Genomic DNA, 111,718 nt, shown 5'->3' with positions numbered 1-111,718 from the left:
GAACATCTGAATTTCAAAAGGCGCCGTAAATCATCGACATAAATTATATTCTTAACGAAAAAATATATCAAATATAGAGACTTTTTTTATTTGAGATGAATAAATTTAGATAGGTATTTCGGTATCGATATCAATTACACTCATATAATATGGGGAATCTCTTTTTGTTTTAATGAAAAAAGAAAAAAAAACTTGAATTGATTCTAACGATTCACCAGAGATTTTGAAAATATCGGTGACGTCAACACGGAGGATTTCATGGACAGTCCTCTCAAGAGTGCCACGTGATCGAGACCACGTTACACACGCGCCGCGTTATTCTCATTACGGTCACTGTTTTGATTTCATAAAAGTGCACAGACACCCGGGACCATTCTTTAAGTTTGAGGATACTAACGATTGTGTACGTGGTTAGGGTATATTATAGGGGTTTGGCGCGTGCCAGTGTTAGAATGTACCCGCACTCGATCGTCATCGTCGGTTGTTTTGGATGAATTCATCTTTTCACCGACGAGACAATCGTCCATCTCCGAAATAACTCATCACTGTCTCTGTGTCAGTCTTTTATCAGCTTTTTGAAAAATACGGAGACAGTGGGTCTGAGTCCGATCCCGGGACGCACCTACGTGGAGTGTCAAAACGCTGAGTTTTATGGGCACAAGACAATTAAAAAACAGCCGTGAAAGAACCGAGCACGCCGGGTGTGTGCCCCGGGGACTCAAATCATTTGAATCCTGTATATTTTCATGGACTTGATGAATTCGTATTTTGTTTAAAAAATATTCTACGTATATCTATTGTAGAAATAAAGAAAGAGGAATATAGCCGCGGTGGTTTTCTAGTGCCTGGCGAGAGGAGGTAGCCATAAGTCACCTCCGCACACGATTCAAGCCGAATCCATAAATGGTGACGCAACCACCAACTACACTTGATGGCCTCGACGGTTAGAGACTCAGCGGCGGCGGCGGTGGTTTGATGTCTCTAGTGGCCGTATATCAATATTAATCAGTGGCAGCACCGTCGATTGAGATCCTCTGAAGCATAGACGTAAGGACGGCGAGAATCCGCAATTAAACAACAATAACACACGAAGACAATTTAAAAGATGACTAGATATCATTATATATTTGATATATTATAAACACAACTAAAAATATATCTATACAATACAGCAATAATGAATTAGGCGAGTAATAACCCGATCTTGGGTTCATGTAACATTGTAAGGCGGAGCGTTTAACTGTAACTGAAAGTTTTCACGCTGAAATATTCCACCGTTAGAAGAATCATTAGTTTCATGCATGAATGGATTAACAGCTCTTCCAGAACCGCGATCTTTCTTAGTTAATTGATCCAGAACAGCGAGCTGAAAATACAAACTATTCTATGAGTACATGTTGTACATGTTTTGTACCGGTGATTTTGAATATTTCGAGAGAATATTTACCCGTGATGGAGTCTTCTGAGTTTTACGTAGGTTTTCTATAGCTAAAATCTGTTCTTCATTCATTACAGCCTAGAATTAGATAAAGATACATTTTTGGTTTCCATAGACAAGTGAACGTCTAATTCAATTGAAGACAAACCCACAATGTGTAGGAAAAACTAAGAGAGCGTTTGATATTTCGAGTCAATTCTGTGAGCAATTTTCAAAACATTTTTTTCAGTTTTGATAATGGCTCAGAATTGAGTCAAAATGTCAAATACTGTGTTAGTTTATCTTCATATTGTGGGTTTTTCTTCAATTTTATTTCACTTTTATCTAATGATGATGTAACAAAAATTAATAATTCTAAGATCATTCTAATCACCTGATTCCTTTTCATCGTTTTCAGTAATTTTGGCGATTCTGGTTTTTTCATGTGCCATTGTAATCGAGTTCCAGCCAATAAACCTCTGCCCTCCTTCGTATTACTGCATAAATAACACGCCCAATGTTCTTCTCCATTTATAACATGACGCGATTCAGTTCCGTGAAGACATTGAGTATGATAACTATGTCCACATCTGAAAATAGAAAAATATCCCCGTGTTGAATCCGCAGCAGTAAGCCTGACACAAAACTAATACCGGTAAGCACTTCTGTAAGTCATAAGTAAATACTTTTTCCAGAATCCAAAGTCAGTTCCCCCGAGGATTTAGGAAGAGGGGTGATCCTTTAGCAAAACGAGTTTCATAGTAAATAATACTCAGCAATTTCTAAAATTTAATGCAATTTCCTCTAGTAAAAATTTCATCATTATCCCTTAGAAAAACTTGCTGTATGAAGTTACGTTCCGTCGCTCGAAAGGTAAACACTCAAAACCATAAACTCATAAATCAGATTCATTACCTGAATACAATAATAGTTGCAGCACTGACCGCAATTCCGAACGTTTTACCGCAAAGACTGCAGAATTCACCGCGCGGAACGAAACCTCTGTTAGCAGCTCGATGTAAACTGGCCAGTTGAAGATGTAGATCGTAGTTTAACAGATTATTACATGTATTCAATAACGTCTGAAATTAAGTAGATATCAACGAAAATCTGCGTGAAATATTCCGAATATACGAGAAAATGCTCGACGAAGCACTCACTTTTTCATAGTTATAAGTATCGAGCATTCCGAGAATGAGTTCTCGAATATCACCGAATTTTCCGGAACTATACGTCGGATCCTGAATGATTTTTTGTAGTATCGCAGGTAAAGCTATGAATCCCATCATACTATTGAGAACCTGCCCCGTTAAACCTTTAAAATCTACAATTATAACAAGTTAAAGAAAAAGATAATGTCAGGCTAAAAATTTTTACTTTGTTTCTCATATCTGCCGAGCTTAAAAGTTGACCCGGCCAGCCGCCAATCTACCATGTAGGCCTACATATCTTTCTCATAAATGATGATTAAGCTAACAATAACAGACTCAGCAGTTATACAAATGAACTAAAACTACAAATTTTATTGCAGTTCACAAAATGACCTGATTAGGAGAAACAAGGTATCATTTCTTTAGCATAAGCTATGTTTACATTATATTATTTAGAATATTCAATATTTAGTCCGTTCCAATTTAGAATGGATCAAGCTATACAGTATGCGCAAGTATTTCATTTACCTTCCCAGAATTGTTTACTAATTTCTTCCTTCAGTTTCCTTTGAGAAGTCATCATTAAATCCAGCAATGGGAACCACAATGCCTGAAATATATACATATATAAGGCTAAAAAAAATTGATACCTTGTTTCTCCGCTCTGCTGAGCTTAAATGTTGACCCGGCCGGCCGCCTATCTACCCTATACATTACTTTTTTAAAAATCGTGATCAATTTTACCGTAACAGACCCGGCCGCTATAGAAATGAACTGTTTATAAATTTTATCATATTTTACAAAAATGACCCGGCCGCTGCGGAGAAACAAGGTATCGTTTTTGTTTAGCCTAATCCATACAGTACAAAGAGGAGCTAGATGAAATGAAAGCGAGTATGTAAATCCCTACCTCTCTACCGCTCTCATCTAGTCTAGGTGAACTTCTTTGACTCAAATGGATGATATTGAAAAGGGCAATTTCAATCTTTTTCATGCACCCGGCAATAGCTGAAATATATCACGCACAATATATACTGAATATTGTAGCAACGACGAATAATTCAAAACAAAAGTTACACGCTTTGAAATACGCTACAAATGAATACGATTAATTGAAAATACATGCTCGTATTCACAACAACAGCGATAAAAATGAATCCACGTAATTCATAAAACGGGAGTAGAAATAAAAACAGAAAACCATCACGGGATCCAAGAGTCTAGAATGCAGCAAAAAGCAGTAGCGAAATAACAATCTACATATATATACTGAGAAATGACTTACATTTCTTAACTTTGAAAACTGAGAAAAAAGTAAGATTTGTTTTCATTTTAGATCTAGTTGCTGTTAGTTTATAGTATGAGCCAGGTCTACAGGTACGAGGATAGACGCTGTACTTACTTTGTTCCTGGTTTAACTGTTGTTTCGTAACTTGTAAGATATCTGTAAGCTCTTGTATTTTACTGTGTACAGTCTACAATATTCCAGATGATTGAGAAGGAGAATAAAGCTTCACGATTCATAAATACGAACTTCAGAGGAAATTAAATCAAATTACCTGCAACATGATGTCAAATGCTGGTTGAATTTTACCAGATTTCTCTAAGAGGAAAGCAGTCGGTTCAGACAGTTGATACTTCTGACAAATCTATAATTATAGATATGTATTGTATGAGATCAGGACCCAGTTCAATAGTTCTCGGTCAAAATGTGATTAAAACAATAAGTCAAATAGTGGTCTTAAAAAGCGACCTCAAACTTTACGACTGATGTTAAGTTGTTAGCTCCGCTATCGACCTAAGTTGGTCATAGACTGGTCTTAAATCTAAGCCATGACTACGCAACTGGCTTCTGGTTTACTACAGTTTATTATAACCAATAGTTCAGTTTAAACTTACAGCCAGTGTTTCATCTATTCTGTAATTATCTGCACGCATGATGTAATTATAAACAGTATTTGGTTCGTGTTGACACATTAAACCGATATAAAACTCATGAATCCCTGGTTCAACGATGATCTGACGATCGGAATAAATAGCGCTTTCATTCGCTTCTCTAAAACAAATAAAACAGAAAAACAGCTTTAATTATAACACATTCACGATTACAAATAACTGTAAATTTTCAATGACTGACTTATATTCAAAAACTCCTTTCAGAAACTCATAAAGCATCTTTGAATCGTCGGATAGTTTCTTAATGATATCGCTGAGTGCATTAGCGAATCCGATAATAGTTAATTCAGCCGCCTTCTTGCTGTCGATTTGAATCAATTCCTATATCAAATATACAAGAAAAATCAAAATACAGTTCATAGTTCACTGATTTTGACTCCAGTTTTAATTGTAGAGTGAAACACAGTGGAACTTGCTTAAGCTGTCATAGTTGGGACGTTCAGCATGATGACAAATTTAATCCAAATGAGGACTTAAATTTAGTACATCTAATTGGATATACAAATTAGGACTAACAAATAGTGACACTTCCGTGATGCAATAACGGCTTAAGCAAGTTGGACTGTATTAACCAAAATATGTGAAATACTATAACAACATTAGAATCAAGTAATTAACTTACAGGCAGATGTTTCAATGCTTCTTTCTTTACGTCATTTTTCTCATCTTCGGTGAAATTACGACTTATTATAATCTTTTCAATGTACGCGAATGCTTGATGCTGGAAACAATACAGAAATTAGTAACTGATACCAGTATCGAACTGAACCTGATATCAGTATCAAACTGATGATAAAACCATTCATTCATTATCAAACAAACCTTCCGTGATGCATCGCTCCAATAACATGCGAGAATTTTATCAAATTGTCTTCTTTTCTCGTACAAATGTTCACAAACACGATAACTAATAGTTACAAAAATAAACAACGTTTTAATAATTTAACGATTAAAATCTGATGCATGAGTCCAAGCGAATTTCCAAGCGATTTACTTGCTTACAATTGAGCTTTTTCCGCGAGTAATAGTAAACGATCTTCATCAAACTGAATCTGACCAACGTTTAACAATTCCATCAACGCTTGTTGTCTTTCTTCATGTCGAGATTCGTCATCAGGATTAGACAGAAATTCAAGCACCTACAAAAACGAAGAAAATACGTCATCAAAGCAGTCGAAAATATCACCTGGGCCCAGTTTCACTCAAATTTTTGGTGTAATCGCTATCGGTTACTTCAGGACAACAATTCAAACTTAACCGTGTTAGGCTTACACTTTTTCGTGACACTGGGCCCAAAAAACTTCATATAATTCAGTTTATTACCTGTTCAAACAAGACTCTGTTCACGTGGATTGTGTTCTCGTGTCGAGCCATTTGACGCGCGAGGAATGTAAACAATATTCCAACTTGAGTCGGCTGAAAATATTCCGAATATCAAATCAGTTCTTACCGGTTCACGTATAAAACAACATTCAACTCTTGAGAATTGACTTACCGAAAATCCAACACTTTCTACCATAACCTGCAGTAGAATATCTACAACTCTTTGACGCTGTCGGATCCTTCAATAACAATGTACATGTACAGTCAGTTAATTCATCACATCACTTAAGTCGTCACTATATTCAAGTCCCAACTTGTATTTCCAAATCGATTCACTATGTTTTCATTTCCACAAGTCAACGTAATGATCATCACAATTATGACGACTTAAGCAAGTTTCATTCTAAAATGAAGATAGTAGTTATAACGAGGTAAATAACATAATTCTAATCGATCTATATATTTACCCATCTTCGGAATTAAACTCAGGTTCCTCGAATGCTAACGCCAGTACATTGAGAAACTCACGAGTATCGAATCTCAATAAAGTTCGTAAATATGGATAAATTTCTTCATCTGAAAATACAATGAACTGAATCGGTATCGAGTGAATTCTATTAATACGTGATATCTACGACGAATACAAGTACGAATATCGATACCTGCCGCAGGTTCCTTCGTGTGAAGAGCTGTTATAGAGCGGAATACATCTTCTTTTACATTGGAAACAAGTTCAGCAGGAATATCACCGAGTGGGTACGCTCTTCCGGCCAAACAACAACTGTAAACAAAAAGACAATCGTGAAATAAAATCAGTTTTTATGTAATATCGCACCAGATGACAAAGCTGTAAAACATGGTGACAATAGATACCTGATATAAACTAATAGTTTGTTTCCTAGTCGAATTTGATCATCTGAAAATAATTTACAAATATAAGAAATCAGTTTTTATAGTACGGCAAAAAAAAAACATTTTTATTTCTCTACGTACCAGTGAGCTGTTTTCCAGTTACTACTGCTCTACACAGAATATGCAGTAATTCTTCTAACGCCGTCACGTAATCCTGCATTCCTTTATTGTACACGTATATGATGGCGTCGTATAATCCATGACCCCAACATAATACAACAACCTGAAGAAACATGTACATTAGACATCAGCCATTAGACATCAGCCATTAGACATCAGCCATTAGACATCAGCCATTAGACATATCTCAGCAACTGATTAATAGACAACAACACTGTTCATAAGATAAAAACCCACTATCTACAGATGAAAAGAATTTAAAAACAAGAATTTATTTATTCAATCTAAAATATATAGAGATCAGAGATCATCGTCAGGTGTCGATGATCTGTAACGCCTGCGATCTCTCTCGTGATCTCTGATCACCTGACGATTATCTCTGAGATCGAAACGTCGTGTATTCTATATATTTTAGATTGAATAAATAAATTCTTGTTTTTATCTTATTATCCGTTCACCACGTTTGAGTGTGGTTATCGTCCTAACACTGTTCATACTTTTCCATCATCGGAGAATTTGAGGAGTTTTTGAGGAGAAACTATGAAAATTTGAAGTGATTTACACAGTTATGGTATATCAAGTATTCTATAGAATAGATGGATAGATGTTTGTTACCTGATGAATATCTAAACTAGCAATATCCAGATGAACGATACAAGCTTCAACGTTCTGTAACATTCCTTTAGCTTCGTAATGATTGATGAAATCCTTCATCACCGACGGAGTGATTGAAATCAGTTTATCGTTTAGAATAAACGGTTCTAAACATTCGAGGAAAACACCTTTAGCGAGTTGATCCATACTGAACCGTTCATAGATCCGACCAAACAATACACTCCTATCAAATACAATATACACATTGTTACTCATCAGAGAATCCAAAATTCTCTGATATTTGCCCAATGACCAAAAATTCCCTGATCCAATTATAAGATATCCCGAGTGGGCCTTTTTTTTAGTGGTTCCTTGTACCACTTTTTATCAGCTAGAAAACCAAGAAACAAAAAATTCCCTGACTTTTCAACAAAATAGAGATCTAAATTAACGTTGAATATAGGATGAAACTCATAGTTATGATCACCGTAGGTAGAGTCAGAATCCAGAGTTATGTCAGAACATTGAACTGTTTGTAACTGTCTGCAAAAATCTAAACTTAACCAGTTTATGAAATGAGCCTGATAAACAAGGTTCACACAGAACAGGGAAATTGGGAAAAACTCGGGAATTTTGAAATAATAATTCCCAGTTTGGAAATATTTGGGAATTTGAAATATTTTCCTCAAATCAGGGAAATACTTGGGAAATTCATTACATTTCACATATTGCATTTGCCAAAGGCAACTTTCTTCAGCAATTTCCCTTGAAAATCACCTTTATCAACCAGTCACCGCTAAAATGTTGACTGTTGCATAACCATATGTGTTCATTTCCATTTGGGAAAATTGAAAAAAGGTGAGGGGTTGTTAGTGATACGTACATTTTACCGAGTGATAAACAGTAATCAACGCAAACTGGAACAACATTCTGATAATATTCCTCTAATTCTTCTAGTTTTCCTCGTTCCGGTAAATTTGTGGTCATTGATAAATCTACATAGTTATACAGCAGGTCCATCATCTACAATATACAAACAATATTCATGTACGTGATTCATTATTAGAAATAGCTAAACTTCAAACACAAATAGAACGATGACCACACTCAAACGTGGTGAACGGATAATAAGATAAAATCCTGACGATGATCTCTAGGGTGAGATCGAAACGTCGTGTCTTTTAAATATTTTAGATTTAATAGATAAATTCTGGTTTTTAAATTCTTTTAATCTGTAAATAGCGGGATTTTATCTTATTTTTCAAACACAAATATTGACCGATTCAAAGCTCGAGTAATGATCTAAGGCATTTATGATAAAACATACATCACATCAATAATTATAGATGACATTTATAATGACGAAGCTAAACTTCATGTATGATAAGTGTAGCCCCGTTATCTTGTTACATCCAATTCTTCTTCCTGAATCCAAACTACCGGGTAAATAAATTTCTATTCTCGGATTCTCTCGGTACATCCGTTCGTTACCTTGGCAGACACGGTACTTCTTCGTTTCGTTCGTCCTCCGAGTAAACCAATAACAGCTTTAGCGCTACCGTCGTAAAACGAGTAAGCGAGCTGTAAGGCATCCTGATACCGGTCAGCTTTAACGAGTACATCGATTCTCTGTTAGAATAAAAAAACAGCATCAACTCAGTGAATCGTGCTCGTATATAGCACGCGAACTCAGGAGCCCGTTATAAGATACAAACCTCTTCCCACGTTCTTAATGTCATCACATGAACTGATTTCACACCCAGTAATAAAAACTGACCTTCATTACATACAACTGAATTATAGCACGCTCTTTCACCGGCTAATGCCTGAAAATATCGCATTATATTCAGTAGATTCAAACAGTTTTTTATCTTACCTTATGACATGAGGATCAAAATCACTTACCAGAGCTTTACTGACGTTTCCACCTGTGGCAAGTGACTTGAATATACTCGACGCATAACCGAGTTGTACATAACTGACATCAATTTCCTACAGATATTTCATAGCAAAACATTACATACATGAAAACAGTGCGTGAATCTTGAAGAAACAGTCAGAAATACTTACAGCAAGTTCCTCATCTGTTCGCACATCGATTATATGTAATTTTTCTGAGGTGTCCAGTGTAATCAATGTTTTTGTGTTCATCCACTGTAATCACAATCAATAAACAACAACATTAGTAAAATAGATGACGATATATCGGTAGGTGATATCAGAATATTGAGTTAATTTACCTCAATCGCTAATAGAGTATAATTCAAAGTCATCTTTTGTAAACAACAGAACGTAATATCATCAGCGGATTTACAAACGACTTGATAGAAATAGATCGTACGATCGCGTCCGAAAGCTAGGACAGGATCAATAACCCGGTCGCTATCAGACACTTGTATAATAACAAACTGCCACGCTAGTATCGGCAATGTTGTAGGGTCTCCCTGAAATATAAATAATTCTGTAATATTCAATTTTCATAGGATCGTTGTCTTCCAATTCAATTGAAAGGGTTTTTACCGAATGATCATTTCAAAATTTCAGGATTCTTTCATCGATTTATAATCAATATTACCTTTAATGGATGCATAAACATGACTTTCAGTTTCGGTCTCAAAGTAACGACGAGAACCTTCGATAAAGTTCCCATCGCGAGAACCAAAACATCTTTCATCGGATGATCTTTAATCTGATAATTCATGTGTAGAGGTTCAATGACGCAAACTTCACCGCGACTTCCCGAAAATAAACACCGAGATTCACAGGTTCGAACGCCGATTAAACGCCTACAATCAATCAGACATAAACATAAATACGATAGACTGCATCTCATCAATAAATCTTCTTTGAGGAAAAGCTTGAATTCTGGGGCAGTTGCAGTGACGATGGGTGACAGGGTGGCCACTTTTTTTCCCTGAGTTTTTCCCATGTGATTGAAACACAAAATTCCCCGAGATTAGGTTTAGAATATTACAATTCATTCAATTTTTCTTTGAATCACATATTTTAAAAGAAGCATTATTCCAATTCCCTGAGTTTTCCAGGTTTTCCTGATCTTAACTCGATTTTTCTGATTCCGTGAGTTTTCCAGGTTTTTGGTAAGATTTGTCAAATTCCATGAGTTTTCCCCGATTTTTCTGATTCCCGAGTATTCCGGGATTTCCAGGTCAGTTCGTCATGCGGGGCATCTGATAATCGAAGACTAGTACAGCATACTGTATAGAAAAATCACTTACTTGAACTCTAATTCGAACACAGAACCACCGCTATCATTACACGTAGCTATTGTTAAATCATCCGTAAACTAATCAAAAATATAAAATGAATTCAATTCACTGACAGATCTAAAAATGGGATGAAATCAGAAATCAATCGACGCTATTCAAAACTCACTTTGATGTGTAATACGGCTGTTCCGGGAGGATGAGCGTCTGTTATTGTTCTCAGAAGTTTTCCATTCGTAATATCCCACATCGTTATCTAAAATAAACGATAACAAACGTTTAAAAAACATAATAATAACACCGCCCAGTAAACTATCATCCTCATTATCATCATCATCATCATCACCTGTCCTCGAGCAAATCCACACAGTAACCGCGTGCAGTCCTTATTGAAACTAAGAGCAGATACGGAACCATACTGAGCACCTACGGCAGTACTTCCTAAACACCACTTTAACGCCTGCTTAGGATCTAACATCAGAGAACGACGCAATTAACAGTAAAATAATCATTCATATTCTAATAAACTATAGACAAATAATAGAGGATATACTCACCAAATACTAAGACTAATCCATGCGAAGTGCCGATAGCGATCAATGTGGAAACGGCCTACAAATAAAACAGGTTTTCATGAGAAACCGTGAATAAAGAGAGATGGAAAATCTAAGCAGAATTTAGAGGGAAGCAGTAGCATCCCTGACCCGTGCATCGGAGCCTGATCACTTACCATAGTAGTAGGCATACCAGCATCGACGCGATCCTAGAATATAATAACACAATCGACGATACAAGTGAATATCTATTGAATATGAGACGTAGTGCTTGTGATATTTATACATACTGCGGCTGACATGAGTTGTCTTGAAATCCCCTTCAGTGAAACGTGACGAACTATTGATCCATGTTTCTCGTATTTAGCCGCGTTTTTACTCCTAAAAAAATGAATCAAGACAGATTCGCTGTAAAATCATCGAAAATTAAAATGAATTTTTAGTTGGCAAGTGATTATTTAGCCAGATCTGGTCGCGGACTTCTGAACGCTATTTTGCAGGATCCATATATTAAGTAACTATAAGATCATTTTATTGGGGTTAGGGTTTCGATAGGGTTAGTGTCAAGAGGGTCCAGAGGGTTCCGTTTCACAACTAGGGATAGGGTTAGGGTAAGGTGAGGCTATATGTAGTTAAAACATTCGACCGACTGTCAGCGAGCTCGGTGGTCTAGTGGTATGATGCTGCGCTAAATTTACTGTCCCGGGTTCGAGTCTCGCTCGATCCGCTCTATTTTCTCAAACTCTGCGCATGCACGGAGTAAATCAGCCAATTAGAGACGATATGGGGCATAATAGCGTTCAGAAGTCGGTGACCGGATCCGGTAAAATAACTGCCTTTTAGTTTTCATTCGAGCGTTCGTATTTTACCCCTTCTTCGGTTTATCAGACAGAATTCCTTCTTGACTGGACATCGAAGACGCGTCGTCCTCCTGGAATACTTGAGCTGGAATCGCTGATAGTTCATCGTCGCTCAGCAAATCATTATCCGGCTACAAAATAAAATATATCATCAGAGTTTACAGAATATCCAACTCCTCCGATTATCTGTATTTATTGTTGTTGAATATAAACTGACCTCATTTAGAATACTTTCTAAAGTTGGAGGAGTTCCAACAGTCGGTAGATCGAATTCTTCATCATCTAATTCCAACTAAATTGAAAATACGAAACTAACAATTCGAAACGAAAATAAAATCATCATTAAGGCCTAACGCTAAATTTTTGTTCAAGGGAGCATGATGAAGCCACATTGGTTTTCGTTTCACATTTCAGACCAGGGCAGAGGGTGGGTCCATCCATTCCAGAGAGCGGAAGGAATGGGGCTGAGGAGCAGCTGAGGAGTGACATACAGAGACTGCAGTCTCAAATTGTGACTGTAACAGAAATACTCAACAGTCAACTCAAAATATTCATTTTCGACAAAAAGTAAGGAGAAGGGAAGGCCGGGGTCTGGGTAGGTAGGCTAGCAACATAGGCGTCCCCAAGGGGGGTGCGGGGGTAGTGGACCCACCCCCTTCTTTGCTAACTTCTCAAGATACTATGTAATCAATGTTCAAGATCTTTCTTGCCAATTTGACTAGTCTTTTAACTCTAAATGATCCATTTAGAGCCTGGAAAACGTCTCTAAAGCCTCAAATGTTCAAGAGGTTTTTTGGGGGAGGCCCACCAAACACTCGACATTGTGCATGGATGCTGGATTGATGCTCAATCAAACCCCCTATGAAAATTCCTGGGGACGCCTATGAGCAACTAAAAGCAAACCAAAGGCAAAGCAAAGGCCAAAAAAGGGAAGGGAGGGACGCTCTTTTTTTAGTTTTACTTTTACTTTTAGTACATTGTACAAGCCAAGGTCTTCCACGAGTAAGGGTGGGTTATCAAGGGTTTCTGGTATACACTGGAAAAAATATATTCACAAAACCATAGAATTACTTCATCAATGCCTAAAATGTCGTCTATATCAGTGGTAGATACACCGATATTCAGCGCATCAGCGTCTGAAGCAGACTCTTTTATATCAGCCATCTTAATTCAGAAAGATGTTACGTCGTGGCTGTAATTATTTGCGTTAGAAATAGAGAAAGGGAGGTTCCGAGAATATCCAACCTATCAAACGCGGCCATGCTAACGGGTTGGCGCCGGTAGCAGCGTTCCGATGGTTGAGTCAATAAAATATGGAGATATGATTACATAAATGTAAAAAAAAGTCTTATGGTTAGATGTATTTAGATATATTTAAGTGCAATGATTATGTTTTATAGAAATGCACTTTATAAATAAATATAAAATTATTCCGATTGTCGGTCGAGTCGGCACTGTAATTTCAATAGGACTCAAGCGTGTAGGCGACTCAGTATTTTGGTCATGTCTGCGCACGCGGGAGCCAATAGACAGGTCGAATCGTTAGACCCCTGAAGTTCACTTCTTTTGGTTTCATTGACTCTGGATCTTAAGAAGTAGTTTAGCGTGATTTAAAATTATATTTATAAAAATACCAGTTTTACTGGTTTCGGTTCATTGACTCAAGTCTGGAGTAGGCTCTAGTATCTGAAAAAAGAATAAAGCTAGTACTTTTAGATGGGGTTCTGGCAGCACCGAGTCTGGCGCTGGGTAAATGGTAAATATTAAAACATGAGGTGCCTTTGGCACCGTCGTGAAGTGAGCACTGAATTCGGTATCACTCGATACAAATTTATTTCATCACTCGATTCAAATTTCTTATTAATTTCTAAACATTATTGTTGATGTTTTGGGGTCTTTGGGCGTCAATTAGACCCCCAAGGAGCCCTTGCACCGGGCAACAACTATATACTGGACTGTAGCTCTCGAATATTTCTCAGTGCAAAAAATACACATTAAAAACCACTAAAAAATTTATAATAAATTTGAATCGAGTGATGAAATAAATTTGAATCCAGTGCTCACTTCAGGACGGTGCCTTTGGCGCCCGGCCCTGGCGGATTAAAAAATGTGCAATTGGCAATTTGCAACATACAAGCATGTCCCTCAGGTCTTCCATACAAAACAGACATTATCAAATCTCAGGGCAAAATACAAAATTAAAAATTTCAGTCACGGTCTGACAGTCAGTGGCAAGCGAGGATCCACCAAAAAACTCTAGCAACTAAAGTCTATTTATTTTTGATTGTCCACGATTTTTTTAGCAACTCTAGCAACTGGCATGTCCCTACAGGAATTCCATACCATTACCATATGCCGAGTGTATAGAGGTGACGTCGTGCAGTGTTTTATCATGCGGTAACTTCGAAATGTTCAGAGAAATTTCTATAGTCTAGATCACTATATTTCAATGGTACCTGCCCGGTCTATATACTGGATGTATACAGGGGTGACGTCACGATCGACCCGCATGTGTATCAGCGCGGAACGTTACACAAACTGCAATATAAACCATTCAAAGGTAAGGGACAACAGCGCAGCTGCCGATTGGTCAATATTGAAATACGCCACCGGTCGACAGTAAGTAGAATCGCTAGGCCAGTCATTCACCTCAGGCTCTTCACACCGTGTAGACACTATGCTGACGTGGATTCTCCTCCTGGCGTTCTTCTTCGCGATTACGCTGCGCTCTACAAGCTGGTTCCTTCATGAGGAACGACGTCTTTATGTTTTACGTGATACTGTTCGTTTCTGTGCTGTCCTGTGCAGTTCTGTGTTTATTAATCCGTTCTATTTTTCAGCGATTAACCCGTTTAATTTTTCAGGGCCGATTTCTCTGTCGATTTTCAACGTTCTATGGAACAAAACTAATGTCCGAAAGCATCGGCTCTCCGTCCGGTCACGTGCAGAGGATACCAGAAAAAGAGTCGGTCAGGAAATGCTGCCCTCTACATGCCCTCGCATGGAACACGAAAACCAACACGACAACTGCTTCACTTCAACATCTCACCGCAGAGTGTGCTGAGTGATGTCAATGATGGGCATATCTGTTGGGTTACCCAGGGTTAAAATGGGGTGGTTATACTGGACTGTCACGCCACTTGTATTCATTGGTCCTTGTGACCGCTCGGATGAGGGATGATTCTACTGTCACGCCCTTTGTTTCTGGTATTCTGAGTCGGCTGAGAGATGATTCTACTGTCTCGCCCTTTGATTTCTAGTTTGAGTGCTAGTTTTCATTGTGTCCTTGTGACAACCTCGGTCAGAGATGAAGTCTCTTGTCGGCGTGTGAGTGCTAGTTTCATTGTGTCCTTGTGACAACCTCGGGCAGTGGATGAAGTCTCTTGTCACGCCTTTGAGTGCTAGTTGAGATCTTGAATCTCGATTCGGTCAATCTGGTTGTACTGCGCTATTTTAGTGTTGTGCAATCTGATAGGTTTGTCAGTTACTGACGTCGCTCAGCACATCCTGTAGTTAGATGGTGATTTTGAAGCGGTTGTCGTCTTGGTTTTTCGCGTTCTGTGTGAGGGCATGTAGAGGGCAGCGAATCCCTGGCTGACTCTTTTTCTGGCATCCTCCGCACATGACCGGCGAAGGAGAGCCGACGCTTTCGGACATTTGTTTTGTTCCGTACCAGGTTTTCATCTCTGTTCTTTTTTTTTCATTTCAGGACTCCCCAGAAGACGACGATGTAGAAGAAAAAAGATGACGAAGAAAGAATCTACAACATGAAGATACTGAACTCGGCAATCTTGAGAAAGTTAAGTTGATACACATGTCAATTACAATTAATCAAAGAATTGTGTGACTTCAGAAATGTCTTTTTTTACTATTTCAGGTAAACTTAATCTGAACAGGCCAATCACCATGATTAAGAAGATGACAGAGACACCTTAGGACGATGAAAAAAGGATTCTCGGCATATTTAAGAAAGTTAAGTTGATACACATGTCAATTACAATTAATCAATGAATTGTCTGACTACAGAAATGTCTTTTTTTACTATTTCAGGTAAACTTTATCTGAACAGGCCCATCACCATGATTAAGCAGATGACGAAGACACCATAGGACGATGGAAAAAAGGATACTCGGCAATTTTAAGAAAGTTAAGTTGATACACATGTCAATTACAATTAATCAAAGAATTGTCTGACTACAGAAATATCTTTTTTTACTATTTCAGGTAAACTTAATCTGAACAGGCCCATCACCATGATTAAGAAGATGACAGAGACACCATAGGACGATGAAAAAAAGGATGCTCTGCAATTTTAAGAGAGTTAAGTTGATACACATGTCAATTTCAATTAATCAAAGGATTGTGTGACTACAGAAATGTCGTTCTTTTACTCGTTTCAGCTAAACTTGAATCTGGAAAGGCCCAGCATGAGATACATTAGCTATCTAGTTCCTACCGACCAGAAATCATTAACGTGTAAATCATCATCAATGCTTGTTAGGATCGTCTGCCTCAAAGGATGTTCTTTGTTTCTTATTTCAGCTAAACTCTATCCTGGAAATAATGATCGTCAATTGGTAAACAACAACCAGAAGTAGACAACTACTGATGCTGATGAAAACTGCAGACATCCAGATGAGAAGTTGTGTAGCCAGCAGCAGCAAGTTATCGCCCAACGATGGATTTCTTCAACAAATGATGGATTTCTACTAACACTTCAGGAGCAGCAGTAATGGACACTCAACAGCTCATCACTCGAGGAGCAGCATGGACAATAGCGCAACTTAAAAACACTGATTCAGGAGCAGCAGAGACAATAGTGTAACTTTGACTCAGGATATATAAGGATCTTATAAACACTGACTCAGGAGCAGCTAGCGAATCTTACAAACACTGACTGAGGAGCAGCTAGTGAATCTTATAAACAACACTAAGAAGCAACAGAGACAATAGTTGACTTCAAAGTATAGAAAAGTACTGATTTATTTTTACACATCACACTTATACAAACTGGTCTAGTCACAAAATTTAGTTCACATAATTTACCAGATTACAGCCTACTTGTAATGATTTGTTTAATGAAATTGAAGTAAGGATAATTAGGGTTCTGTGGCCTGGAAGGAACTATCTACATTTGAATATCTCAATAGAATCGCATCCTTATACTTTTAATTGATTGGGCGAACTGTTTTCGTGGCGACAAATCTGTAAACAAAGGAGTCATTCTGTTTTGTAATCTGACTGAAAGTTCCTTCTCGGTCTCATAAAATCTACGGTGCATGATTTTGATTTTTGCTCCCAGAAAGATTAGTTAAGTTAGGTTGGTGACGCTGTTTAAATGATCGCGTCCACCGCCTGGTTTCGACTCATAGTTACGTCTAAACTGGGATATAATATCAACATTGTGAACTTAAGTTCAGATAATTTTTATACTTAGTTAAGCATAGCTTTGAATGTTTTGTGATAATTACATATAAACCTGTTCTCCATATCAGCCTGCCATGATTGGATGAAATGGTCTTTTAGTCTTCTATTAATCAATCTTAGAAATAGTGTTTCATTTTATATTTCCTTGGCGTGAAAATAATGTGTTTAGCCTAAGCGTTTTAAGTAGCCAGGATTTTAAAAAGTTGTATGTGCGAAAATATGTGGATTTTTAGACTTTAATAAACCGTAGACTTTAGATGCGATAAAAAGTTGTTATGCGTAATATTTTCGTTTTTGGATTTCAAAGAACGATGTCTTAAAAATCATGACTTCGCCAAGAAGTGTAAGTAGCACCTACAGTTCTGTGCATACTGGCTATGCTTTTTAACATTTGTTTGGAAACCAATTTCTGCAATTGGAAATCATTTAAATGTATCTTAAGATTTTTAAGGACTACTGACCAGTCCGGTGCGACTTAAAAGTGGTACCAAAGATTTGAGAGCAGATAGTAATTGCCTGAGTTCACAATGGTCCATAATGGCAGTGTTCTGCGAGTATTTACAGACACCTCTTGGTGACTGAAGAGTAGCCCCTGCGTCATGAAGATAATTTCATTAAAAGGAACCATTCATTAATAACGTACGCATAAAATTCCGATTTTTTTAACCCCCTCCCCTCCCCCTGTACAAGCATACGTTCGGAGCCACCCCTCCTGCGTACGTAGGCCTACGTGAGAAAAAGATGTATTGTAACCTTTGAAATTAACTTGTTAAGTACCGTAGTGCCACAGCTTCCTAAGGTTGTTTTCTTGACCTGTTAAATTCACTCGTTAGTTGAAAACTGGTATTGTGTACTCCAATTTCCTTATGACAGGTGGATTGATTATTACCAATATTTCTATCAACTGTTTTTTTTTTAATATTCTTTGCTAGCTCAATCTCGTTTGATTTCGTTGGAGTTACTGTATATGGTACCGTAAATAAATTAACTTCGAAAGCAATCCAATTTATTTGAATTTTATCATTGTGGTTTTTGGGATTTTCATTGAGAAATAAATATTAACTTTTCGACAATTTAATTTCTTTCTCGATCTTGAAACGCAGTTTTGGCGTCGAATTTTGTTGTGACCAGACGAGAAACATAAATATCACATTCTGCTTTTTGTGATATTGTTTATTTCTACTCAGGTTTAAGACGGCGTCTTTCACGAGTTTTCGAAGAGGAGCACAATCGAGCAAAGAGAACTAAATTGAGAGATTCTTTAAAAATCCTGTCGCGTTATCGGACTCGAATCAAGGCGACTTTCAGTTTGATATAAATTGAGCCTCTAAGAGAGCTGAAACGAATTTGTAAAGGTGATCCTGGGGCTATCCGATTCTCGGAGCAGGCCGCACTTGGAGAAACCCTACACTGGCTACCAAACTTTAGGTATTGGCAAAGTGACTTCGCTGCTTAGCAACTACAGTAACCAATACTACTTCAGGCTAAATTCTATTTTTCTAGTATAGAAAAATAAAAATACAGTCTATCATCCAACAGTAACACCGGTTTGTAGCTTTTACCTACTCTTAGAATAATATTAAATTTATCGCATGAGATAACTGTAAATCTATCATCAGTCAGTCAGTCAGTGCATCCAGAACAGAACCAAAAAAAAGAGAAAAAGTGGTAAAAGTGCAGATCCGCACCTCTCCGCGTAAACGGTTCAATCAATTACATTAAATATCATTGTTTCAGATTCAAAATTTCATCAGCAATTCGGTACATTGCCATTGGTTAATTTTAAGATATCTCCACTAGAAAGATTTTAGCCTGGATTCTGTCATTCAGCAGATTGCGTCAATCACGAGAAGTGCGGATCTGCACTTTTACCGAAAAAGTCAGTCAGACTTCTTCACACTTTCTCATTCATTCAGTCACTCCTCAAGTCACTCATGACACTACTGCACTACTGGTCTGGTCACTGTTCATCATCAGAATTTTAGAAGATTTTGAATTGATTCCTGCTGCTACAACACTAATATTGACAGTGACAACACTGATGATAGTGTCTTAGTGATCTGTGGTGGATTAATTAATTTGTTTCATTCTCAGGGAGTTCTGGAGGTGATCATCATCAAGAGAAATGGCTCGCAAAAAGCAAGAAGTAGCTCTTCAACAAGAACTTGAAACACAAGAAGAATGGGAAGAAACTCTTACTAAAGAAGGATTAATCGGTAAGAAGAGGGCTTTCTCTTTATTTAGTGTAACTAACAGCTCTTCTGATTATAAACTACTGTATGGGTTTGTGTTGCAGTAATCGATGTGTATCAAGAATGGTCCGGTCCTTGTAAAGGAATTGTCGGAAACTTCAAGAGATTAAAGAATGAAGTCGGTGATGATCTGCTGAGATTTGCTGTGGTATGATTCATATTTTGATTGAAGTATTTATAACTGATTTCTCTGAATTGAGAAATAAATCTGTTATTTATATTTCAGGCAAAAGCCGATTCAATAGATGCATTAGAACATTATAGAGGCAAATGTGAACCTTGTTTTCTCTTTTATGCCGTAAGTAACAAAGTAACTTCGATCTTCTCTGATTGGATGCCGGGAGTGCAGATAGATAGCAGATTGTCTGAGGGGCTGGGCGTACAGACAGCAGATTGTCTGAGGGGCCTGGTGTACAGACAGCAGATTGTCTGAGGGGCTGGGCGTACAGACAGCAGATTGTCTGAGGGGCTGGGCGTACAGACAGCTGATTGTCTGAGGGGCTGGGCGTACAGACAGCTGATTGTCTGAGGGGCTGGGCATACAGACAGCAGATTGTCTGAGGGGCCTGGTGTACAGAGAGCAGATTGTCTGAGGGGCTGGGTGTACAGACGGCAGATTGACAACTGCATCAATTCACTGATGATTCTCTTTGTTTTGAGTTTTCTATCTCTGATATTTTAGGGTGGATCACTAGTAGCCGTTATAAGAGGTGCAAATTCCCCGTTACTTATGAGAACGATCACAGATCAACTTGCGTACGAACACAAAGTGCTGGACGGTGAAGCTGAAAGAAAAGAGGTATAACTTTACAGTCATCTTCCTCAGTATACACGTATATACCGGTAGATAAAATAAGATTGTAGGCAAAATAAGACTGAAAAAGCTGGAGATAATTTGAAAATTACAAAAAATTCCAATGTGTCGAGTAACAGGTAATATACTGCTATAGTGCATCTACACCGCAGTGCGGTGTATCATTAGTTACTAAATATTTAATTGTGTTCGACGGTGCTATCTTTCATTAGAGAACTAATTACAATGGCTTAAGAATCAAAATCCTGAAACTGTCAGAAAATGAAGATATTTCATCATTTTGAGTCAAACTTGTATCCAACAATTGTAGATTCGTGATCCTGTTCTACAACATTTATATGAAGAGAAAGGAAAAGCAGATGAAGAAGAGAATGAAAAGGATGAGGAAACTGGTTAGTATTTATTATTCATCATTCCGATTAATTCAATCGATCTCAATTGATGATTTGCTTTTAACTTATGACCCAACATTTTTCTGTGAAACTCTTTAAAAACTTCACGATTCTATAAGAATTTCTGCTTCAACAGGATTCATACTACGACTCCTTAAAATCCCCTTAACTCCAATAACCGTATATCACTCATAATTTTGAGAAATTCTTTTGAAACTCTTTCTTCAATTTTTGGACAGTCATTTATTGTATTTTTCAAACAGTAGTCACAGGTATTTTTCTGTGTGTGACAATTGTTCAAATTCCAGAATGACCGAATGTTATGAACCCTGTTCAAACTCACTTCATTTAACAGTATGACTGCTACAATAACCAGATGATCTCTTCTGTTAATGGCTGATTTTGTGTCTTATTTCAATTTCTGCTTGTCTAATCATTCTACTATGCTTCGTGTAGCTCTACATTTCGGTGATGAACTAGTCAATCTTGGCACTCCTCCAATAGCTGATGAGGAGCAGGAGGACGACTGTAAGTCAGTTGTAGACTCCAAAACCGTTCTCATTGTTAGTTTAGAGTTTATTTCATCACAATGATTATTTGTTTATTGTTTTCTCTCCTTTTTATGCTCTTTTTACATATGTTCCAAGAAACATAGACAAGAAACATATGATATTTGAGAGTAGTTTCAGGGTTCAATTACTCCTGAAAGTATATAACACATTACGTTCAGGAGTAATTGAACCCTGAAACTACTCTCAAAATCAGAACAATTTCTGGTTCATTTATGATTTAACTATTATTTTTGATGTCAAAATTAGTTTTTGGTAAAAACTACAAAAATTAGAGACAGCTGGTCTGATAAACACGGATGAAGTTAAAGAATATAGTCATAGTTCTCTAAGATACTGATCATGATGTTGAATTGATTGTTTTATAGTGGCTAAAGAAGTGACAGTAGCTCTGATTAAACCTGATGCTGTATCTGCCGGTAGAGTTGATGATATATTAGCTGAGGTATGTTATACTACAGTATACAGGGCAACTTGTTGGCAAACACTAGTCTAGTTTTATCAAAAAATTCTATATCAGAATGATTATATTTGAGGAGCGACGTTTCGGCTAACAGCTGATGATGGCTAACACTTGTTAGCCGAACTGTCGCTCCTCAAATACAATCATTCTGATATAGAATTTTTCGATCTTGGCTTCGTTATTGTGGGATTTCTCTCGTCTAGTTTTATCATTTTGATTTATTACTTTATACTATAGATTGTTTTTGAATATTTCAGTTGGCTGAACGAGGAATAGAAGTTTTAGCTCATGAAGAGCGACAACTCACCGACGAAGAAGCTCGAGATTTTTATTCTAACCTGGCAGGAGAGGTAGGTTTATCCTCGATCCACTTATACATTCCATGCAGGGCGGTCACTGACCTGGAAAATCTGAGAATTAGAAAAATCTAGAAAAGAATTTAGGAAATTTGACAAATTAATTTGGACAAATTTTAACTTGCAAAACTCAGAGAATTTGGGACATGCTATTGTCTGACCAAGCATTTTTTTATCAATACGTGATTCAAGAAAGATGAATAGATTGTAAAATCTTAAACCCAGAAATTTCTCCATTGACCTGCTGCAGATTCGTTCGGGGGATTTCGTGATAAAACATAGAAAACTTAGGAATGAGGAAAATGACCACTCTGTATTAGTTAAATTTAAAATGTAAAATTACGAGCTGATTTTCACGTGTTTGTAGGATTATTACGAGAGCGTAGTTGAATTGATGATAAGCGGACCGAGTCATGTATTAGTGTTAACAAAAGGAGAAACGGGTGAAAATGTGATACAAGATTTCAGAGATCTTCTCGGTCCGAAGAACGTCGAAGAAGCTAAAGAAACCGCGCCCGATAGTTTACGCGCGAAATTCGGAACGGATAATTACGTGAATGCGGTTCACGGAGCAGATTCCGAAGATACCGTTAACAAGTAAGAAATTTGAAAATTCAAATTTGAAATTCCATTGAAGCGAACGCGGTGAAAGTCTCATTTTCTAATTAGTGAATGAATTTATTATCACAAACACTTTCAAGAGCTACACCCCTCTTCAGGCATTGCTCGGCGATCAAATTTGATTTCATACTCAAAATAGATTTATAGAATAAGATAAGAATCAATCTCATCACTTTCTACCGGCATTGGTTTATTTTCTTTCTTTTTTCATCACAGAGAACTTGCATTTTTCTTCCCCAATTTCGCATTGCCAACCGTTAAAAAATCTGCTAAACCGAAAGTACAAAGGACACTTGCTCTCATTCGACCGGATGCACTACGCGAAAACAAAGGTAATTTTAGCCTTGCTCTGTTTTTTTTTTAGCAATAAATTTATTTCCATGATATACATTAGTACAAGACTTACAAAATGAACTTACAAACCGCGTTTAAAATGCATTATATGCAAGTATTGATGAAAATTATGAAAATAATTAATGTACATAGATGTCATACCAAATAAAAAGGTGAGAAAAAAAAGAAGAAAGGGAAAGTATCCGGGTACCTGCTAATTGCAGCTCTAAATGGTGGTATGATTGGCTGTGACAAACTTTGCTACGGTTTTGGTTAATTTGCTATTTGATTCAAAATTTAGGTTGGGGCTTCCATGTAGTAAAAACTTAGTTTTTTTGGTCAGAGTTCGTATAGAGTTAAAAGTTGGTAAAATGTCTATTCTTTTCTGTTGATGGAATGAAATCAGTTGCTTGAAACTCTTTTGCTGTACGTGAACTCCTAGAATTCACAGTTTCAAGTATTTGAAAATATCGCATCGTACATTTATAGATTCGATAATGGAAAAGATTCAAGAAGCTGGATTCGAAGTTGCTATACAGAAGGAAATACAGTTAACGCAAGAACAAGCTGAAGAGTTCTATAAAGAACATAAAGAACAGCCTTACTTTGAAGAATTAGTCGCGAGAATGACAAGGTTGGATTTACAGAGAGACCGCTCTAAATCTTTCATCAGATCAATTCATATAATTAGTATTTGATATTCCGTGTGTTTTAGTGGACCTCTAATGGCTCTAGGTTTAGCGCGAGAAGATGCTATCACGGCTTGGAGAGATATGTTAGGACCTAAAGAAGTTGATGTAGCTAAAGAGAATGCACCTGATAGGTAAAATATACATTAATGAAACCCACTATATACAATTCTATTACAAAGAAAACAAAATCTTTATATTTCCTATTTGTGTACGTAGTGAATTTTAATTCTATCTAAATCTATTCTCCACGGTCTATTTTACTGAAATATACACTAGTTAGCTTAGCTAACGATTACTGTAAAAAATGTTTTTCAATATTTTCAGTTTAAGGGCTCAATTTGCAATAGATGATGTACCTATTAATCAGTTACACGGTTCTGATTCCGAGGAAGCCGCTAAAATAGAATTAGATTATTTCTTCCCAATGCAACAAACCGTGGCAGTAGTCAAACCAGATGGTTATCAAACTAAAGGTAAAATTGTTAACGAACAGTTGAGTTTGAAGATCGAAGAATCAACTGACGATTTAAACTTGTTTCAGATGAGATCATCTCTAGAATAAAAGAAGCCGGATTTAGAGTCGCGGCTAAGAAAGAAACTGAACTCACTAAAGACATTGCTGAACAGTTTTATGGGGATATAAAAGAAAAAGAATATTTCGAAGATCTCACTGACCACATGTGCAGGTACACGAGGCTTATTTTGAGTGATTTTATTTTGTTAATCGTAACATATGATGAATGAGACGATCTTGATTGTTTTTATTAGCGGTACAACGTTATTCATGGTGTTATCGGGTGAAAATGTGGTCGAAGGCTGGCGTTCGATAATCGGTCCGACCGATCCGGAAGAAGCTAAAGAAAAAGCACCGGAAAGGTAACAGCGTTTAACAGACGTATCGAATACTGAATTGTTTTACTATCGATTTTAAATTTGTATGTGTTTAACAGTTTAAGAGCTCAGTTTGGTTCATCGATCAAAGAAAATGCCGTACACGGCAGTTCAAATCCCGAACACGCGAAAAAGAATATTCACTTGATATTCGGAGATGTGGAATTCAATGATGACGGTACTGTGAAAGGTATTTTAATTCGTTCTTGTGTTACGCTTTCTCTATCCTATCGCAGTAAGTTACGCTGTTTCTTTTTTAAGGAGACTGTAGTTCCCCCAATCCACTTATATAAGTCTAGAAATCCCCTTTAGTGAACATTAAAATTTAAAACATAAATACTGTACATTATATATGTAGTCAATTATGTTCCAATTATATTGATAAAGTAGACGTGTTATTATCCATCTTTACTTAAATATGTAAATCACGCTAATCGCTTGAATTGACAACTTTCATTTAGTTTATTAAAATTTCATACACCGTGTACTGGCACCAATTGGTTGCGTATTATACAAAGGCTACCAGTCAAAAGGTATTATCTAAGTAAATCTTGTGAAGTGTGAACAAAAAGCTATCGCGTCGCTGGGGAATTCAGTAAGCCTAACTTATCAGCTGTAACTGCCTCTTGCTGCCTTCCGAATTCATCTTGACTTTATCAACTCTATTGTGATATATCGAACAAATCATCAACTCCTCTTGTGATTCAGCCATCAAATTATTGATAATGTCAAGTCTTTTTCTATTTGCATGTTTTCTTTTCATTCTTTATATCATATTTTGTTCTTTGCACATCACATATTTATGAATTCAATGTTCTATATTTTACTGAATGTATCTCTATAATTTCCATACCAAAACTGTAAGTAAGCCTTGCATCTTGTATATTTGAACGTGTAGAAATTTTATTATATGGATCAAAACGTTTTTCTATATTAGTTTTTGAAGTAAGTTTTTCTTGTTCACAGAAGAAACGAAAGAAGAAGCAGCAGAAACAGAAGAAGATGAAGGAGAACAAGGTGACTATATATCCGGCTCTCTGAGTTTCACTTTTCTCAGACACAGATAACCCTATGGGGTCTTGTGAGCCTTGCGCAACCCTTTTCTGAATCAACTCCTAACTTGCTAGTGCTTTTATTATAGAGAATGTTATCAACATCTCTTGCTTTATTGATGGGATAAGGATTAAGTTTCTTAATCTTCAAAGGCTTATGATATTTTCAATGATTAAAATTGCCCTTTATCTGTCACAAAATCTGCAAAGTATTCCTTACATTGGCTCCTGGTGTTGAGATTTAGATTTTTACAACTTATATCGCAACTTCTATTTCTAGAAATAGACGAAGACGCCGAAGAAGAGCCACAAAAAGAGGAAGAGCAAACTGAAGCAGAAGCGGCCGCTACTGATGAAACTACGCAAGAAGAACAAACAGAAGAACAAACGGAACAAAAAGGTTTGTGTTCGGAAATATTTCCTCCAGTTATTCGATGAAGATTTTTCCGAAACGCCAAGATTTAGAGTCAGAATAAAACGATGTTCTTGTCATAGATTTGTTTCAAGAATCACGACCTGCTGGTGTAGATAATGAACCCGTAATAGACGAATCTAATGATGACTCGAATACAGAACAAGTCGAAGAAAATACAGCAATACTTGAAGAAAATGAAAGTTTTCCCAATGATGATATTGATGATGATGGTTGTGATAGGGATGATAATGAAGATGAAAATGTCATTGATGAAGGACTTTACTCAGACGATTATGAAGAAGGCAATGATAAAAGTGGATTTTTCATTTCCAGATATTTCAAACGATAAACATTAGATCTGATTACTGATTATAATGTTTCATATTTGACTCGTAGATTATGATGAAGCTGATGATGATTTAGAAGATGAAGAAGACATTTCTGGGGCAGAATCGGTTGAAAATGAAGGCAATTTCTTTTAAATTCAATGAGGTCTAATGTTAGGTTTAGATCAACCCTCGATGTTTTTTGCATGTATTTATTTATGAATGTATGGTATATATTTGTTTTCAGGTGAGATGATGATTGACATTATTATCGACTAATCTTCCTACTACTTGTTAATATTTTTGCCCTATTTTACTGTTTCATATGGATGTGCTGGCACAAACTGTAGCATTATTAGTAATTGCACAGTGAATGTTTATACTAACTACCCGTCATTACGTTTAATGATCATTTGTCCCTGTTGTATGTCAATCTGATGATTTTTTTTTGGTTCCAGAAACCGGATCAGACAAGTCTGATGCAACGTCTATCGGCTCTAAAACGGAGTCACCACCTGTCAGAATTGGTTCCGCTAGTTCCGATAAAAGTATAAAATCTGTTCACTCAGAAACAAGCATCCATTCTAAAGTGTCGTCTAACGCCCAAACAAAGCCAGGTTCGATACACAATTTTTATAGGCTAATACATGTGTAGCTTGTGTTTACTGTTTCATGTTGTTCTCAGTTCCTGGATGTATCTCATCTTTCTGCAATGTTATTTGATGTGTCGGTGGATTCATGTTTTACTCCAGCTTGTATTGTACCTGTACTGACCTTTAATGGCATTTAAAATGTTTTACATTGTCGAGGACATTTACTGCTTCTTTTCAAAGGATCCAGACCATTGTGTATGAAAGTTCAAGGATGCAATAATGTTTTGTGTTTTCACTGTTTGTTTTTTATTACTCATTGTTGTGTCTCACAAATCATTATTAGAATTATCAGGAATAATAGCAATCATTTGCACAATCCCTCTGATTACAAACCGATTGTGTATATTACGTATTACATATGTTTACTGCAAATAAACCGGTTATTTAGAATGCCCTGTTCTTGCAGGTTCTCGTTCATCATCTAGATCATCTAAAAGCAGTACAAAATCACGAGGTATAAAAATGCATGCGAATTCCAGTAAATCAAACTTGAAAATAATATTCATGCATTTACTGCGGTCAGATTATAATAACATCATCTTCTTTATCAATTAAAGGTAAAGATTCAAAATCTAGATCTAACTCTTCAAAATCAGTTAAAGGTTAGAACAAAGTGTTGTCATAATTCTATTCATGAGCTTGTTTGTTTTTTAGGAGCTGAAATGCTAATCATTATTTATCTATTGCTTTACCTGGTGTTCATTATCTATCATACGCTTGCATGTAGATAGTTTATGTTACATACTGATGTTAATTTATCATAAATGCAATTTTCCATTGTCTTTTTAGAAGATGAAAAAGGTACAAAGCCACCGTCACCAGTATCAGAATCATCAGGTTTGTGTAGAATCTACGTCTTTTATGTGTCGACTTAACCGATAATTGATGTACATTGTGTGTATACTTTTCAGCAAAACCCGATGAACAAGAAGCAACAGACGAGACTGAACAGAAACAAGAAGAGGAACAACAAGGTAATGATGATAAGGCCAAAATAAAATGATACCTTGTTTTTCCTAATCAGCTGGGTCATTTTATAAACTGCAATGAAATTTGTAATTAGTTCATATTTCTATCTCTGCCGGGTCAGTATGGTTAGTTTGATCATGATTTAGAAAAGTGATGCATTTTCACGAGGTAGATACTAGGCAGTTAGCCAAGCTCAGCAGAAATGTGAAACAAGGTATCAATTTTTTCAACCTAACCTCTCTAGATGTTGACTGTTTTAGATCATTGTAGAACCAGTTTATTAGACTCAGAATATAGAAATTGTTTTCTATACTGTTTTCTTAGTCTCTAGCTTAGTTTATTCTCCTGTGCAGATAACGATATTTAGTTCTCTAGTTCATCTAAATGGTAATCATTTCTAGAGGTCACTGAGGGTGAAGCAGAGGCCAGTGAAAGTGGAGCTGAAGCTGAAACCGGTGAGGGTGCAGCAGAGACTGCCGGGGATGGAACAGAGACCACTGAGGCAACTGCTGAAGCTGGTGAACAACAAACTGAATCAGCTGAAGATTCTGCGCAAACTGCAGAAGCCGCTGATGCGCCTTCAGCAACTGATGACCAAACATCAGAAGATAAAACTGAGGAGAAAGGTATCGGAAGAATTTCACGATTAACATATTTAACTCTTCACTGTTTAAACTCCTATAGTTTCTTTCATAGTTTAGATAAGTTAAGAATGTTCGAGAAAATTCATCTTAATCTATCAATTTCTGTGTTTAATTGAAGCTGAAGAACAGCAACAGGAAATAGTAGACGCTGCTGGGGATGAAACTGCTGAACAAGGTACTCATTTATTTTAAAATGCTGAACTAATTGTCTAGAATATAAACGTGAATGATATGAATTAAATTAATATTTTTCCAGGCCAAAAACCAGCAGATGCAGAAGAGAAAAAGGATGATGAAGCTGATAAGAAAGCCGAGGAACCGAAGACTGAATAGTTGTAATTTTATTTCAAGGAATAAATGTTTCACGGACTATAAGAGAGACTTGGACTCTTTTATCATCAGGACACTGTAATAGAACGATCAAGTTGTTGTTTCCGTCCATTTTTCATTGATTTTGTTTTTTTTGTGATTCTTGTACAGATGGTATTTATTTATATAAAGTCTATGAAAAATGTTCTCTTTATTTGATATTTTATGAATAAACGATTTTTTATTATGCGCAATTTTTTTCTATTAAATCTTATTTTATTCTCTCTTGCCCGGTGGATGGTACGGGATCACGGCCTGAATTACCCGCGATTTAGCGGAGCATAACTACCCGCGCCTGGTAAGCGAGGACGTACATGAAGTTTGGCCGTGTAACAACGGCGGAGCAGTCCTTCTCACCCACGTGCCCCGGTAGATCAGAGAGTTCTCGATCCCTATGGCGTAATACTTTTTCCTATAAATTATTTTGTTTTTGTCATTAATTGTTTCTCTTTTCCTATATATCCTAAGGAAATGGTTATGAATATTCGTTCGTTTATGATTTTGAGTGTTTTTATTCTTTCTTTGATATCAATCCGGCGCCGCGCCCGGGCTGGTCCTACTCGATTTGCCCCGTATGGAAAAAGGGACACTCGCAATAGATCCGCGACTCCCTGCGAGTGTGAGTAAGATTATAAAATGAAGAGTATAATCGCCTAGGACAGCGGGTACCGGAAAACAGCGCTCCCGCGACGGGCCGCGTGTCGAGCTAGGGTTGTTTGTGTCCGGACGTGACATCAGCCGATCCGCTGCGGCATATTTCGTTGAAAACCCAGTCATACAACTGAAAAATTATCAACTCCGATGACAAAAATTCTAGGATAATAAGAAACCTTCACATTGGAAAACTAAAACCACCGGTGACATTTTACTGGGACGCCGGGACTATTGAATTATAACCCGCTTAGTCAGTCTCGCATCGCCTTCTGAAACCCTGGGAATGAAGGATTCAACAAGCTAACACTAATCAAACCCACGATATCAGTACTAAATGCCCTATTCTAATAAACGTGGTGGAAAGGACATTTCCTAGGCCTGTATCTAATCCCTGCCACTCCATAACAATGATTACCCCGCCATTTACGTAAATGCTACGTCATTCCCAGGCTTATTGCGACCCTAGATAAAGTAATGACGTCAGCACAGCATCAGTAGTTTCCGCGCGGGAGAATCTACTTCAACACTTTTCCCTCCGTAAACCTATTTATTTTTCGTCTCATTACCAGTTTCGTGATATCAATTTGACTATACGAGAGAGAAAGAGAGAGCATTTGTCGGACTGATGAAGGTAGCTCCGATATCAGAAATTGTCTTGTAAACAGCAGGCTTTTCGTTCATTCATAGAACTGCTTCAAACATGTTCGTTCTAGGAAAGTATTGATCGTGCTGTTACTGGGTCGAGAGATCTGTAATAGTTATGAATGAACTGACTGGTTTGTACTCGATCAAATCAAAATAAGTCCTCAGCTCGCTTTTATACAATGGTGGCGTTTTTTCCACAAAATCTATTTGAAGTACACGGTTTGGAAGTATTCCAGTCTTGGTCTAAAAATGAATTGCAATATCATTCATCGCTATGTTGAGATGTATCATAATTCCCGTATCCAATGGAAACAGCTCGGCGGCTATTAACGTCATTGACCCCATTGCGAAGAAAATGTGCAAAATGACGTTCTTCAATCCTCGGAGCTAAGAGCAGTATTAAATGTGAAATTATCCCAAATAAAGAGGACTGATATTGCCGCCGGAGACTCGCACGACTATAAGTTAATTCAAGGGCCGAGGACCATCTTATCTAAGGCAATTTTTCACTAAAAGAACGCGTGGGAAAATGAAGCACATGGTGTAGTATATATATAAATATATATTTTTTTATTATCCCGAACAATACCAATCGAATTAATGAATCAAGTTAGAATCTAGATTTTTGGTACACTTTGACATCTTATCAACGGGATTGATTAATGCCAAATGAAGGCCAACTGCCCGGAACGACTCGTTGGTCGCTTTCAATCTACAGCTAGAAAAGAAAGAAAATTAGCTCTTCCCCAAGGACCCCGGGGTAGTGTATCTCCCGATTTGCATGGTCAGTCCGTCCGTGTGTGAAACTGAGTCTGAGCTCGCAATGTGTGGCGTGTGCCACCGCGCGGGCTCGGGCACGCAGCCGTTTCTCCATCGTTCTACGATCCTATAGTGTAGAGATCAACGCATATTTTTACCAGTCAGGCTTGATGAATGGATGGGAAATGCTTCAATATTCTTACTAAGGCCCGTTGTTGTCCAGCACTGCGCAGACAGGCTACGTCCAGCCGGGGCCCAAGACCAAAAACTATTTTTTCGGGCAAAACGGAAAATAAGATTTTTAGCTCAGAAACTAAGTGATTATTTGCTCAGTGAATTTACTGACTCATATAGTCCGTGCCAGGCCCTGGGTGAGACGATGGACCACAGATGGGTACCCGCCTCAGGTATTCGGTTATGAGTTGTGTCAGTGTTATTCTGATGCGCGCGATTTCTGCGAGGAAGAAAACAAACATGGCGGCGATGTTTGCGTGGGAGGGTAACATAGCATAGACAAATACAACTAATTCCTCGATTAAACGCGTTTTCCTGGACTGTCATGAAGTTATAGCGTTGTTTGGAATTGCTTGGAGTAATTTTCATCTTGTTGAATCGTAAGTTGAACAATAGGTTTAGTAGAATGCGCTGATAATTGATGATGAATTGATACGGTATGATGATGGACTCGCGCGCGGGCGGCGGGTGGTGCCGGAGACGGAGTCTGGATGGAGAGAGAAGGGAGGATGTGCTGCTGCAGTGCATCATCCCCGGCCTGAGACGAAACACCGTCTCGACTGACCGTAGAATCTCTTCTCAACACTTCTCTCTAACTGGGCCCTAATAGATAAACCACACATTTCATTGGTTTTTATTTATCCAGTCCAGCGGGGATCCCTGGATATCACATCCAACCACCAGAGTCAGAGAAGCAGTAAATCAATATTGGACTCGGTTACAAACATGAAGCATTCTTCAAGACAAGCTCAAGGCAACAGCAGAGGGTAGGGTTCAACATCCAAGATGAATAAGAACTCATGTAGGCCTTACAGAGAGACTTAGGTTCGAATCTGAGGCCCTGCATGTATTAAGATTTTTCTAGAATAAGCCTCTGAGACTTAGTTAGAATGAAGAATGCTTTCTTTTCTTAATCCCTGTCTGGAAAATCTAAAACTTCTCGAGTTGATATTTGACAGCTTTGAATGTTCAAAAGAGACAATTCTTTACTATAAAATTGGAAATCTTCCACCACAAAAGCCTCAATCCAGCCAAATTTAGAACACATAGGCCTAAGTAATATTTGAAGAAGCCTAACCCTATAACAAAACAAAAATGAAATAGTTTCTAGGCCTAACCCTTACTTAACCAGGATTTGCACGTGAGACCTCTTACATGATTGCTTGCCCGCCCAGTATGCTAACTACTGCACTGACCAGCGAATGATCTGAACTGGAAGTTAGACTCTGTGGTGATCAGTCAGGTGTGGTATCTCCAATCAGGTGTAGTGATTCACTAACAATATACTATCATTCTATGGCAGTTGGTTCAGTGTAAGGCAATTGTTCCACCAAGTAGGCACATAGGCTACTGGGGAAAATTAGGACATAGAAGTTATTCATATCCACCCGGTTGAAAAATCTGCGAGCAATTGATGTTGGATAATTGCTTTGTCTTCTGATATTTGTCACATTGAACTCACTACTAGAGTCTAGTTGAGAGTTCAACGTGACGAATAGCAGCAAATTGTACCAAAATTAAACTTGATTTTCATGATTTTTTGGAAGATTCCAAATCCCTGACCAAAAGCTTTGCAACGTTTGCATTAGAAAGTGAAAAAAAAATAAATGCGACCCCTCTAACATCGCAGTTTATGGCGACACTGTTATCTATCATATGGCTCTTGATGCGAGCTTCGTGGGAATAATTTTTAGATGTAATTACCATTAAGAAAACTGCAAACATTTAATGAATGACTTTCATCAAAATTTCATTGATTGAAATATGTTAAAGGCCTATAGAAATGCGTACAGTTAGTAGAACTGTCGAACAGAAATGAGTCAGACTGTTTCGCTGGTATAAACAGCTGGCTTCCTACTAAATGGATATTTGCCAATTCGGAACATGGAATTATAATGTCAATCAGTATATTTTCAGAGTATAGTCGAGAATGTTTTACCAGGGACTCTTCGTTTCTAAGAGTTAATCACTTAAAAAGTCAGGTTACATGATGAGAAAATATCGCTGCTCGGAAATGATATGAAATATTCATTCACCTCCTACATTCATCATTTATCTCATCCTTTCTAATGATTACACTAAAACAATATTACTCAGAACTCAATGAAATGTAGGTGTTTTAAAGGGCCATATGCGATTATGGTCAATTTGTTAAGTGAAAATTGCAGGAACCATTTTAAAAGGACATTCTTCCGATTTGGAAGGCACATGCATTAAGAATTCTGAAAAATCAGCCTTGTGGAAGATTTAACGTTCAAACTTAGTATAGTCATCATCACAGTATTATACCCCCCCCCCCCCCCGCCCTCCTGCAACAAAGTGAAAGTTACAAGGTCACATGATATTCCATGTGGCAACCTGGCAGGGGGCGCTGAATACTCGAAAAAGAGACGATTTCAGATTAACTTCTAGAAGAAGCAGATTTTTTCATGTGTTGAAGATGTGGTCTTAGTTTCCAGGGGAGAATGTATTGCGGGGGTTGGTGTATTTTAGGGCGTAAGTGAAGTTGAAGTTGTCTCTATTTTGCGTCGCGATAAGATTTATTTTACTTACTAAATGTAAGTCATCATTTCGATAAGTCGTCTACGTAATGACTGTTTTTTTTGAAGGCTCGGTAAATTGGAACCCTGGATCCACCCCTGAATTAATGTTTTTGTGACGCATTGTTACTCTCGCGAAGCCAAGCTTTCGGGTTCATTTTTAACGTAATTTTTTTTAAACGCAATTAGGTCATGAAAGCAGGTATGTTATGACTCATGAGATACTATAAATTATTGAACCCGGAAGATTTGTTTTATTGATTGCCAATGAGACTAGAACGAACCTACCACCCTCCCACTCATTCACTGCTATCTCATACTACTCAGACATTCACTCGCTGTAAGTAGAAATTCTATATTTCAGTTACAAATCTGAAAATATTTCACATTTTTTAATCCTTTCTGATATTGCATTATTTAGTTTAAACGTGACAGACAGATCAGGATTATTAATTATTGATTTATTGCTGTGCCGAATCTGGGACAAACTGTGCTGAATATATTATAGTCGTGATGATAACTCAAACTATTATTTATTCGTATACAAGTATGTATAACCAGATGTTTGTTAAATTATTCTTTACGGAACGTTCGAAATATTTGTTGCGAAAAAAATAATTTCCATCGGATAATTATTGGAATGATAGCTCGTCTAGGCACCACTGTAAACTTTTTTCCACTTCTTGGAATTATTAAGTTTGATGCGATGATATTGAAGACATTGTATTACGAATGTCCTTCATATTTGTGCGAGGTGAGTAGAGGCCCCTTGATGTTAACTTGTCATTTGGAGCACATGTCATTGAGGTTCTTAGAATTGTGTAGAGCTGCGTTGTTGAAATGATGCATCACGTTCACCACACTGACTGTAGCTCAGTGTGTCACAGTATGTCAGGATGGATACTGATTATGTGGTTACGTGACCTACAATGATTATATTGAGTGGGTGTAGTATAAATGACTCAGGAATCTCGTAGTAGGTCAGTTTATCCTCCTCGTGATTCACTGTCTATCGTTTCGTCTCTTCCATGTATTTTTCTCTTTCGACGCCTTTTGCTATTTTCACTGAAATTCATAAAACAATCTCGGATCAGAAATATGAGCTGCTTACATTCGATATTATAGCACCATTTCTTACGTCGTTTATGATGGCAATAATTCTTGATAAATCCCTTGACGCGCGCCAAAACTGTCAAATCCATTAGTTATCGGAGAAATGTTGTTTTTCTCTAGGTCTGCCCCCTTAAAAAACGATGTTTTGTCTGAGGAAAGGATTTGAATCTGGAATAAGACCACCTACTACTGAAATGCGCGTATGCTTGTTGGTAAACATAGAAGATATAAATTGATTTTTTCTTATCGATCTGTCTGCGATGATCGTATATACATATACCGAGGTCTTAAACAACTGCTAAATGATTCATATTCAAATAGTAATGGTTATTCTATGTAGTATAACAGTTTTACTCGTGGGTATAGAACATAACATAACAGAAAACAATAAACACTACATTAAAAGATCCTATTGTGAAAATATTTTGTATAAATATATATTCTAGATTCAGGACTTTTCATTTGATTAATGACAAAAATCCCTGCAGCTTAATCTCGTCATTGGATTGACAATAAACAATGATTTCATCAACAAAATAATGATAATATATTATTTAAAAGCACCTTACATTAGAACAATCGCTAGGCTCTTTACGAAGTAGATTTTTTTTAAATTGACTAAATCACAAAACGTTGTGAATTGAGGATTAAAATCATCACATTTTAGAATGATTTCAGGACACTATGTTTGATTAGTCGAAGTTTCAGTTTATTGCTCCACAAGTGATGTCTGTATCGTACAGAGCACTGCGCGATTAATGATTAAATAAATAACAACAGTCATTAAAGAATAATTGAATTGATGTTTACCGTTATTCAGACTCTAGTCCAAAGACCTTTTTTTATATCTAATCGTAAGTAATTAGTATCGACATTGATGAGTTGTGAATGCGAAATGCGTTTTACTGTGAGTCATTAATTGAGATTTGTAGAAGCAGAATTTATTGGGTAGAATTATCGCGGTTTGAAATAATGAGATGAGGGAAATATGAAATAATGAGATGAGGGAAATACGATTCTATATCAGCTCGGAATAGTGAATAAATAATATCACTAAAAATTCATCAACCAGGATGTATTTATACGACTATAAATCAGGTGACTTCATATTTATGTGGTTGGTAAAATCATCATGCGGTAGAAGATTCTGAACCGAGCGCCAAAAACTGAACCGAGCGTTGAAAACAGATCTTATTCGATAGTAGATAGTTGTGAAGGCAGCGCTGCCACAGGCTTTTTACCTTGACACGGTGCGCGACTTGGAATAACGCCAAACTCTTCATTAACTCATACTGGTTTCTGGAGACGATCTCGTGTCTGGATGAAATTTATGTGAATCAATTTTCGGGCCGCAGCGAACTGTGAATAAACAGCTCTCAGGTATAAAATCGAAAGGTCGGATAGAATGTTATTTGTTTATTTGTTGCTGGATTGTTATTCTCCGATGTGGTTCGGATCTACATCGAGTTCAGCGAGTATAGAATTTTTTACTAACGCCACCCCCCCCCCCCATATATAGGTGATCTGAGTTCGCAATCGGTTTTTTATGGGGCCCTGTCATTTTTAAATCCACCTGTCAGCGACCCCTGTTTTATATAGATAAATATATATATATATATATATATATATATATATATATATATATATATATATATATATATATATATATATATATATATATATATATGTTTCGTAAAGTAATGGGCTAGGAAAATAGCATATTGTACCTAAATGTTAAATATTTTTACGGAGAGCTACTTCATTCAGCCACACTGTTAAAAAAGAATGAATACAGCCTATCTAAAATCCTGTGAGAGAACATGTGTGGGTGGGGTGAGGCCAGGATGATGCGTTGAAATACCCAGGTGCATTTAAAAGTCCCTATAGTTTAGTAGTGGGATTGATGAAGATGTTTATTGTATTGTATTGTCTGGTATCGTCTGGTATTGGTGTGTTAATTTAGTCATGTATTAGGTCTATGTACTGAACACGTGCGTTGTTGAAATGTTTCAAACCTGTTGCTCTCTTTACGAGCGCGTCTTATTTCAAAATTTCAATAATGAAATAGTAGTATGTTTGTTAACAGGTGTTTGTTACGTAGGAGTCAATGTGACAGTCCTGTCGAGTAAAGTCCTTGATAATTTCATCCTCTCTCATCATTTTTCTTAAAAAAATGATCAGCTCAAACATTTGTCCCCTATTTGTGTCAGCAACATGAAAACAATTTTCAATTTGATTAAGCGATGTGTTATATTTCAAGGCATCAATAAACTTAGATAAAGTTAGTTTTTTTTGTTTTTTACTCTTAACGTGCCAACTAGCTGTCTTAGATAATGGACTAATTAAATTAGGCTTTTATCGATTGAAAATCTGTCACCAATAATCGATGGAATGGACTGAAAAAAGCCTGCTATAGAAAACAACAGCTAGTTGTCATTTTCAGCTGTTATGTGATGATTTAATCATCTTTATCTTTATTTCTTTGCGTTCTTTGTTTTATTGTACATAGGATTCTAGGGTCATGTAATATTCCTATCCTAGAAGTCTTTGATTAACATATACGCAATATGATATACTATTTTATATACGATTTGATATGAAACATATATTTGTATTTGTTGAATACTGTATATATCGCTTTTAGTTGTCATTGCTTTTATATTTTAGATTAGGTTACGGCGTTGAAGGTAAATTAAGCCGGTTTAAGACTGTGGGATTTTAATCAAATTACTAATAGGCCTCCCCCTTTTCATAATAAATAAAGTAAGCTCCACCTTGCCTGTGGGCTATCGCTCAACCCTTAGTAAACATAGTACAACTAATGCTATATATTACATCAACTACAAACTCAATTTTTCACTTATTTTGCTTAATGTTTATTTCGACGAAGCTCAAAATGTGTGGTAACACATGCGCACAATGAGTGGGTGTCATTTGAAGTGCCCAAATTATTTTTTAAATGCGATATCCGGGGTCCGACACTGCTACTGCTGGTGCTTGTGTGAGTCATTTGAATATGTGGGTGTTTAGATATAAATGGTTATAGACTGATGAACTCTGATAACGTAGTATAGCGTTGCTGCTGCTGCCGCTGCCGCTGCTGCCCCTGCTGCCTTTAGTGCTGTTGAATTTCGATGAAGTTGTTTTGCGTCGTAATTCGGCGACAAATGTATAAAAATTCATACTTATAGAAAAAATGGTATTTTATTTCCTCATTAGATGATGACTCAGTATTTCGCTATGCAATTTACATATTTTAATGCCGCACCTGGGAGGGATTTCATAACACCATTTCACATATATGGTGATAAGGTATTTTGGTAAAAACGATTAGTTCAGTATCAGAACTAACTATTCTTATATTAATTCTGTTGTTTGTTTATATCATAATATTGCCCGTTTAGATTTCTTTTTTGACAAAACATGGATGCTGTGCAACTTCTCCGCACGAAAAAGTTAAAATGACAAATATTTGTTTATAACAATGAGATAAAAATGATCGGTTTTTGCAGCAACGAACCAAAATAAGTTTTGCCTAACCGGAATAAGAGTAGGGATTACCCGGTGCGATGTTGTGGCTGGTGGTCGTTTGTACGACCAATAAGATATTATAAGATCAATAAAACAGTTTGAAAATTCCTGGTTCTCTATGTCACTTATCAATAGGAACAAATGTTGGGAAATTTATAGGTAGAGTCCGAAATAATTGGAAGGGTATTTCATGGATAAAGCAGTCAGTCGTGCTGAAGGTCACGAGTCAAGTTTCACTCAGTGTTCAGCAAAATGAGTGTCAAATTTGCAGGTTATCCTCGGTTTCTGTACCGACAAAAACTGCAACCTCAATGGAAAGCCACCCCTAGATCTACCTCTGCATCCGTCGAAAAAAATGCTTGGATACGCAAATTGGCGGAATACATGGGATACATGAGTATTTTCATCATATTCTGAAATTGAAATTGAGGAAGTCTGATTCAAAACTTCCTGGTATGTGCTAACATCCGATGTAAATTATCATGGAAAAGCAGTTGGGATTAAAATTACATTCATATTTTCACAGAAATATCATGTGAATGTTACACAGTCATGATGCGCTGATGCTTCTTTTTATTCTAAATTGATTTCAATCCCTCCGTCATATATTCGTGGGTCCACCTTTGTTCTCGGTGAATAAGACAATTTGATCCATTGTCATATTTTTTCCAAATATATACTTTTCTCTGCAAAAAGGGTAAAATTCATAGAATTTGTAAATAATGACAAATTCTGATTGATTTTCATATTATATTGTATACTTGATGATGTCATCAGGATACTCGTGTGATGTCATTGATAAACAAAATGATGTCACTAGAATTTGATTTTAGTACAAAGTGTACATTTACTCACGATTTTCCCCTGGGGTTATTATAAACTTTCTTTGACATTCTGTGCCAATAAACCCCTTGAATTTATCGATATCCTATTTATGTCAATCAGTTTATGTTTTTCTGGCGCATGGTTATAAGACAAATTCAGTGAATTCACTGTTTGATATATCTTCACTGTAAGTAACAGTTCTTTTAACAAGGAATTCTGGTTATAAAATTAGTCAGAGTTTTACTGGTGGATAAATCCTACAGCGTTACCATTAGTCTACCAGCTAACTAAAACTAACGTTTGAGCACCTCCTGCGTGACCGGCCCCTATTCTTAATTCTGAAAAGGCCAGATTTTTCACTAGAAAGCTATCATAAAAATTGTAACATATAAGATTCAATGTATCTATTAACGAGAAAATCGACCAAAAATTGTGCGTATCCATTAACCATACCCATAACCCTGCTATTTAGGGATTTGAACCTGGGCCTTCCATGTCCGAACCCAGTGTTCTAACCACTAGACCAGTTAGTCAAGTTATTTGTGTGGGTGTGTTTGTTAGTCTTGTATAAGACCAGTTGGTTTGGTGACCATTCAGGTGTGACGACTAGTTTTCAAATGTATATTTTCTGATTGTAAGCGAGCTGTATTTTATAGATCAGTTTCAGAGATGAGTTGAACTCAATATACATCAGATTCAGAGCGTTTTTACAGCTCGGCCAATAACTGGAATAACCTGAGAAATATTCAGGGAATTAGAAAATTCTAGAAGAAAACGTCTCCAAAATTTCTCTTGAATTCCTGGAAAACTCAGGGAATTTGGATATAACGCAATTGAAAACGCATTTCTTAATCAATACATGATTCATAAAAAATGATGAATTGTTTTAAATAAAGACGTTTCTGCATTCACCTGTGGCACGTGAATGCAGGAATTCGCTCGGGGAATTTTGTGTTATTGCACGTTGAAACTTTATCGCTACGTGATTTTTGAAAAATGAATCAATTAGAAATGTTTCCATTCACCTGCTGCAGGTTCACCCTGGCAATTTTGTGTTATAACATAACATGGAAAACTCTAGGAATTATGGGAAGAAAGCGTATTGTTAGATGTTTTTTGTCCCACCCTTATTCATATTATATACCGTTAGATGAATTTTTAGAAATGATTGAACATTTAGTTTTTGGAAAATATTTCTTTTCACAAATGTCACAATTTCATCTCAGTTTTCATAATAATATATATATATATATATATATATATATATATATATATATATATATATATATATATATATATATATATATATATATATATATATATATATATATATATATATATATATATATATATATATATATATATCCATTTTATATATTTTACCTATGCTTATATTTCAAAAAGTCAAAGCACCAAACATCAAACGCGCTGAAAATATATTTGATAATTCGGAAATTTTCCTTTGATCTATAAACAATTTTAGCGAAACGGATCTCGATGAAAATTCTAAGGGACGAAACGTGGACGGTATTTATTTGACCGATTCTGAGAGAGAGAGGGGGACGGAAGTGAGAATCGCAGTTGAATGTTGTGATCGATATTTAGTGCGCCGGTGCACTGACTGACGTCAATACCTAAACCATGTGCGTAATTGTCAACACACAGTGCAGCAGGTGAATGAAAATACTGATAATAATCGCAAATTGTGAATGAATGTTGGTGAAGTGCCAGTGTTCTGGGGAGTGGAGCAAATGCCAAAATTCGATAAAATATCTACTTACAAGTTTGTTATTTATTTTTGGGAGACTGAATCGATTTCAGGACAATATTTGACATCATTGATGACTATATTTGATGTTTCGCGATGCAGTAAATGCTACTTTTAATCGCGTTTCGTTCGTCATTCAAGATTTTTTAATGTTTACTGAATATATACGTAAATTGCACGTGTAATAATTCTATAAATGATTCTAATATTCGTCGGTTAAAGTTCGATGACATTAAACCTGTTTTGATGGTTTTTAACAAAGCACTTTTTCAGTTGTTACGAATGGTTTGGGCTGGGCCATTGTCGTCACCTAAAAAAGTTCTTTGTCTAGTTTGTCCCTGCAGGCATGCGGCTTAAACTGAAAATTAAAAAGATATTTGATTAATCCGAACTGCTCATCGTTTGATGATACTTATAGTTTGTCATCTTATTCATCTATATTCGATGTATGATATTTTATAGATTGACGAAAAATCAAGCGAGTTACACTTGTCACACAACGCACAAATATACATCGCGACAATGAAGAAAATGAACCAAGCCACAAACAAACAAAGTGAGTAGAAAAATAGTTAAAGATATTGGATCTGAAACAGTAGAGATCACCCCCTCCAGTATACCGGTACCTATACCAGTATCGTCGCAATGTCGTCTTGGTGCCTACTCATTAAAAACACCCCCCTCCAGTATACCGGTACCTATACCAGTATCGTCGCAATGTCGTCTTGGTGCCTACTCATTCAAAACACCCCCCTCCAGTATACCGGTACCTATACCAGTATCGTCGCAATGCCGTCTTGGTGCCTACTCATTCAAAACACCCCCCTCCAGTATACCGGTACCTATACCAGTATCGTCGCAATGCCGTCTTGGTGCCTACTCATTAAAAACACCCCCCTCCAGTATACCGGTACCTATACCAGTATCGTCGCAATGTCGTCTTGGTGCCTACTCATTAAAAACACCCCCCTCCAGTATACCGGTACCTATACCAGTATCGTCGCAATGTCGTCTTGGTGCCTACTCATTAAAAACCCCAATAATCTGTAATCGATTGTTAATCTGCTCGATGTTCCGATATCCTTGCGACTCGTCGGAAACAATATTGTCATAAAGATTTTAAATGCATAAATGCATAGCTGCTCCTTTCAGTATTTTGTTCCGAGAAAAACTGATTCGATTTGTGTGATATGTACAGAAATGTGAAAGTTATTACCGAGGGTCGTCCCCTCCTTGATTACTGATTAATTTGAACATTTTCTTTTATTTTTCGATGAACGAATAAAATTGAAGTTGTTACAGAAATCGCTATTCAGAGATTGGGCGTCCTGTGTGGGGATTCTGTGTTTAAGATATTCTATATTTTCTCAACAGTAACGAACGACGTTATCTCGTAATTTTGTGCATCTTTTCAGCTTTTTTATACGAACAAAGTAATATTTTGTATCGCGCCCGAAGAAGAGATGATTGAAAGATGGCTTAGATAGAAATCTACGTCACTGTCACAAAAACGCACAAATATATAACATCAGGTGACACTGATTGGATTTATCATTTTATACAAGTTTCTTTTCGAGGTAAGTCAATGATTCAAAGATTTCACGCGCACAGAATTTCACATGTTTATAATGGCTTTTCAGCCATATATATCCAGTAAACCACCAAAGGTCACATCGCTGTAAGTCAGATGAAAATACTCGGGAATCTAGGGCCTCTTATTAAAGATTCGAAAAAATTTATGCTTTTAGACGGCATTTCCTGCATTTAAAATCATAATTTTCAAAAATTTCTAGTAATTATTGGATGGAAAAGGATAAGGGTGCGCACCCTTCGCGCCTCTAAATCTGCCCGTGCCCTGTTTTATAAACCGGTTGAGTTAACCTCTAGGTTGGACGTTATACCAATCTATGAAACTGGATTTCGATATAAGAAAAGGTTATTTATCTTTGGATGAAGAATAGCCGATGAAACATGTGTTTTAAGAGATCGAATAGCTAATATTGAGGTGGTTATTATGAATGATTACTTGTTGGTATTTGCGGTTGGTGTAGAATGATATCGTAACGGATTCCAGTATCGGTGATATTTTAAATTCAGTTATATATTGACGTCATTGACATCATTCGTGTTTTGCGATGTTTTGGGGAGTTAATCAAATGTTATTCGAAATGTCATACCGATGATTGAAGGTGTTTATAGATCGGAAGTGAAGATTTTCTTCTTTTTTTTTGTTGGTTTGCCGCAATATCAGATATTGATAAGAAAAATTAGCTGATCGTTCGAGGAAATTGAAAGGTATAATCAGTTAAACTTCATTTTCTCGGATAAAGACATCTAATTCATACGATGGATGCTCGAGCAGCAGCAGCAGCGGCAGCGCTGACTGTAACTCAAACCACCCTATGCTTTGTTTCAGTATTCGTTCCTCTCTCACGCGGCAATGCCTGGATAGATTTCCTGGAAATTTCAAGCGATTGCTACTGCCGCGGAATAATCAATACCTGACAAGCGCCGCACGGTTTCCCCTTAAACTACTGGGCCATTGACGAAGGCAGAATGTGCCTGGAAATTGTGGGGTGATAGAACTATATAACTATCCTTACTTTACTTTTTGTCATCAGTTGTTTCTAGTCAGTTGTCTCAGTGTCATTGATAAATTCACTGATCGCTCTGATGTTTGTTTCGTTCATTCATAAATTCACTAGTGAACGACTGTGAACGTCGGCTGAACGGCAGAGTCTCGAGTCTCCTCGCAACGTGCTCTATATTGATTATTATTATATCTGAATCGTCTGCTAGATTCATTGTTTGATTTGAATCTAGTCGGGGTAAGTTTCTTATCTTATTTCTCTGTTATAATCTTTCTTAGCCATATTTTAATGCTAATGGTTCGAACGGATGGACAGCGAGTCTTAAATCTTCAGTCGTTTGAACGCGTAGTAATAAACTGTATGAATGAATGAATGAATGAATGAATGAATGAATGAATGAATGAATGAATGAATGAATGAATGAATGAATGAATGAATGAATGAATGAATGAATGAATGAATGAATGAATGAATGAATGAATGAATGAATGAATGAATGAATGAATGAATGAATGAATGAATGAATGAATGAATGAATGAATGAATGAATGAATGAATGAATGAATGAATGAATGAATGAATGAATGAATGAATGAATGAATGAATGAATGAATGAATGAATGAATGAATGAATGAATGAATGAATGAATGAATGAATGAATGAATGAATGAATGAATGAATGAATGAATGAATGAACTAGTTAAACTTATGAAGTAAAACTATCTGTCTCTATCGACAGGTTTACACGGCTTCTCTGCGAATCTTCTCAATAGTTTATATAATCAAAAATAGTCTTTTGATTAAATGTTAACTTCATGATGATTTATTCATTCGCGTGTCTGTAAATTGATGCCGTTACGGAAGGTGTTTATGTAAGTCACATTTAAAGTCCTATATAAGCAATTACATATACGAGAAATGTTAGGATGAGTTCATTCATACTCTCTCTCTCTCTCTCTCCCTCTCTCTCTCTCTCTCTCCCTTCTCCCTCTCTCCCTCTCTCCCTCTCGACACTGACTGACGTAGAAGTGGTAAGTGCAGGATATATCAGTGTAAATGAGTTCCAGGAATTCACATATCACAGTTGGTTGTACCGCTAGTTTTATATTGACATACTTTATATATATTCACTATAATTTAATGAATAATGTAAGAATCAGCCGGCAGGTCCCCCTGCAAAGATTACGCAAAAAGAAATGACTGATTTCGTAGAAACAACAGGTCTTTACTTTTTTATTTCACTTAAATTCAAATGTTGCTGCGTTGACATTTCGAAGAAATTCACTTATGTATAAAATTGATGAAGCCATACACTTTGCTGTCACACCTAGTCCATGTTTATATTTTATTTCATCTTCATACGTTACTATAGATAGACTGTTTAATATCTTATTATAGTCTGCAGGATGGAATGGACCTATTCTCGTAATTGTAATCCGATAATGATGTATATTATTCGCAATATTCGTCTGGTTTATTTCTGAAGATTAAGAAATGTTGATAAAAGCGCGTCCTATATCAAAATGACGTCATTAAGATGCGTATGTTTATGTCGTGTTGTTTAAGCTGTTTTTATGATGATTTATTAGGATTCGGTAGGATATGGCAATGATCTGTCGACCTACTCATAATTAATGACTCATAAATCTCAACTTTCATCTTAAACATCGCTGAAACTAGATACGATCCTTGTCTTAATGTAGATTGTTGCCAAATGAATGATATTTCATTTACCTTGATAATTCATCATATTTTGGCTGTTAAGGGGAAATCGTTGATTCATAAGGCTATTTAAACTTTAAACCGCCAGTCAAAACATTTGAGGAGAAACTCAGAGGGATATGAGTGCGATGTAGCTGATGATTCAGGGCCCGGGTGCTCGGTAATGACTTGAAATCCAAAACCATCCAAGACCGTCTTTCTTCTATAGTGATCTAACAAGTTAATGCTAGTTGAGCGTGAGACATGACCCCGGTATTATATGTGAGTGGTTTGCTGTCACAACTTTGCGATATTCCTATTTGGTGAGACGAGAAGATACACGATATCTGTGTATATTGATAACGAGAATAATCCCACAATAATGAAGCCAAAAATGAAAAGTTCTAGATCAGAATGATTATATTTAAGAGCAACGTTTCGGCTAAATGCTATTAGCCATTTCAGGCGTACTGAGAACAAAATAAGATTACGGAATGTGTAATCGTCCTGTGCAGACTACAAACTAGTCCTAACGTGTCAAACCCTTCCTGGTTTAGGAAAATAAGGGTTTCTGTAGTTTCTGGGATGAATGATGGAACTGATCATAAATCTGAGTTACTCAAACTCATTTTATGTGGGAGAAAAAATGTGAACAAATGAATGAATAATCATTGACTGATCATCTCTTATTCATCAAACATTGTTTTATGTTTATACCAATAATTCGTAGTAATTATGATGAATGAATAAATTAGAGAATATCTCGTGATTATTATTGATAATTTATTAATTAGTTTAAAACCAGACGAAGCAGTAGATCATTTATTGCGTAAACGATGATGTTCGCGACTTTGTCAGGGTTGCAGCTAGGGTCTGTTTTAAGAAGGGATGCATCCAAAATCTACCCAACAGAGAACAAGCTTATAATTTCTATATTTTCCTGTAAAATTTCAGGTCTACTTTTTAGGGGGTGCGTAACCCCATGCATCAATCTTACCTCATCTGTTATTAAAACTTGGTGGTTGATTTATTTTCAAGTTTGCGATGGCGCTTTCATTACTTATCATTTTCATTCCTGGATTACCGAAATTTCGGTTATAGTTGCTCCACTTTTTTGTTGAAAGATTTAGGTAAGAGGTATGTGAAGGTGTAGATGTGTTAATAAGGTGATTCTTGTGGTCTTCAATACGGTGATGGTTTTCAATTAACACATTCAGGAAACCTTCGTAGGTGGTCGGGGTTAATAATTTTTTTCTCCACTTTTGAAACTGCGGGATGAGAAGTTTGAAGGAATATGATCTCGAATTAGATGAATAATTATTCATTTGATATTATCGATATTCACGAAATAGGTTTCTACACGATGTTTACTGTTTCATGTTTTTTTTGCGATTTGCCCTCATATTTCATATCAGCAAAGTGCTCTGACGTAAAGGCATTTTTTTCCGATTAATTCGTGAAATGTTCATTATCACCGGGGTTCTTATTATCTATTTGTTAATATCTAGGGTTTACTCCCGGCCGCGCGCGAATAACTTCTTCACGTTCCCCATATACGGAAAACGAGTTTTGACAGAACTGAAGGTAGTCAGTCATAGACTGAAGATCTGTAGTTATTGTTTGTTTTTGTTTTTTGGTGGTTAGTGAATGCACTTCTAGCGCTAGTATTCGGCGCTAGTATTCGTTTGAATGACGTCGACGTTCAGTGTGTTGTCATCACGCGGTATTATACGAGCCAGTCAGATCCAATCGGCTGGCTGTCTCTTGTCACCCACGCCTGCTATGCGTCTTGCCTTTGTACTATACATACGCGCGCTACGTCGTTACTTACCTCAGTTCGAATGCGATCTGCTGATTTCGTGGCAACATTTTCTTCTACGCGTATTTTCGAAGATTTTATTCAGGTGATAATCGGGGGAACTCTGAATTCGATCGGTGATATTGATGTTCGTCTTTACATTTAATCAGGTAGGATTCATTTTCTTCGTAAAAGTTGCAAAATCGATCGCAGTTTTTATTCAGGCATCGTTTGCAAAATATATTTTTGTTGAGAATTTTAAGATGATATTTATCTTGTACTTGTCAGTTTTATATGATCTCTGATTCATCAGTAGAAATCTTGTCAATGCGTGCGATGCATGTTGAATAGTGTGAGTCGTTCCACATAAACTTTGATTTTTAAGGTGTTGCATTCATTTTAGATTTTTTACTCTGAAGTTGCAAAGTTTTTTTGTCAATAATTTGGAATCTCTTTAGAAATATTGAAAATGAAGCTAAATTTTGGTGCAATTTGTCAGTACCCGCTGGTTTCTAACTCACTACTTGAGAAATCAATCATTAGTATTGATAGAATATTGACGTTGAGCTCAGTTGAGAGGTATTTAAACAGGGGGGGTTGGATTTATGATGGGTCTCGGTCGTCCTCGTAGAACACTGAATTAATGATCATATATTTCTATGCTATGTATGAAAGCTCGATCCGATGTTTCAAACATAAAACGCGTCGCACTTGATATAAAATAATCGATTCTTATAGGTCTCACGGTTTATTGACTAGTCGAGATATTTCTTGGAATATCGCAGACGGATCAGTTCGATTTGTGATACCATTGTTTATAGATGGCAGCACGTTACAGGCAGTAATAACCACTTGTTAAGAACTCGACGATCGATTTTTCCAGGAATTGTGACACTGTTTTAAATTGCTGAATGCGACTGATGTCAATATCTGCGTCAATGGCTTTTTAAATTTCTACTCAGACTGCAAATATTGTCGTTTTACGATCTATACCTCTGTAGAGAACGTGGTGTATATAACGACTGGTTCATTACGATGAATGACGATTTTTCACAAATTATTTCGTATATTTTTAATGAACTTGACGTTTTATTGACATTGTCGTTGATACAGCGTTTAAATTCATTAGGCTTCGTTGAAATGAGAATGAAATTTGTAATGTAAGTATAATTTGTATTGAATGTTGTAGGGATGATTTTTAAGCGACCAAATTCTCACATTTCATTCAGGTTTCGTATTGTCTTCAGATGCTTGCTCTGGATTAAATCTGATAGTTTTTTTGCCACTCATTTACCCAGGGTTTATCACGGAAAGAGTGCCTGGTTTCTGTGCTGGGAAGCAGTTATTCAATACGTACAAGTCTATACTTTCATAACTAATGTTTATGTATTCTTAATGTCAAAAATTGTCATCTAGAATGATTCCCCTTGGTGTTCTCCTTGACAGATTGAGATTTGATTATGATAATCATATACAGTACTGGTATTATTATATGCGTTCATATCTTTTATCAACAAATATATTCTTCAAGTATGTAATCAAATTGCATGATACGAGAAAAAGTTGAAATTTCAACTTTTATTTCGTCTTATCGCAGAAGAATTGATTCTGGTCCGAGCCTCGTTTCCCACTTTGAGGCTGTAGCTAGAATTTTTCATAGGGCTCAACCTTAGCCAAAGGGGCAATTTCTTTGGTGGACAAGACTGAAAGGGGGTGGAGTGTGTGAGAGGCAGCCTTTGTGATCGAGACAACAACAAAGCTTCAGGCCTTCATCGAAAATCGCCCATTTCTGACTTAAATTTCAGAATGGTGGAATGCAATTTTAATCACAATTTAGAAAATGTTTCCAGTTCCTCTAAAGATTCATAAGAAAATGGAACTTCCTTTCAAGTCATTGTCTTAATGAAAAGATGAAAGAAATGCCAGAAAAGCTGACACAATTGTTTTACCTTCCATAACGCTGGTAATTAGCATTAGGCATTTACCGGGGCCTTCTAATCGAATGCGTCATTCCAACACGTGGGAATCCGGTCCTCAAAGTTTACCTAACTCAATCTGTAATGTACACCGCGCGCGTTGCGACGAGACCTTTCACATTTAATGTTCGCTCAACTCTGATGTCATGAATGAGAACGTTTACATCAATGCTGCACTTTAAGATTACCGGCGCTGGTGACATTTATAAACTACACCGATTCACCAATCTTGGCAAATATGTAAAACAAGTTGTCGAATGTGGATTTTATTATTTGCTGAATAAGCTAAAAACCCTCAATGTAATAAAATTTATTCATAAGAATTAAAAAGACACAACAACGTGAATGGGTATCTTCGCAAAAGTGTTTTGCTTTACTTATTCCTAACTTTTTCTACTCTTTCTACCTGTTTTTCCCCATTTATTCCACAAAATGCCATCAATCACAATAAAATGGGAATATTCTGAAATTCTGAATGTCAGCTTGTATCAGATTTTCATGTCCTTCGTATGATTTTTTCATGACCTTGCATTGTTTTAATGGTACATCATTATATTTCACGAGTAGTCAATAATAGTAAACATCATTCACCTGTTTTGTGATAGAAGTTGCCTCTACGCCTGAAGTCAAAGCGTTTCTACCATATTTGGTTTGTATTCACACGTGTTTGATGATTTTTGTGCATACAGGAAAATATGAAGTTTGAACAGACTGTCCTCTCTCCCTCTTTCTCCCTCCCTCCCTCCCTCCCTCTTCCTCTCTCCCTCCCTCCCTCTTACTTCCTCCCTCCCTCCCACTTTCTCCCTCCCTCCCTCTTCCTCCCTCCCCCTCCCTCCCGATCATCATCTAAGATATTGATGTTTTTTTATAGTCATGAGTTGAAACTAAATGCTCATTGTTTCAGACTTGTGAAGTAATTTCCCGTTTTCAAGCACCAATTGATTGAGAACATACTCAATAACCATGATAAGAACTCGCGACATTCATTTTCTCAGAAACGTCTTCATTTTATTAAAATCAATCGCGCGTATATGATTTCTATGTATTTTGATTGAGTTGATTTTTTTTCTAGCTACGCGTCTGCACGAACTGAATATCGCTGCAGGGATTTTTATTTTGAAACAATGATCATCACGTCAGTTCAGCCTAGGTTCATTGATCGTGGTCTCTCTAGTGTTCATACTGTTGTTTCTCTCGTTATTTTGAATCTGTAAAGTTACCTAAAGCGAGTTTGCCTGCGTGTGCCTGCCTTCCTGTGTGCGTGCGTGCGCACTGGTAATAAATTAGTTGGTCCTTCATTGAGGTTTTTTCCTCATCTGTTGACAGTAATCAGATGGTTGATTGCTGGATGCGTGAGCCTCTTATTAATCGTGTTGTTTTTGTTATTGTGTTTTTCAGTTTGCTGATTTATTTAGAGAAGTTTTCTTGTCCTAATGCACAAACAGAATATCTACAACAATTCACTGGAAACATTCAAACGAGGTCAGTCTATTATCATTATCATCATTATCATTGTCGTTAGTTAATTTTTCTCAGCTCACAGATGTTCAACTCTGAGAGTTTCACTCTCAAATCAAATTTTCACGGGCCGCGTTCGCACCGGCATTTCCGGTGCGGGCCGGACTAGGCCTGGATGACACAGGTCTGGACTACTGTCCAAATAGAACCAATAGAGTGCAGCCTATTACTTGCTTGACCGGAATATCGCTCATTTCGAACACATTTCAACAGATTTGACTCGAGCCGAGTTAACTCGTGATCGAAGCTGTTTGATTCATCAGAGAGTTGTATATCCAATATTAATCAGTAAATACGTCGTTAGTTTATGTGATTAATTCTAGTAGTTTGATTGCAGACAATAGTAATACATTTAGCTGATAATTATATGTAATGATATCAACAACATACATCCATCCCTTGATAATACAATATCCATAGCCGTGGTATCTATCACTTACACGTCGCGCTCTCCGGGCCGTTTAAATTCATTTCTATCTGTGATTGACCGACTCATCGGATGTATGTTCTAACGGAAGCACGTTGGTGGTAATTATGAAAATTTGAGAGAGATAGAAATAATTTCTTATGCGAATGATTAGTTTTGAAGAACGACTGATAATTAACATTGAAACGTATTATTTGAACGCTTCCTTAGCTTTGAAATTTCAATGAGATAAAATTGACGTAATCTTAAAATCATTCTCAATCATTTGAATGATTTTATTTCTGTAATGATGAATTATTTCTGTAGAGACAGATCGTAACGGTGGATATTCGATGATATCGAAATGCATGTTGTGTCATATCTGGCGCCATCTACGCTATACTTTAATAGGACATAGGTCTTCCAGGGTTTCCAGCGGTCCTTCCAAGTCCTTCTTTTGGAAAAAGTTTGGACAAACATCATCTTTGTCCTTCTTTTCGACTCTAAGTCCTTCCTTTTGATAAAAAAGTCCTTCCAAATTTGATTCTTATGTATTTTCGTGCGCAATTTTGTTGCGAATTTGACTGTTGAAGTATTTTATTACTCAGGCCTGTTAATTCAATTATCAGAAAGATTGAAGTCAAAAAGTTCCTCTTTTTGGACTTAAAATGTCACATCAATATAATCATTTTCTTTATCTTCTCTTTTTCAGTTTTTCTATGAAGTTATTTTATATGCAAAGTTCATCATGTAGTTAATTTCATATTGAGAAGGTACGTATTGCACCGAACTGTGAATCATGATAAATTCATCATATGAATTCGTAGTATTGTAATTAGTGAGTTGTATGTGTTAATTCATCTCTGTCTGGGTGTGTTACAATCACCATTCCAGGTTTGATGATTTAAGTGGAATTCTCACCAATCCTTTAGTAATAAGCCGCGGGGGTGGACGCAGAATCTGAAATGTGGCTTTTGTACTACTTATTTCATATCAGTGTATAACCTGTCAACCTGGAAAACCTAGAAAACTCAGGGAATTTGACAAATTTTACCAAAAAAAACTGGAAAACTCAGGAATTTTGGATAAAGCTATTGACCACGTGTTCCTTCATCGGTACAAACTAATGATTACTAAAGTAATCATGTGATCAAGCTAATGCTCACACAATTATTCCCAGTTCATAGTGGTTCAGTCGTCCAGACCAGACCTCTGTAGGACCTCACAGGTAGGCCTAAATCAATCACTTGTTACTGAAACAATGCTGTGTCAAGCAGGGAGAGTCACATCCATAACCAGCGTTAAAATAGTTTGACCGGTGTTAATATTTGGTGCCGACCTGGTCTGGTCAGGCTGAATTTGACGTGCGTCAAACAGGTATGGACCGACCCATTTGGTATCGGTGTGAATGGTTGTTTAAGGCATCTAGTTAATGAATATGTGATCTACTTCTAACACTGTTGATTTACTTCACTATATGTGTTAATTATGGGGGAATGTAAATGAGTAAATATAACATTTAAACAGGTTTACTTCGGTCAGTCACAGTGATGCTGGTCAGTTCGTCACTAGTTTCTCTGATAAGTTTGTGAGTTATGAGATGTACGTGAATAGTTAAAACATGAGTTTTAATAGAACTCATGTTTATGAGTTATGAATGAATTCAGCTTATGAGTTTTGCAAACGTATGGTTATTTACATGAATATGATATTTTTATATTTTTCAGATTTTCTGGTTTTATTGTCTTCATGTTTCGATACATTTCCGATACGCGTGTATACAGTTAAACAACTGGCGCCAACTATTTTTACGGCTATTTATCAAATAAATATGTATCGTATCGTATCGTATATATTTATATCGTATAAATCGGATTGAATGATTGGACGTTTATATTTTACCGATAACTGCTACGACAAGATGAATGATTCGTTTTTTCCGAATGATGGGGAACCATAGTTACGAGACGACAAAAACCGTTAATATTTCAATCGGCATTAGAAGTCGTCACGATGAAACAAATATGGCCTCCGAGCAACGCAAAAAATATCATCAGTTAGTCGCTATGCATGATACGGCTAAGACGAGCGCGTCCGGAATCAGAGGTCATCAGTCGAGTTCTCCTCAACTAGTCGTTTATCCCATTGAACAACGTTATCAACATCAAATCATGCCGGCACAAATACAGTTCGAACATTCACCAATCAGCGATGAGGAAACGTTACAGATCACCGGGGGTTACGATCAGAATATACATTCCATTCGTTCGCTCGAATCTTTCCAACAATACAGTCCAGTTTATCAACGCGAGGCCGAGCTCGTCGTTCCAGAAAAACCGCGCAGTAAATCGGAGACCGATAAAGAGAGTATATCGTCGCCGCTGTGGAGAATGACCGGCGACGAGTCCTCGTTTCCGTATTTTAAACCCGTTTCGCGTGAACAACGTTCGCCGATTCTCATCGACGAAGACATCAAATTTATCTCGCAAAGTCCGAGTTCGATGAGTAAAAGTTCCGACGGTAGTTCGGCTAGTAAAGATACGGAAGGCGAAGCGTTCGTTCACGGAGAAGGCGAATGCTCGAAGGCGAAATCTCAAATCCACTCGCATCAAAGCTTTAAGAAGATATTACGAGCGCGGTATTTATCTAGTCAGGAAAGCGCCGAGGGTTTGAGCGACGTCGAAACGAGTAAAGACGACGACGCCGTCTTCGAGATGGACATCCACGAAGATTCATCGGTTTGTAAAACGATTCCCGAGGTTCCCGAACAAATGAAACCGAAATCGGCGAGCATCTCCGGCGCGATATCGGTTCAACAAGAACCGTTAGATCTGTCTCGGTCTCTAGCCGCGTTTCAGGCGTTGCCGACGATCGCGAGTAAGGAGATGTGTATCCCGATACCGACTCAGTGTCGCGGTATGAAGTATCAAGATATCGTCGTCCAAGCTCCGCACATTATTCAATCAGATACAGTTAGCGCGCGCTGGCGTAAACCGGTCCATACTCACGTTCCTAGTCCGTTAGTTACATCATCAGCTATCTATACCTCGACTTGTATCTCATCTCCTCAGTATTTAATACCAGCCGCGTTACATTCGACGCAGCAGCAGCAGCTGTCTCCGGCCGGTATTTCACCGATATCTCCTCGTTACTCCCCCGGACGATCTCCACCTACATTCCAGGGTTACGTACACGCGGGTGGGGTAACTCCTTCGCCATCCCCTCAAGAGATCATCATGAGACAAACCTCCTCAGATCTACCGCAGCACACCAAATCTTCGCAGTTATCGCAGAAATTTGTGTTCCCGCCTCCATCCGAGATGTTAGAAAGCCGCGGCGCGCAAGAATCAAAAACTATGTATTCGTGTCCGATTTGTACTCAAGTTTTTCCGTCGTACGACAATTTAGCGAAGCATATGGCTAAGCATTTACCAACAGAGACCGTGCGCGGAGCCGACAATAGTAAAATACATTACTGTAAAGTTTGTAATCGCGCGTTTTCGCGTAGTGATATGTTAACCAGACACATGCGTCTACACACGGGACTGAAACCTTACGAATGTAAAGTTTGTGGTCAGGTTTTCAGTCGCAGCGATCATTTGAATACGCATCAACGCACGCATACCGGCGAAAAACCCTATCACTGTCCGCAATGTCCGTACGCGGCGTGCAGACGCGATATGATCACTCGTCACATGCGTATTCATCTAAAACGCTGGACGAAGAGATCGCCGTTTAGTTCGTCGAGTTCCGAGGAATCGCCGCATCAGTGGTCGGTAAGTAGCAGTCGATCGAGCAGCGAATCGACGGAATCTCACGGCGATCGTTTGCTCTCCGGGTCGAGTGAAAGCGATCGTATGCTCTCCGTATCTAGTATGGATAGCACCGATTTGAGTCCTCGACAGTCGTGCTCTATATCCAGTATGGACAGTGTAGATTTAGAAATGACCTCACAACAACAACAACAACAACAACAACAACAGCAACAACAATCATGGGCTGTACCACAATCACTTATAACGAGCTGTGATCTCAGTGAACATTCTGATTCGACAATTCAGCATAGTATCGGTAGCACAGCGTCGAGTAGTGGCACGTGGACGTCGAATACATCGCTGAGCAGCGGCGACAATAATAACATTTCAACCGAAGACGTCACCCGTGCTGCTGAACTGCCTGAACATTTCCGCAAGTGTTCAGTCGAAAGTAAAAACAATTCACCGCAACAAAGTTGACTTCGATTCATCGTATGTTGAACTTCTTTAATTTTTTTTTTCGTAATGACGAATACATGGCATTTAGAACGATATATTATTGATAGAAGAAACAAAATGTTGATCTGTGATGAAGCGGGCTCTGGACTTATAGGCGAAATATCGGAATTTTGTTTATTACGGATTGCTCAAAAGTTTTAACGATACAAGGTGCTGAGAGATGACAACAAATTATGTGCTAATTACTCCTCGTTCATGACTGATTATTTTATCCAAAACGTTAAAAATGAGAATTACTGATAATGATATAAATTGTATACTTAATTAAGACTTTTAGGTAACTTTTGAATGATTTGCTACTTTATTGTTTATATATATATATCTAGATTGGAAATTGACTGTTTGGAAACTTGATTCATTCGGAATATATTTGTAAATATGTTTAGTATAGATTTCAATCTCTCGGCGAGTTTTTACTTCGGTTTTTTGGAGTAAATCATGATTTTTTGGCGCGAGAAACGGATGATGAAAGATTGAAAGCACTTTGAGATGGGCATTGCATGAAGGTTTTAATGAAACATGGAACATTATAATCGTCTAGTCACACATATGATTACATGAACACTTTATTTGGGCATTCTCTCATGAATTATGTTTAAGAATTATTTCAGAAATATGGAAAACATGTATTTTTATTACATAAGCATTATATATATATATATATATACACAGATGTATGTATTATTTGCTGAATTTATGTGGCTTTTGATATTGTATCAGAACAACTTTCGTTATCATTAATCAGTAATCACTACTGCTACAGTCTGTTTCATTGTGTAATTAAATCCTTTAACAGAATTTAAGGAAATTCTAAAATTGATTTGTACTATTTCACGTTTTGATTTATTAAATGACTTTGTTGCATCAATTTAGTCCTTGGTTTTACAAGAACAGACATATTTTCAGATACTAATTTGCATTCAAGCAGAGAATAAATTTTTCGTATTCAGAGTTTTTGATGATATTAGGCTAGAGCTATACTTCATCATTATACGTGTGGATTTTGAGAGCTATATTATTATTATGATTATTGAAGTGAGTGTCTGCATGTATTGATATTGTATAACTGAAGGTCACGTAACGCACAGTAAATCATAGATGATCATTGTTCGTATGTGTTTACATTCCTTTCAATTGGTTTTTCAGTTTTTAGTTTTTGATAAAATTTGACGAAATTTGAACAATCCAATTAAGATACCCGTTAGACAAGATCACTTGCTACAAGGAATTTTGAAATATTCTAAAAATTACTGATATATTCAGTAGAGTGTTTTTAGTAGATGTTGTATAGGGATGTGTATATAAATTGTGTGTATGAAATCAGCCAAATTTTCTGAAAAACAAAAACATATTTCACTCACACCTGCCATTGTTTTATTACTCGTGCTTCTGGGACCATATCCATTATAAAACTATGGAACTTAATTCGCAGAAAATTCAGCGATAAAAATCTTTATGTGACAGTCTATTATTTAGATGAGCTTTCAAAGAATTCATTCATTTTATAGATAGTAATATTATACTGTGTGCAGGTTACTGTCTCTAGTAATCAATTATTTAATGGGCATTGTGATGAAGGCATGACTGAGTATTAGATATAAGTAATCCATTGAGAAAATTGATCTAGTAATTGTGGCCAAAAGCTTGTTGGGTTTATTGTAGATATAGAAAAAACGATGTATATAATGTAGACATTGGTTGTTATAGAATGCTTGCTTTTCGTTGCTTTCGCCGTCGATAAGAATAAGAAACAGAAATGTTTTTCTTAGATCGCTCTGTATTTAATGAATTTATCATGTGAAGGGTTCGTTTTGATCCGTATTTGCGTCAAATCAATGCAGATGTTAGTTTTTCAGTCTAGGGATAACATTAAAACCCGGGACTGGTTGCTCAAAAGTTCATTGATTGACATCGATCAGCCGATGAATAACCGTCGTACCAATGCAGTTTTAATTGTCGCTATGTCAGTTGTCGAGTGGTAAATCTTAAAGAACTTTTGAGCCACTAGGCCGTGGTTTATTTGGATGGTTTTATTGTTATTTTTGACACGTGTGTATATTACCGTGGTAAAATGTATTTTATATAGATATTTGCTCAAACCAATATACGTACTCATTCCCTCGTGTACAAATCATTAAATCAGTGTCTGATCCTAACTGTATGTACCGTATTGGGCCTCTGACCGTACGGTCTAGGTTTTGTAGACCCTTCAAAAATATCACAAGCATTTTCAACTCCATCCACAAATAAGCAAAGCCTCTAAAGCTGCAATAATGCAACGCATATGAATTAGATTTTCTGGATTATCTGGATCACGCTGTCCTGTTCCAGTATTCGCCTAGTCAAGGATACAAATGACTCCCATCCCATATTTCCCATGTCATTGGAAAATATTGTCTGGTAACACCACGGATCCTCTGAAATTGAATCTTGTCAAAAACCAAGTAATTGAAGCAATTCTAGCAAACTGTATGAAATCAACACCACCGTTCAAATGATTTCCGTCTTGAATATCACCGGGGAATGAGTATGTTAAAACTTGTGCACAAAATGGCCAACATGAGCAATACATGTATGTGTAATATATATACAGCTACATATATATGAAGTATTGTCTTGTCTATGCACCTGTCCATATAAATTGTCATTATTATGTCCAGAGCACAATCTAACATACTTATGGATAATTGAATTATTTATATTTACAAAGTGAAAACAACTTCCCGAATAATAGATGCATAGAATTTGATGAATTTTAAGAACTCCTTTTCATCTTCATCTTGTGGTATTTTTCACATTTAGAAATAGATATCTAAATCGACATCTGATTTAAAATCGATCGACAGTTTTACTAACTATTATACACAATAAATACAGGTATCAATCTTATTTCATTTATATTGGAGACACTTGTTATACCAGTCACCCTCATGTACAGTTCCCGGTGACCAGTCATTAGATTAACTGGTAAATATTTTATATACATCTTGGCCACGTACTCTACTGAAAACTACCATCGAGTACCGACTTGCTGTGCGAGTGTTTGAATAACAATGCTGCAGGACCAGCTTGTGGAAAACTAACACTAGAAACCTCTGTGCTCTTTTCTATGTTCTTCGATTCAAGCATTCATTGGTTCAGGTGGGTGGGTGTCGATAGCTTGGTTATTGTTGTACATGTATGTGTAAAATAATAATGTCCGAAGTGTTTCAGCTATATATGATGATGGATTGCGTACAAACTGCTCGGATTTATATATATATATATATATATATATATATATATATATATATATATATATATATATATATATATATATATATATATATATATATATATATATATATATATATATATATATATATATATATATATATATATCTTGGCTCTTTTGCTAGTATGTTGTTGTTTCGATAATTGCAAAACTCGGTGATTATGATGATGTATAATATTATTGTTTGTATGTGTTGTAGAAGTGAAAATACCCATTGGTAATTAAGTGTTTTAAAAGTGGAATCATCACTAGAAAGCCTTTACCCTGCTGAGTCTTGTTTGTACAGTTTCATACGACAATTTTAGCCATGGTCAAATTGTGACTGACTGACTTTTGAATGTAGACCGGTTTTATAACTGGTGATATTGGTGGGTTTCCAGTCAGTACAAAGCATCTTGGTTGGGTTTTTTTTAAATACAATTTGACATTATTGGCTAAACATTTAACTGTTATCCAGTAGTCTTCGTCTGCACTAAGTGTGGGCCTCCATGCACAAAATAAGCTCAAAGGATTGGTTAAGTAGGATGTTGTCCAATATACTAACCATTCCACCTCAGATTTACTGTACAGCAAACATTAATATTGTAAAAACACATTTTGACATTTTTATATTGCTAAAATGATGGAAGTTGTAATATGTGTTTTATTGATGGGGTACATACATGTAATTTCATATTTTTGGTATAAATAACTTTACAGTGTATTTTTGTGAACTGATAATGTTGCAGCAAAATAGAATAAATTAGGGTTCATTCAATAGACCAATAGGTGTGGTGCTATAACTGCAATCATTGAGAACAACAAAATAGATCATTCAGCATAATCATATAATAGAAATATTATTTGTTAATATGAGAGAGACTAAAGTCCGCTTCAATTCAGAGAATGAAAAAAACAGTTTAGACTTTCAAACTACAAAATGATGGAAATATTTACCAAACGCATAAGACCTCACTGCATATAGTGAGTTTATTATTTCACTCGATAGAGGGCGCTGTATTTGATGTTGTACGGACCCTTGTTTAAGTCTATCTTACAGTTGAGCTGTTTTCAGTGATAGTAATTATTCGTTTAATATCAACTGTCTCTAGTTTATTATAGGCCGAAACTCGTTTTTCCTCTTACTTTCAGCTCAACTCATTGAAGCATTTTAGATAAGGCTTTCTCGGCCAAATGTCTCAATTTTCTGTATTTCCGACTAGAAACACAACTGTTCATATCATTACTTCATGCTTCTGGTTCAATAGTCTGTGACATTAAAAATACATCGAGGTAACTTTGTTATGGTGAATGAATGCAGTGTTGTAGCCTATCTTTTGTAAACCCTCATTTCTGTTGTAAAGCAGGGCAGTACTGCATTAGTTTGATTGAACAATATTGCAAACAAGCAGTTTTGTTTTAGGTAGGAAAGTTGGAAGGCAAGAATGTTCTTTAAAACATTTAAAGTTGACCGCAAAACGCACAAATTTTGAACGTTATATATTATAATGTTAAAAGTGATGGAAGTCTTACAACTGTAGAATGATTTTACAAACTGTGTATAAAAGAACAAATGCACTGCCGTGTAATAAATAAATTGGTTGATTGGAATTACTTTTCTCTTTCGTTTTATTAGTATTTGAAGAAGCCTTTATTGAGTATCATTCAGTTTGCAGGTTATCGTTGATAGTTTCAATCCAACCCCGCTAACGATGATGAGCACAGTGGCAGCACCTCACGGTGTAGTCGGGCATTATTACCCAGCGCCTTTTATGCACTGCCGTGTAATAAATAAATTGGTTGATTGGAATTACTTTTCTCTTTCGTTTTATTAGTATTTGAAGAAGCCTTTATTGAGTATCACTCAGTTTACAGGTTCAATCCAACCCCGCTAACGATGATGAGCACAGTGGCAGCACCTCACGGTGTAGTCAGGCTTTATTACCCAGCGCCTTTTCTTCTAAAAGTAATTAATTATTTTCTAAATAACCAGCATTGGAGGGTGGTATCAGCAGGGTAAGCACAGCAGACTGCTCTGCCGTTATCGCAGGGTATTCAATCCTCGATCCTTGTAGAACAAAAGCAAATAGCAAAAAGACTTCAACATTTAAGGATATTTTTTTTCTTTTATTTTCAAGAAATCAAATAAATTCTTTACAATTACAAAGAAGGTACCATACCCAGGTACTGCTCACGCTAATTTCGCCTTCGTTTTTGAATTCAGATCATACATTATCTAAATATTAACTGACAAATGGCTGAATTGAGGGTAATTACAATATCTTGTTAAGTAGATACTCTAAACATTTCTGGTCTATACAATAAAGAAATACTGTTACAAATACTGAATATCAGTAAGTTTTTAGTAAGTGGCAAAGGCTGTATGTGTCACATCTGTAAAATTAATCCAGATCTGAACTGACTGATCCTCCTCAAAGATACACAGTATCTGGAAGATGAATACGAATTCTATTGTTTTAATTCCAGTCTTTTGAATACACACATGTATTGAAATATGGGAGGTTGATTTCACTTGATTTCCACGATAATGACACATCTAAACAGCTAGGAATGTCACTTCTCTGTCTATCTCTTACATTATGTACAAATATCAAAACATCTAACTTCGTAATAAAAGGATCATCAATTACTATCGGTTTCAAGAACCGTTCATATCAAAAATAAGAGTAATAATAATAATATAAACATATGTACAAAGGGGCAACAAGATCAACAATTTACACATATTCTACATCGGAAAAAAATAAATCATTTAGCATTTACATAACAAGCATCTGGAGACTTAATAATAATGATAATTGAAGCACATGACAGCAGTCATTTTGACATTATGATTAATTATACATTCAACTAATATTAGGCAGTTAATAATAATTCATTTTTCATACGAAGCTAGCCGATTCGAATATCTATAATTCTACGGTAAAAATACGAGCGTTTAAAATAGTAGATTTCGATACTAAAAATGAGAGTTATTACGTTCAAAAACTGAAGAAATGCCGCACAGACTAGATAGATACATATCCAGCGATGTGAGTTTAGCTGGTTTTTATTGTCATGTGTCTCACGCATAATGTATTCGTATTCCTTTTGTTGTTTCTCAACAGGTATAACAAAGATGACTTATGAAAACCAGCCTAATAATAGTAATACACCCCCCTCGATATAATCACTCTTCTTATACAATTATCACAGAGATTTTCTAACTACAGTGAAAAAGACGTTACAAGTTTGGCACCAGATGAGTATGGTGAATATATATAAACCACCAATCAGCGAGCGGGAATCAAGCCACACAGATTTACTATCCTATATATATATATATATATCATAAATTATAAGGAAAATGAACGAAATCTTAGTGACTGAAAATGTGTCGATTAAAGTAAACTGAACTAATTGAAACAACCAGAATTACTCACACAAAATCTCTTGATCGATATCAACATTGATCTTTATCAATCGAAATATGGCACAGTTGTTTTTCAAAGTTTTAATGTCTTATTTGATAAGTTTAAAATCTATTACATAAACTAAACACGCAATCTACATGTGTATATGCATATATATATATATATATATATACACATACACAACAGCAACTAAACAGGCTCGTTTATCCTCGGCCTTAATAGAGGGCGCTATAAGCAAATTAGCCAGCATTACATATGAATAGCTTTATCAAGTGTTTTAATATCGGGGACCAATGGCGCCAATCAGGCGTATTTTCCTTATTATACACACATGGCAAGAATGTTTTCAGTTCAATTCTTAAATGCTATTCTCCGATTCTTCAATGACTAAAGAGTTAAATTTTCTAATGAAATGCATAGAATGTTTTATCAAGCAAATGATGAGCACAACAAACCCATAGTCTTTTCACTGAAATATTAACATCATCATTCACAATTAAAACCACAAATCATCATTGTTTATGCCGTGTGCCCCATTCCTCATCCAAACATCCTCACATACATAAAAATATAAATATATACAAAATCTGGCTGGTAAAGTCTTCTATTGAACCAATGCTCTGAGCCTTGTTTGAATAATTTCTGCTCCAAGAAAAAAGTAATACTTCCAACGCGTACCGTAATGCCCAAAATATCTGGTTGAAATGATCAATAACTGCTTCATTTAATCCGATGAATTGTCTCCTGTAAACGTTTTACAGATATGAAAGGTTGTATTCACTGTGGCATGTGAGCCTGCTCGTAGAAATCAGGTTCATCTTCCTGTTCAACGCTGTCCTCTTCCACTCCATCCAGCTACAAAATTCAATCAGTCCTACATTTATTAGGATTTCTAATTACAATTGAGGAAATATACAACACACTGTAGAATTCAGGGGGAAATAAGTCTCAAAACTGATTTCTGACTAATTAATACCCAAAAGTGCTGGAGATAAAAAATTTAACAAAATTCCACCCTAGCGTGTTGAACAATGGGCATAACACTTTAATGATTTATTTTCAACATTTACGGCTTTATCCCACTAGTCATCTTCATACGAGATATTATCAAAACGTTTGAGATCATTCTTTCCGACTGATTTTTCTTTCCCAGTTCGGAATCTATATAATTACAACACAAGACTCAAAAAGAGTTTCATAAACGGTTATTCGACAAGAAACTTACAGCATTGAGTTCTTTCTCCGAGAAACATCGATTCAATACAATTAAACGAATCGGCACCAACAGAATCAACACAAACGGAAATCCAAGTGCAGCAACTGTTGATTTAACAGCCCACAATATAGCCAGAAATATCAACTGTATCGATGTGTATAAATTCATTCTCCACGTTTTTACCTGAAAAATAAATGCTAGCGTTTTACGAAAACAATCACCGAGATTATGTCATCTAGTTTCCGAAACGGAACGGAATAAAGATGGCGTTACCTGTCTGGCGTAAGCGCTGTCTGGATGGTGTTTTACGGGCATCAACAATAACTTGAGACGATCATAAAACTGTATACCGTTCAACGATGCTATACCCATATATAGAAATACACCGAATAATACTGCCATCGGGATAGCCCTTAATACAGGACCCATTAACACAGAAACTCCTACAAATACATCAATCATAATACATTTACATACTTTAATTCAATCTGCCAGATATTCACTGATGTATTGCAAAAGGTTGAGGATCAGTTTTAGAAAGTGGGCTGATGCAATGTCCAATGACCGTGTTGGTTCAATTAGAAATGTCACAAGTCCCGACGCTCATGAATTGGAAGAATGGTGTTTAAGTCCGAAGGGGTGCAGTGTTCTCTAACACACATACCTATGAGGATATGAACGAATAAACTCGTCATTCTTTGTTCTTTGACTTCAATCAGTTTAGGTTTTTCACCGGGCGCGTGAGTTCTACTGAATACACTCAACGATGATAGATGCGTTATCGAACGCACTGAAGCAGCAGCCATGAATGGAAGCCCGAATAAACCACTTGCCGCAGCTGACAAACCGATCAATAACATATCGACGTGGAAACCAGTTCCTTTCTTTAAAATACGGCCTCGTTTTTCCACGATCACGCTGAAAATAACATTTAAATAATCATCGATATTCCTCCAACCTTTGTATGAACTTTCAACAAGCGCGATTCATTTCGATCGAAAAAACTTACCCACAAATTTCCGTTTCGAGGAAAATCAATATGAATATCAAAACTGCAGGAATAATGGATGCAAATACAACATGAACCGGTAGAGTCTCTTTCATACCGAGTGGGTTTATAAACCATCCTCGATCAGTGGATAAAGTCGGCTTCATACCATCGGGTATATCCAGTTTCTGTTATATATAACACACGCAATATATTAGAACGATAACCACACTCAAACGTGGTGAACGGATAATAAGATAAAAACCAACTATTTACAGATTAAAAGAATTTAAAAACAAGAATTTATTTATTAAATCTAAAATATATAGAATACACGACGTTTCGATCTCACTCCAGAGATCATCGCCAGTTGAGATGATCTCTAGGGTGAGATCGAAACGTCGTGTATTCTATATATTTTAGATTGAATAAATAAATTCTTGTTTTTAAATTCTTTTAATCAGTAAAAAGTGGGATTTTATCTTATTACACGCAATATATAATTCAAGCTTTAAAGATTAGTCAACTGTTTAACGAACTAAAGACAGAAAATAGTATTTAAAGCTGTCTGTATTTTTACCTTAGTGTAAGTATCTTTAATCAGATAATCAACAAGTGTCATTATAACTATTGCTATCAGAATACCGAAATCACCGAGCGCGCGACGAGCCTGAAATACATAAATACACAGAGTTTACATTAAAGTCTCGGGAATAAACAAACGAATCAACATCGAACGATTGATTTACTCACGTTTCGTCCGAGAAAATGACTATTTCGAAAATTCTTCATGAAATGTGCGATAAAAAATGTGCCGAACGTAAGAATGACCGATAAGAGCGCCGTGTTGGGCTGATTGAGCACTTTCGCCTTCGTGTACGTTTTACTAGTATCGTTATGATGATGCGTAGCGTTTGCATAGACATCAGTTACTGATGGGTTATCAGTGGATGTATGAATGAGATCACCGGTGGAGCCATTGAAAGACACAACGGGGTTCGAGGTCGGCACTGGAATCCAATCGGGAGGGGGGTAATATTCCATTAACGGATGATCCATAAATACCTGAAAATGAATATTGCGTTTAGAGAAATGTATCTATCTGCCGGTAAATAGAAAGTGACCCAGCTACTGCTGCAGTCTCAAGGCTTAAAACCAGTCTAAGCATATCTCGGGTTTTAATACCAATCTTAAGATTTAAGATCATTTTTGGCCAGGTGCACAGTGAGCTATGGCCAAGATTTCAAAGGCAATCTTAGTTCTGGATGGAGTCAATCTAACCAGTTGAGACCAGTTTTAAGATTTGAGACCACTTTTTGGACTGCAGCTGGTAATATATGTGAAACTATGAGAGATACACGTACCACGTAGATCTTCTTGAAGACTTCGTAGATGAAAATGAGCGAAATGAGAAATGCGAACACTTCCTCGGTGAACCTAGTGATGAATCTTACGAGACAACTGCCTTCCAGAGCTACGACTATTACAGTTATAAACGCCACCCATAAACCAACCCAACTACGCATCGGTAAAAACTCGATTTGATTACTCCGACAAAACTGAAATTATCAAATGCAATTATTACTTAGGATTCAGTGAATAAGTAAGCAGCAAGCTGGCAAATACAAGGGAGGGTTAGATTGATGAACTCGGCAATTTTCACATTGTTTCACACGATTTTTCAAGTCAATGTACAGTAACATAAACAGTTACTGATCACAATCCGGACAGGAATCTGAACCCTGTAAAAATTACTTACACTAAAAAGTGCCTCCTCAAACACAAGCACAGGCCCAGTAGCACCAATAATCAGTAATGGTTGACCGGACAGTAATGAGAATATAATACCACAAATTGATGTACAAATCAACATCTCACACACACCCATCCAGTTATCAGTCTTTTCTCCTGTTAAAAATAATAAATACTTTAGAAAATAATCACTTAATCGAGCTTGGACAAGTTCCTTAGACCAGTCTAAGAACATCTTAGTTCTATAGGTAATCTAACAGTCTTATGATTTAAGATCACCGCGACTATGAAACCGGCCGCTGAAATATATCTCCGAATGAATAAAGAGAAACCTTACCGAGCAAACCACCGAACGTGATCGCCGGAGACAACGCTGCGAAATATATAAATATAAATGCAGCAAAACATTGCACATTGATCCCATCTTTAATATCACTGAGATAAACCGGGTATCTCCTCTTCACTTCATTGATTAAACCACCGAATATACGACCAGTTCGCCTCAGCGGATCCTCGTACGTTTTCTCCTCCTTCTTCACGAGTTGATCGACATCATCTATACGATCAAATAGAAATCTGTTTATTACGAATTTTGCCACCGACTGATTTTATCAATATTCAGATTATCATCTTCATCATAATTACTGTGTTAGTGTCACCCTGTATAAGATATCGATTATATTACAGTCAACCCTGCCTAACGATATCATGTTGAACTGGGACTTTTGACAAAAATGAAATAAACTGTTATTTTTCTGATCCTTACTCGGTTGACCTCAAATTTTGCAGGTAACACTTAGCCAGAATTAGATGAGGTTTTTACTGTATTATTAACCAGATGTATTGATAATGAACTGTGAATTTTTCACACACAAAAAAACTTAATATCTTTTAGACACGATATAAAAACATTAGCGGAACGTCTTATACAACATTAACCCTTTCCTGCTGTATATAGAAAATCATCAGTACTGATGTAAACGGAGTGACTGTATCGCACTAAATTGTCGTGTGCAGTTTAAGTCCATACCTCTCAATACTAACTAGAATTAACAGTATGGTATTTCAGTCAAACGTTGTAATTTCTTCGAAGAAATTGATGATTTAATGATTGAAGAAAAGGGGCCATGAAAAATTCATAAATATGGCCCCAATTATATTGGAAAATTTAGCTCGGTCAAGAAAGGGTTAACTCAATTAACTGAATGAGTTTAACAGAAACGGTAAATTGTAAGTTAAAAGTATTAGTTGAAGCCGAGATGATGAAATGAGTTTGCAGTGACTGATACTATCGGGGAGGGAAACATACACTGGGAAGTGACTATCTTTAACATCTTGAATACATTACACAAATATCTAACACAGATTTCTTTAGAATCAGCAATTTATCGTACACATCATTTATAAACTAAATACTATAGCCCAAATAATCTTGAATAAAGCGTACGTATGACAGACAGCGAGACCTGACTGAACCACCCGGCAGATGAGATTTAGAATTTTACAGAAATTATTACAAAGTTCTGAGAATACAAACCAAACCTCATGATTGATTAAAATTATGGCGAATGATAATAATAATAATAATAATAATAATAATAATAATAATAATAATAATAATACTCCGAAAAATGAATTAAAAACTACGAAATGAAAACATATTATAGAAGAATGTTAGTTTTAAAATAGCATGCTTCTATATACGAGTTTACGAGAGCTTACCCTCTGATTTACGATTGGCATCTAAAAACAAAATCATGCCATATAATAACTCAGAATAAAGTAGGATTCCGCGATCCTTGAAAATCTCAGCGATATTCAGCGCGATCTGTGTTACCTTTAGTCAACTGAACTCCTTTCCTACGTCGGATAAACTGCTGTTTTTGTTTCTGCTGCTTCTTCTTCATGTCCATAATCGGCAACAAGGTTTTCTGATCCCAGTCGCCAGGGGGCAGCACAACGGAATCGTCCAGGAATTCATTGATAGCGTCCAGTAGATCCTGACGTTCATCAGCTCTATAGGCCGTGTCATGGAATGCCTGAAATATGAATTCATCGTTGTATTCAATGAAAAACCAGGAAACATGTCTAATAATAGATTAAATCAATCGAAATTCCAGTAGACATCGATTAAAATCAGAAAATTATTGAAAAATATCAATTGACAATATCAAATCATAAAATGCACCTTGTTCGACATAAGGGTTGATATCGAGCGACCGATCTCATGATAGTCAATAGACTCTGATTCAGGACCTAACAGTACAAACACAAATCGGACGGGAAGAGGAACCTCGGTCAGGTTCTCTAACATCTGCCCTTCGGACAAACGAACAAATGCCATCGCTGGTTTTTTTAGAAAGTCTACAGCGCCGACTAACACAGTCGTCGCTTCCGATCCTTTCGGTATTTTCTTCATGATTTCGAGGTCGTGATCGGCTCGATGTAACGCGCGTTGAAATATACTCTGACGTCTGCTCAATGAGATCTGAGACTGCGTTAGATTGATACCAATATCCTCTTCCTACAAACATAAACCACAACTTCAATCATTTATCTCTTTACAACGAACTATTACGGAATCAGTGCTGCGACCTAGTCGAAAGTTTCAGGGACAGAAGACAAACAGTCACAGGGACACAAGGGATACAGTTTCAGAGACACAAAAGGTTCAGTGTCAGGGACACAAGGGATACAGTTTCAGAGACACAAAAGGTTCAGTGTCAGGGACACAAGGGATACAGTTTCAAGGCGTAAAAACTCTAACCGTATTATTATCAATATCAACACGAGTTCCATCAAGTTTAGAGAAAGTGACGTCTGAAGCTCTACGCTGTTGACTACGATGAGTAGGTTTCATGTTTCCGCTGGAACTGTGTTTCAGAATCGACGTCGAATGATTTTTCTTCAACGCGGTAATCGGGTTAAACAGGGATGAGGGACTGGACCCTCGATTCGTGGCAGTCGCCGCGAGTCCAGACGGAACCGTGCTCGAACCGTGAGTTCCATCCGGTAAATTTAAATGTCTGAAAACGAACAGAAGATACGATTAGAATCGCAAAGTCGGTGTACGATGAAATGAATTAATAATCCATCTAGGGAACAATAAACTAATGCATTCTCACTAATAATGAATTATTCCACAAATGATGATATTTCAAAGTTAATCATTCTGACAGGTTTGATGTTCATTTACGAGCCCGGTTCCACAGTTATGAGTTTAGATCAGTTCATTTTCAATGTTTAAGCTCTGAAGTCAAATCTAACTCAGAACTGTGTGTAACTGGATCTAGCTAAAACTCATCTTTTAGAGACGAAATGGTCTTTATTCGTTCAATAATTTGACTGAATAAACTTTCATTTCAGTTGCTGATTTAGATAAATCTCAAAACTGTGAAGTACGATCATTGTGGGATGTAATGATAAGGGATAAGGATGATCAGTAAGTTAAAGGGTTCTCAGCTAGCTGAAATTTATTATCAATTTAATCAGCGCGTATACGACGCAATGCCAATATACCGATACCCATCATTTATTTAACCACGTTTTTTTACACATTAATCATATATAGAGCAATTAACTAGGGGGCAGCACCTGTAACTACTGGTGGAACTATCCTTTCGATCCAATCCGCGAAGGTTTTGAGATGACAATGAACTAGGAATGACACTCCTCTCCTTAACATGCCTAAACAAAAACATATATTATAACATAAAACGTACTGTGACTAAACTAATCAAGATCGGACTGCAGCTTAAATGAATGTGAATATTTCACCTACAGTAGACTGCGATTGCCTTGGATCAATTTTCTGCGAGTGAATTCCGCGCCAGTCGCAGCGATGATGAATCGTGAATTGGAATAGGATAACATTTTCAGGGCGGCGCCACTAACCAACGGATTTACAAATACCCCCGATTTTTCCGACCATTGTATCACACAAAATTCCGAGAAAATCCAAGGAATTTCTTGATTTTAAATGTTGCAATTCGTTCATTGCTTATGAATCATGTATTGATAAAGAAATGTGTGGTAAATAACGAAATACCCTTTCCAGGTTTCCGAGTTTTCCCAGATATTTTCCTAGATTTTAACCGATTCCCCGAGGTTTCCAGGCCAGTGGCCGTCGTGATTTTGTCAAGCGACAAACAATTGACTGAGTGACGAGCGCAGTCCGCTGTATAAGCAAAAACATGCATCATTCCGACATCCTGCCGTACAAAAGACTCAAGAGTCTCTGATACAATTAACATCGATCGGATTCATTAAGCACCGAAGCATCTGAAATTTCATCAATTTGCTTACAGCAATTGAGGGGTTAGTACGTCGAGAGGGAAAACAGGAGAGACATTGATTATGAAATATTATTTTCATTAGCGGTAAGATTTGATTTTAAAAATACAAATATATACGATCCACTTTACATAGATAATAAATTAAAAACAATCGAGTCTGAATTGCAATTTATAGTACAATTACAGGCTGAGGCACATTTACACAAATTCTTTTAATGAATCGCACACAATGTCGAGAGAACGTGGAAAAGTGGAAGAACGAGTGGAATCTTACTCGAATGTGGAAACACGTTTTATCAACGGACGATCCTCAACAATTCGGCTTATAAAGGAAATTAAATATTCACAAACTAAAACATTTATTGCTCTGTCGTCTAGTGAAATATGGGCACCAGCTAAAAACCGTAAAACAGCGCAAGCAATAATCAGCGTAATTTAGATATGAATTAATAAGTACAGTATGTGTGATAGTGAATAAATACCTGTGTTTGAGTAATAATGTTCTCAACACACTACTACGTTCATTCTCTGTGATTTGATCAGTGATTATCAGCTGTTCCGTGATCTTGTGAGTTATTGTCGATAGATCCGAACCTTCTAAATCTAACATTACAGCACCTTAAAATTCATAATAAAACATTTAAACGCTCAAAACGTTATCAGATAATCTTAGATATACCATCCTCCCCCGGCAGGGATTCGAACCTGATGGCATCGAGATTGCCAAGGCACGAAACCCTGCCATAATCGACCGTGTGCGCAGATACATGCGCAATTCAGATGATGTGATTTTTAGCCAATCAGAAATCCTGTTTTATTTTAGCCCGGGTTTTCCCATTTATAGTTCTTCCTTGAAATTTGCCTCAACGATTATACAACGAGCAATCTGATTGGTGCCGCCAGTTTTCGTTCGGATAGTGCGCATGTAACTGCGCACATGGTCGTCTATGGCAGAGGTTCGTGCCGTGACTGAGTGTAGCGATGCCATCAGGTTCGAGTCCCTGCAGAGGGAGGATGAGATATACGCTCTGTTTAACCTCTTTACAACAAATTAAAGAAGTGAACCCCAACAAAAGGTTCTAGAGGAATGGCCCACCATTAATGGGAATGGCCCACCCTTAATCCATGGTTCTGAAAATCAGCCAGAACTGATAATTCGATATAATGAGGAGGTGCCATTGTATGAATACTCACCTTGTTCAATACATCTGCGTAAATCGAGAAGACTGTGAAATGAAAGTGACGCTACGTGAGGTTTACCCCATCTTTCAGCACCCTCTTCAACATCTTCCTCAAATTTAATCCAACGAGCTTTCTCCTTCCACTCCCATTCCTGTCTCGGACCGAGTTTCAACTCGTCCAATTCAACAAATATCTAATCAAAATAAAAGATTATACATGAATATCACATGTGTGATTTAAAACACATATCAGTGGATGAATTCTCAGGGATCAGATTGAAAAACAAAGGAATTTTCACATCCCCACAATTGGCTTTTTTTACGCTTTCACAGAATTCCACCTCAAGGTAGAATAACCTAAACCGTTAGTGATCAAAATCTGGACAGATTTGAAATTAAATTTCACAAAATTGTCGCCTTTCCCTGAATCATTGATAAATCTTGATGATTTTTCTGAAATATTTCATATCAATCTAATCCCTGAATTCTATAAACTCTGATGATTCTAGTAACTGACCTCGTGAGGACTGTGATCGAAATGTTTACCGGGAGTCAGCGAACCTTTCCTACTCATTTTACCGATAGAAACAATAGATGCCATCGCGCTGTGTCTGATCTTATGCCTACGAATACCACGAACATCTTCAAATCTGTGACCTGTTTAAATACAAGAGCAGAGATAATCCTACATGTCAAGCATTCAAACATATACTCATATGAGTAAAGTCTAGCAGACGTTTTTGATCAATCTCCTGTCAAATTCAATTCTGAGAAACTGCTGAGAAGCGCTTGGTATTCTGCTTGTTATGTAATTTAATCAATTCCCCTTAGCATCTTTCAGTTAAACCACATCAAACATTGAATCATTAATATATGCAGCAGTATCTGTAGTACCTATTATCACGTAACCCGATACATGAGATCTACATCAATACAAAACTGTATCGTCACAGATGAGAATCACTTACTCTTTAAATCATCTAATACAGAAAGATTTAATAACGCAGCTTCATCGGGTTCAGTAGGAACTCGTTTTAAAGTCGTATCGAAAACTTCGCTTCCAGATCTCTGACGTTCCAGTAAGTCTTCAACGTTGAAATGTTCGTGATATCGATATTTACTTTTGTGTTTTTTGCGCTTGTGTTTGTGTTTACCCTCGCTGTCCGTACTGTAATCACAAAATAAATTCAATCAGATCTTCACAAGTTCAGTTTACACAGTTACATGAATTCAAAATTCCCCAGTTTTTCATGAGTGATTTATCAAATTTTCCAAAGCTGAAACTTATACCAGTAGATTGAATGTCAATATTTGAATGTGAACGGTTGATAAAGTGATTCACTGAAGAAAGTCACCCTTGAAAAAATGCTACAGGAAATGAAAAATATTACAAATACCGGATCCTTTACCGATTAGAGGAGATCTATCACATTCCCAAATATTTCCAAACCACAAAATTATTCATGATCAGCCGGTATTGTGGGGACCAAAAATAGGAATATTTATGTAAACTTACAGCTCAGAAGCCGATGAAATCTCTGGTGTCGATTCTTTCTCGGGGGTTTGCTGCTTCTGCTGCTGCTGTTGTTGTTGTTGTTGATATTCGACTTGTATTACCGGAATCACCGATTCATTATCAGTAGCAGATTCTTCATCACCACCTAATAACGATAACGATATCATCATTATACAGCACTGATCAAACAGCTCATTACTGATTCCTAATCTAATCATCAATCGGTGTCACTTCAAACGAATGAAACATGATCACTGGTCATGAGGTCAGCTGATAATCAAAATTCACTGTTATTCTAAACCACTTTCAGACTAGACTACCCGATACTTATAATTCTAATGAGGGCGAGTTCACATCAAAAATAGCAGTTTAATCGTAAATGAACTAGAAATTATTCCAATTTTTGACAGTATTTAGATATCTTAGAATGAGCTCTTATAAAGAATAGAAGTTACTCTCAAATAAGTCACGTCTGTTACATGATGAAATGTAAAATTAATTTCCCAAATTAAAGGAAAAATTTATCAAATTCCCAAATATTTCCAAACTGTGAAATATTATACTGAAATTGACGTGTTTTTTGCGGTACTGCGGGAGTATGTTATAAACTCACCGAGATGAAACGTAACTTTTCCGTTATTATCGGTCTCTGGTTCTGAATCCTGTACAAACGACAACGGACGCGAAACAAGCGGTGAATTCTCATCAGTGTCGTCGAACATTTTACTGATCTCCGGTTCGTCCCACGCCTGACACTGAAACACCTGCGCCGCGACGCTGTGATCGGGATTCGATTTCATCGATTCGCTCGATTTCACCGTCGGCAGACCCTCGCTCATTTTACGATTGAGGAACTGTAATTGTTGAGGTTCCTCGTCTCGCTGAGTGACGCGAGCGAACGACCGACTGCGAGTCGGAGACGTGTCGTCTAAACTCGCTCCGTGCATCAACATTCGCTGCTCCTCCGATAGATCTAACCCGTCCTCCGGCGTCGGAGTCACGGTGACTTTAGTTTTCGCGGGTCTCGGCGGACGCGAAGGACTTTCTCCGACTTCGAGCGGTCTTTTCGGTAATTGAGAAATACCGGCGGCGGCGGCGGCACCGCTTCGTTTAGTGTCTAATTCACTGATTATCGGTACGCTACTTCCAGCCGACCCGTGACCTTCATCTAGAACCTTCAAACGAGTCGACATCGTAGGAGTCGATTCTACGTTTAATATAGGAGGAATATCATCTTCAACCGTGCCGACTGATGATTCATCTGATTCCTGAAAAACAATTCGATAACAAATATAAACCAGCGAAAAATCTGATGAACTTTTTTTCAAAATTGATCAAGTTAATCAATCATCATCAATGAAAACCGAGAATTCAGTCAAACAAAGTCGTCGCGTTGCTTCAGTCATCACAGGGATTTTTTAAGAGTTTGATTGGATAGCGTTTTTTCGCGCTCGTCTGATATAATTACTGGATTCCGAAGTTCATAACTATCTAATGAACTGATTTTGATTCTGGTTTAAAATAGAATTCGACGAACTTAACGCAGAATTTAAAATACTAACGAATGAATAATCGTATTCATCGTCATCATCTTCATCATTCTCTTCATTCTTCTCCTCGACACCAGGAAGCACCGGAGTGAACTTGATCTCGTGCTTCTTCTTCTTTTTTCTCTTCATTTTATGCTCTTTTCTCTTCTTTTTCTTTTTATGTAATGATTTCAGCGGGTGATGAACGTGTGGGAATTCGTGTCTTCTGTGAGCTGAAAACATTTACACCATTCATTCATTAATCACCGACAGAGAGAGAGAGAGAGAGAGAGAGAGGAGAGGGAGAGGGAGAGGGAGAGGGAGAGGGAGAGGGAGAGGGAGAGGGAGAGGGAGAGGGAGAGGGAGAGGGAGAGGGAGAGGGAGAGGGAGAGGGAGAGGGAGAGGGAGAGGGAGAGGAGAGGGAGAGGGAGAGGGAGAGGGAGAGGGAGGAGAGGGAGAGGGAGAGGGAGAGGGAGAGGGAGAGGGAGAGGAGAGGGAGAGGGAGAGGAGAGGGAGAGGGAGAGGGAGAGGAGAGGGAGAGGGAGAGGGAGAGGGAGAGGGAGAGGGAGAGGGAGAGGGAGAGGGAGAGGGAGAGGGAGAGGGAGAGGGAGAGGGAGAGGAGAGGGAGAGGGAGGAGAGGGAGAGGGAGAGGGAGAGGGAGAGGGAGAGGGAGAGGGAGAGGGAGAGGGAGAGGGAAGGGAGAGGGAGAGGGAGAGGGAGAGGGAGAGGGAGAGGGAGAGGGAGAGGGAGAGGGAGAGGGAGAGGGAGAGGGAGAGAGAGAGAGAGAGAGAGAGAGAGAGAGAGAGAGAGAGAGAGAGAGAGAGAGAGAGAGAGGAGAGAGAGAGAGAGAGAGAGAGAGAGAGAGACTAGACAAACTGCTAAGGCGTTTGGATTATTGCGTGCCCCAGATTGTACCGACCAATGGAACCCATTTTCTCAGATTATCCCGAGGCCCATACGACAAAAATTATTTTTAAATCTGACGACTTATCTTTGCATCGACTGTCTATACAAAAATCTACCGCTCCCGAGAGATCCGAGGCGAGCCAAGTCTACTATAGTTCATCTTATACTTATTCCGATCACTAGCTGATCAATAGAAGAGTAAATTGGATTCTTTTCACTCAAGATGAATCATGACTTCTTATTCAGATCGGTGAAATTTATCATAGTTTAGAGGCCTTATTTGTTGTAGGCCTATGTTTTAATAGGCATGAACTACTTATCAATCAGTTTTTTTTTCACGTAGAACAGAAGAGTTTATTCGGCGTAGGAGGTTAAATCAATAGAACTAACAGGAAGATTGCAAGGAAAACCCAAACGAACATATAATAGAAATAGACATGATTGCGATACTCGACTATCCTTTAACATTCTCCTTGTTCGTTTTCTATAACAGATGGTTTAGAAAATCAAGTTTAACAGTACACGGATTATATTTAGAAAAGCGAGTTGTACTGCGGTTTATTTTAAGAATTGTTAAGCCTCTAACACCAAAGCCGTATTTCTGGTCTTTTGATCTATAAGAACCATTAAATCATTGACAAGTAGTTCATAATAGATCATGAGTACTCGGGTAGATCAGATGAATATAGCGCTCAGCACGTGACTAGTGACATGTTGACACATCAAACAATCACACTTCTTTGTAGAACTTTCATATTTTTTTACTTTCTAACTGATTTTTAAACTTATATCCACTATTGTATTATATAAGTACCCATTGTTTGCTCTACTCGTATTCTTAATTAAGGTTGCAACTGCTTTAATGTTGTTTATTACCCCCCAGTTTGTATCACATCTTATACCAGTAACTAGTGTACATATATTTCGTAATCATGTTGGACTGAAGTATTCAAATAAAAGGCTATCAATCAGGCCTAAGTTGAAACGTTGAATGAAGTCTTAGCCTAGGAAACATTTTGGGCTCATTTTTCGTCTTTATCGTGAGATTTTATATAATCTTTTAAAAAGTAAATTGTTTGTTGTTCACACGTCGCTGATATTGAGAACTTACTGCTGTAATCACGTTCATCGTATTGACGTCTGGAATCGTCCGCCTGCTCTAAACCACCGTACGTTAAATCAAACTTACGAACAGGCGTAAAAATCTTCTCCATTTCATTGAACGAAGACTCGCGATCCATCTTTCTTTTCTCCTCGAGTTCCTGCAACAGAAAAAACTCATCGATCATTTTTTGATTCATGATGAAATTTGCATGGAATTAAACACCACAAATCTATGAGTTTTAATCATGTGACATAGGACGATTCTTTATAAAGGCTATCATAACATATGTGACCTGTTTTCGGATCATAACTTGACTATTAAAACCAGTCATATCCTAGCACAGTTTGACAAACTGCCAATATCCAGCTTATTAAACAAAATACCCGATAGCAAATATACAGGATGTTTCTACATTCAAATGAATTTCAAATTAAAAATTTCAACTAGGCCCTACAGGATTGAGATAGAACATGTATATTTTATCAATGCGTTTCAGCTATTAATTATAGAGTCTAATGATACACAGCAAATAGCAAACTTTCGCTTTGCTGATCTTCTGATCTACAGTCGATATTTCTAAACCCTGATGAGAGACATACAGATTAAAAACCGATTTAGAGAATAAATAATAAACCGTGAGGGAATATAGATTTACTATGTCAGACACCTGGTGCTCTGACCAGCTGTGTTTCCATATAAAATACATGTTATATCTCCGGGGATAGCAAACATTTCTATGATGCATCTCTTAATTTTTTGTTAAGACCGATACTGCGCATGAATCAACCTCAATATGCCCTACATTTTTCGGTTTGTTCAATCTTCACAAGAGAGAAATACCAACCCCCTTTCACTTAAACATTCACCTCTCTGAAAATCAGCCACCCCCACCCATAAAATATTTACTAGGCCTACCTCAAAATATGAAGTTAATATCAATATTTGACCTATGCTGATTACAAGTGGTGAGTTAATGTGACAGATAGCACCCACAAATAAGCTTACAGTAACTTCAAATACTTTTTGGGGGATCGGCAGCGGCAGCAGCAGCAGCGATAAATAATGAATGCAACTCCTCTTATCGAGCGCATAGAAAACACTAATAATTGCGCCTGTACATCATATACTTACAAGGAGTTTTTCTTCTGATATCGGGATATCATCCATTGTGTTCAATACAGTATTCAATAAATTATCATTTCTGAAAATAAATTATTCAAAAACATTAAGTCATTCTTTCTCCCTTTCTCTCATTGTAGGATATTGAAATTCCCAATATTGTTCCAGCTATCTAAAGCAGGATCTTTGCCAACTAACAGTCTGAATACCAGACGTTCTTACAGTTGTAGGTTCCGCCTCTTGACTAGAAACTAGACTTAACCTTTACCTTAACTAATATGAAATGCTAACAGCTCCTGACCGACCGACCGACTGTAACAAATATCCTAATAAGCCCTACATTCAAACGTTTTATTCAATCAACGTCTTATTAAGAAATAATGCCCTGATTTTTGCCGAGAACTTGCGATAAAGGTCAGTACTAGACTTCTAGTTATTGATAACCAGCGCATGCACTCGAGGTCGTTATGTTCATTAACTGGAACGGAATAATAATAATCACCAGAATGAAACGTGCTTTGTATACGTCACAGTAAATACCAGTATAAATAGATTAGTCACACAAACAATTATCAAATAATTCTGAAAATTATTCCGTGAAATGAAACATGTCCCAATGCATAGAAACCTATAGGCTAACACTTATACATCCTCCCTCTGCAGGGACTCGAACCTGATGGCATCGCTACACTCAGCCACGGCACGAACCCCTGCCACAGTAGACCGGGTGCGCAGGTACATGCGCAGCTTTCCGAACGAAAACTGGCGGCACCAATCAGATTGCTTGTTGTATAATCGTTGAGGCAAATTTCAAGGAAGAACTATAAATGGGAAAACCTGGGCTAAAATAAAACGGGATTTCTGATTGGCTAAAAATCACATCATCTGAACTGCGCATGTATCTGCGCACACGGTCGATTATGGCAGGGTTTCGTGCCGTGGCAATCTCGATGCCATCAGGTTCGAATCCCTGCTGGGGGAGGATGACCCTTATATCATTATATAATCTTTATCTCATCCCAACCTCCCCCACCTATCTCTGCAGTTAGTTAGAGGCTGATGAGAACCTTTCATAGAAGTCATTTTGCATAATAACATTTCATCTCGAAAAAGGCGCAAATATGGTTCCCGATGAGATGTCATTTCAAGACAGAGACTCATGAAGCGGTGCAGGAAATATTTGATGTATTATGAAAACTAGGCCTACCAGCTTTTCAAACTTGAGGATTCAGTTGAAAATGCCTGTGAAGAAAAGCTTTGAATTTTTGGCACTGATGAAGTCCGGCCAATGGTATTTGCGAAATACGGCGGCCTACCGACCGCGCTGTCTGGATCTGTCTGGACTGGATTTATTCGGACATGCTATTTAGGCTATGACATCAGGTTTGTTATTTAACCTGTTGAGTGAGGAGGATGTAGTAAGCGGGAAAGATGACATAAGAACTGATGCTCAACCTTAGTTGACTTACATGTCAGCTTAAAAATGTAGGTCAAAAATCGAAAGTAAACAGTCATGTGACTGACGTGGTGTTTTCAATATCATCATCGTCGATTCAGAACTCATGACTATTCTTAAAACTGAATCAAACACGAGACAGATTCATTTCGACTTAAAAACTATTTACAAGACGAGATGACTTGCATAAATTTAAAACCAGACACGATTCAGCGGAGCAGGATTAGATTATCCGCTTCTCCATCGAACGGCAGAGTGGCGGCGGCGGAGAGTTGTCAAAACAACGCCCACAGCACGTGCCAACTTTAATCGCTTATTTCTAGTATTAACAACAGTTTTGCAGTTAATTTATGGGTATTTTTAGAATGAGGAGATTCAGAACTATAAATACGAGTAAAACTCATAGAGACTTACACGCTATAAACACCAGTTCAATACATCAAAACATACAACATACATCGCGCTAAACAATCCTGAGTTGCAACAGCGCCATTAATGTTTACCACACTCTTATCAATCAACCAATCATCCGCCGTCTTATAGTCACATGTCTGAAAATCTCGAGACATCTCGCGTGATAACTAGAGAATCCACGAGATCCCGAGATATTACTAGAGACCGGTTCTCGGAATGAGCATGCGTAAGTCCACGTCGAATGTATGGATATCCACGTGTAATGTTGGCGATTACTGATGTCTTAGTAATATTTCTCTATGTGTTTATCAGTAGAATGATTTAGGTAAGAGAACTGTGACACAATCGTCTTTTTTAACCCACGAATTATTGAGAAATCCGCTGATTTTTGACGTAAAACTTGAGATAACGTAGACACTTCCTGTTTCCTGGAAATCCAGGAAGTGTTTTATTTGACAGTTCAATTCGAGTGTGTTTACTCAGTGTCAATTAAATGCGTGTTTAAACAAAAGTTCTTAATTAAATGCATATTTGATGTTTTGTAGTGCTATCAATTTGATTTATATATACATGTTGGTACTGTAGGTCTAAGGCAAGCTAAATTGACACATTTCGTTTCATCCCCTGCTCAGCTTCACTCCACTCCACTTTTTGGAATTTCAGTTTTTTTTTAGAATCAGGCTAAGAAGGACATTCTATTTATCAATTGTCTCTTTTTATCATATGCGTTTGTTTAGATTATACCTCCTCTGGCAATGACACTGGATCACTTTATCTGTAGGCTTTAATGAAATCGAATCAATTATTCAATCAATATGTTATATTTGTTTAAACTCTCTCCTCTACACTCTAGTGTATGCACCTCTACACTGTAGTGTATGCAATGATGATCCTTAGAATCTCATCATGGAATAACTTCATATTTTCATCAGATATCCACAGATTTTATTGATTTTTACATTTTGTTCACTGATGAATCGTATATAGATAATGTGTTCAGGATAATATAAAGTTAACACTGGGTTTAGTATGGATTGAGAGATCTAGAGGTGATCGGTTGGCTCAGGACCTAGTTCCATTGTTCTCGGTAAAATTTTACTTACAACTTACATGATTAAGTATCATTTCATCAAGATCAGTTCATTTATAAGTATTTAACTCTTTGAGAGTCAAATCTGAACGCACAATTGTATAACTGTGAACCCAGTTTCAGTCTTGACTTTAAAGCCCTAAAGTGGTCAGCCATAGTCATTGCTTAAAGACTTGAGACGTTTGATGTTATTTCTCTAGATAATCTAACAATTTGAGACCAGTCTTAAAAGATTCACGACAACCTTTAGACTTTACGTCTTGACTATGGAACCATGGCCTAGACCAATCTTGTATCTAAACATTGACTGTAACTGGTCCCTTTTAAGTGTGAATATTAACTGTTTCCAGTTTTGAGTTACCGTAATCCATTGTTTCTGTATTTATAGTTATGAGTGGTCAGTAACACGCAGTAGAATGAAGTTGTATTTGATAATAACGGTTCTAGTGATTGCGGCGGTGGCCGGCGATGATTTCTATGATTTATTAAACGTTGCTCGTGATGCGGATAATCGCGATATCAGACGAGCTTTCAAAAAACTTGCCGTCAAAATGCATCCCGATAAAAATCCTGTAAGTCGAATTCATTCATTTGAAAAATCAACCAAAAATTGTAACCACTGATAAAACGCTGTTGTTACAATAAAATTTCCTTGAGTAAATAGTTTATTTCGTCTTTTAAACTTTAAGAAAATAGCCAGTATTCTTGAAGAGGACTTATTAAGATGTAGTCAAAAATTGAATAAACTACTAGCTTCATGGAATCATTTCATTAAACCAAATTATTTTGTCACTATGTAGCTCTAAAATGGTTGATTTATACTCGTTATAGAATGACCCGACCGCTCACGATAAGTTTCTGAAGATTAATCGCGCTTACGAGGTCTTAAAAGATGCAGAACTTCGTAAAAAGTATGACGCTTACGGCGAGGAAGGTTTGAAAGATGATCATCCGACAAATCAATATCGAAGCTGGAATTTTTACCAACAAGATTTTGGTATGTGTCACAATTAGACCATTGAGGCAATAACTCTGTCCATGTTGTGATGATAATATACATTTCTGTACTAGGATCCTTTTTAGTTGTGCTCTTCCAGAAGACAAATCATCTGGTTCTCTTTTCAATGCCGCATTTAGAAGTTTCTGTCATTTCAGCATAAAGAGACAATTAAGCAATAGGATGTGATACAAACTAGTTTACAGTATCAAACTGTTCCAAACTAAAGCACAGCAAACTAGCGGGAAAAAAGCCAAAACTCAATCTTTCTCTACAGCATGATAAGCCTATAAGTCTATATTCAATAAGGTTTATACTTTCAGGTATATATGATGAAGATAAGGAAATTATCACGCTAAGCTCATCTGATTTCGGTAAGAAGTGTTTATTGATTAAAACTACTTGACCTTGGCACAACTTGACTGTTGACATGTTCTACAAATAACTGGGCTATCGCATGACCTTAAAACCATTGAAGATAGCTTTATGTTTTTATCAGAACTTGTTAGATTTTACTACATTGTACCAATAAAAAACTGATGACTTTGAGCAATAAAAATGATTAATAAGATTTTATATGATGTTTTTTTAGAACAATCAGTTGAGGGTACAGATGATATATGGTTCGTGAACTTCTATTCACCTTTTTGTTCCCATTGCCATCATTTGGCCTCAACGGTAAGATTCATCGGGAATACGAGCTAATTCATAAAAACGATGCGTGAATCTGTCTCCAGACGTCTGACTTATTATTTTTAATCTAGTGGAGAGAATTAGCTAAAGAACTCGAAGGCGTTGTACGAATCGGAGCTGTCAATTGTGAAGATGATTGGCGTATATGTCAAACAAACGGTATCCATGGTTACCCGTCATTAATGCTCTATCCGAAGGTAGGTAATTCAATTAGAAACTAGCCGCGCACAAGTCGGTCAAATCTCTATATTGTATATGTGTTCATCCTATTAGAAATTTCTCATTAAAAATGGCACGTTGTTTTCCAGGGAGAGAAGTACAAGGGTAAACGTGATAAAGACGCTCTTTTGGAATTCGTTTTGAGAAATATCAACGCGCAAGTGACCGAATTTTGGGCCGGTAATTTTGGCAAGAATATGAACGAAGAAGATAAGAAAGATAAACCATGGCTTATCACGTACTGTTCAGATACCGGAGGTAATATTGATTACCTGTTGATTGTAAAAACATGGGAGATATTTTAGAATTTTTTTAGATAAAAAATTGCGCAATGGAATTTGAGATTTCAGGTGGAATAAAATGTTGTGAACTCATTGTTTTTTCTGTTCACTAACAGCCATCATCATCAGTCTTCGGATTGTTTCATTAATCTACAGTTGATACAGATTAAAGCGTTTTATTCGACAAGTTTAGAATAGGATCCTTTCATTTTCAGACTGTCTTTCAAAGAATTCTTTACTTAAATTAGCCGCAATGCTCGTAAGTTGAAAGAAACGTAGCAATTCGTGACGATATGATGAATTATTTTTTGTAGTAAATACTTGAATTATGTTTTATAGGAAGATTTAGTGAATGTTGGATCAATTGACTGTAATAACCAGGAAGTTCTGTGTGATAAATTAGGCCGGGAACACGGAACATATTTCTATCAACGTAATAATGTGAAGAAGGGTCATGGACAGGTAGATAATTGATCTTTTGGTTAATTAGATCAACGAAATTTGCATCTAAGAATTGTCTCTGCTTTTGCAGGAAATCACGTCTCTGATTCCAAAAGAAGTTGCATTCGCCGTATTCGAACAATTACCAGATGTTAAAACATTAAATGACGCCGAATTTAAGGTAGAACAAAGAATCGATACAATCAAAATTCCATTCATAACACGCGTAACTTAATCATTTCTACAAAATCAGTTGTTTTTAATATATTTCAGAAAGCGAGATTGAGTTTGAAGAACAAACTCGGCAAATCGTGGTGTATACATTTTGTAGATGGAGAATCGCGTGATGTAGAATTACGCAAATTGCCAGCGATGTTACAAAATGATTTAAACGTTGGTCGTATTGATTGTTCACGCGCTAGAGCTACCTGTAATGAGTTACACGTTCATAAATTCCCGACGTTTGCCGTTTTTAAACACGGAGGAGGTTATGAGATACATCACGGTAAGTCTAATAAACAACGAAAGGCTACGACGAACAGGATCCCTACAACTCATCAATTCCTTGAAATCTCATTCTAAACAATGCTTGAAACTCCTCTGATTTGTACAAGATGCCCAATACCCCTTCAGTTTTCAGAAATAGGCAATTTGATGTTTTGTCTAGTTTATAGTTGTACAGTAAATATCAAGGAATGAGTGATCTGTAGAGTTCCTAATGAGTGATTCTTCAATTCAGCGAAATGTTAATCATTATTATACCATTGTTGCAGGTCGTATGACTGCTCATGATATCGCTGCATTCGCTAGAGACAGCGCTAACACACCAGTCGTCGTTCTCGGACCTGTTGATTTCCCACGGAGAGTCATTCATAGTGAAGAGACTTGGGTCGTCGATTTCTTTGCTCCGGTACGTGAATCCTATACATAATTATGGGACCAGTTGCTCAAAAATTGGTTACAGCTAACCGGCGGATAAATGCCATAGTACCAATTGAAATTTAACTATAACCGTAGTGTTTGTCCACCAGTTTTGGATATTATGAGCCATTGTTACAAGTGCTCTAGGGAAAAAAATCTGTTTTTGAAAATTGTTCATAGCATTTGAGCTGAAACATCCTCGAATTCCTAAATTAGTTTTACCGGCACTTCATATTGTTGATTTTTCTTCGTTTGAATTAGACAGTCACCTGTCTATGGGACCGATTGAGCATCTTGCCCCGGTTTGCTTGTGTATTAATCGAATTAAAAATTTACAGTGGTGTCCTCCGTGTATGCGGTTACTACCTGAATATCGTAAAGCTGCTAAAATGAACGAAGAAAAGACGGTAATGTTTGGAACAGTTGATTGTACGGTGCATCAGAATCTCTGTCGAGATGTAAGTAGTTTATCAGAGATCACACACCAAGGTGTATCTAGGGGGGACTTTCACGTTTATACCCCTGCCTAGAAATCATTAAAACTGCAAATTTGACAGGCATCTTCTCAGAAATTGCATCTTTTCAGATGTATTTCTTCAAACCCTTCTTGCAAAAAAATCTATGAATGTATTGATTGTATTTGATGTTGTTTGTTGCAGTACAATGTGCGTTCATATCCTACTACATTACTGTATAATCAGACAATTGCGCATAAATATTCCGGGAAACCAAGTGCTGAACGTATTCTAGACTTTATACAGGTCAGACATTCAATCCTAATTATATTCGCTTTGTGAGGATTTTACCGATTTTTACTAGACCAAAGTTTATTTGTATTTCAGGATACACTTCATCCTCCTATGACAATCCTCAATGAGGATACATTTGAGGAACTAATCGGTGATAAAGACAGTAATGATATTTGGGTTATTGACTTCTTTGCTCCGTGGTGTGGACCATGCATGCAGTTAGCACCCGAATGGAGGAGACTGGCTAAGGTCTGTTTTATTCCTGTTATAAGGACATTGTTTTTCGATTGGCAGGTTGCAATAAATGAGTATTTCTTATTGCAGATGTTCAAAGAATCGAAGACTGTTAAGATAGGACAAGTCGATTGTCAGAAATACACTTCACTTTGTCGAGCTAATAATGTTAGATCATATCCTACTATCCGTCTCTATCCACAAGGCAGCACTGATTCCAATAGATATTAGTAAGTAGTCACACAGATGATTTGGGCTGGGTCAAACTGGACATGATCTGACCCGAGTAAAATTTGGCCCATGCCTAAATAGAGCGCGCGTTCACCCGTTAATCACTTATTTAATACTAAAATGCTATCAAAATGATGCTGTGGTAAGTGAGGTGTGTCCTGAACCAGATAACATTCATATAGAATAATTTGACACAGGTCTCACTCATCCAATGTTTTTGGTTCGTCATAGCAGAAAAAAGAATTTGAATGATATTATACTATTTATATTTCAGTGATTACCAGAATTGGTTCCGTGATTCGAATTCGATAAGATCGTGGGTTTATGAGTTTTTACCCAGTAAAGTTCATGTACTGAATGCGCATAATTTTGACGAAAAAGTATTAAAAAGTAGAATACCTTGGTTGGTCGATTTATACGCTCCGTGGTGCGGACATTGTCAAATGTTTGCGCCGGAGTTTGAGAGAATTGCACAGGTAAGCTGTTCAGTGGTTGACATTGCTGATCATGACTCGATGAAAGACGTAATAAACTTAATAGATATAAATCCCATGTTACGAAAGAAAACCACAAAATTTCCTTGAACTGATATCTTAATCAACGATTTGTACGACATTCTTATGTGAATACTAAAGTTAAAAACAAAATTCTGAAATATACATTCAATCCAGAACAAAGAATTTTAAGTGATCAGAAGTGATAAAAACTCGTGGTTTTATCCGGTCGAATATGATATTAGCTTGAGGAACCTTTTCAGAGGATTACATCATATATATTCTGAATCAAATTTATTTCTTTTATTTGTATTTTAGGAATTAGAAGGTCAAGTAAACTGCGGAAAAATAGACTGTGATCAATATCCACATTTTTGTCGTAAAGCCGCAGTTAGATACTACCCTACTATCAGATTCTATCAAGGAGTTCAATTCGAGGGTGGTTTACAAGTACGTTTCATTCCCAAAGCTTAAATGATTTACCGCGTAGATATGTGAGATCATCGTTATTTATTCATATTTTATAGAGTTTAGCTGGAGAAGAAGTTGAGGCGGATGGTGATTATTTGCTGAGATACATGAAACACAGAACACCGAATAAAGTAAGTGAACGTTGTGTTCTGTGATATTCAATCCTAGAAATCAGAGAAATACTGCGTAATAAAATCACTGCAGACAAACGGCTATAAAACTATTGTGACTGATTGTGTAATGATGCATGGTTCCGGGATATCGGAAAAAAAATTTTGGAATTTAAAACATTTTTTCCTCCAGTTTTGTAAATATTTGAGAATATTCGAGGAATTCCTCTAATCCTGGAAATATTGAGGAAATTTACAGTAAACTTCATGTGCTGGTATGTCACAATTGCTTGCCCAGGGACAACTTTCTTCAGTGATTGTTCACCTTTATTGATTGACTAGTCAACCCTAAAATGTTCTTGTAGTATGATTCTATGTTCACTTAGCAAGACCCCAGTTACATTTTGGAAAAATTCACAAGAATATCCATGACATGCTTGGGAATCTTTAATTCATGTATCTCTGTGAACAAAAGCACCTGGAAAATGTAGTGCATTGTTTATTGTAAGTTGTTTGTTTTTATTTCAGTACCAGCAAGGGCATGACGAACTATAATGTGTGAGATGTTAAACGATTCGAGTCACAATCAGGATCTGATGAGAGGAAAAATCATTTTGGAAAGATTTTTGAAATCACAGTTAATGTTTTATAGTAAATGCCAGTTCTTATTTGTAGTACTTGACGTTAAGTGTATTGTATTGAATGGTGTAATAATTGTCACATTCCATCAACTGACATCAAAAAATAACAATATTGTTTTAATGTAGTAAAATCTGCTGTTTTAATCTGGTGCTAACCTTATAGAATTACAGTACCCTCAAGCATAGGAGCAACTTTCAGATGTACTAACCTTAGAAATACATTTGAATTGCTGTAAATAATTTAACTTTATGGCTTACAAATCTCCTATTTATCTTGATACCGGTTCAGAGAACAAATACATCGAGAATCTCATGTTTTTATTTATGGCCAGCAAACTAAATACAGTCGTCTTTCTCCTCCGCTTTACTTAATATATTTCTTATTAGACAATTTTTAGCTACTTATACAGATCAGCTGTGAATGTTTTCTAATATCGCTCCTCGAAAAAATAGGCTTCAGTATCTTTATATGCAAATTTTTATCAACTTTTTACTTATTTTTGATTTATGGTAAGGGTATGATTTATTTTGTTTTTCATTTCTATGAGGCTATTGCTCTCAAAAAACTTGCCATGTATAATTTATTTGTTAATGTACATACAAAAAAACGGCGAAATAAAGTTGTTTATATTTTCGCGAATTGGCTTTTAGTTTTTAATTGATTGAGGAGCCCGCAGAGCTGAGGAATAGACAAGGATCACTATCAGGTAGCGCCCTCTGTTATCAGTAGGAGGAGTCTGTAACAGCCACGTGGTAACGTGTTTAGAGTCATCACGTGGTTTTAATGCGTCTATTTTGATGTATCTCGTGTCTCCTGTATTGAACTATTGTCTTTGTAAGTATATTTATTCTTATACAATGCATAACAGCCCGCGATTATCAGTCACACACGGTAATTCGGTATGGTCAGTTAGTTTCAGGTGTCGTGAATGGCTGGGAGGCTTTTGTCGGGAATAAATTACCTTCCCAAAGCCTCACACAGTAATTTAGAGTCTGTGTAGTGTGTGGTTGACTGATTTATCGACGATCAGTCTCGAGACATGAGACTATGACTGGTCACAGTTGACAGTGGGTTTTTGTACTGGTCTAAGGCAGTTAGTTTTCTAATTGTTCCCCATGTCACTTTCAACTGACCAGTCTAATGATCCAGCGAGGATCGAATCATGGTGTAGGCTAATCCGTGGTGGCTGGGGCCAGGGAGTGGTACCCCACAATTTATTATCCCTGTGGATCACATATTGAATAGGGTGTTTAGTTTTGAAATGTTAACTTCAAGACATCATATTGCAGGCTTTCAATGGTGTTAAATACCTATAAATCATGTGTCAAATTCCACTTCTTAGTTTTATATTGATCACCTCAAAAGGTGCCCAAAGTATCTTTTGTCCTCAGAGTCAGAACTAGCAAAGAAGACTGAGGGCAGATTCAATAATGTCTAACTATGACATCATTGCCCAACATGGAACTATTGACTCAATAAAGCTTTATATTGTGTAAGGGTTGAGAAATTGTAGTTTGACCTTTAGTTTTTATTTACGGTCGACCGACTTAAGAAAGTGAAAACATGCTTGAATAGTAATAGTGTTTATTGTAAGCAATTATAAAGTGTTTATTGGTTCCTGACATTTTGATACTCTATTATAAAGCATGTATTAGTCACAGAGGATGAACAAGAATTTAAGAACTTCCTCAATGAGTGGAGCCTCCCTTTTCTACAACTATTGGATTTCTAGTTTTCTGCTCGAGTTATTAAGAAAAAAAATGTTTGAAGTTATGACCGCTTCCATATATTCCTTACTGAAAAAAAAAATTACATTAAAAATACTGTAGAAAATGAAGTTAACAATTCTAATTTGTTGATTGTGTTTAATTCTTTCTGATTGTGTCTATTATTAACGAGAAATATTAGCCTATAAAAACAACCAAATCTAACACATCACATCATGATAAATCAAATAGATCTTCATTTCAGTAATTAGTGTATAATGTCTATATACTGGTCGTAGAATTGCTCGAATCATTTCTATTCTTAAGTAAATGAACAACTGATTACTTTTCCGTTGATGCGATCAGTTCCACAATTGAGAAAGTAATTCCTAGCGATTGTCAATCTATTTTCTTTTTGTCGAGTTGTCACTTTAAGTGTTACTGGGTAAAATGATACAATGTCTCTGTGAGCCCAGAGGCTGTAACTATATAACCGCTTATTGGCGACGAATGGCGATGATACATAGAAATCATTTCATCAAAACTGATGCCTGATTCCTCTCTATCGTCACAATACTCATCATGTGATGTATTACCATGGTAACCAAAACACATTTCACGAATTTAGTTTTGCGTCTGAGTTTTGATGGTTGTTTCGGTCGGGTGAACCACTCACTACTGCTATCATTGTGAATCCATAAATTCTGACAAAGTAAATAACGCGTAAATGAATTCAGAGGCTCGACGAGTTAAACTGTTAAATATAATTAGATAGTTTTAGAAGTAAAAAACAAATAAGTTATAACCAAACTGAAGTTCGATGAAACCATGAAAATCAAATAGATGGTGGATTTTAAACGATTAATTAATCGTCGAAATTTTTGAGTAAATTATAAAGCGGCTTAACGAGTTGATAGTATAAATCTAGTATCGTATTAAGTAATCGGGAAATGGGAAATTTGTTATAGGCCTATATCTAATCTAATGACTCGTAAACGTAAGTAGCCAGCACTGTATCAGGGTTTATAAATCTCAGGGGGTTGATGGAGTACAGCTAGTGATGCAGTATCGATGTTTGGGATGCTGATGTCTGATGATTTAGGGATTCTATCCTGTTGCCATAGATACAAATAAAATAGTTGAATCTTGTTGAGTTAATGAATCATATGCGGCCACGGACTGAAGTAGAATATCTCTCCTTCTCGCTCTCTCGATAACTTACAGGTAACTACTGTAAGTTGAATGAGTCTTGAAACTTTCAAAATATATGTAAATAGATCAAGGGCTTCTCTTTTCAATTGAAAAGTCGCTGAAAGTTTGTTAGAAGTATTTTTTTCTCTGATGTACGGCTTAAACTGCCACGGTCTCTATGGAGACTGTATTTGATGCTAATCTTTACTTCACCAGATGTTACCCAGTTTTATTCAGCGGTGGCAGCTATCATCGCGAAAACTCAGGAATTATTTCCATATTTACGGTTTTTTATCTATCAGTATTTTTTTCATCTGAATTCCACGCTATAGTGTTGTAATAATCGATATACCAGTTTTATTAGAATCTGATACGATACAGGGATGAGAAAATTATTACGAAGTCGGTTTTTCTAGTTTATTCATTGTATGACAGCTGATTTATTTGCAGCTGGTACTGTTTGCGTAGCCTATAGAGTTATGTGTTGTAACATATTGAGTCTATATATCCACGCATGCATGCGGTCTCTCATCCTCCTATGAGAAGTTCCGTGTATAGGTTTTCGTACGCTGAATATTTTGTGGTAAGTTCTCTTCTTTTCTCGATTATCTCAACGAGATCTGGTTTAATATCCGATAATTACGGAGAGGTTTTCATTAACATTTTGTGGATAAAGTCATTTGATAGTCAAAATTATTGGCAGTTGATTGAATTAGAATTGTAGTTTGGTGAAGAGGTAAGCTGGAGTTTAAACCCCGTCATAATTCTATCTCATTTCTGCGTCCTGTTGACAATTGATTAAATTTGGTTTCTATGGAAACAAATAGCCAAGTTGGATTATCTTGTTGTCTGCAGTGAGTTTTGCTATCGGATTATCTCTCGAATGTATTGAGATTGTATAATGTACCTTTGAACATGTTTATTACCTTACAACTTTAGATTGTTAATGAGCAATTCTCTAAGGTGTTTCTGACAATCTGCAGCCTGGATTCTGCACCCCCTTCAGACAATCTGCAGCCTGGACCCTGCACCCCTTCAGACAATCTGCAGCCAGGTACCTGTGCCCCTTCAGACAACTGCAGCCTGGAACCTGCACCCCTTCAGACAATCTGCAGCCAGGAATTGCACCCCTCAGACAATCTGCAGCCAGGCACCTGTACCCCTTCAGACAACTGCAGCCTGGAACCTGCACCCCTTCAGACAATCTGCAGCCAGGAACTGCACCCCTCAGACAATCTGCAGCCAGGCACCTGTACCCCTTCGGACAACTGCAGCCTGGAACCTGCACCCTTGTCAATTTTTTTTATAATGATGGCTTTTCACTCTTTGAATGTGTGCTGATAAAATGTCTTAAATTGGAAAATGTCTTGAAGTTCTGAACACGCAATCATGGTCTGTGCAATCATGAATTTGAAGAATGGTGAAAAAGTATTAATTTTGGCGGTTTCTCAAAAGTTGGTTAAAGTTAAACAGTGGATACTTGATAAAGTGACAATTAAAAGTTCACTGATACTATGGTATTTATTCACCAGTTATCATTAGCCTAATGTTGAGAAACTGGCCTCTGATGCCTGAATTCGTAGTTCATTTTAAATCAAAAATATCTCCGATGAAGTACTGGCAACTGATGAAGTCTCGACTATCAAAATTAGACGATATCGTACAACAGTAGAATACCGGCTATTGTTGGTATTTGGTATTTGCAATGATTGGTTTTAGGTAAACATGTTGTAACCGTATTAGATGATAAACTACTTCTGTTCAGGCATAATGACGCCATATGCGTCGACCGACTGCCAGAGACGCTTCTCCGCGCGCTCTCTTGGATCGGGTCCGGGACCAGTCATTCTCTTCTGTATATCTGTTCTAGATAACATCACCATGGAAACCTGAAGTCAAATGGGCATCATCAACGTATCAGTTGCCATTGAAGAGATGTGAACAGTGCAGACAATATGTAAATCTTACGTACCACTTTATGTATAAAAAGAAAGTTCAATTAACCGGTCGGCGACCGACCGACCGTAAACCAACCGTCCATCGTTTAATAAAGATAAAACAAATAACCATTTGTTAAAACGCTTGCTAGTGATTTTCTGCTCGGATACTATCATCCTCCCCCCCCCAACTCCCTCCCCCTACCCGGAATCGACAGTGATTTATTATCATAGATTCTCGTGTTATTCAATCACTTTCTCACTAAACGTAATCGAATGAATCAAAATTTGCCGATTCGATTCTCGATATGGGCCGGAAAATTGTAATCAGATTTATACATGATACGCGGTAGGGTAGGAGGGGACGGGCGGGCGGGTGAGGGATATATGCAGGAGGACTGAACTAACACTGCTTTTAGTTTGTTTTATCATCGATATTACACGATATATATATATATATATATATATATATATATATATATATATATATATATATCAACGACTAAATATAAGTTGTGTAATATCAACGACTATTACTATATGTAGTTCAGAGGAAATTCCTCTTGATTTATCAACATTCATGATCCTCTCTCTTCTCTAACATTACACGCTAGAAATACACATTTCTCTCGTTAAAAAAATATATAGGCGCGTTTAGCGCATACACTAGAGGTGTTGTCATGGTTACGTCAACAGATGTTGCCGATACCACTGTAGATTTCAAATTATTGCGCACATGTTGTGAGTTCAGTTAAAGCGGAAGGAAGTATTGTTGATACATTAGAATATTAAAATCACAATTCAAGTAGAACTGCCCCTATCTGTTGATGGTTTCGTTTGGTTTCAGTTGGGAACATGTTGACACGTGTTTCGGAATCTGTTTCATGTTGACGACCGATCGTCGTTGTCGTCTCGGAGAAAGTTTATAGTTTCTACGAACCGTCGAAGTTTCCATCGACAGCGCTCTGTTTCGTTTCTATGGTAACGTAAATTACGAGAGTCGATTTTTCCCGAGTCCGATAGATGGCGCCGATATGAAGCGATAACGAAGATAATTCAATCACTTTTCTCTTCAAGTAATTTAAACCTATAATTGCTCGCTTCAATCTTACAAATAGCTATTTATTAGATTGAGTGTATATTTTGCGAACCGACTGCTGTTCATAAAATTGTTCTAATACGTAATGAACACGTTTGGGGATGTTAAATAGCGAATCAAAAAATCACGTCGATCCCCGCGAGCTCGCGATCCTACGCTGCCCGCCGGATGAGAACACGTATATCATCGTAAATTTATTCCTTAAGTTTCCACGGTAACTTGTAATTAAATTGTTGGAAATGTCTAGTCGTAGTAGATTGTGTTATATTATACTATTAGAGCTAAGTATCATCCATCCATTACTCGCCGGTTACTGCCAACTTCTCATAGAAACATCTCCAGGCGATGGACAGCAACATTACTACCTTCTCGTACCTGAATAGTAATTAACATTTTATCAGTTCTTTAAATTAAAACTGGTAATCTTATCTCAAAGCGCGTAAAAAGATCAGCCATTCGATTTCGACGGGAGCACTTCGAGCAAATCTTCGCGAATTTTTAAATCCAGGGTTTTGTAATCGGTGAAATTGATAAAGGAAAACAAGATAGATAGTTCATAAAACTGTTGACTGTTTTGTGGCTTTCACAATTATAATTTTTCAAACGTATTATTTTCCGGTTACGTAACAAATAATTCTTCACTTTTTTCGATTACAAATTTGTATTCATTTGTCATCCAATATCTGTTGATATATATCAATTTGAAAACTATCGTGACCTACTATTGGTAGAAGTGATGTGTAATGGGTACTTGTCTGAACTCAGAGTAGGTCGATTATCCAAATTAGCGAGTGGTATACAGAAGTGTCTGCTGATATTAGAATATCAGGTTGAACATTGAGACTGCGCTGTGTTTATTTGACTGTAAAAATTTTAAAACTTTCTCGTTTGATGATTTTGTTCTTATTCGATGATCACAGAATTTTTAACTAATTACGGGTAGATCTCGGTGAGTGAAGTTTCTCTCAAATCTAAAATCGCTGAAAGCTTTGATGTGAAATATTAATGAAAAAAAATGTATCCATGTATCCAAGTGAATTTACATTATCTAATGTAGTTTATTAACTTCAGGAATATCACTGATCGCCGGTACACGGTGCGAATTTTTGCCTACTTTGAAGAATTGAGGGTTTTTTTACCACTAACCGTGCGTGGAACGGGTTGATCAGGTGTGAGGATGTACCGCTGTATATTGACCGTATGGCTGGACGTATCTTTCGGAATTTTCATACATCCACTATTCAGCGCAAATTTAACATTCCATGCAGTTACCATGGTAAAGTTTTATCATTGCTAAGCAACACAATGGAATAAGGGAACGTGCACAGTGCAGGGCAGTCAGCCGGTGTCAGTCGTTGTGTGTATGCACAGTGCAGGGCAGTCAGCCGGTGTCAGTCGGTGTGTGTATAGCTAATATCGTAGGGTTTCAATTGATTGATTCTTTCAATCTTCTAATTTCAACGTGAGATTGGTTGTGAGATTGTTGATGTTCATCGGTATGAATTGAGTAACTTTATCTATTTAGATAAAACAATGCTAGTTTTTTCCCCGAGTCACATGTACAGTTTCATAAGCAGGAATCCAGGGAGTACAACACCCTCAAGTGTTGCCTTGTTATACAGAATCTTAATAATATAACCTCCCTTACGTAATTGATTGGATAAGAACAAGTTTTCTATTTGAAAATGCATCTCAAACCATCCACTCAAATGCGAAATATTTAATACACTTCTTAAATATGCCTTTTTTTATTGCATTAGAAATAGGCCCCTGATTGTACTTATTGCGGGTTCTTCTATGAAATGTTTGACTTATCGTCAACTAGTTACTAATATTCATTCCATCCAGCTTAGTGATTTTAGAGATTGTTACTTTTATATGAGTGAAATGTTACTAGAGATATCCTGTTCTCTGTCTGACAGGGTCTGACAGTTATTCTTTGTCCTATAGAAGGTTGTGTTACTGGTTTGAAAACTTCCTGGTTTAGAATAATTTCATAATAATTGCACACATTCATCGCGGTTATTTTTGCATGTTTAATTTCCTACAGTTGTTTTTACAATCTAGTTAGTTAATCGGGGAGTTATCTCCATTAGTCAGTGTTAGTGAGAGGGAGGTAGGTTTGTTGATGTATTTTTAGATCGGTGGAGAATGTTTATACGTTACTATAGCAATACTTACCATCAATATATACTAAACAGCCCTCTCTCACATATAGATATCTACTGCTTACGTTGTACATGTATTCTATCAGGATGGAAGATCATTTCTACATCATGGTACGTTAAACTCCTATGTGAAACCCTTACATCTAGTGATAATTCAATCAGTCAGTGAGGTATCTTTGCTCTGATATACGCAGGTTCTGCTGTTGTACAGCCCTTGTTTGTTTCGTTTTTTGGCCTCTAGGTTGGCTTAGTAAGTTAGCCAAACAATCAAAAACTAATCAGAAATCATATTAGTTTCTGCTCTATAAATATAAGCCCCTTCGGGCTGTGTATGTATATATATATATATAATCTGTAATATGTCTTATTAGTTCTCCTTGTTTTGTACTAAGTTCTCTTTCTTTTCCAAAGCTATTCCTACAGAAAAAAACACTATATTCCATTGATGTTTCTGTATTTGTATTTATTGCCAATGGTTATGAAATAAGAAATACTTAGCAAATTCATTTGGGCATAGTGCCAGACTGGTGGCACACTTTATATTGTAGAATCCTAGATCAAAGGTTAACGCTTAAACAAACTTGTGACAAAGGTTTTTACAAGGATTATTATTACTTAACAGTAACAATAGGGATTAAAGACAGTCTAATGAAGGCGTAATGAAGTAATTGATAATTGTCTGCGGTCACTGTTGCTCGACTAATAGCACTAATAACCCTGTAGTGGTCTTATGAAAACTGTGGAATAAACTTTCTCCCACTTTAAATGAACAATGGAACTTAGATAACTATAAATACTGGCCTTAATCAATTACTGGTCAGTTCAAGGAAATACCAGCTCAGTCAAGGTAGGGTTAAATTTGATATTCAAAATGTGGTTTGGTTTCGTGCCAGCCCCCTCTGTTTACCAGCTACTATTAGCCGCTAGAATGGACTTTAGTTATATAATATTTGATGTGAAAAGCTATTACGATTTCAGTGGTTTTTGTTTGAGATAATTTCTCCATTAGTTCACAATGAAATAGATTAATTCACGTGTAGCCCTTCATACCAGGAGTCGATATTGTTCTCAAAAGCGACTAGAAAGAAAAAACCTCCGATCTATTGTACTCATTCAATTCAATACAGCTGGGTCAACGTTATTATCCACCACCGGCGCAGATTGCTTCATTTTGAAATTGACAAAAGAAATAGAGCCAGGCGAGTTAGAAGTTTTGGGTAGAATACTAACAGATGACTGGTTGATTCTCGATACACCGCCCGTGTAACAATTACTCCATCACCATGAGAACGGTTTGATCACATGACCCAGCTATTATTCACAGACGGCGGCAGTGAGTGAATGAATGAGGCCGCCGCCGCTGATGGTGTCTTGTCTCGTGGTCCTCCTCTGCTCTTTACGATGTTCTTAATGTTTATATTTTGTGGATTCTGTATGTTTTAATGATCGCGTGTTGTAGGAATATCGATAACGAAGCGTCATCTAGCGATAGGTTTGTGATTATTCAATCCGTTTAAACTGTTGATCCGTTGTATCTTAACTTTTTTGAAAGTTCTTTGTGTGATGAAATTCTTTCACTCGATGTAGGAAGGGGTGACGCGGCGTTAAGAAGTCGCCGTATTGTTTTTTTATACAAATCCAAACTGAAGTCGTTTAATTTACTGATTTACCTGATGATGAATCAGTTGCTTCTCTATGAATTCGAAGCGAAAGCTCATAAATTCTAATAGAATTGGTTCACGGCTACAAGTATTACTTGTTTTCACATTTAGCTCAATCCCTCATGGCTCATCTTAAACTACTCGGGTTCAAAACTTTCATACACCGTTCACTGCTCATTCCGAGGAGGAACCGCGTAACTGATAAATACTGATTGATTATGTTTTATATTTTGTCGTATATTTTTAGGATATAAATGAAGGATTTAAAAGCGACGATGGAAGCGGAAAAACCGATAGATGAAAGCGACTCTTCGATGAGACAACGTTTAGTGAATAGTTTAAGTCAAAGTTTCCCGGGAAGCGCTTTATCGAAGGCGTTACAATTAATGGATTCCGATGATGGGTCCGATACCGATCCGCTCAGTCAAAGCTGTTTCGGAGAAATAAGTTTAGATAAATCGTCAGATATGGACGACGACGAAGAATTGACGAGTTTATCGTGGTTACAAGACTCGGATCTATTAAAAAACATGAACGCGGCGCCCGGCGCCGGGCCGAGTTCCGATACGATCGACGGCGAGTGTCAAAAGGAGAACGCCGACGGAAATCTGGAAACTGTAAACGGAGGTCCTCAGATACATCCTCCTCACGTGCCGTACAATCCTCACAAACACGTTAATAGTAAACCTCCGTACTCTTTTAGTTGTCTTATTTTTATGGCGATCGAGGATTCGCCTCAGAAAAGACTTCCGGTTAAGGATATATATAACTGGATATTAACTCACTTTCCGTACTTCCAAAACGCGCCGACCGGTTGGAAAAACTCTGTACGGCATAATCTGTCACTAAATAAATGCTTCAAGAAAGTCGACAAGGAAAAAGGACAGGTAATATTTAGATCTATTAGGTTTCACTTTTGACTTGGCTTTACAAGGGTAGAAGTTGAGATAACCAGTGATAAAACACTATATCATGACGTTAATCTATAGAGCTGAATAATGAATATATAATTACGAAACAAATAATATAAAGTCGGAAAATGATTCCTCGAGCTAGTTGTTTATTCGACTATGTTCTAATTGTCATCTTAAGGGATTCCTTTCGGACTTTTTGTTATTGTTTTAGTTATCATTTTAGGATTCTTCTCTATAGGGATAGCAAATGTTCTAGGGTCGAAGTAAGGGTCTCTCGGCTTGGCTTTCTACGTGGTTGGAGGTAGCTTGAATATGAGATAGAATACTATGTGTGTATAGAATATGCTATCTATTTGCCTGCTGAATACATGACATATTTAACTAATGATAGAACATATATTTACCAGCATACACACAGATCCTATATGACTACAGCTGTTTCCGTTAAATTGTTGTTACAATTGCTGAATAGATGCCGTCTGCCTCGTGTTGCTCGGGGTTTTATAATCATTGCCATTCTGTTCAACCAGCTGTAGTTGTTCAATATGAAAACGGTCTTTGACAAATACGTTCTAAATATCTATATGTATTTCATGTATTTTGTATTGGCCAATAGTAAATTCTTTTCAGTGGTTAAAAAAAGTGTAAAATTTGGTAACCGATTCTCGGTGGAATGTCTGTCTGTGGATGTGCATTTTATGAATATTTGACCACAGGCAGTTAGTTCACACTCAGCGATTGCCTGTCAGTTATTCAGATTCTGATTCATCGCGAATCTATAATTAATCATCATTATTACAATGAACTGATTTGAAGACTGTATGTGAGATAGGGAGGTGTTTATACCTGGTGACCCTATTCTCTAAATAGAAACACAGTTTTTTCCTACTGATTGATTTGTAAATAGTAATAGGAAGTTGGTGCTGTGTATGAGGATGCTGAGTACAATGTTACATTCCGGCTGTTAGTTTATAGCTAATGATGAAGCCATTATTGTTAATCCCGGCAATCCATGAGTGTTAGATTCAATAGAGTGGACCATATCCACTTCCTGCGCCATGATGAGTGGTGATCGCGTAAGCATTTTTGACCCAGTTATTGCCAGATTTTGGCGTGGGTCAAATTATTCCGTGTGATGCTAACTGGTTCTTAGATCACAATATCCGTGATGAAACAAAAAATTTAAAATCTGACTATAGTTGAATGACTAAAAAGTTTATCAAATTATATGAATATTTAGATAGTTCGTACCACCTTGCTTCAGTCTAGAATGTGATATTTTAGTCTGAAGATGAAGGTAGGTAGAAACCACCCAAAATATTTTCAAATAAACCTTGTAAAGTCATGCAATCATTGTGGGGTTTTACACGGACCAGGTCCCGGCCAAATCTTCTCTATGCGATCGCTTTTACTGTCCAATCCAACTCATAGCCCGAATAGAATTACACACAAAAAATGAAAATGTTCAGAATATCTGGATGTTTCAGTTAATGATAGAAGATTATAAGTAATGTTTGCATGATTCAGTGAACTGTCTAAATACCCGCATCAGATCGGATCGCTGATTTCAGTGCATTCCTCCTCTATTGACCTCAAGAGATTTATTTCACTAATTAGTTTCCATGGAGATGCTTGATTCTTATTTGATTTTGAGCTCTCATTTTGTTATTAGTGAAAAGCTTCTATAATGTTTCTTATTACGCCAGTCACTTACCAGGGTCTCCTCTTTATGGATTGAGTCACATATGTTGACAAAGATTTATTAGTAACATTGTTCTTCACGCGCGGTGTAGAATGCATGTCTGATCAGAGCTGGAATCACCTTCGCAATTTTGCCTCTTTTATCATCTTCGAAAATAATCATTTAAACGCGGTTAATCGGGTTCATGGGTATCCCCAGGATTTTTAACAGGGAGTCGAAATTCTCTTTAAAACCTCGAAATCCACTTCCTCTCACTGCATTGCAAAATAACTGCTAAATCCTGGGGCTCGATCTTGGTGTATGAAGTAATCATATTTTTCATAATACCAGTGTTTAAAAAGGGATGCCAAGGAACCACGAGCAACGGGTGCTAATGAAGTTACTCACTATACCTGGCAATGAACCAAACAGTGGACATTGCTTATTTGTAAATAATTTTCTCCACGTGAGACACTATTTGACCGTTTTGTCCAAAATCATTTATCTCATTCAGTTGCTCTAATAGTAATAATTTCCCCGAACACAAATGATTTATGTAGTGTTTAATTTTGAAATAAATTCCTTAATTTTGTTAATTCAGATGTTACTCGTGGTAACCATAGCGATATTAATTGGGTGTATGTCTCAGGGGACAGCGGCGGGACAGCAGCAGCGGGACAGCAGCTGTGTCCCGTTAATCATAAATACATATAGACATCAGATTTCAGTTAGTTCATATCTGTCACAAACTCATTTATCATCTGAAATAAATTCTATTTTTCAATGTTGTATCTCTGGCGACCGGCTTCTCAGCAGTTGATAATTGATCGGTTTTAACTGTTCAAAGATGAGACTGAACCGTGATTAAACAACTGCCAGAGACGAGGTGTCAAGTGTAAACACAAACGATATAATTGAAAATAATCCCTTATTAACTGCATCCCAGAACTGATACCGCGTGCATCAAACACAAATCATTCAAATCTCTCACTTTTTTCATTCATCTTAGTAAAATTTGAGAAATTATCAATAAATTTGAATTGAATCTGAAAAGATATCCGGGACTCAGCTGTCTGAATGCACACTAGCGACACCGGATGGATCTCCTCGAGTGCAACACTCATCGAATCCATCATCTGATCATCCTGTCCCCCCGGTCCCCTCGTCTCCCCCTCGTCCCCCTCATCCACTTGTTTCAACATGTAAATTATAATGAATCGATTCATTGTTGAATTCTCTATTGTTTGTTTGTTATTTTCAGAGTATTGGTAAAGGTTCATTATGGTGTATAGATCCGGAATATAGACCGAATCTATTACAAGCCCTCAGGAAGACCCCATACCACCCTTATCATCAATTACAGATGTTAGCTAACCCTCAACAGACTCAGTCTTATAGCAATAGTTCACTGAATAGGTAAGTTACCAAGATATGGACTCGGCACCAGGTTGCATGATGTATTGGTTCTATAGGCGATCAAATAATCTAAAAAATACTAGCTTGAAGGTTATATTAGGAGATATTGCTCTACATAAGTGCTTCTTGTTTCAACTATTGATATATATAGGTTAATATGTTAGTGTAAGTGATTATACAGTGTCTGTACAAGCTTTTTAAAATGTGTTGATTTTACAGCGAAAGGTCAATAGCATGATTTGTTGACTGTACGTCGAAATACGTCTGCAACATCACAGATTCCTGAAACATTCGTTTCACTTTCATCCGATGTTTTATAACGATTATCATAGCAATAGAAATCAGTTTGATTCGTTGATAAACGGTCGGTCGTGTGGTTTGTTACACGGTTGATAAAGTAGCGTGTAATCAATAGCTGTATCCTTCTCTCACCTCTTCTCACTGTCGTTTAGACTTGTCTGATTGATCGGTACCGTATCAAATTTCCTGCATCCATTTTTACCAAACCGCTTAAACGTTTAGATACCGATTAGCGTAAGGAGGAGCTGCGTTAACGGTTAAAGGAATAACCTTCACGGTTCAAACGATGAACTAATAAAACACGCATTAATTGCTATGCTATGGCGCCATTAATTCGCTATTTGTAAATGAAAAGCTCGACAGTATTTTCATAGACAAGGGTTGTGCATTCTATTTCCTTCATTAAAAGCAACAAGGATGGTTTGTGTTGACATTGCTGTTCGGCGATGGTCAGGAAGCAAGAGAAATGAGCAATAACTTTTATGAGAAATAGAAGTAGTGTTTTTGGTGTTACGAAGGTGGTTAGTTTATATACCGCAGTTGTAATAATATCGACGATTCATTTTTGTTTCATTATTTTCAACGCATCCGCGATTATTTCAAACTTCAATTGATATAAAACATTCTTTATCGAAGAATAGCCATAAACGCTCTAGATCTCTCTTGTCAGACATTAACTCATTTTACTCGTCAAAATATAAGAACATCTGTTAGAAAATGTGACGTACAGCGATGAATGGTTTCATTTTTGATACCTGACTGAACGAGCACTTGGCACTCGGCGGCGGCGCCGAGTTTCGAAGGCAAATAGAATCATGTTAGATTGATGGTAAAAACACTCCACTTGCATTACTGTAATCTTCTGTCCCAATGGGAAATCTTGCTCCGCGCTTCTTAACAACTGCAATTTACCGAATTGAAACTATTTAAACACAGCCGCATGGGTTGATGGTTAGTGTCTTTATAGATAGTTTGCATCTCTACGATTCCTTACTCCAGACCACTACCTCCTGCTACCTCCTGCTACCTCCAGCTACATCCTGCTACATCCTGCTACCTCAAACTACCTCCTGCTACCTCCTGCTACCTTAAACTACCTCCTGCTACCTCCAGCTTCATCCTGTTACCTCCAGCTACATCCTGCTACCTCCTGCTACATCAAACAACCTCCTGCTACCTCCAGCTACATCCTGCTACCTCCTGCTACCTCAAACTACCTCCTGCTACCTCCAGCTTCATCCTGTTACCTCCAGCTACATCCTGCTACCTCCTGCTACATCAAACAACCTCCTGCTACCTCCAGCTACATCCTGCTACCTCCAGCTACCTCCTGCTACCTCAAACTACCTCCTGCTACCTCCAGCTTCATCCTGTTACCTCCAGCTACATCCTGCTACCTCCTGCTACATCAAACAACCTCCTGCTACCTCCAGCTACATCCTGCTACCTCCAGCTACCTCCTGCTACCTCAAACTACCTCCTGCTACCTCCTGCTTCATCCTGTTACCTCCAGCTACACCCTGCTACCTCCTGCTACCTCAAACTACCTCAAGCTATGGCTAAAATTGATTCATGGTTTATCAAATTTTGTCACTAATCAAACTGATGTTTATCATTAGTTAAATTTGTATTTTTCTGTTTAAGTGAAATTCAACCCAGTTTGTGGAAAGTAACACCTATCAATGTCAAGCGGGCGAGCTCATTAAATGTTGTTCTGATAACTTGTTATCATAGGATTTTTATAAATGATGAATATTTCTACGGGGTTCAGTTCGTGATAGAACTATCAGTCGGCTAATTGTGTAACGTTTTGTGACCGCTTTTGTTTGGTAAGGACCCGCACCGCGGAGTCCTCGTTACCATAGAAACTACCAAACGTTTGTTATTATTTTGCGATGTTTGCCGGCAGCTAGCCGCGCGCCGCGTACCGCGCTCTACCAGGTCTTGTCGCAGCGCTGCGTCATTATTTTGTTGTTATGTGAATATTCCGCGCCATAATGGATAAAATGATGAAGAAAGATCAATCAATGACTTCTTATTTTATTTCTCGACATCAGATTCCGGAATCGGGTTTATTTACAGTTGGCTGCAAGTGATTCGCGACACTGAATTATAGAAGATAGTTTCAATTTCGCTTTGAACTTAGATCAAATTCCTTTAGTAATAAAAATACGCTCGGTTTTTTCTCCTGGACGGAAAACACTTTTAACTTTATAGAATTATCCGACGCAAATTGTGTTTGCTATCGAGGGGGAAGAAATTGTTTTTAAACCTCATTGAAAAGTGATTAGCTTAGTTTTTCATCTTACGCAATTACCTCCAAATCAATTAGTCTTGAAAATTGAATTTAAGCCTCGGTCTTATAGGTGTCTAATCATGTGTTATGTTTTTCTCGGATAATTACCGCCAGATTTTCTACTCCAATTGATTATCAGAGTAATGTTTATGCGCACTATGAATGCCTCCAGAAATTCTTGGATTGAGATTCTGAATTCTGAAGATAAAAAAGCGGACTTGACAACGACTACTTGTAGTTTCTACTCAACAGAGCTCAACTTCTTCCAAAACTTTCAAAATGCTCTAAAAAATCAAAATCATTTCTAGTTGATTTACAATTAAACTAGGTATCAGGTATCAGGTATCAGGTGGCGTGTACCGATTAACCCTGCGTTGAATGAAATGTATTGGGTTTAAATAAGATGATAGATTTTATTCTAACATCAATATCACTGTAAGAGAGATAGATTGTCTCTTCCTCTCTCCTCTCTCTCCTCTGACTCTCTCTCTCTCTCTCTCTCCTCTGACGCCTTGCCTTCCAGCTACAAAACTGACATAGTTCGGTTCTTTCGTTTTTACGGCACTATTGGCTGAATTCGTAATTACTTGTGTTTATACGTTACCATGGTTTCCTGATTATAAACGTGGCTATCTTATTCCTGATTGCTTCACACTTTATCAAATTAACAGCAAACGTAAAGTGTCTATTATTGCTTAGCGTAATTCTGTGCGGATGATCTGGTTTTACATTAGAATTCATCAATACAAATGGTTCAGTTTTTGTAGCAGTTTTTCTCGTTGAAATCTTCAATCATTCGCGTCATAAGACGACATGTTTTATTCTATCTCGAGGCAAACCTGATCCAATCGGTGAAACACTCAGTTCATAATATTGAAAATCCCAATTTGGAGAGAAAACGAGTCCGAAAAAGTCTCATTTACTTAAATGGTTTGTTTTCAATGTTTCAACTATGTTTTGAGAGTCATCTTCAGGAATGATTATGTCGTAACCTTAGTATTCCTAAGATGACTATTAGAATATAGTCGAAACGTCAAAAATATATCATTACCCTGAAGAAACATTTTCTGACTTATTTCTTTTTCAAGTGCTGTATTTTCCGTTTTAAACTTAAAGCAAACAGAATGATATTTTTCCAGTGATTTATATCAGATATAAGTTATATAGAGATGAGAGTTAGAGGAAGGTTGAGATATATCTGTCGGTATTTCAGGATACATTCTCACTACATTCATTATGTTTCTTAGTGAATCTGATTAGTATTCCATCATCGCCACTTGTGATCAAGCTTTCCATGTATCCATAGTAACCATTCTAGACGAAGAATGTTTTGAAGTCGGAAAGTCTCGCGCCGTGTCGTCGTTTTTGTTGACATTTCGTTGCATTTGACGTTAATTTTGTATCGAACTAATAAATAATTCCGAACAGTTTGTACTTCTTCAATCGTACTGACATCTCATATAACGTTTCCGTCTAAAATTACGTGTCAAATTTTACTACGACGAGCTGGGTAAAATCCTGCGCGCAGGGATTTTGATGAATGGATTGATGAACAAATTTCTTTGTTTATTTTCAGTAGCCCGAAACCGATGCCTTTGTCTCAACGGATCAACTTCAATACACCTTCACCACGTAAGTGATTTCATATCAAATATCCACTCATTTTGTTGTATTTTTATGAGTAGCCTTTGTTGTAAATCGGAAATTGAATAAAGGACGGACGACTGCTTTGTCAGTGTTTATGGCAGTAATTCGAACTCGAAAAAAAATGATGAAATCTGTAATATTGCGTAAGTCATCACCGTGGATTTCATTATAAGCGCCTTGTATAGAATCATTGACAGTAAGCGTGATACTATAAACTAACACGCTATCATCGGGTGGAGACCTTTTCTTCGCTCATATCAATCTCTAGTCACTCGTTTATGGTATAATTGATTCGATGTTGTATACGGTATTTCCTTATTGTTTGTAGCTGACAAAGACTCTATATGAGCACTTGTTAGAGCTGTAACTCGAATGCAGGAAGTTCCCTTTACCCGATCAATAATTAACAAATTTACTTGATTTGTTCAGCTTTAAGTCAACGTCACAGCAAACTAAACTTTAACCTCATACTGCAGTTATTATAATAATGGCTGTGTACTTTATTCTAACTGTTCATTATATAACAGGACCTAGGATTTCTAGAATGGAAGAAGAGAAACCGTCACTCTGAATCCAACCCTGAATATTAATAGAATATTTTCACCTAATTCTCGGTTTATTCGTGTATTACAGATTTGTTCCCATTTCTCAGCAAAAGATTGGCTCAATCAAAGATAAATTCAGGTAAGCTAATTACCCTTATACGCCGTGAGGGTTACGTTATTATACTCTGTTGTTAAATTTCACTCCATGCGGTGAAGATTTATGGTGAAATTTATGCCACTTGTAACGCGAGACAATATTAAATATTGATTTATTCACCGAGAAACAATAATTCATAGATATAATTAACAGGCAGGCCTGTAGTGTTACAGGGGTTACAACAAACCACCCAAAATCTGAAAAAGGTCCGCTTTGGAAAAATGATTTTTCAGAATCTTTATGCTTGTCCTATGTGCTCCCGGTTATATAGGCCTGCAGGTACATAGGACTGGCATTGAACTATAGGAAGCATAGAATTACTATGTGACATCTATAAGCATTGACCGACATCTGTCAAAAAGGATCACATTTTAATGAAAACAAACTTCCCTTTAAATCAGTCACACTGGGCCTGCCAGGTGTGTCCATCTTCGATGGAGTATATAATATTCTAAAAGAATTGTTGATAAGAATTTCCTCTTCTTTTTTTGTAGAATCGGACATCGATGTTGCCAATGCACTAGTATCACTAAAAGGTTCAGCTCAATATATGTACCGCGTTTCTGATAGTAAGTTCATTCGCTATACATTAATCTACAGTCATTTAATCCTTGTCGGCTTAATGAAGGTTAAATGCCGAATTATTCCCCTAGTTATTGCCTCGAATCAATAGCGATTAACTGTTTATCTTATCAAGGATGAAAAATTTACGGGGATCACATGACGGCATGATAACTGTCGCTCTCTAGAACTATTAGTCGAAATATTCACTCATCCTTAACAAATAGTAGTCATCCTCACATGAATTATAGCCCGTAATAATCATTACGAGACCATTCAATGAACTTCACTCAGATCGATCTATCAAAATCCTATGAAGTCTTCAGCCACATTTGAAAAAATAGTTGTTCTATCGGGCTATTTACAAAATACATGATGGAAAGGTGTCAAATATTGGCCATTCCTCCCAATGTGTATATGTGGACAAGGGTTTGAAACACAGCTCAATTTGTACACTAATTACAGCCCCTGTATGAGAGATAAAGGTGCCTAGAAGCCATGAACTAGTAGTAGTGCAGTGTTGTATGTTAATGACTCAGTCATATGTGTATCGTAAATCTATCCCGGTTACATTAACTGTTTCTTATGACATCATTTATGTCTTTGACATTAACTAATTTGCTGTGAGAACTAGTAACACAATGCCGTAGTGATGATACGATAACGGTTAATGTCTGAATACTGCTTGATGAGTATAGTTCCTCATTAGGTCTTGAATCTTAAGTTCTTGTCGATGTTTTGTTACTTTCAGATCCGAGATTGAAGCCTCTGATTCCGTTGAATAACAATGGTTTACGTGAAAAATTCTGGTAAGTGCAATCAATCATGCCAACAAAATTGTTGCAACGCCGCTCTTTGTGGCAGTGTGTTCCTCAAGATGGCAGCACTGTCTGGTAACAATTGTATTCTTGCTCAGTTTATAAATGAACAGTTTTAGTCAAATGAGACTCTAATCCACGTCAGTTACAGATAAATTGAGATATAGAACCATCACTGCCATCATCAGCTTGGAATATTATATGATTATATATGACATTATATATCGTTCCACCTGATGAAGACTGTTAGTGAACGGCCAGAACAATTACGGTTTCAAGTTTCAATAAATCAGGGTCCGATCTAAGGAATGATAGCTACTTGCCCGGGGGCAAGCATATCTTGAATTTCTCTTGCCCCCTCCAAAAGCTACTTGCCCTACACAGGCAGTCCGATTGGTGGCACTATCATCCGTTGTATCGAGTGGGGAAAAATTTTATGACATAAAATTGCACTAGCCCGGGGGACAAGTGATGATGATAACCCACTCGCCCTGATGAGAATATACTTGTCCCGGGCAATCGGACAGTCGGTCCTTGTAAATCTTCTGATCTTATTGATGAGTGTTGTTGTTTGTTTGTTTATAGGCCGTACCCGAAGAGAAGACCAGGTTCACCGGTGATATTCACGACGAGTCCCAGCGAGGATCATACGTACAGTGCCTCTAGTTATATACGTGATACCGATTGTCATCGCAGTCGTCTGAATCCTGTTTCACCGGTTTCATCGATCGACGAAGAATACGAATTCGGCCACAACCGCACGAGCGATATCGACAGCTCCGACGATAGTTACCGTAGCGATGCGAGCGATTACAACGAAAGCGACGGCGAGGGCGACATTCCGCCGCAGACCGTGAAGAAAATGTCGCGGCTGTCGCTGCCGGTGAAGAAACGCTACACGGCGTATTGCGACGACGAGGAAATGAAGATCGTAGAGGGCGCTGACGCGTTGTTGAATTTAGCCGGTATTAAAACGTCTCATATCGTACCGATGCGATCAATCAGCCCGGCTATGAATAATAATCTTCCATATAAGGTCGAGGCAGCCTCTTAACAACGTTTTGCGAACAATGTTCAGTTATCTTTCATATATGGTGCAAACTGCAGTCTTAACTACATTCATATTTCATGTAGGAGAAGTCGTCAGTGGTTGAATATTTGTTTTTGTTATGTACCCCGTTCCGGGTTCGAGGCCCTGTTGAACATGTCTATGTTTCAGAGATACGTGTAGGAATAGAAAACCCCGGGGGATGTTTGGAAACCCCAGGAGATGTTTTTTTACTAAAACTGTGCAATATTGTTGAATTAGTTAAGCGTACACTGCTGGGGGTCTGTTTGTCTGTACATTGAAAATCTTGCATTTACGTCAAATGAATGAACAATGCGGTAGATCTTGGAGAAGTAAACCGAGGTGTATTACTTCAAGAAGTTCTTAGAACAGATTGACTGCTGGTTATCAGAAATCTTGGACAACAACGTAGTTCTCAAAATATCACTTATTTCATTGTTGATTTCGATAGTTAGTTTGAATTTTTCGTGTTCGATAATTTGCATTTGATGAAATTCTATTTGATAGATCTAAAGTATTAATTTTTCGAGGTAATTGTCAAAAATCTGTCATCATTAACCGCATTTAAATCTACCGGTAGATTTCACCGGCTTTGTCTCAATAAGTTCCTTTTAAAAGAACGATTAAAATTTTGAGTTGATGATTTTAGTTTCGCTAGTTGTACAATCTCTGGGGAGTTTCACGTCTGCAAGAGTTTTATGTATTGTGAGATATTTTTACATGTGTCTAATGTTGTCACTAGGATGAAGGATCTCTTGATAAACACTGATTCATGTCTTATACAGATCTTCCATTTTTCATGTCTATTTAATGAAAGAATGTCGATTAGAATTTTTATGATTTTTGAGGGATTTGGGTAGAAATTATGAAATGTATTAGATTTTTGATTTTAATGGATTGAAAATGAAACGAATGTACTAATATTATTATTAATATTATTATTATTATTATTATTAGGGGTGATGAGATATTTTGTAGAAAGAAAATTTTGATTTTTATGATCGAAAATTGATCCCAAATGTGGATTACGAATCAATTAAATACAATTATGTTGCCAAATTTATGAGGTGTCAATTCGACACATTGATTAAGTATAAGTAATTTTGTATTGAATGAGTGTCAGTTTGATGCCGATGTCATCAATGTTTTTTCTCGTTAAAGCCACAAAAATCCACATTTCCATAAAAAATCAATCAATCAGAACTTGTAGCACGAGGCCTAAAATGGATGGCTAATTTGTTAAGATTATCTCTTTCAACATCTGAGGCGAACATTTGGATGCACAATGTTACGGTGTTTCTGTGTCGGTATCACTTGTTTTTGTTGTTACTATGCAGCCTTTTTGTAAAAAAAATTGAAAAAGAAAATGAACAGAAAATATGATTTTTTGATTTAAAAACTGATGATTTTAATGTACTTGACTTGCTCATTTCATCAGGGTTCTCGCGATGAATTAGAAATAGATTACATTTAGTAATTGTATATTTAATTAACTAATGTAACTGATGATGACATTATTATTATTATTATGATTATTATCATTATAATTATTATGAAATATTATCATGTGATGTAGATATTTTTGTAGATTAAATTTCTTGATTTCGATATTCGACGTATATATTTTAGGAAAAACCTTCTAGATTTGTTCGAAATTCTTTCGCTAGAAAAACAGAGTAGAAATCAGGGACAAAAAGTTTACCGTATCAATAAATAAATCCATTTCAAAATTTTACGTTTGTAAATTAACCTTCATTATCTATGACCTATTGAATGTTGCCTTTAAAGGATATGCTTATAATAATTTAGATATCGTCACCAACTGAACACTATCGACTTATTGTTGGTTTCCATTGACAAGTGAATTATCTAATTCAATTGAAAAAACCCAAAATTACTAAGAAAAAGTAATAGAGGATTTTGACCTTTTGACTCAAAAAATGTTATCAGCAATTTTGTGTTGAAAATTGCCAATAGCATTTTGAGTTGAAAAATCAAAATGGCATTAATTTGTTCTAATAGTCGGGTTTGTTTTACAACCAACTGTGTTCATTCATTATAATACTGTGTATTTGATTGTTGCAGTATTATCGCGTGTATTCTACAGTATTTCTTGTATTGCTCAAGATTGAAACTCTTCATCGTTTCTTTGCGCAGTGAATGAACTACTCATACATAGGCACTTCATTTTATTCATGAATTTCCCAGTTGGTGATGATAAACTAATTTAAATATGCCTCGCAATAAATGAATATGAATTTGTATTCTATTAATCTATGTTGGGCATTTATGATAATTTCCCTCTTGCTTTAATGTATTAATTATAATATGGCTTTTATTGGAATGTTAAGAATCATTTTATAAGTTGGATGGTTCAGAAATTGAATAACCACGACGATGATATATATGGCAGTAGACTAGTAGCTATTATATTTTAATATCTATGACTAGTCATTTATCAATAATAATATACTATGGGATGAGATACTGATTTGATGAATGATTAATCATGATTTCAAATTTTACAATGATTTACTCTCAACTCGTTCATTTCTAGTCAAATTTTCGCGAAAATTCACGACGATTATTTCAGATTTGCAAACGATTCAGGTTTTCCTACCACACATTTTTTTTTCTAGTGAAATACTACGACTAACTAGTGCCATAGTTAAATAAATCCAAGCTGGATCTAAGTATTGTAAACGGTATTCGCTAATTTACTGATTTTTTTCGTGGGTAGGGTTGAATACTCGTCATGTAATCAGTATTTCATAATAGCTATTTGCTCATTGGTTTGGGTGGTCGGGCGTCAACCAGTTTTTGTAAGTTTTTAGTCATCTTGAACTTGTAATGGGTTTTCTATGTATATTCAGTCAGTCAAATGTCTCTTCCAAAAAATGTTTCGTAAAACACTGAACACAATTTTATAACGTCTGCTTAATGGGACAAGAAATCAGCAACAACAATGAAATATTGAATGTAATAATCAAGGGCAGATCCAGGATTTGAAATAGGGGGCCGAAATCTTCCTAGGCCTAGTTGTTTATACAGGTACATACAGCACAGCGAGCCTCATAGACATCAAGTCTTATAGAGATAGAAAATATGAAACAAGTCTAATTTTCTGAGCAT

The 111,718-nt window shown here is 36.9% G+C and overlaps 6 protein-coding genes across 17 annotated transcripts; 4 read left to right on the top strand and 2 right to left on the bottom strand.

Annotated features, from left to right (window-relative positions):
* Positions 1-1,148: 1,148 nt before the first annotated feature.
* Positions 1,149-12,383, bottom strand: LOC141899906 (vacuolar protein sorting-associated protein 8 homolog). The gene is made up of 36 exons (XM_074786523.1): positions 12,329-12,383; positions 12,121-12,242; positions 11,542-11,632; positions 11,428-11,460; positions 11,255-11,309; positions 11,044-11,168; positions 10,867-10,953; positions 10,710-10,777; positions 10,049-10,259; positions 9,714-9,917; positions 9,544-9,627; positions 9,379-9,465; positions 9,189-9,299; positions 8,965-9,102; positions 8,357-8,496; positions 7,495-7,717; positions 6,841-6,982; positions 6,721-6,763; positions 6,510-6,628; positions 6,315-6,423; positions 6,020-6,086; positions 5,848-5,940; positions 5,527-5,663; positions 5,347-5,431; positions 5,147-5,245; positions 4,706-4,845; positions 4,468-4,624; positions 4,128-4,217; positions 3,971-4,043; positions 3,479-3,576; positions 3,097-3,178; positions 2,578-2,741; positions 2,333-2,499; positions 1,812-2,007; positions 1,448-1,516; positions 1,149-1,366 (listed from the first exon to the last, which is right to left on the bottom strand). Exons 2-36 carry the CDS (start codon positions 12,162-12,164, stop codon positions 1,211-1,213), a joined length of 3,987 nt encoding a protein of 1,328 aa, XP_074642624.1. The 5' UTR covers positions 12,165-12,242; positions 12,329-12,383; the 3' UTR covers positions 1,149-1,210.
* A 6,599-nt stretch (positions 12,384-18,982) lies between these two features.
* On the top strand, positions 18,983-29,536 carry LOC141902774 (thioredoxin domain-containing protein 6-like). Of its 4 annotated transcripts, none has more exons than XM_074790669.1 (25): positions 18,983-19,085; positions 19,633-19,754; positions 19,835-19,938; positions 20,017-20,088; positions 20,473-20,589; positions 20,915-20,996; positions 21,934-22,010; positions 22,286-22,378; positions 22,752-22,981; positions 23,222-23,337; positions 23,828-23,972; positions 24,054-24,161; positions 24,355-24,503; positions 24,572-24,716; positions 24,799-24,906; positions 24,981-25,099; positions 25,888-25,938; positions 26,254-26,373; positions 27,774-27,821; positions 27,925-27,969; positions 28,157-28,204; positions 28,279-28,341; positions 28,738-28,962; positions 29,099-29,155; positions 29,237-29,536. In XM_074790669.1, the coding sequence occupies exons 2-25, from the start codon at positions 19,664-19,666 to the stop codon at positions 29,311-29,313; spliced, it is 2,490 nt and encodes an 829-aa protein (XP_074646770.1). In that variant the 5' UTR covers positions 18,983-19,085; positions 19,633-19,663; the 3' UTR covers positions 29,314-29,536. The 4 variants fall into 4 exon arrangements, with proteins under 4 accessions (XP_074646770.1, XP_074646761.1, XP_074646778.1 ...); XM_074790660.1 differs by having other exon boundaries at positions 24,981-25,111; XM_074790677.1 differs by lacking the exons at positions 27,774-27,821; positions 27,925-27,969 and having other exon boundaries at positions 24,981-25,111.
* Positions 29,537-31,883: 2,347 nt separating this feature from the next.
* Positions 31,884-58,930, top strand: LOC141908646 (uncharacterized). 3 transcript variants are annotated; one of them, XR_012619616.1, is made up of 6 exons: positions 31,884-32,021; positions 41,881-41,974; positions 42,834-42,995; positions 50,884-50,967; positions 52,122-52,182; positions 53,137-53,164. XR_012619616.1 is itself a non-coding variant. In XM_074798770.1 (2 exons), exon 2 carries the CDS (start codon positions 53,335-53,337, stop codon positions 55,642-55,644), a length of 2,310 nt encoding a protein of 769 aa, XP_074654871.1. In that variant the 5' UTR covers positions 52,492-53,011; positions 53,137-53,334; the 3' UTR covers positions 55,645-58,930. The 3 variants fall into 3 exon arrangements, 1 of the variants encoding a protein (XP_074654871.1); XR_012619618.1 differs by lacking the exons at positions 31,884-32,021; positions 42,834-42,995; positions 50,884-50,967; positions 52,122-52,182; positions 53,137-53,164 and adding an exon at positions 36,434-36,674 and having other exon boundaries at positions 41,881-41,897; XM_074798770.1 differs by lacking the exons at positions 31,884-32,021; positions 41,881-41,974; positions 42,834-42,995; positions 50,884-50,967; positions 52,122-52,182 and adding an exon at positions 52,492-53,011 and having other exon boundaries at positions 53,137-58,930.
* A 2,184-nt stretch (positions 58,931-61,114) lies between these two features.
* LOC141899483 (band 3 anion transport protein-like) lies at positions 61,115-79,939 on the bottom strand. Of its 4 annotated transcripts, XM_074785844.1 has the most exons (25): positions 79,848-79,939; positions 77,990-78,059; positions 76,865-77,015; positions 74,881-75,080; positions 73,932-74,586; positions 73,319-73,463; positions 72,771-72,970; positions 72,320-72,459; positions 71,816-71,996; positions 71,104-71,239; positions 69,921-70,013; positions 69,094-69,352; positions 68,515-68,850; positions 68,164-68,365; positions 68,049-68,069; positions 66,664-66,882; positions 66,334-66,482; positions 65,939-66,133; positions 65,328-65,639; positions 65,155-65,244; positions 64,596-64,762; positions 64,251-64,504; positions 63,860-64,029; positions 63,596-63,769; positions 61,115-63,225 (listed from the first exon to the last, which is right to left on the bottom strand). In XM_074785844.1, the coding sequence occupies exons 2-25, from the start codon at positions 78,023-78,025 to the stop codon at positions 63,148-63,150; spliced, it is 4,563 nt and encodes a 1,520-aa protein (XP_074641945.1). In that variant the 5' UTR covers positions 78,026-78,059; positions 79,848-79,939; the 3' UTR covers positions 61,115-63,147. The 4 variants fall into 4 exon arrangements, with proteins under 4 accessions (XP_074641945.1, XP_074641937.1, XP_074641950.1 ...); XM_074785836.1 differs by lacking the exons at positions 77,990-78,059; positions 79,848-79,939 and having other exon boundaries at positions 76,865-77,054; XM_074785849.1 differs by lacking the exons at positions 68,049-68,069; positions 77,990-78,059; positions 79,848-79,939 and having other exon boundaries at positions 76,865-77,054.
* A 113-nt stretch (positions 79,940-80,052) lies between these two features.
* LOC141904350 (dnaJ homolog subfamily C member 10-like) lies at positions 80,053-88,010 on the top strand. Of its 2 annotated transcripts, none has more exons than XM_074792943.1 (20): positions 80,053-80,172; positions 81,326-81,509; positions 81,769-81,934; positions 82,258-82,308; positions 82,536-82,612; positions 82,699-82,824; positions 82,936-83,104; positions 83,343-83,386; positions 83,467-83,589; positions 83,660-83,749; positions 83,842-84,073; positions 84,342-84,478; positions 84,828-84,947; positions 85,149-85,250; positions 85,332-85,487; positions 85,563-85,702; positions 85,978-86,179; positions 86,516-86,647; positions 86,725-86,799; positions 87,307-88,010. In XM_074792943.1, the coding sequence occupies exons 2-20, from the start codon at positions 81,354-81,356 to the stop codon at positions 87,331-87,333; spliced, it is 2,325 nt and encodes a 774-aa protein (XP_074649044.1). In that variant the 5' UTR covers positions 80,053-80,172; positions 81,326-81,353; the 3' UTR covers positions 87,334-88,010. The 2 variants fall into 2 exon arrangements, with proteins under 2 accessions (XP_074649044.1, XP_074649038.1); XM_074792937.1 differs by having other exon boundaries at positions 82,527-82,612.
* A 194-nt stretch (positions 88,011-88,204) lies between these two features.
* Positions 88,205-109,532, top strand: LOC141907022 (forkhead box protein N3-like). 3 transcript variants are annotated; one of them, XM_074796581.1, is made up of 8 exons: positions 88,205-88,254; positions 97,430-98,069; positions 101,039-101,193; positions 105,369-105,421; positions 106,070-106,120; positions 106,633-106,707; positions 107,451-107,508; positions 108,103-109,532. In XM_074796581.1, the coding sequence occupies exons 2-8, from the start codon at positions 97,437-97,439 to the stop codon at positions 108,569-108,571; spliced, it is 1,494 nt and encodes a 497-aa protein (XP_074652682.1). In that variant the 5' UTR covers positions 88,205-88,254; positions 97,430-97,436; the 3' UTR covers positions 108,572-109,532. The 3 variants fall into 3 exon arrangements, with proteins under 3 accessions (XP_074652682.1, XP_074652665.1, XP_074652673.1); XM_074796564.1 differs by having other exon boundaries at positions 105,366-105,421; XM_074796572.1 differs by lacking the exon at positions 88,205-88,254 and adding an exon at positions 90,838-90,900 and having other exon boundaries at positions 105,366-105,421.
* Positions 109,533-111,718: the final 2,186 nt, after the last annotated feature.

The sequence above is a fragment of the Tubulanus polymorphus genome, chromosome 1 (assembly GCF_964204645.1).
Source record: "Tubulanus polymorphus chromosome 1, tnTubPoly1.2, whole genome shotgun sequence".
NCBI classification, from domain to species: Eukaryota; Metazoa; Nemertea; class Palaeonemertea; order Tubulaniformes; family Tubulanidae; genus Tubulanus; species Tubulanus polymorphus.
Note: the sequence above shows the minus strand (reverse complement) of the source record. Positions and strands in the feature narration are given on the sequence as shown.

What these genes read in the sequence shown, in the direction of transcription:
- LOC141907022 (XM_074796564.1), top strand. Translation starts at nt 97,437, where the DNA reads ATGAAGGATTTAAAAGCGACGATGGAAGCGGAAAAACCGATAGATGAA. An exon ending in CTTCAATACACCTTCACCAC is followed by an intron (nt 105,422 to 106,069) that starts GTAAGTGATTTC and finishes CGTGTATTACAG; the next exon opens with ATTTGTTCCCATTTCTCAGC. An exon ending in GGTTTACGTGAAAAATTCTG is followed by an intron (nt 107,509 to 108,102) that starts GTAAGTGCAATC and finishes GTTTGTTTATAG; the next exon opens with GCCGTACCCGAAGAGAAGAC.
- LOC141899483 (XM_074785836.1), bottom strand. Translation starts at nt 77,054, where the DNA reads ATGAATCAAAAAATGATCGATGAGTTTTTTCTGTTGCAGGAACTCGAG. An exon ending in TTGATATTGATAATAATACG is followed by an intron (nt 68,851 to 69,093) that starts GTTAGAGTTTTT and finishes TTATGTTTGTAG; the next exon opens with GAAGAGGATATTGGTATCAA. An exon ending in TCTTCAAGAAGATCTACGTG is followed by an intron (nt 65,640 to 65,938) that starts GTACGTGTATCT and finishes ATTCATTTTCAG; the next exon opens with GTATTTATGGATCATCCGTT.
- LOC141908646 (XM_074798770.1), top strand. Translation starts at nt 53,335, where the DNA reads ATGATTCGTTTTTTCCGAATGATGGGGAACCATAGTTACGAGACGACA.
- LOC141904350 (XM_074792937.1), top strand. Translation starts at nt 81,354, where the DNA reads ATGAAGTTGTATTTGATAATAACGGTTCTAGTGATTGCGGCGGTGGCC. An exon ending in CATTAATGCTCTATCCGAAG is followed by an intron (nt 82,825 to 82,935) that starts GTAGGTAATTCA and finishes GTTGTTTTCCAG; the next exon opens with GGAGAGAAGTACAAGGGTAA. An exon ending in TGAAGAAGGGTCATGGACAG is followed by an intron (nt 83,590 to 83,659) that starts GTAGATAATTGA and finishes CTGCTTTTGCAG; the next exon opens with GAAATCACGTCTCTGATTCC.
- LOC141902774 (XM_074790660.1), top strand. Translation starts at nt 19,664, where the DNA reads ATGGCTCGCAAAAAGCAAGAAGTAGCTCTTCAACAAGAACTTGAAACA. An exon ending in TCCGAAGATACCGTTAACAA is followed by an intron (nt 22,982 to 23,221) that starts GTAAGAAATTTG and finishes TTTTCATCACAG; the next exon opens with AGAACTTGCATTTTTCTTCC. An exon ending in AGATAAAACTGAGGAGAAAG is followed by an intron (nt 28,963 to 29,098) that starts GTATCGGAAGAA and finishes GTTTAATTGAAG; the next exon opens with CTGAAGAACAGCAACAGGAA.
- LOC141899906 (XM_074786523.1), bottom strand. Translation starts at nt 12,164, where the DNA reads ATGTCCAGTCAAGAAGGAATTCTGTCTGATAAACCGAAGAAGGG. An exon ending in CTAGTTTAGATATTCATCAG is followed by an intron (nt 6,983 to 7,494) that starts GTAACAAACATC and finishes ATGTTTCTTCAG; the next exon opens with GTTGTTGTATTATGTTGGGG. An exon ending in AAAGGAGTTTTTGAATATAA is followed by an intron (nt 4,625 to 4,705) that starts GTCAGTCATTGA and finishes TATTTGTTTTAG; the next exon opens with AGAAGCGAATGAAAGCGCTA.